The 144,179-nt window shown below is 34.0% G+C and overlaps 3 protein-coding genes across 6 annotated transcripts; 2 read left to right on the plus strand and 1 right to left on the minus strand.

The window, feature by feature from the left end:
* The first annotated feature begins 1,199 nt into the window (after positions 1–1,199).
* Positions 1,200–16,681, plus strand: LOC121410430 (mitochondrial substrate carrier family protein ucpB-like). Of its 2 annotated transcripts, XM_041602519.1 has the most exons (7): positions 1,200–1,713; positions 3,148–3,307; positions 3,739–3,878; positions 4,330–4,535; positions 5,902–6,067; positions 8,084–8,273; positions 16,488–16,681. In XM_041602519.1, the coding sequence occupies exons 1-6, from the start codon at positions 1,644–1,646 to the stop codon at positions 8,269–8,271; spliced, it is 930 nt and encodes a 309-aa protein (XP_041458453.1). In that variant the 5' UTR covers positions 1,200–1,643; the 3' UTR covers positions 8,272–8,273; positions 16,488–16,681. The 2 variants fall into 2 exon arrangements, with proteins under 2 accessions (XP_041458453.1, XP_041458452.1); XM_041602518.1 differs by lacking the exon at positions 16,488–16,681 and having other exon boundaries at positions 1,201–1,713; positions 8,084–9,255.
* On the plus strand, positions 10,309–14,268 carry LOC121411981 (uncharacterized protein K02A2.6-like). Its single transcript, XM_041604892.1, has one exon. The coding sequence runs from the start codon at positions 10,309–10,311 to the stop codon at positions 14,266–14,268; it is 3,960 nt and encodes a 1,319-aa protein (XP_041460826.1).
* An 87-nt stretch (positions 16,682–16,768) lies between the features above and the next one.
* Positions 16,769–94,780, minus strand: LOC121410429. 3 transcript variants are annotated; one of them, XM_041602514.1, is made up of 15 exons: positions 93,834–94,780; positions 72,539–72,718; positions 46,888–48,750; positions 33,734–33,961; positions 33,267–33,359; positions 31,963–32,085; positions 30,710–30,925; positions 28,210–28,332; positions 25,891–25,999; positions 25,316–25,451; positions 23,516–23,564; positions 22,763–22,875; positions 20,856–21,002; positions 20,296–20,395; positions 16,769–19,636 (listed from the first exon to the last, which is right to left on the minus strand). In XM_041602514.1, the coding sequence occupies exons 1-15, from the start codon at positions 93,906–93,908 to the stop codon at positions 19,490–19,492; spliced, it is 3,702 nt and encodes a 1,233-aa protein (XP_041458448.1). In that variant the 5' UTR covers positions 93,909–94,780; the 3' UTR covers positions 16,769–19,489. The 3 variants fall into 3 exon arrangements, with proteins under 3 accessions (XP_041458448.1, XP_041458450.1, XP_041458451.1); XM_041602516.1 differs by lacking the exon at positions 93,834–94,780 and adding an exon at positions 80,033–80,219; XM_041602517.1 differs by lacking the exons at positions 72,539–72,718; positions 93,834–94,780 and adding an exon at positions 54,855–55,320.
* Between the last annotated feature and the right edge of the window lie 49,399 nt (positions 94,781–144,179).

A 144,179-nucleotide genomic window follows, 5' to 3' on the forward strand; every position in this document is an offset into this window, starting at 1 on the left:
TTTTAAGTCAATTCTCTTCTAGTTTGAAATCTTTTCTTTTGTCTAAAGAGATCTGACTGGAACATACATGTAGTTGCTTTTCTTATATATTTATATATGATGATATTCAATCATTTTACCATATTGCAAGTAGATTTTCCAATATTAAACGATTCATCAGGGTAATCACATATTTCCAATGTAAAATGAACTCTGAACCTGGTCAAAAACTGCTGCTGCTTGTATGTAATGTACATATATTTTCAATATTCACCAATTTAACAGGGTAATTGTGCATTTCCTATGTAAAATGGGCTATTTCCGATTAATTTTCATACCATGTGCACATTGTTAAATGTGTGAGTCCATGCTTATTTTTATGCTACTTTATTAAATGTTAACAATCTGTGTATTTTTGTAACTGAAATTTTAAAAACTTATTTTAACTGTAAAACTAGCAATACATACATATAACTACCTGAACATGTACAATGAAATATATCAAAATTATTGACAAGACAAACTATGTGTGTATCTAATTTATGTTAGTCTGTAATAATAACTTTTTAATTACAGAGAGGTTATGTTTTCGTATAATTGTCATACACAGAGCCAAGCAAATATCAAAGTGATTTCAAAGGAATTCTAGAAATTAGCTATTGTGCTTTTGAAGTATGAAATGATACAAATATTTTGAGTGGAAATTGAAAGCCAATATTTAATACAGTATCTTAATATTGTATGTCATGGTATGTGAGATTGTGTTGGTGTATAAGTGGATGGGGGCAGAAGTACTTTAGGTATTTTAATAGAAAAAAAATAAAGGAATGTGGTATATATATTTTGTTTAGTGACATCAGTTGCCTGCATGATGAATGGAATGAATGAATGGATTAGATAAAAAATTCTACCAAGGCTTAGTCTGCTGCAGATAAGACGACTTGCTTTTTGGAGGAAATACAAGTAAATACATTTGGCTAAAATGTATAACATGAGTGCAGATGAATTAATGGTTGATTGACTGACTGACTGAATTGATGAATTAATAAATGAATGAATGAAAGAGAAATTGATTTAATAGATTATTCAACATCTAGACACAACAAATCATTTTTATGAGTTGTTTTTTTTGGTATGGTACCTTAAATGATCCAGTAATTTCATTTTGAATTAAGGCTCACCATCTGAACAATCAACCTTTGTGCATTTGCATGTGCAAAATTGTGTAAATACAAAGGTCATGCAGAGGTGAGAACTACATACAGTTCTTCCCAAAATCAATAATGTACTTTCAATATGATATAAAAGGTCCGTGGAACAGACTCCCAAGAACAGTGACATTTCAAGTGTTCGTGCATTATTTGCTCATTGGAGCAATTTGCACGGAAGCAAATGCTGTGGAACCTCTTGAATGGGCCTCATAATGGCTCATGATACAAACCCATCACAAAAGAAAAGTACAGAGTCTACATTGGGGTCCAGATGAACTGGTTAATTTGGTGTATGTATATCAGCACAGTGCTGCTATCAAAACTTGACCTGAGGTCACCTCTGTTACATGCCATGAATGATGTTATTTGTATGGAGCAGGTCAATGTACATTAAATTCTATTTCCGAGGTTGTAATTACAAGGTCTGTCCTTGTTCAGTGTACATAGCTGAATATGGATGAATGGAAGGAAACTGGATTACGATATGCTGCCGCAGGTACCTCTTGTATGTGTGCTTCTTGCTGTGAGTATTATTGGTTTATGTACAGACAAGCCTACTTTTATACAGTATAGGCCTTGTACACAAATATATCCATCAAGCTGCAGATAAATTATGGGCAGATCTCCTGGGGTGGTATTCTGTAACTCTGTCATAGCTTTTGTCATAAATTTTGTCATTTCTCTCCGAGATGTGACACCGCTATGATTATCACAAATCGGTATTCTGAACATTGTCTTTTCCCTGTCATCTCTCAAAGTTCCCACCCATCTTTTCGGAAGCAAACCAATCAAAATCATCGTTAGTTCCCAGTTGGAGCCCTTCTAGCCAATAGGAAAGCCCCGTGGCAAGTAGGGCGTATCCCCAAAACAGTTGCTGGCATCGCGCAACTACGCGTATATTGATGCGCTTAATTACAAAGAGAGACAGGGAGCTGTTAAGAATTTTAGAGGAGAAGTATAAAAGTAAAGAAAACAGAGAAAAAAGGAGGAATAAATATGTAGGGCCTAACTAATTGTAGCATGAAAAAATAATTTTGAAAATTGTCCTGGAAGATGAGTGAAACTAATACCACAATCTAATCTAAATAATATAATTGTTTGCTTGACATTCAGTCGGCAGGGTATCGGGATATTTGGTACTAAAAGATATGACAAAATTTATGACTGCTCCCCCCTGTCATAACTTTTGTCATATCTTTTGCTTGTATAAAAGGATTACGCGCATTTAAAGCCGCGTAGATTTACTGCGCGCTAAAGAGAAGAGACAAAATTTATGACAGTTTTTGTGACAAAAGTTATGACATCCACCAGAATACCGATTTTGTCATATCTCTGAGATAAGATAAAATATGGACAAAAGACAATGTTCAGAATACCACCCCTGGACTTTGTATTCCATGAATGTATAGGCCTAATGATAAATGATATGGAACTTACAGTAATTCATGTTTAATTTCCAAATCTTATGTACATGTGTATTGAGAATGTTGGTCATAAGGCGGTGGGGGGGGGGGGTTGTTTGATGAAGTGAGTTAATAAGGCCTCAATATGGGCATGCAATAAAAGTTTTTGAGATCATGTTTTTCATTTTGATTTAAATTATCGATCTTTGAACTGTGAATTGTCAACCATTTTAACTGTATGTAATCCAACCTGCAAAATATGCAATATGGTTGCATAAAAATTGCATTGTATAAATTATATCTTTTGACACTCCCCTTGCAAAATGTTTTTTTTCGAGCAGGTAACTTTCTCGTAGGAAGCAGCACCTTGCATTTTCCCTTACTCTTTTTAACCCAAACCTATCCAGATAACTAAAGAGAAAATTATACCTGAATAGTTGGACATAAAAACAAACTGATCATATGTTGTTGCTTGCTAAAACTTAAACAAATATGCTTATCTCTTTTTAAGAGAACTCCATTTTCTTTTATTGATCTGTAACTGTAATTCTCAGGTACCAACCCAGTTGAGGTGACGAAGGTTCGTATTCAGTTAGAAGGTGAACTGACCAGACAATCAGCAATAAAAGCCTACAAAGAACGTTACTACAAGGGTCTCTTCCAGGGCTTAGTAAGAGTTGCTAAGGATGAAGGCATCAAAGGACTCTATAAAGGGTTGGTAAACTTTAATTCATGGACGATTAAATATGGCAATGTCGTAAACAGTTTGCTGTGAATGATTCCTATTCTATTTTTTCCAATTATATGGCAGGTTATTTTTGTCACGGCATGTCTGTTGTATATCGTTTGGTCCTCAAATGAATTGATAAGCATCCACTCTTGTTTTGCACTATGCTGTAAATCTTGAAAAGTATGCTTGTGAAATTGTTACATTTGTATATTGATTTGATTTCTATAGACACCTCGTCCTTCAACGTGGAACTTCATAATTTTATGTAGTCAATTACTTGATGATGAATGCATTCTTTATCAAACTTGGCAATAACCCCCAAAACTCCATACCTTATTGCATTTTCACATGAAGCTAAAAACAGTTATCAGAGCATTTTTTTATTTTGATATTGTGTATTTTTGTTTTCTTGCAGACTTACTCCGTCATTGATTAGGGAAGCCATTTACAGTACATTACGTTTTGGTTCTTATGAACCAATCAAGAAACTATATGGAGCAACAGATCCAACCAGAACCTCACTCATTATAAAACTTGCTGCTGGTGCTACATCAGGTAATACTGAATTAAGATTTGGGTTGTATCTTTTCTAGAAATTATACATGTAAGATTTTTAGATAGCATTCAGTTAAAATAACAATAAGGGCTAACATGAGAAGATGATAGTAGAATGAAAGTCAGATGAGACGTTTTATTTCAAATTTATGTTTTGTGGTGTATGTAAGGTTAAATGGCATTAGTAAACTCTGTTGCTCGATTAACACTGGAACCAGGTTGTCCTTTAAAATCCTATGGAAATTATAAAATCAATGGTCAACAGATTAGTAAATCCTCAAACAGCCTCACCTATTTTTTGTTAAACTATAAACCATATTCTTTGTTTCAAAATGTTGACTCTTGTTATTTATTTGTCATGATTTGAGCTTTTAGGTATAGAATTATATAGTTGAATTTGATGCATTTGGTGAAAAATTACTAACCATGAATTTTCTTTTAACTCCTTCAGGTGCACTGGGGAGTTGGATTGCCAATCCTATGGACATTGTCAGGATCAGACTTCAAGGAGATGGGAAACTACTGCCTGGACAACAACCAAGGTACAGGGGTTTCCTACATGCTGTCTCTGATATAGCTAAAACAGAAGGTCTAAGAGGTCTTTACAGGGGTACTGTCCCCACAGTGCAGAGGGCTATGATTCTTACTGCTGCTCAGGTAGAAGCTTGATTTTACAAATTAATCTGACAAAAATCAGAAGATTTTGACTTTGTGTAAATAGGCCTACATAGTAATGACTGGTTCTGTTTCTACATGTATCTGCTAATATCCATTAGATATCTCCTGGTATACATATGCTACTATATATGGATCACCCTGAGTATTGTTTCAAGTACTAGTTGGTGTTTCATAAAGCTGTTCGTAAGTTCAGAGCGACTTTAAGAACGACTGTTGACCCTTTCTTATGCACTAAATAATCGCCAATGGACATATAATTGTGAATATTATTTACCACAAGAATGTTTCAACAGTCATTCTTAAAGTCGCTATTAACTTACAAATAGCTTTATGAAACGGCCCCCTGGTGTCAAACATTACTTATGTACAATGACTCAGTAGGAAATTCGAACAAATTTTTTTGGGTGGGCCCGGTGGGTTTCCTTGATGTTTTAGAAAAAATAATTGCTATACTGAAATATTAAGGTATGAATTGGAATAATAATAATAGCGGCATATTTACCCAGGGTAGCCACTTCAGTTCCGATAACTGTTCTCCCAGCGGGCCCTGCTAATGTTCAGATAAATGCAAACTTTCCTTTAAAAATCTAATAATGATGCAAACCTTTAACTTTATTCATGATAGATGAACAATTTGAATGTGCAGTATTTCTGCAACAAGTCATGATAGCTACCTTCTTGTCTACCTTTGCATCAATATAATACTTTTTAATGTTTATTTCTTAAAACCTAACCACACCCATCGTTCTCTGTATATTCAATACTTCAATCTCTCTATTATTTCAATGTATGTCTGTTTCTTCTAATAATTTCCTCAAACAGTTGATTTTTATTGTACAATGCCTACATAGCTTGTTGTACACATTTAGATTGAAGGCTAAATGTCAAACAATTGTACCATTGCATACGTACCATCAAAAATGCACCATTTGTCTTGACATCATAATACAATTAAAATCATTATGCTTGGTAAATAAATGCAGATGCAATATGTGTAGGGCTTACATGGCTAAATGCGCATTGCTGCTGTGGATCAAAACCACATTTGAGGGATTTTGCTTCTTGCTTTCATAATTCTTTCCCATTTTCTTTGATAAACATTGGAGAATTAATATCAATTATTGTTCAAATTTTGGCTAACTTCCGAGGCATTTTACAACTCAAATAGCAAATATTCATATTCATAAAATGGTGCGACAGTTCACATTGGGTGAAAGAAAGAGACAACCTGACTACGCCACGCTGACTGACCAGAGCATCTTTCTTTCACCTCATGGGAAATATTGCCCCATCACACTCATTCCTATTTGCTATTTGTATACTTTATCTTCCAACTCACTTATAGGTCCCAACCTATGATCACACAAAGCATTCCATTCTCAACGGAGGCTGGATGGCAGAGGGGATAAAGCTCCATTTTGTTTCATCTATGGGGGCAGGTTTCACTACAGCATTCGCTACCTCACCAGTAGATGTGATTAAAACAAGAATTATGAATCAGAAAATCAAAGGTAACAAATAAACGAATATTGTTACTTAGATGGCATCCCAACCTTAAGAATAAAACTGTGAAAGAAAAACTTACTGAACTAGGAAAGTTTGGAACTGGATAAGGATTAAAGATAAATGAAAGTATTTGCATTTAAATCTGATTTAACAAGAAAGTCTGTAAAACCAATTGTGAACATATCATCACAGGTCTAAATCTGGTACAGCTGCATAAACCGATGTTTGTGAAATCATGAAATCTATGCTGAAAATAGTCTACTGGAGATTGCCAATGCATGTACACATTTTAGACAGTGTATTGTTATTGCTTGGAAAAATACCTGATATTTTTTCTGAAATGCCATGCTTAGTTTGCTACCTTTTCGGCATTAATGAAATCTTCCAGAATCCTGTGTCACAAATTTTGTTATTTATACATAGAGACACTAGAGTGGTATTTTATCGGATTCTGTCTAAACTAATTTTGAAGTAGTACCACAAGTGGAATTCATCTATAAGAATTTAAGTCAAAGGTCATTTAAGGTCATTGAACTTTGGCCATTTTAGAGGTAATTATTAGTTTGCTGTCATAACTTTCAAAGTTTATAGATATAAGGCGGTGCTGCACCATCCCGAGTTTGCTCAATCTCGAGATTTTAGCCCGATCGGCCCTCTTCGCGATTAATCTCGAGATTCAAGAAACCCCGTCTCCACCATCGCACGAAGAGCGATTCTTGCTCGAGCGAGGCAACAAGCCCGATATTCCGAGCATGCGCACTTTCAATCTTGGAGTTTCAACGGCCCGCGCTTTTGAATAACTTCCCGCGATATGCAATCAAGTCCATGTACTCTTTCGCCGAATTCGACCGTTGTTATGCAACAATCCTCTCAGCTCAGCCGCGCTATAATTATAAGCGAGTGAAGTATTCTTCGTTTAATATGATGGCGGACTCCGAGGCAACGACAGAGGGGGAGAGGGAGAGAGGGGAGGAAAGACATGAAAGAAATGCTATTTGCTCACATTTTGCGAAGGAATAAGACGACAATGCTGTCAGTATTGTTATTGACTATGACCATCGTCGATAATGAGCGCCTCCCCCATCGGTCTGGTCTCTCCCAAAATCCATTCACGGGGGGCTTGACACCATCGTTGCTGATTGGGGAATTGATGAACGCTATGATAAAGTTGACTTTCGCATGCGTTCGGTATAATCGCTGTTTATGTTTTACCAAGGCGGAAATGGAACGCGAATTGCATTATGGACTGAAGGTCATGAATAAATTAACCCGAGTCCAAACCCGAGTGCGTCTGCACCTACGAATTAGCGCGATAATTCGTAAATAGCGCGCTATTTTGCAAATAAACCCGAGTTGACTTGGGATTGCAATCTCGAGATTAATCCTACGAACTAGCGCGATAATTGCGTCTGCATTACAAACAATCTCGAGATTTTTCAGATCGGGATAATTTGCCGGATCAGAAATAGCGCGCTAATTTGAAAACTCGGGATGGTGCAGACGGCCCTATAGTGTATAAAATGTGGATATAAGGGTAATCAAGTATCACTGACAAGTTTTAGGTCACATGATCAAGGTCCAATGTCATTGAATGTAGTATTGTATCATAATATGAATGGTGTTTTTGTGAATGATTATTTCATAGTAGTTTTCAAAGTCAGCACTACTGCTATATTGAATCGCGTGTTGCAGGTGAGACAGCCAGAGGCATTCCACTTGTTATTCATATTGAATTATTCCCATTATGGGTATATCAAATTGTATTCCCATAAAGAATATGTTCGCAGTAATTCACATGGAAAATAATCTCACAAGGACTTGTGACTTGAAAACCTTTTCAACTGTAAAAAAAAATTATCTTAAACACACATCAATATTATGTGAGACATGTTGAATCTGCAAACATTTTTATTTTATTTCATGGAAAATTTAAAATCCTATGAAAAATTTGAGTATGAATAGAATAAAAAATGTTCTATTTGATTGTCAACTACATGACATATCTTTGCATTTTCTTGCAGGTGTTGCAAAAGATGAGATATTGTATCGAGGCTCCTTAGACTGTCTCCTAAAAATACTGCGGAGCGAAGGTTTCTATGGTCTCTATAAAGGCTTTTTCTCTAACTGGCTTAGGCTTGGACCTCATACATGTATATCATTGCTAATCTTTGAGCAGCTTAGATGTCTTGCTGGAATTCATCCTATTTAACGGTAATGTCCAACCCAACAAAATGTAGATTTGAATAAAAAGAATAATCAAACATGCTGAAATTTCATCAAAATTTAATGTAAAATAAGAGTCAAGACATTTTAAATTTTGCTTACCGGTATTTTTCATGAAACAGCTATCACAGTATCATGCAAGTGAGAGAGTTGATGGTGTCACACACTAAGTATTGTTTTGTATTTTATTATATGAATATAGAATACTTCACAATAACAAAACATCTCTATGAATCATGACAGGTTGAAATAATAACAATGTCACATATTCATGGAGGAATTATACCTTGATAAAACTATAATGAGGAAAAAAAGATATAAAAATGTCACATTTTATGTACCATGAATAAAATAGAAAAAGATGGTGAGTGATGATTCCTGTTACCTCATTTGCATTCAGTCTAGGATGTACATCTTTTTACTTTTTTTGTAAATTTAAGTGCAATTCTTAAATGTTATACCTTTCTTATTTTACATCTGATTTGGTTTGAATTTTCAGTGTTATACCCATTTGATTAATAAAAAAAAAATTCAAATCAACATTTTGCTTGGGTTGACTTGCCCTTTAGAGAACAGTACTGTGTTAGGATGGATTTAGAATTTTCCATCTCCAAGGGGAGGGGATGGACATATTCAAGTTCCATATTTTGCTGAAGCATTTTAAAGCTGAATATTATTTTAATGATGTTAGTGTCTACATGATTCATGCAGACCATTGAATATAAAATAGGACATATGCTACCGCCTACGGTCACAAATCCTTTTACAAACACTATACAAACAATGATATTGGTATGTATAATTATACATGTATATCATTTGCACCTTGTTCTTAAAATTATCTGTGATCGTAGCATTAGATGGTGGAACATACCTAAACTGATGGTATTTACCAGGTATTGGGTTACGACTGAGCAAAATTATGACAGAGAATCTACACAATCCTCTTAAAGCAAGAATATATTCACTTATATGAGGTCGCATGTCATAAGGTGGTCCAATTTCGCGAACAGGGTAAAAATGGTCAAAAATTTTATTTTTTGATATGTTATAGCTATTACCATTCTCTAAATAATGAAATAGTTTTAAGTCTCGAATACCTTTATTTTTCCTTAAAATGAGTAATTAACAGCTAATTATTACATAGACGTCAATGTAAATGTGAATTTTGAAATGTGTTTTTCTCAAATTGGACCTGCTGCACATAAAATGGTGTCAAAAGTTAATGCAATGCTGGATCACCCTAATATTTTGCAGTTATAATCTTTAAACATCAATAATTAAATCTGTACCAAAAATCAAATAATTATCTAATATTGTATGCATATTAATTATACTAATTAATTAACAGTATTTAATTTCACACTTTTGCCCCCAAAATACCTGTCACTGTATTTATATGCTTGGCAAATGACAATATCATGGGCAGAAATGTTTGTTGCAATGATACACAACATTTGTACTAAAAATTAAGATTACAAATTAGATAATTAACCAAATCTCTCCAGTTTACTAATTCACTAGGTTGCAGATCAGAGCTGACATACACATGTATTCCATTGCTGCATATTTTCAAAATTGTCAAATTTTTATGACATTTATTTGTTCCCTGCTTTAAAACGCCCAGAAATATGAGGATAACAGTCATATTACATATTATAGTAAGTTGTTAATTAGGTTTAATTAATATTTTATCATTTACCACATCCACCGGCTCCGCCACCCCTGTTACTTCAAACTTAATGTGCTATAGTTTTTGTTCCTGATATTGTATTGATTTAATTCATAGAAATATATTTAGCCTATAGTTCTAGCTTCAAAATGAGATTGTTGTGTATACCTATTAAGAAGTCTGAATGAAGACTAGTGCAAGGTTACCCGAATTAGGGTGCACGAAGAAATCGTGTAGAAAATGGATGCCGATTAAAGTAACGTTTGTGTTGGAATTTGCAGAGTGAATTCTTGTTTCATTTAGACCTCTACTGGAGTTATGAACTGGTATTGAACATTGGCGACGAGCGATATGGCGAATTTGCAACCCCCGCCATACTTTCTACCTGCTCCAGGCACTCCGGCTATGCCATGGAGGCAGTGGAAGGGGCTGTTTGACGTGTACCTCGTCGCATCGGCTGCCAACAAATTTAATGAGGACCGTCGTCGTGCCTTGCTTCTTCACTGTCTCGGAGCGGAGGGGCAGCGAGTATTCTATACCTTACCTTCTACATCTACCTCATCGGGGACCTCTTCTGCAGGATCTTCTACGACTACGGAAACCGGTGCTGGTGAATCTTGTTCGTACGCTGAAGCAATATCTAGGCTGGACAATCACTTTCTACCGACGGTTAATGTTGTGGCAGAACGTTACCGTTTCCGACAGAGAGGCCAGATGCCAGACGAGCCTGTGGAAACATACATTTCTGCACTCCGGTCTCTGTCACTTACCTGTGCATTTGGTGATCTTCGAGATGAGTTCATTCGGGATCAACTGGTGGAGAAGACCAACTCAGAGCGAATTCGGGAAAGGCTTCTGATCGAGCCGTCTCTTACTCTTCAGTCTGCTATGACAATTGCACGTCAGATGGAATCTGCGTCACGAGAGACTCGAGCACTAAATACACCTGCAGATAGTGTGAACGCAGTCAAGTTTAAGCCCAAGCGTAGACAGAAACAGCCTGCTGCGAGGAAACAATCAACTGCCAGTGTTAAGAATCCACCTGAACAAAAAACTTTGACTTGTTACCGTTGTGGTGATAAGAGGCACAAAGCTAATGATGTCTCTTGTAAAGCTAGAGAAGCAACTTGCAATTCATGCGGGAAAAGGGGACATTTTGCTAAAGTGTGTAGGTCCCGACAGCAAGCTGTTCATCAAGTTTCTTCAGAACAGTCTCAATTACATGTAGAGAACGTTGAGGTTTTGACTATCCACCCATCCAATGATGCAATCTTGTTTCCAGTTACGGTGAATGGATCAGTGAAGCTTGACTTGTTATTTGATACAGGATCTCGCGTGTCAATCATTCCTCTTGACATTTTTGACAAACATTTTACAAGGAAAGCTCTTCTGCCACCACGAGCTAACTGTATTCTCACTACTTACCTCACAGATGAACAAATTCCAGTGGTTGGGATGTTCAAGGCCAATATTTCTCATGGTGACCATACAGTCATGTGTGAATTCTTCGTTGCTACAAAAGGAAGCTGTCTCATGGGACGTGATCTTATGAAGTTGTTCCATGTGCTACCACAGCTGCCAGACGAGGTTAATGCAGTGAACTCAGAGATTTGTGGTGAATTCAACGAGCTCTTCAGTGACCATGTTGGACTTGCGAAGGGTTACGTGCATCGTGTGAAGACGAAAACGGACGTGCCGCCAGTACAACACAAGCTCCGACGCCTACCTTTTGCAGTTAGAGACAAAGTGTCGACAGAGTTACAGCGTTTGGTTAAAGCTGATATCATTGAACCAGTAGAATCAAGTGAATGGATCTCCTCATTAGTCGTCGTGAATAAGAAGAATGGGGACATCCGCCTGTGTGTCGATTTGCGAGATGTGAACAGAGCGATAGTCGAGGATAAATATCCACTGCCTCACATAGAAGAACTGTTGAGTGAGATGCGAGGAGCAAGTGTATTCAGCACTTTAGATCTCAAAAGTGCATACCATCAGCTTCTTCTTCATGAGGATTCGCGTCATCTCACAACTTTCATTACGCATGAAGGACTCTTTCAGTTCAAGCGTGTCTGCTTTGGACTTTCTTCAGCTCCTTCAGCATTCCAGAAGCTTATGTCCTCTATTTTAGTTGGACTTTCTGGTGTCCAGTGCTACCTTGACGACATCATCATCTACGGTGATACTCCATCAACCCATGACACAAATCTTCGGGCAGTTCTACAACGTCTACAGAGTGTAGGACTTACACTGAACTTACAGAAGTGCCAGTTCAACCTGAAGGAGATCAGCTATCTAGGGCATGTTATCTCTGCCAAAGGCCTTCAGCCTAATGAAGATAACGTTGCTGCAATACGAGATGCTCCAGTTCCCGAGGACGCTGCAACACTCCGATCATTCTTGGGACTAGCTTCATATTACGCAAAGTTCATTCCGAATTTCTCCAGCGTAACTGCACCTCTACGAGAGTTGACCAAGAAGGACGTTCCGTTCGTGTGGTCTACTGCTGCTGCCGAATCATTCGCTACAGTCAAAGATCAGATCCTACATTGTTCAACGTTGCATCTTTTCGATCCAGATCTACCAGTAGTTATTTCAACTGACGCATCAGAATACGGGTTAGGAGCTGTCCTTATGCAGATGAAGGATGGAAAGGAGGTTCCTATCTCTTACGCTTCCCGTACGCTCACTAAATCTGAGAAAAATTATTCAGTGGGCGAGAAAGAAGCTCTCGCATGTGTATGGGCTTGTGAGAAGTGGTTCCAGTACGTGTGGGGCCGCCATTTTGTTCTCCGCACAGATCATCAAGCTCTTACTACATTGTTGTCAACGAAGGGGACAGGACGACAGTCTATGAGGATCGCTCGATGGGCTACGCGTCTGCTACGATTCAACTACACCGTCGAGTACATTCCAGGTCTACAAAATCATGCTGCTGATGCATTATCGCGATTACCACAGCCAACGCCTTCAGTCTTTGAAGATGATGATCATGAAGTTGTGATCCAGAGCATATTCGCGGAAGTTACAATATCAAAAGCCGAGTTACAACGTGCAACGGCTTCTGATTCCGTTCTACAACGTGTGATTGAGAAAATTTCACATGGTTGGTCAAAAGAATCAAGCAAGGATAGTTCACTGAAAGCATATTACATGATTCGCGATGAGCTTACAATCATTGATGATTGCGTGTTTCGTGGTAATAGAGTTGTCATTCCCAAATCACTTCAAGCAGTCTTGATTACAAATGCGCACTCCGCACACCAAGGAATAGTGCGTACCAAGCAACGCTTACGTGATATTTATTGGTGGTCATGTATGGATAGGATGGTAGAGGATGCTATTCATAATTGTAGTTTGTGTCAATCAAGTGATAAGGTTTCACACACTCGTAATACTCCCTTACAGAGTGTCCCTCTTCCTGATGGACCTTGGAAGAAAATAGGTATTGACATAACTGGTCCATTCAATACTACACAACCTTCATACAAATATGCCATTGTAGCCATAGATTATTATTCCAAATGGCCAGAGGTTGCTTTTGTTTCTGAAGTGACTACACATTCGGTCATTACATTCCTTACACAAGTGTTCGCTAGGGAAGGTATTCCTTGTGAAGTTGTTACTGACAATGGTGTTCAATTTGTATCTAGTGAATTTGAAGATTTCCTAAAGAAGCTAGGTATTTCACATTCCAAAGCATCATTGTACTACCCACGTTCAAATGGTGAGGTTGAACGTTGGAATAGGGTGTTAAAGCAAACACTTCAAATTGCAACAATGCAAGGTAAACCATGGAAGGAAGCAGTCCTTGAATTGCTTATGGCATACCGCGCTACCCCTCATCAGACCACTGGTACAACTCCAGCAGAGTTGTTACATGGTCGACCCATGGTCACGCCATTACATATTCATGATGCTAATGATGGCAATAGGCGTGTCGGGGAAGATACTGAAATGCGAAGGCGTGTTGGTGCGAAGCAAAAGAAAGCAAGCGAGTACGCTGACAAAACTAGGGGTGCTTCCATTCCAAAGTTTAGCATTGGTGATAAGGTTAGAGTGAAAAGAGTCAAGAAAAGAAACAATTCATGGTTTGAGGCACCACAGAAAATTGTAGCCAAAAAGGGTTTGTACACATTTGTCTTGGAAGACGGACGTATTTGGAATGCCTCAAAACTGACTTTGTTCAGGGATAGTGGTCATGTTGATCAGAGAAAATCAAACACAGCTAGTGAACAGACTGGAAGTCCTAATGAAAGACCTAAACGTGACAAAAGAGTACCAGTCTGGACACATGATTATGTTTCTCATTGAATCTTTGTATTAAATTATTAGGCATGAAAAAGAAATTATTTTCATGACAGAAAGGCATAATTGTTTGTAGGGTTCATTGATTAAAGAACATGTATATGTTATGTTTGTTGAAATTATGCCACAAGGGTTTAATAAAAAAAAAAAAAAAAAAAAAAAAAAAGGAAAGATATTGAACGTAATGGTAATTGTTATACATGTGAAAAAAAAAATGAAAATCAACCATGTGTGTTATTTTTACTGCAAGTTGAGAAATGGTTATTACATGTATGTGGTGTACTGTTTATGCATTCTATACAAGTAAAGAAACTTGCAGCAGTTGTTTTGAAATTCCTTGATACAGTTTATACAGGTTAAACACTTGCATATGCATATAAAAATAATATTAATAAAGTTACCAGGTAAAGAAAAGAAACTCATATTTATTTAATTGAAATAATTGCACTGTACACATTGGTTTTTAAGACACACACAAAGAAAAATATTTATTATGCAACCAGGATACATATGGAAATGATACAGAGTTATGTTTTGAAATACAATGTAGATTACAGTCTGATTTCAGGATACATGTAAGGGTTATTTTTTCAAAACACATGTATATGCTAGAAGGTATTTATACTTCTATTTGCCATTGATGTTATTTGATTATTTGGTGTTTGAAAATTTTAATTACCAGATTAATGCTGATACCCCATTTTTAGTAGAGGGGAGATGTTGTGTATACCTATTAAGAAGTCTGAATGAAGACTAGTGCAAGGTTACCCGAATTAGGGTGCACGAAGAAATCGTGTAGAAAATGGATGCCGATTAAAGTAACGTTTGTGTTGGAATTTGCAGAGTGAATTCTTGTTTCATTTAGACCTCTACTGGAGTTATGAACTGGTATTGAACACAGGTATTACTCAATAAATTTGGTCAAGATACTGTGATGTAGCAACAATTTATCCATGGCACCGTGTGGAAAATTGTTCATACGCCACCCTTTTTGCATACCCAACTTATGAAATGCGACCATGAAGAATTTAAAAATCAGAGGACAGTAAATTGCTTATCTCTTTTAACCAGAAGTATTTTGTTCCAATATAATTCATATTTTTTTAGAATTGTGATTAAATTTTAATGTAGTATTACATCAGTGTAAAAAGCATGTAACAATTGTACTTGGAGGACACCATTTTTTTTCTATTTGAATCTTGATAAAAGTGCAATGACTTAGGTTTTATAGATCTCTAGTCTTTGAAAAACATATAATAAATCTTTTTTAATGAATTATTTTGTAACGTAAATGCTTCCAAGAAAATGTCCCACGTTCACAAAAGACATTTTAAACAATTTTGATCTAATTACAGATTTCTCAAATACTGTTCTTATAAATCATGTCTGTGTGCATTTACGCTTAAAAGCAACATTGCATTTGTGATTTTGTGCCAATACTTGATATTCTAGTCATTTACATATCTTAAACTATGTTTATACATTTTATATAAATACATTGTTTCATGCATAAAATATTGGCTTGTCATATTTTGTATGCAGATTTATATGAATATATAAATATATTTCATTAAAACCAAGGTTGATATTGAGAGATGAACATGTTTTCTTCCTAGTGATTGCAAAACAAAAGCAATCTTTATGAATTTATTAATTAGGAAAAAGTTAAAGAAATAGTTTGACACGCGTCTAAGGAAAAGATGTTACATGAGAGAAGCGGTATTTTGCACTGCCACACCTCTGCATTCTAGTCCAGCCTTTGTTCTGAGTCATGTTTTCACCAGCTTGTTGTTTAAACACTAGCAATTGCTTTCTGAATGCAAGAAAAGAGTTTAAGCACAATCAATTGGTTATGCGTACAAAATAAAGCAATTGCTAAGGCATAATTAGGTTCATAAAAAGTAGAAATCGCTACTTTGTGAGACAACCCTACTAGTGAAGAGATCGAATGGTTGGACAAACTCAAAGTGCTGTTGAATGAGATAAACCCGAGAACTGGTGTATGATATATTTTATTTACCCAGGGTAGTCACTTCAGTTAGGAAACTGCTCTACCAGCAGGCCCTGCATAACATGTTATTATTACTCTTTAACATGTTATTATTACTCTTCTCCAATCTAAATGCTGAGCGCCTGGCAAGAAAGCAGAAGGTCCCATTTTTATGTCTTGGTATGATTCGGTCATGGATTATTATTTATTTTTCTTTGTCGTTTTATTTTAACAGGGTAGCCCTTACAGTTACAAGAACTGATCGACCAAGGGGGGATTGAACCCACATCCTCCCATTCATGAGGCGGACGCTCTACCACTGAGCCACCATGCCATCTAAGATTTTGAATCGCCAAATACGCAGAAATAAACTTCAAATCATATAACAATATTAGTAAATATGTGAAATAGGGGCCTCGTGTCTTATATTGGTAATGAACTATATTTTTTTCTGAATGAAATATTACATCACAGCTGATAAGAAAATCACAAATAGACAGAATAGTAATTTTCATATCTTTATTATTGCAGTGATCATTGTTTTGACTATCAATACATTCATTATCCATAAAAGACTTTCATCAAATATATTTATGAACACTCTGGGATAAAGATACTATCACATATGAGTTATTTAATCATCAGCTATTATTAAAAATTCAAAACTGCTCACATTAACAAATATATAGAAAAGTCCAGCTTTATGATAAAATTCATAATTTGATCGTGTTATACTAAAGCTCAAAATGATAAGGGATAAGCAAAAATGAATACATACAAAATATCTATTGCAATAAAAATGAGTGTGAAACTAATTGCACATGGTGATACATTTATATAATATAAAAATCTGTTCATACATTTATATTAATTCACTATTACTGCTTTCAAAGCAGATCATCTAATAAACTTCACATAAGTATACAGTACAGTGAGAATTAATTGTTTTTGTAATTTGCAAGAGACAATATATAAAATGTTGAAAAGTTTGTTCTTTCTAAGAATTATTCAATATCGAGATAGATTATCAAGAAAAAATATAGACAAATATGAATATACCTATCCTTTATTGCTGTTGCTTTTGTTACATTCCGAAACATACTGTGTTTCTTCAATATAAAGGAATAAAATGATTCAGAAAGTAGAATTTCTCCAGAGAGACCATATTCCAGCAAACAGAAAAGAAATACATAATAAAACACAAAAAAATTGATTCTATATTGCTGATATAAAAACCAATGTGAAGATAACATTTCAGTGATTAATAAGAAAAGCTCTTGTAATACACTAACTATAAATAGTGAAAATTTGCATATGTAGGAATAGTTTGAAAGCTAGAATACATGTATGATGACAGGGAAAGTCTACCCTGACTTCAAGTTTTGATAATAGCAGAAAAATGAGAGAATATTACTAATGGTTTGGCAAAGAATCCAACATACAATAATAGAATTATTGATATTTGAAGTTATCATTTTTGGTGATGGCACATCACAACGAAGCTGCTCAGTAAGTCATGTAAAATAATTTTTTAAAATTGCACTTTTTAATGGTTCATGACGAGTTATTTCTATTCCATAGAAAGGATTACATAATTTTTTTTGAAATCGTTTATTGAAATTATCATTTAGGATGTTTACATTACATATTATAAAGGAGATGTCTACATGTGACATCACATTATTAGAATTTCAAGGATTCACAACTCTTGTTGTGTTTTTTTATGGATTTTTGTTAAAGTTTGTCATGAGTTTATCTCATTTTTCTACTTTTACCAAAATCAATTTACATCAGGATGGACTTTGATTATAGAAAATGAATAAAAATAGTGCATTTTGAATGCAAAGCTACATTTGGGATAGTGAAATAAACCAAATATTTGAGTGCATGTTTTTAATTTCTTTTCTGTACAATACTACAAGTTTATTTCAATACACTTAGAATAAAAAAATTCCATCTAAAAGACTTCATACAACTTTGCTTTATTCACAATCAATCAATCGTGAACATAAACTTTAAAACTCAGTACTAAATTTGATCTCTCAGACATTCTGGATGCAATCTGTGATTTACAAACTTCTTGAAAAATCTGGTCAAAGTAAGAAAAACAAGCATTAAAATAGGTCTTCTACAAAAGCATCTCCAAATATAGTTTGGAAGGCACATATTTGTATCTACATACTGGCTGGCATTCATATTCTATTAACTATTTACAACTATGTACATGATAAAGCATTTGTATACAAAATAGAATATGGGGTCATAAATGTGTCTTCACTATACATTAACCACGTCTCTTTATTTACAAAAATATACACTTCGTTGCTAATACTACAATTATAAGTGACACTCATAAATTGTATTTATTTGAAAATAAACTTTAATAGTCAATTACTTGAAGCAGGTTCAAGATTCATTTGTTTCATTATAAGTTGAAATAAGTATCCAATAAAAAAAAACAGCAATAAAGGGATAAATCATTCATAGACCTTTTTTAAAACCATTTTGAGAAATGTTTGAGAAATTTAGGTAGATCTAGACAATCTTGACTAGTTTCCATATCGTTTTCCTAAAATACCAAAATGATAAAAATTCAGGTCAAAACTATATACATATTACAAATATAATACACATGTACTACACCAGGCATAATATTTTCTGTCATGAACTTTTAAATATTGAACAATTTATAAGAAGTATTGCTATTAAAAGGTATCATTTTACATTATTTTTCTCAAAAGAGAAGCAAGAAACTTATAACTCCAATAGCTGTTACAATCACTGTCAGTTTGTATTTTCAGAAAATGTACTTCCTCTTCATTTCATGTAGCTTTCTTTCATCCATTATCAAAATAAAAAAAATAAATGCTATATTTGTAAAAAAATCTCAAATTCTAATCTATTATATAATTATTACAAAAGTTACTTCACATACTATCCGAGTATTATATTCATTCAAGATGTTGTTTTGTAATAATTGAGCATTATAATCCTCTTATATTTTTGAGCTGGACATCAGCATTGACAGGTTATCATTCTCTTACAGTTGACATAGTAACAGTCAGACACCAGTGTTTCTCAAATCCCGGCTAATCAAAACCAATGGTTTCTTCTAATGTAGGTGTCAGATTTAAGAGTTCCTAAGGTGATGAATATTGATGAAACTCCCCAGGGATAAAATTTCACTAGGCAAAGAATGAATAATCATAAGAGCAGCTTTCATACAAGTTATGTTGTCTATGATGTTGTCCACTTTGTAAGACTTGTTGGTCCTAGTTGTCGCCACTCTTCCTTAGTAATACACATGTTATCAAATGCAGAGAGAGGTGCTAGAACATTGGCTCCATTATATGCTGCATGGTATCGCTCTGGTGCAGCATGCACCTGCATACAACAAATACAAAAATCAATTAGGTCTTTTACATCTTATTCGTATATAGATTTTTTTTTATTCTTTAGCCATTGAGGTTCATTTTGGAAGGAGACAAGAAATAACTTGAAATTATACAGGAAACTCAATTGGACTTGAGCCCCGCTGAATAAAAGTTACCATTATGGTAACTTTGCCATTCAATGGTATCACTCATGGAATCCATCATTTTGATTGGCTGTTGAGCATCGTTACCATTGGATGGCAAAGTCATCATGATAATACTTATATGCAATGGGGCCCAGATGCCTCTTTGTGTGATACAACCAGATACAAACAAATTTACATCTGTTCTACTTATATCAGGGGCATCTGATTAGAATACATAATACCCCAAGAAGCCCTGGTATTTTCATAATTACATAAGGGAGATAGCTAATCTGAACATGTAGACAATATTGCTTATAGATTTTCAATATAATTTATAATACCAATAACACTCCTAATTCTACATTTCTCAGGATTTTATTTGCACAAAATGAACTTATATTTACAATAAACATATTTTTACAATTTATTCTTAGACAGGTTTTCTCTGATAATGAATTTTATTGGTTTGGGATCCATCCACATCTGTCACATCTTATGAAAATGAGTAGAGGTTGATAATTACCTTGACGAGTGTACTCTTAGGTAGCATCTTTGTTAGTTCTGTTCTTAGTCTCTCGGCAATCCCTGGTAATAAGGTTGTACCTCCACATAGGTAGATGCTCCTACCATACAGGAAATACAAATCAAACAGGTTATTCCATACCTGTCACTTTACAATGAATATAAATGAAACATGAATAAAAGAGAAACCCATACATAAACTCCAAACTGCCACTGACATCTCGAGAACAAAGGCCCTCATTCTTGAATGGAATAGCTTCAAACATTTCATGTGCATGTAGTTTTGCAATGGCTCCTGTCTTTCATTAATAAGATTAACATTAATATCTAGCAGACAAATAAAGGTACCTATAAAAGTATGAAAGTTCACAACTTTAGAACACTGCTAAACATATTTTCAATGTGATGTATATTAATTACATTGTATGATATGGTTTTCAGTTGCTATTTAGTATTATATTTTCTTGAAATATAAATATAAAGTAACATGAAAAATTTGTAATTACATTTTTGGGGGTTGCTAAGTGTAAATTTGAAAATGTGATGAGATTATTGACATACTTGGCCATTGTTTTCCTCTGTTCAATGTTACATGCTTGAATGGCATTGTAGACCAATGTATGTAGACCAGGATGATCCTTGCCCCATACTTCTGGATGAAAAAGACCTTCAGTGCATCGGAATCGAGAGTAATCCAACTTGATAGTCCTAGTAACAAGTCAAACAGTTCATGAACATTATGCCAACAAGAATATTGAATTTGAACACCTTTTAAGTAAGAGTGGTATATAATATAGAAATTAATAGTCATGTTTCCCATGTAGCATTTAATTAAAGTAATCTGATTACCTGCTTATTTAGTCAATCATAGAAAATCAATGAGCTCTGGCTAGAATCAGTTTGGTAGTATTGTTAAAAAGTTCTTGAACTCATCATTGTCAATTGTTAATGTTATAAGTGTAAAATATAACATTCTTCCTCACACAATTACAAAATAAATCTATTCCACATTGCAATCCCAAGTTTCAGAAAGTAACTCTGTCGAGTAGAATGCTGCTACCTTCTATAGACTGAATCTCTAGATAGGTAGCTGGAAGAATTGAAAGATGTGTTTCGTCATTACATAACACTGAATCATTCTGATAAACATCAATCTGTGAGAGTAGGTTCATTTCCATTGTTACTTCACTGCATCAGACCAAGTCATTTCATTCTATTCAATTTTCATAAATTCAGACTTCCTCTGTATCATCCAATTATGCAACCCATTTTGACCCCTCTTCCACTTCCTTTTTTAATTCCCTTGGGTTAAATGAGTTTAGGTTAATTCCTGTTTCCACAAATCTACTTCTTTTTGATTATCAAGGAGGGAAACTAGATGTCTGGCTTTGCGCCATTGCAACTATCTTGTTGGGGGAATATCATAAAGAGAAATATCTAGACAAACAGATGACCTCATTTAGCCAAGGGATATGATGCTGCCAGCAAGGTTTAGGGGAAGACCCCCAGGCAGGTGAATTCTTGATCAATCAAATGGAATTCACCAGAGAACTTGCTTTGCCTCTTGAATAATTTTCTTGTCCATTAAATGACATTTTGATGAATGTTGTGACCAATTTTCGAAATTAAGATTTATATAGAGAGTAAAGTAAAGTTTGAATTAGTTTTGAAGTTTCTTGTTATAAAGAATCCTATGTGGTCAATACCATTACTTTTAGTTTAATCAAAGACTAGGACACAATTTGTCGCACGCATCACGAAGCGTCCTCTCTGCGCACTTCAATGCGAAAGTTAGTTTTGCAGAAAACGCATTTAAAGAAAAGCTTTTTTAAAACCAGCAATAAGTGCACCTACAAGGAGAGCAAATTATTTACCGGTGTCTTCGTTTGATAGTTCAGGTTCCAAAGTTCCATCCCGTATCTTTATATTTTCTTGAAGTGAATTATTTACGCTACAGTGGGCATCGTAACAGAGCGGACGGTTCGTGGTGAAATCGCAAGGCGCGATAGCGCACTGTTTCTATTCCAGAGAGGACGGTTTGTGGTGCGTACGACGAATTGATGAAATATATTACTTTCAATATTTAATTAAGTATATGTCTATTTCAAGCAATAATAGAGTATGGTAATAACAACAGGAACCTGACTGACAATTGAAAACTTTAAAACACTCTAATTAGTAGATTCTTCAGTAAAAGTCACTCCATTACATCAAGGAAATCTGCATTAGACCACAGGTAATAAAGGTACACTGTCACTGAATAAATTCTGGGCTTATGAACTTGCATAAAAATAAAATGCATTCAATTGAACTTTTTTTAAAGCTATTTTTACAGCAATTTATGATTAGAATTTCATCCCTTCATTGTGAGAGCCATTTGGAATGCCAGTCTCCATTATCAAGATGAGATTTTAGTTTCATGTCACTATCCCTACTGTAGTTTCTATTGGTATTCTTGCTGATCTTACCCTGTTCCATTTGGTACATCATATTTATCCAAGTCAAGATAAGTGCTGCACAATTCTGGATCCAGTGAGCAAAATTTCAACTCTGCATGGTAGTCTTGGGCTACAAAACAGGCCTGTAGAGTGAATGTGAATTATTTTTTTACTAAAGAAGAGAAGGGCACATATATAAGAAATACAATGAATGTATATAAAAAAATGATAAGTGAGAAAGTTGTGTGTTACTTATGTCCGCAAGTAACAAGTTTTGATATAGAGAAATGCATAATAGATGTAATTCAGACAGGAGATTTTGACTAGGAGGGGGTACAACCCCCCTTCTATTTTTTGAAGCACACACAAATAAAAACAAGCACATTGCCCAAACACTCACATACAGCTGTAATATATTTAGATAATAATCACACTAGAAAAAAACCTATAATTTTTGTAAATTGATTACAATGTATTTTGAAGTCAGCCCTCATTCACTTGTCAACAAAAAACTACATTACCTATTCCTTGATTTTCCGTTGATGTCTTAACATATCATTACCTATCTCCAATCTGAAATATTTATATTTCTCTACTTTATTTTGAATATCTAACTAATCATTATCATTAAAGTTTAGTTTATATTCATTTAGATTTGATCCCGACCAGCCTTAATACAAATCACTGTTCAAAGTAAAAAAATGTGTTAAGTCTGCAATGAATATTAAATCTTATCATTAAAATTTAAATGGCATGCAGATTGTAAAAAAAAATGGACCATACCTTTTCTTTCAACAATCTTCCAATGTACTTTTCCACCTCAGAGAACAATCTGTATAAATAAACATAAAGTATTAATACATTAAACCTTTTATGGTAGAAATGGAATCATGTAGGTTCTAAAAATAATCTTTGTTCAATGAATGCTGATGAGAATATAAAGCAATTTGGGGGAAAAGATTAAACATTCAAAGCTTCTAATGAAAATGTTAATAAATATACATGTACATTTATGCATTGCATTATGAAGCTGCTTAATATATATCATAAAACAATACTTTAGTATTTTGCCATTATGTCCTGAGAGTTATGACCATGGTAATCCAAAAGGGTACAAGCCCTTTCTCTATTATCAATTATTAGAGTACTACACCCAGAAGGCATTGTCGTTCACATGTTTTCTACTTTCTAGTCTCATGATAGGCCTAAAACTCTAGAATGTCAAAGTTGATTGTCACAAAGTTTGATAAGGCAAGGAAAGGAGCCCCAGAGGGGTGCTGAGACATGAGATTGAGACGCCTTGATATAGGGAGGAAAAGACTTCTAAATTCAAGCAGGAAATAATGAATTTCAAACCAGCTGTGGCAAGACCAGTTAGTAAATTATGGTAAATTAGGTGTGTATCATGTACAGCTGCAAGTCATTAACAGCGTGAATCAAGATAACATCTTTGCCTTTCTTTATGCTCTATGATTCCTACGAGGGTACTTAGAGATTTAAAAGGGTTTTTGTCAAAATTTTATAATGGTTATGTGTTGTGGTAGCTGTCATTTATGTATTTCTTGGATGTATAGGATCCATAGATTCAGGTAAATACTATCAATGCTCAGGTGTTGCAATATGCTACTCTGAGAAAAAAAATAGGAGAACTCAGTATATTTCACAAAAAAGGCATTTGTATATTTAGAGGAATTATCAAAATGATGGTGATGCTGTATACTGGTCATGGTGACTTGTTTTATGCTAGGAAAGGGTGAATATTTGTTGATATGCAGACTATAGGTCTAATGGTTGTAAGGTCGTAGCAGAAAGACATGGTGATGAGGTTAAATGCCTTAACAAATGGAAACAGTGCACTTTGACTGGCAAACAAACAAAGGTTTGAAAATTATTTTCATCTATATAAAAATTGAACTTTCTTTCTCCAAAAACATTGCTTTTATTACTATATTCAAAACAATTTTAGAATGTTTTGACAATTATAAACTTTGTAAATTGAATTGGCTTTCTATGTGGAAGTTTTCACTTCAGGGACTTAGAAAATGGATACTCTCTTATTTCCTAAAGATATAATGAATATGTTGTTGCTTTTGTAAAAGGTTTCTTAATTAAATTGTAGCTAGGTACCCCTACTGTTTCTGCTTAATATCACATGGAAGCTACAAATGAGCAGTTTCCACAACAAATCAAGTCATCAAGCACTAGGGGCGTGTCCAGCTTTTAAACACCCTGAAAGGGTAGACCTAGTAAATTATGACATCTCAAATATTAAATTTCCATCAAGTCTTGTCAAATTCATCAACCAAACGAAAGACGTCATAATCCTCACTGTGACAGAGAGAGATCTCAGTTTTGAGCTAATCATTTCTGGAAAGGTACCAGTAGTTCAATTTATAAATAGATTCTTGAACGAGAAATTATAGTGGGTACATCCCATTGATCATATTTACAGACTGATATTTTGTATGCTAAATGACATAAACCACTTTGATAAACTAATATATCCAAGCAGTATATCTGAAGTCCAAGCTGTGAGATTATAAATCAGATATACACAATTTTTTAAATTCATTTAGATATTACCTGTGTCCTGTCTCTGTAAGGAGCCTGGTGAGATGTTCTGTGATCTGTCTCCCTCCAAACGGTAACCTGTACACCCCTTTCTCCACAATGTAACCATCCACAATGGGCACAATATCTACCCTTTCACCAATGTTAACTGTGTTGGATAAAAGTAAAAAATAAATATTCAACACAGACATTTAAGAAAATCTGTCAGCCCATTTTTTAATGCAGTCATTTAGGATAGGGTTGTACTACCCACTTCAATTATTTCAAAAGTAAATTAATCATTGGCCTGAAAACATCAAACTTGTTTCCATCTGAAGCTAACTTGGGATCAAAGAAATGTATTCAATTAAAGTTAGGTTATGGCCATGAACTGAAAAGACCTGTATAGATACACTACTCATGCCAAGAAAACATGCCTGGGGGAGATTGATGCTCCGGATATATCAATAATGGTCATAAAAAATGTACATTTATATAAATATCACTGCAGATTGATGAAATTCTCAATTTTCTTCTTCTAGACAATCATTAAAATTATAGAAGAATGTGATGAAATGATACAATGATAGGATTATGTTGTTGCTTACCCACAATGCCTGAGGTAGCCTTGTAAGAGTAGAGTGCCATCAACGCCTGCTCTTGGACAAGGATTCCCTCGACATTGAAACGATCAAAAATCATTTCAACCAGCTTCTCCTATGCAATGAAAAAAAACATATAAAAATTCAATCAAATGAATAATTGTCACTGAATACCAAGAAAATCAACATATAGATTTTGTTGGAGAGGAAGAAGGGTACATGACATGTTACCATTAGTTATTGCTAATGCATTTAAGCAAGCATATTCATGCCAATAGATAGTAAATGTTTAGTGCTGCATAACTATTAAAGTTTTAAGATATTGAATAATTTGATATCATAGAATTTTCATAGTCCTCTGTTTAAAATGGAAGGCCAAAAAAATTGTTCTCTGTTACCTATCAATTATGGAAGTAAAAAAAACAATCATAAATTCATTTACTACTTAGCTAAAACTATTATGTTCACATTATGATCACATCTTGTGTTTTGACAAATTTTATTTTTTGACAACAGAAAAGAAATTATTTACTAATATCCATTTCTAATTTTGAATTCTTGCAAAGAGAATTCAATATTAGTAACATCAAAAATTTGAAATAATTAAAGAGGTTCATGACGATATTCCTTTCTATTCCAATATTTTCAAGGGAATGCTTTCAGCTCTGCACTTACAAAACTTCAGCTATTTCAAATTAGTGTCAATATCATGGGCAGTAGCAGATTAAGGCTAAAGAAAATATTACATTCACTATCAATTAAAAAGAGTCATCAAAGTATTTTTGTTCAAACCATAATGAAATGTAAAATCTTGAGTTAATTTAAACTAAGCTTTTGACCAATTCATAATAATTGTCAGACCTTATTGGGAGAAACATAAATTCCAATCACATCATCTGTCCATAATAACATGGATTAATAACTCCATGTATGCTTAGGAAAGCGATTACTGTGAATTTGATGGTATCATATATCACTATTGGTTTCACTTTCTCCCATTTCAGTAATTGAGACCCCCCAAACCAACCCTTTCAATAAAGCTGAAGAGAGAGGGGGTAGATGATCACAACAGGAAATTATAATAATGGCTAAAATGAAACCACATGCAGTCTCCAACAGCTTGCATGGAGTCACCAGTGAGATGGTCATACAGTTGTCATCTAACTGAGATGTGTAATTGAGTGGTGACAGCACTGATGTACCAATGTCAACAACAACAATCCAACCAAGGGACTGTTCATACAGTCAATGACAACGCTTAAGATGTGAATGTATTCAGGTATTAAGTCAGGGCCATGAAGTCAGCCTAACCAAAAATCCACAGGTGGAAGCATAAAACTGAGACGGATTCAAAACATGAATGGTGTGATACACTTCATGAGAGATGCCATGAGATAGGCCTTATAAAACTCCACTAAAATGATGCTATATTTGTTGCAAGCTTTCTGAGACAAACATTGAGTATGGAAACAATATCAATCCTTCAACAGCGCACATGTTAATCAGGAACTCAGGAAATATCCACAGGCGATGAGATTTAGACAAATAGGGGTTGAGCACCTAAAGCATCAGCAGATTGTCATCAAATGAGGCCGTGGGAAAAGGTCTTTTTTACAAATACAGTCATCCCTGAATGCGTGTGAAGGGGTAGATGATCACTACATTAGGATCAAGTGATTAAAAAGTAATTGTGACTACTAGTATATGGGAATGAAAATGATTTGTTCAAGATTTTCCAATTCCGAAAATTATAGAGTCCTCCGGCCATATTACAATGTATCATTACATGACTGTGCTAGGCTGGTATAACACTGAAAAAATGAGAGAATGACAGCTTGAAATAGAGTGATGATTGATATTATGATGAAGGCTGTCCTTGAAGCTCACTAAAAGAAAATGATTCATGTCTTAATTAAAGGGAAGGCCGATAGCTTGCAATCAATTTAAAAAGATCTATAATAGTTCTTTAGAGCTAGATTACACCATACGTATGGATGAATCAGAGTAATTTTAATGAATATGCCAAAACAATTGAAACAAAGAATAAATATACAAACTTTATGTATCTCAAGACCTAAAATGTTCAAATAATAGGACAAGTGTGAATTATACTATCTTGTAATTAGTCTTTTACCTCAGTCAAACCTAACAAGAACTCAAAGTTAGTCTCTCCATCACCATTTAGGGTAATACTTGAATCAACCTGTTAGAGTGCATGTCCTGTAGTGTTACTGGGATGTAAGTCCTGTAAAAACTTCAATTTAATTGACATCTCTTTGATCTGAATGCATTATTATCATTAAGTTAGTATTACTCTCTACTTACAGTCATTTTTGGTCCCATGTAGAATGGTACAATGACAAGCACTGTGTATGCGATAGGATCTACACACAGCTCAGAGAATGCCGTTTCCAGAAGACCTTCTGTGATTGACATGTTCAGCTTGAACTACAAAAGGGAAACAGAAAGAAAAAGGAAAAAAAGAAAGAAATATTAAAGTCTAAGTGTGATTGTACCTAGTTCCCCCAATCAGATATTTAAGATGAAAATATTCAGTATCTCAATATCTCTTCTAAATTTTCCATTACTGTATACAATGACAACTCACAAATTTTGTGTCTGTTTTTTTTTCATAACAAAACTTTGAAACTAAACATTTGTTTAATTCAAAGTTTCCTATTGCCAATTGAAAATTTAAAGATAAATGGTACATAACAAATTACGCTACAATTAAATAATAAACATGCTGTGATATTTTGTGACACCAAAGTCTGAAAAATTGAAGGTAATTTTTCAAATATCATTATGCAAGCTGATAGGTGAAAATAAGCATTACTAAAATGTGTATCATTGATCCATAATTAAAAAGGAAGTTTACAGATATCTATTTCATAAGTGACATTTATGAAATAAAGAAGAGAATGTTGTAATGTTGTTGTTTCATGTTTTATCTCTGTTGCAGAATTCCCTCTGAGATGTGAGAGTTATAGGCACCCTTCCTGGTGAGTGATATGCATGCAGGTTATTTTAGAAGAAACGGAGATGAGGCTTATATTTGGGACTTTTCACTGGGTCCTAGCCAGGGGTTTTTCTCACATGCCATTTGGCAATGCTTAGTTGCTCTAGGATTAGTATCTAGTTAGCCCCTTCTTGTCTGGAGTGTACTAACTTGAATCATATCCTGTTACTCCAATCATTAAAGGTAATATGGACTTATAAGAGTTAAATTCAGGACAATTACCTTACTTTTGTTTGCTTTTATAGAATTTATAATAAATACAACTAATTAAAATTATTGAGCATTTATAGAAGAATGTGAAGTTTATGTATCAAATTTACAGGTATGTTTATTGCATGAGAATACAATCCTCTTAAGGGGTTCCTAGAAAAAAGTGTGACAAATTTTTAAAAATGGAATGCCTGCACTTCAAAATTACCCAGAAAATGACAAATGGGTCAAAGAATATCTTACAAAATTCCAAATGACTGGAAGGTTGGATTTTAATCTTCATTACTTCAATCAAGTTTTCAATTATTTGAAAGGGCTTTTGATAGCCTTTCATATTAATTTTGGATGGATTTTTTTCTAAAGATTTCCCATCATATTGAAAAGGTAACTAAATTAAAAAATTCAAACTAATTAATCTCTTGACTTTGGCCAATCTTAAGCAAAATATGCACATTCTGCATATAAAGTTCTCTGTAGAAATGAAAAAGATAATAAAACCCTTTCTTTTTTCCTTAAAGAAATTTGATAAAATTATGAATTATTTCTAAATTAAGGGGCTTAGCAAGATACCCCAAAGCTGATTTCAACATGACAGTTGACTTAGTCATTGCATATCAATTGACCTTTTCTTTATGTAAAATGATAGACACTAAATCCTCACGTACACATGTATGTCAAGACCGGATGGTTACATGCGAACAATATCTTTTATGAAAGTCATCATCAATGATGTTTACTGAATGTCTAGACCAGGTTCCCCTCATGTCATTGTGGAAATTGAATCAGTCTACAAGTAGAATAATGCCTGGTTAAATCTACTGAGTAGTCAAAAATTACTTTCTTATCTTTAGGGTGAATAAATATGAGTTAAAATGGCTGTCTATATAATTCAATAAAAATCTATGGTTCAATGGAATCTGGATGTTCCTTGGTTTTAGAGAAAACATTGCTATTACAATCAGAGTTTAAGAATGACCCACTCAATTTTTATTTTTTACAATATGATTATTTTCAAACAGAAAATTATGTTAGAATTACACAATCTAACAAGAATCTGTCTTTGTCAAGAATTCAGATTGCTTGTTTCATTTATTTACCTCAGGTAAAAAAATAAATACCCAAATGAAATTAGTAAAATTACATGATAAAACATTCTATGATTTCTTAAACATGCATATTTGGATACTACCCATGTTTGAAGATATTTTTCTTATTCTCCTAATTCCCTCTCTCCTTATGATAATACTCTGGCTCACCAACAACTGTTCAATGCCCCTCCCCTCTATTTATCTTAAGTAAATCAGATTCCCAATCATTTTATCAATTTCTGGTCACACAGCCACCCCTCTCCAGTAACAGTATTAATCTTACATGTATTTCCTGTGAATCCTTTCTTTTGTTAATCACCTTGCTCAAAATCACATTTTTCTTGAAATATGCAACTTTTTTAATTTATAGAATGATTGAATCCAATTTATATCATTATCATACTATGATTTTGTTTTTCGTTCTATTAATAATTACCTGTATTTTCATTTGTAATCAAATCTCAGTGCTTCACTTGCACCCTATCCTGCCCACCCCTCTTTCACTTACCTGTTCTAGTTTGGCCTGTTTCCTGAAAGGAAAATGAAGTTTGGAGGTAGCCCTGCAATCTGGTGCTAGTGCATTAAATCCATATGCTGTCTTGTCCTTACTTCTACCCTGTGTGGCAGCTACACAAGGAAAGAACACCTGAGGGTAGGGGGTCTCGGATTCTGATAACACACCTGCCCTGACTGATGAACCACCTAGATCAACTACCAATACTCTCTAATTGAAACAGAAAAAAGACGAAAAATGTATTAGTTTTGACGATGCAGATCCATCAGATTAAAGTATTATTATAAAGTAATGAACAAATCCATGCTTGTTAAAGCCATTAAAAAATTGGATAAAAAATCTGTGATATGCTGACATTTTCTCATGAACTCAGAATCATTTTAATTGAATTGTAAATAAAGTAAGAAATATTTGATATCAGATATATGTCTTTGAGATATTCTGATCTTTAGACTATTTGCAGAATAATCAACACGATACAAAAATCTCAAAATTCTGTCAAAACTAATCTTAAACATGGAAACAATAGCGCCATTTATTATCATCTACATCAATGATGTCATTACTTTCATTCCCCAATGGATGGTATATGCACTTGGGTAACAATGGATTATGGGATGACAACTAAAGGATCAATCTTTAAAACCACACCCTTATGAAAACCCTGTGGCAACCCAACTAGCAAGACCAATAACCAATTTAGTATTGAAAGTATGAAAACAGTAGATATACATTCACTGTCAAATAAGATAATACACATACGGTAACAGTAGGCCAAAAGAGATTTCAAGAGATTACAGGCAGATGATATCAGCTCTGAATTCATTAAATAGCTGGCATTGTTTTCAGGATGTAAATTGTTTATGACAGGAATATTTTATTGAAAGTTTATCAAGTTATGGTAAGTGGCAAATGGCCAGGTAATATGAACTTTACATATCTAGAAAAAGGACAATTTTACAAAATAAAAATAAATTATTCAGAGATAATGGAAGAGGAGTTATGTCAATAATGCATCCCTATTCCTTACAACATATCTAGGAGATATATGCAGAAATGAAATATAAGTAGACTTTTGATCATTTTAGTGGTAGTTGTAAATGGAACATTTATAAAGTGAGGCTTTTAAAATCAAAGAACCAACACTAACATAGTATAGGAAAAGATTAAGATATTTTGCAAGATGAATTTTCCCTTAAACTAAATAAGTAAATAAGTAGTATGTCATCATCTACCAAAGATCTTACCTTGCTGATAGGAGGGGCAATGTTAGACTTAGGTACAAATGCACCAGTCTCTGCTGTCAAGATATTCTTCCAATCTTCAAACTCCATTTTACTATTACATCTCAGTAGCAGTACTCTACCTCTCTGAAAACCAAATAATATGTAAATATTTAACTTGATAGAAAAGCTCAATGATATTAAGTAGGAGTTTCCAAGGTGTTGTCTTAATTTGTAGTGGTTTTACATCTAACTCTGATTGCTTGATTAAAAAATTCTCATTTAAAATGCATGATAATGAACACTTGACATATTAGAAATAAAATATTCTTTTTAATCTAGACTAATATTTTCATTTAGCAATTATCTACTCTAATGATAAATTATAGAGTCAGAAACTGAAACAAACACTATGGTGTCTATCCATTTCAACATTCCCATCGGATATCTTAAGTGTCAACTGGGTAGGGATGTCACCTTGGAGGAAACTTTGCCTGGATCCTTTCAACAAAATTCTTGCTGTGTAACATTACCAGGGATTAAGAAGGGAGGCTTCTGCCACCCATGGACGGTCTCGCGGTAATCGCTGCGGTCAAGGAAAAGGGGATTTACGGGACCATTTCTAGACCGATGTGTGAAGGAAATAGCAGGTTACCTGAGGAGCGGATTGTTTTAATGAGTAAGAGCCAATGGATAGGACAGGTGGTGGCCCTTGTATAGGTCAATAATTGATAGACGATGAGGTGATAATGCTCATCTCCAAGCATTTATCTTATGTGTCATGACCAAACTTAGGTTGGTCAGCAAAGCAGTTTATCCAAGATTAATCTACAGAGGGGACTGGATAAACAAATACCTTACAAACTGCTTTGCTTCTTTGCAAAGGAATCAAGTTTTCAATTCCTCAGTTTATAAGATTAATCACGAGTATTATACGCAGCTAGTTAAAAGAGAACACGGCTTACATTTCAGGGAAATCATTTATGAATTGCAAATTTCAAAATACCATTTACTGTAAAGTTTCAAAAGAGCAATAGATTTCTTGAATGGTTGATGGGAATTGCTATAATCAGAAGGGGAAAAATATCTTAAGATGAATACAGGTAATGATTTTAAACACTTCACTTTGAATGATGTGCTATTATTCTAATGATTTTGAGATCCTTGTGTAATGTACAGTGATAGGAACAACAAAATTATGTTGATGATAGCAATAATGATAATTAGGTAAACTGAGTTCAGTAAACTTCCATGGTTGCTCCTGGTGCTAACCCAGTGGCTGATTTCTAAAAGTTTTCTCTGAAAGAAAAAGAGTACTATTTTCTTACCATATCTGTTACTTCTAAGACCTTGTTACTGATCTCTGTGACCTTGCCTCCTATCAGATGAATATATCCTAGTGACTTCTTGGCCTTGTGATCCTAGAATACAATAAATATTCAACAATGCAAGTAACATTGTCTACAAATTCAATCCTGATAAATCCACTAATAATATACTTCAAATATTTTGTCTAATAATTTCTAATATTGCTTTGACTATATAATATATAACATTTTTTTTATCAAGGGGCATTCTTGTGATTAAGATTCAGTTATGTTCAGTGATATAGGAATTATACTGCAAAATATTGTTTTGTTACAGCATATAAGACATGGGTCAATAAGCTCTGTACGATGTGTAACTCAAGTACTATTTTTTTCATTATAAAGTTAGCCCCATTTCTTAAAAAAAAATAAAAGCATTAAACATACCCCCCCCCCCCCCGATTTTGAAAATAGACAATGTTTCTCACCTCATAATAGAAAAGATTCCCTGCCTTAGCTCTGAAGTATCTTTTCTTCCATTTCTTGATGAGTGATGCCCTCCTTCTTCCCATTGGTAGTTTTTCCATGTACCCCTCCATGCTGATCTCACCTGCTCTATTAGACTTAGGACTAGAATCATTCCTGGAGTACCTCTGACCCGTCGTTTGGTCCTTGTGTCGCTGAACATTGGAATAGAGTTCTCGCAGTAGTGGTACCTGAAATGGAGTTCAAATTGTAATGATTTTTTTTATAAAGACTATACATAAGCTAATCAATTGATACATAGAACAAATAAAACTTGGATGAGTGTACATCCATGTTATTTGTAGGTATGATGATTTTATCAATATTTTAGTTAGGGGGCATTGGTCTTTGTAAGGATCATCTTGATGCATTAATTCAATTTGACCAAGATATCAAACAAAAAATCAAAAGGATTCAATTATGCAGCCAATATTAAATGCATAAGTATGCAGTATTTTAGGTGTTCACAATATTGTGTACCTTGTGTTTAACGTCAATCCCTCTCTTGGATTGTGCAACATCTTATATTCATATTTTTCTCACACACAACAAATTTGAAAAACTGAGACTTAATAAATGTGCTCCAAAATTTTACTTTTATTCTAAGTTTTAAATAAACATGTAAAAACCAATGAAATAACAATCACAAAATCCACTCTCTTTACAGGAAAGTGAACCCCGTATTCATGCAAAACATCAAACCCCTAAACAGTCTTCAAATAAGCAATGTAATTTCCTCATATTAGAATAAAGTAAAGAGGAAACAGGAGGATGAGGGGGTTCTATTTGTGGGACTTCAAACCATGTTAATTAACCTGAATACCATAGGAAATTGGTGTCACCTGAAATGGTCTAAGCTCCCTTTCCTACACAAAATCATCTTTGATCACTTGGACTAACTATTGAGATCATAGAACAGGTTCTTGCCTTACTTTATGGGGCCAATAATAATAACAGGCTCAGAATGAAGAGTTTGAGATAAACCTATTAAAGTAATGGCTTCCTGCATCTATCTTAAAAGGTCAAAGTAAAACAAAAAGAATAGAGTAGTGCAGCAATACATGAATCTTGTTCATGAAAAACTGAGGGTCGTCTCATACAATCATCCAAGTTCACATCTGAGCTAAAACTCAGCACTCATCAAATAATTTTAGAAAATCATATCTATATTTCTGTGAAAGCTTGAAATCTTTTGCTTTGGTCTAATTACATATTCCTTCCTCCCCCTGTTTCACTGTCTGACTCACTTTAAGAAAGCCAAGGAATATTTGCTGACATTGTGGGAGAAAGTCTATTTTCATCTCCAATCCAAATTGAGCAAATCATGATCACTTCCTGAAAATTGTCAAGATCTCGGCAGATGAAATAGAAGACAAAGCTTTCATGGGGGGCTGATAAGAATAGATTCTTTCTTCTATTTCTGGTAGATTAAGAGTGGCAATGAAGTATCATGGATCATTCATTCCTAAAACATTACATTAATTAACAGGGTTGTATTTTCCGATAAGTCTTCACCAAATACAAGATAACATTGAGTTTTTTCTCTATCCCTTTGATGTTGAATGATGATAAATGCAAACATGTACAAATTCAATTCGATATAACTGTGCTTAATATTCACAAATTTACTGATTGTTTACTTAATGGAAGCATAATTTTGTATTTACCAAAAACCTTGATGCTTTTGAAAATAAATTCTGTCTTGTTTGGCAATGTTTGAAAAGATTAAAGATTTTATTTACATCAAATAAATGCAGGCATACTTATATATAGATGGTGCTATATAGTCTAGGAGATGAGATGAAAAAAATCCTTGGAATTTACAGTGTTAAGATAATCATTGTTTCCAACATAATGGAGGGTTGATAAAAATGAATCAAGTTACATGACAGTGAATCATTCTTTCTTTGTGATATTGTATCTTTTTTTTACCAAATGAATTCCACAATGATCACATACTTACTACAGTGAAAGTAGCCAATAGATTGAATATTATTGAAAGGTGGGTATGGTTTATTATGACTTGATAATATGCAACATCCCCACAAGAAACTATACAAAAGGCCAGTTAATGAAACATAATAATAGCTCATATTATGTGTCTACAAATAGAATAATAAATTGTGTATTAAAGAAAATTGCATAAAGTTATGGTATCTGATTTTTTTTTTAAGTTTAGATTTTTTTTTGGGGGGGGGGTGGTTGCAGAGTCAAAGACAGTTAATCCGTGAAATAGGATATCCCTCTTTTCTAGGCCTTTTATTACATACATCTCCTGGGTTGTTTTAGGAATTTTTCAATCATAGCTTCAATCCAGCATCCATATTTGAAGATCAAATGAACAAGCAACTGTTGATTAGCACTCAAACTACAGAAAATATAGGCATCCATTGAAGAAAGAAGTCTTACTTGCAGTAAAGAGACAAGAGGATTCTGTCAAACTAGACCTAATATAAGAATAGCCATGAGCAAACTTAGTTCATTGTTGTAGACAATGGGAAAAGATTGAGTAATGTCAGATTATATTCATCTCTTCAGTATCATGTTAGCATGTTTTAATCTTGATCTGATCGGTGCCAGAGGCTAATGTTCTCATCATTTCACACCTCTAGTCTCACTGACGCACCAGTCGACATGGGATGGGACTAAGCAGTTTTTGGCTTCCTACCAATATAACAATGGAAAATTGCTTGCATGAATACCTGGATAACTTCCAGTTCTGAGAACAATTGTGCTGATAATCAGGCTGTACTTTCTAACGGATTCTGATGTAGTGGCAAAAAACAAAATATCCCAATAAAAATCTTTGGGAGAGGGAACCTAGATAAGTTTGATTTTGAGTGCATGGTAGCTCTGGATGTGTTAATATGTATTAAACAAATATATCAGGCTTTGAGAAAGGATAGTGGAACTATTTATCCGAGGTTGGTCCAGCAATTACTATTTACTATCGCAGGACTTGCCCGGGAGAGAGAGCTCACTAGAGTTTAGCTAAATATCCAGTTTTCTAAAATAATGACGTCAGAATATTGGTATAGCTAAAAAAATATCAAGGTCTGATGTCACGCAACATCATACTGTAGTTGAAACATTTGGTCACATGATGCTATTTGAACCAATCACTATACAGGATTCAATCTATGTAGGATATAATACTTAATATCTAGGCTTAGATATTAGATTCATCCTCTAAACTTTATTTTCATTCTCAATTTTACCATATTTTCAAATTGATTGATTGCTAGAGGGTGGAATATAAAGATCAAGAACCAGAAGGTTATAGTGATGTTTACCACATGACTAAAACATTGGTATTTCTGAATTATATGCCTCTGTTTTATGAAACTACACTCTAGTTTCTTGATTCTTTAAAATTATCAGGCCACCCACACTCTAACCACATTCCAACAAACTTTGGCAATATCACCAGACTCAATAAAACCACCTGTCCTCAAAAGAAAGTTGACATTTGAAAAAAAAATCTAACCAAATAAATAATTTCCATCTATCAAAACACATTATCTTTTTTAGTATCACGTTTGGTGAGGTTGACATATATGTTTCATGAGTTATGTTTGGGCAAAAGACATGGAATGTCTGGCCAAGTTTTATATATTTTTTATACGATTTTATAATTTCACAGGCTATGTGTCACAGTAGTCTTTGAAATAATCAAATTAGATTATGTATCATTAAAATACTAGTTTCATTAACCTACCTAAATAAAAGTCTTTCCATCAATCAGTGTTTGGGCAACCACAAAAGCTAGCTCTGTCCAACAGAGTGTTTTCTTATATTTTCACTATTATGTAATAGCTCTGTATGAAAGGAATAAATTCATTTACTCTCAGTTAAGTCATAGATTTAATTACATTGTCACTTTTTGTACCAGCCTTTATCCTTTTCATTCCAATATATGAATCACTGCTTACGTTGATGCAACTACAGATATATTGACCAACAAATAATCTATATTAGCCACATATGTCTGATTAAGGGGGTGTCATGATAACTGTTACAACTGTACCTAGACAGAAGGTTAATTTCATGAAGGGTGGGAATCCCTCTTTCTCCTCCCCACAACAAAATTATGATATTAATGAATCTATCGCTCAATGACAGTTGAGAATCAGACAGAAATGAATGACTAGCAGACAAAATTCCATAATGATTTGGTATACCTCTTTTTTCTCTATAAAAAGTGATATGGTTATTCTCTGAGATTTCACCTGGGAGCATGTTTATTCATATTTTACAAAAGAGTCAAAATGTGCTATGTATATTATAGATTCCTAGTCTAATTGTCAAGGGCAAACATATGAGTCATGAGACTAAGTGGTAAAACTTGTACGGTAGTATGTTTACATAATGGGACTATTTTACAGGAAGATTAAGACTTGAAAGAAATTGCATATTGCTGGCAATCAAAGTTACTATTAGCCTTTTTTTTATGTTCAACAAGTTTGTCTCTGCCTGTTATATTAGAAACAAACAGAACCATAAATTCATTTATTTTATATATCATTTATGAAGAAAGAAAGTAAATTGTGTAGACAAAGGTCACAACAAATTTGTTTATCTGCTAAAAAAAATCCTAACCCTATTGAATAAATTAAAGTCAATACTATCCCCTCAAAACTTCAACATTTCATATGATAACATGTCTCATATTGGTTCAAATTTTGAAAAATTTATTATAGAATATGGGAGGGGAGTACATATATTACAAGATTTGTGAATAAATATGTAAATTTTATCATAAGGGATAACCTTATACGCTACATTACTGATACATGATTTCAATTGAATTGGTTTTCAATATTCAAACATTTCACTTTTATCTTAATATGCATTTTATTCTTTTAAATGGTCACATTGAAGTTTTATAGGCAGAAATTTCATTATTTGATCTTGCTTATTGCTTATTTCCTTGATTGCGCAAGGGTGTAATATCCTGCCCATAACCCATGACGTCGCAGCTTCATTTAACTATTTGGGGAAAGTCTGACATCACTTTCTGTTCTTTCATAGAAAATATGATTAGCATAATCTCTTTCAGACACAACTACACAATAAGTCCAAATTGAAAAAGTACATTTCAAGATATTACAAAGGATTGCAAATAAATCCTTATTTTCTAATAACATCCAACTTCTTTATTAAGGACTTTAAAGAATTTATGAAATGACTGAATTGAAGTATGGTCAGTTCCCCCATGTCTGCGCGGTCTCCCAAGTCTGCGCACCCGCGTATCTGCGCGATTTTAGTTACAGAAGATATGCAACGAGCACGAACTTTACCCATGCACTACATAGACAGGTATTCATAAAAAATCTGACTCAAAATGGTGGAAAAATAATGAATTCAGGGCATTTCATGAGACAGCCTCAAAATACAGCTTTTGTCATCAAAATCCTCGAATCGTGTGCAAAGTGAATGAGTGCGCAGACATGGGGTACCATTTTTTTTTTCAATCTGAAAATGACTGCCTGAGATGTTTTCCAAGAAAATTATATATTTCTTTCAAATTTTTATGAGATAATTGACACACTAACTCATTATGATGTAAGGAACATTATCAACTGAAAGATTTTGTGAAATAAGAAGAAATTCATGTTAAATCTTGACTCAAATTGTTAAGTGCGCAGACTTGGGGCCCACCATCATACTACTTAAAAAAAACAACCTTTGTTGAATTGGTCTCTCATTCCAAATATCTACTAATCAATTCATGATTAATGGTTATTATAAAACGGGTTCAAGGATGTAGCCAATGGTGAGTGCATATTCAAGTCATGTGTTCATGCTTTAATTATGCGCAACCTTCCAGTCGTGCATTTTTCGTGCAGCACTGTGCATTTTTTGTGCAGCACTGTGCAATTTTTGTGCAGCATTAGTTCCAAAAGCACGTAAAAACTGATACGCGTTCAGTAAAAGAGGCTGGCTAGGATTTTGATGCGCTTACTTAGGCGTTCATAGTAGATACGCCTGTGATGTCATAATTGACAGTCTTGTGATCTCTTCGTCTGTGCGATCATACACAAGTTGGAGGGATTTGAACAAGATTTCCATGAAAAATTCATTTTGCCGACCCGTTTTATAAAACAATTAATGCACATTTTAAGATTCGTGATGTTAGTGACGATGCTAGCAACTCTCGGGCATTCACAATTTCATGCAAAAGCACTCGGCGCAAGCGCCTCTTGCTTTCGCATAATTGTAAATACCCTCGAGTGTGCTGCATCGTCATAACACACTCAGAAATGTGCATTAATTGTATATCATCATAAGATATGAAATCATTAATAAAAAAAAAAACTGAAATCTACATCAAGGGGATATCAGATCTCAATCAACTGAAGTTGAACTCACAATCTTGTAAAGCCATGAAGCACTGCATAAAAGTTTTATGATTTGGAAAGGTAGATCTTTGGCATTTGGGTTTGTGTTGGATGCAATGATTAGCAAGACTTGATGGCATGTTGTAGATAATGATGCTTCAAACCACAACCTAAATGCTTCATCATCCAACCTTCATACACAACAAACCACATCCCTGTATAGTCATAACCAGCTGTATCCATTCTAGATGAGATGTCTAATATACAGACTTTATTATCATCATTCATCTACATACAGTCCGACCTCTTTTATCCGGACACATTGGGACCAGCACTAAAATTGGATCATCGCGGCGGGTATAGCAGCTTCACAATGTCAGCCATTGTTAGACTTTAGGCTCAAACATGATAGATGGCACTGTCCATATTGAGGCCTTGCGCTAGCTAGCAAGACGTGTTCTTTTTTCATGAAAAAAAGGGAACGTGATTAGATGGTTGCGCTGCACCGATTTACTGAGAAATTATCATGTCTAAGTTCTTTCGGTGATTTGGGTAAGATATTTTCATAAAAATTATGTGGTTGTAGATAGATTATATTGGACAATGTAATCAAAGTGAGTTTGTGTAGGAACTTTGAGTTTAGATTGAAATCTCATATCCCCTTGTACGAGATTAAAAAAAAAAAACTAAAGACCTCGGCATGTGTGCATCTAGATAGTAGAGTAATCCGGTTAAGGGAAGGTCGGATAAGAGAGGTCAAACTGCATTAGCTTTTCCAGGTAAAAATATTAATTCAAATTAATGTAGAAAAGTCCTTTGGAAAGATATTCATTCATAATACTATACACACCCAGTTCAGTGGTATATTGACATCTATATACTACTAGGTGATAATAATTACAGGCCCCTAGAAAGTACAGTGTGATAATTTGAAATTAAAAAATATTATCATTAACTCATTATCTATCGTATTTGGAAACAAATATTCATTCAAAACTTATGAATGCATAAGTTTTTATCAAATCGCAATATTTGTGTTTATCAATCATACACTTACCATGTTCTTTGTTTAGAAAATATTTGTAAATTTCCACAATAATTATCAGAAAGAAAGCTCAAGCTTTCTGAGGTAAAGATTGGATTTTCATTGACTATCAAATTACCATGGCGATAATCTTCAAGCATTTTTCACAGACCTCCTCAGGAATGGGTAGATTTTCACAGGAGGTCTTTTCCAGGTGTAAACTGACAATTTAGTTAAGAGCCTACAGGCAGTAGGGCAAGGATTCCAGGAAAGTTGTCTGTATTCAAAGAGTTTATGTGCGGTTGCCTTAGGACATGACAATTTTGTTTATGAAATCAAACAACTGGGCAAGTTCCTGTCAACCAGACAGCTGGTTGTGTTTGCTGCATTGGAAACACAAGGTTTGAAAGTGTTTTGATGGTGTAAATGAGAAAGGTAATACAGAGCTACCAAGTCTCACGCATTATGCGTGAGACTCAAGCATTTTTGGACTCTGTTCATCCCCTCAAATCTCTGTCTCACGCAACTATCACAGCCTATCCCCATATACATTGTACACAATGTCTGTGATCTCACTCAGATTCACAGAAAATCTCACGCATAGCTGGTCTTTGAACTTGGCATCGCTGGTAATAGAAATGCCCTAAATCTAATTTAATCTACAGTGCGTATCAAAAAAAAAGGTTAACACTTTGAAAAATCCTGTAAAATTACACATTTGTCATATCCTGAAGATTTTTCCACATTTTAACATTGGTACAGATCCATTTCAGCAAATGACGATACAACTGTCGAAAAATATTTCCGCTTGAGTGAGGACCACTTACTTTTGAAAAGTTAGTGAAAAATGATTTGCGCAGAACTTTGAAATAGTTATGCAAATGAAAGTAGACCTTAATCATGAATAACACGTGGAATTTAGCTAGTAAAATTGATTTGAAGATATATTTTACCTTTTAAAACTTGTTTCCTTGCCCAAAACACTTCGAATAGTGCATTGTGCCCCACCCCATTCCCCCACACACCGAGGCCATCGAGATGTTATTTTCTTTACACTGAGCTGTGATTTCTATGAAATGGCTTAGGCTTGATTTTCATTTAGTTAATCATTGTCAAGCTTGAGAAAAGTGTGGAGAAACAAGTATTAAATGAAAAATGAAATGTAAACCCACTTTAAATGATAAAAACTTGGTGAAAAATGCCGGAGATTTCTGATATAAACTTTTATTCAGATTCAGTTATGTCCTCAGATCCAGCTGACACAAAAAGGGTAAAGATTGCGCTTACTATTCAATTTGGGTGGCAAAATGGTCATAAAATGCTTGAATGTATCCATTTTATTTCAATTGACTAATAGTGCAAAGGAAATGTATGACAAATGTTTCGCAGGGTTAGTTTGATTTTGCCCTTTCCCCTTGACTCAGCATGAAAACGAGCATTTCTGCGCAAACAGATTTCTGCGAGCTTTACAATAACGGAAAGTGCTCACTCAAGTGTAACATTTTGTCAAAACTTTTACTTTCAGTGGATAGATGAGACCCAAACCCAAGATTATATGTGAAAAAAATGCCCACACGTTTTATATTTTTGAATTCCCAGGGCTTTTTCAAAGTGTAAACTAACTTTTTTTGATACGCACTGTACAATCTATAAACTCTAGCTTAAAAAGGGTCACAGTTAAAAAGTCTTTAAATAAAGAAAGGGTATTGCATTAAGGCTTGGAAGCAGAAGATTGCCTTTCATATTCATCAGAATTTGAATATGACATTGTTAAGAATAGTATTGTAAACAATAGAATGTGGAAACTATGTTTTGACACAGTAACTTTGGCAATAAAGCAGTCAACCCCGAAGACATTGTTATTAAAAGTTCATGAAAATTGTGAATAAACAAAGTTAAAATGAAGAAAGTAGTGCTGGGAGATAATTCAATATTATCAAAAACATGCGATAAAATACTGACTATTCAATAATGATTTCAAGATTATTATACTTTGTAAGTTGATATCCGAATGCCCGTTTTTCCTGGACAAGCACAGATGAAAGCCTTACTTCACTGCTCTCAATATCAATGTACAATTGCCCAAATATTTTCTGACTAATCAGACCATGGTTTGAGAGTCAGGATTATGTTGCCTTCATGAGAAGTAATATTTATCAAGTCTTCATAACTCAAAGGATGATGATCCCTATACCTGGACACTACTCCACTATCACTGTGACTCACTCCCTTGGATTCCTCCTCTCAAGAAAGCAATCAAGATGAGCAACCCTTTTTTTTCAACAAGGGCCACAATTATTTGGCCTTTTACCCCTTTTCCCCTATTTATTTTTTTCATTCTTTTCTTATTCCTGGTTATTTGCTTAAAAACATTGGAATTTCTGAGATGTAACAGTTGATGAAAAATATTGTTTTTTCATGTGTATGAGATTAGATGTTTTAGTCCTTACAGTCTCTCTACTCAAGTTTGTACTGGTAGAAAACAAGTTTGTGTGAACTTGAAATAATAGCTTTGTTGTATCAGAACAGCATTACAGTGTTTTAAACAATATCTTTGGGGATATATTGAATTCACTTATATTTCTGACATCATCATCGTTTGATGAACATTATTCTACAATTGTTCTTGGTTAAACTCAATTACTTTAAGATGCTTTAATTTGTGTGTAACGTTATCTATTTGTTGTTGAAGTGAACTTTCCTGGATATTTTGTTTCATGAATCACTGATGACATCATGCATGCCTGGATTTTGCCTTCAACATTTGTTCTTTATAAATCACACACACACACTAGCTAGGCATATGTTTTTTTTTTCAGTTGCACTCTAAAAGGATCTTACGTAAATATACACCAAATAATTCATACTAAACTTTATATTATCATATTCCAGCATGCTGGGATGAAACGGGTGGATATAGAGATAGATATAGCAAGCTTTTGCTCAGTCCATGTACTGGGTTATGAAAAATGTAGTAAGTTTCATAAAATTCTTACTTGGTTTTCTTCAGAAAGATTGACATTGCCTTTACATTTTAAACAAGTGTGTGCCTTTCAGAGTAGTTGTGAACATAGTTATATTTCCTGAATGCTTTAGCAACTGAATGTTGATTATCAAAATTCTCCAAAAAAAATCTTGGTGGCTTTTGTGTTACATCTTCTAAAATTGAATAATTCACAAGATTCATTTGGATTAAACCATAAAACTTAAAGCTTCTTGGAATATGAAATAAATTGGAGTATCCTGTTTTATAATCTGAAAATTATGAGATATTAGGCTATGGCTTATAGCCAGAGCCAATGTAAACTCCACTCCCACCCCTTCTCTCTCTCATTTTTCATTTTCATCTCTACCTTGATTTATTCCTTGCCTATATCCGGGCCTATATTCCTCTCCTTGTCTCAATTTTGCCTCCTAAAGAGTTTCTCACTCATTTTCCCTCTCCCAGATATTAATTTTTCTCCATCTATATTGTCTTTTAATGTCTTCTGGTCCTTTCAATACCATCCTTGCTCTCAAGTTATATATTGAAATAAACTGTACATTGAAATTCACATTTTAAACTTTTCCACTACTAAATGAGATATCTCAAAACTGCATTCAAAGCACTAATTTTGGTGCGTGACATTTATCAGTATTGCTAGGGTGTATCATTCTAGTTATTTTCATCCTGTCCTTACGTAGGAATTTCTCTTAAATCTTGAATCAGACCCAGATCTAGTATGACCTAGTAGTGAATTTAGAACCATAAATGCACTGAATTAAAATTTAATATAAAATATTAGCATTCTTCTGATTCCACAATAATGGGCAGTACAGGCAAGTTGTGAATTTTATCTATACATAAACATCTGTATGCGATTAAAGAGCCTGATGGGCAGATGTATACAATATGATTAGTGACTGTTTAAAAAAAATTGTCTGTGGAATTGACCATCAAATGTTGGCTTTTATATCTAGGGCAGAATCCTTCAATCAATTTTAAAATATTGCTGTTATGATAGCCCCCCCCCCCTAAAAAAAGCAATTGAAAACATTGTTATTCCCTTTGTTGGAATAAGGCTTTTAGCACCTCTTTCATCAAATTCATGTTCCTAACTGGGTAACCATAGCATTTCTAGATCAGATAGATTTGTTTCATATATATTTAAAGGATAATTTGCGATTACCTGGCAAAAAATTTCATTCAAGTACATTGTATAGATTTTTCATGAAAGAAATTGAATATTAGCAGGAAGAGCCTTTCCAATATCCTGTTGTCCAAAAACTGTCAGACCATGCTCCCGTTGCCATCAACCCTGACCTCCAACTGGTCTATTCTTGTCATGGGCGTGTTCGTCCCACCTCTCGTCTTTCTAATTCCATCAGCTTATAGCTCATCGATAAATCAGTCTCTTGCTAAATCAGCGCAATGCTTAAAATTGTGTGATAATTGCTCTTGCAGTGAACTGCAGATTGAGCTGGCACTGGTGCGGAATGGAGCATGGGTATTATAGCTTGAAGGTTAGCTAGAAATCTTATTACTTCAAGGACCTGTTAGTGAGTGACTCCAATGCTTAATCAAGTCCCACTCTAAGTGATGATGTCATCGAGGGATATAGATGCTGTCCCAAGTGAAAGACAGTTTTAAGCATTCATTATGTCAATTTGTAAAGTATTGAATGGAAAAACAGAAATTGAAATAAATGGACAACCTTGGTTTATAATCAATAAGCAGACAAGGCACCAAGAAAGAAAACTGATTACCTTTATCAATTTTTTATCCTAATGATCTAAAAATAGCATAACAGCCTCATGAATCAGGAAATATCAAACCTATTTCTCATTACAGTTTTTGGTACTTAAAACAAAGAAACTCTTGCCAAACATGGTTTGAAAGTGACGTCATAGCAAGCACGGTAAAAACATTCCTACCCTATTACGTAAACTTCCTTTGAAAATTTTAGGATAAAGAGAAAATATGGAAAAAAAAGTTTGATGATGATTTGCAGAATTCAAGTTGTGCCTCAAAATATCTTGTAAATAGCATGGGGTAGTTTCCTGAACATATTTGTAATTCAAATTTGCCAGACAGAAAAGGGTCTATTAAAAGATATAAAGACAGAATGATTGAGATATGGGGTGGAGCACTAAATCATATTCACATGCACTCTATTATTATACACATAACAGGATACCAAAACCACCCTTAAACTAGTATAATCCATCAATAAATGAACACCTATTCATATATTGCCATTACAATTTTTTAATGTCACTTCTTACACAACTGAAAGTACATAAAACCCCTATAAACAATGCATTCCATATTGGGGGAAAGATCCTCTTGAATGTCCACAAAATGTAAATTGATAATTGATGATTGGGAAAACTCCACAAGCGTATCAACCATCTAAATTGTAAAAGCTACCGTTTAAATATTTTCTTTTTGTTGCACATGTGAACAGCAAACAGTTGAGTGCCAGCCCTTTCCCCATTGATGAGATATTTGTATCATTACAGACATACTGTATGACCGTATAATGAAGAGATAACATATATATTTTGTATTAAGCAAATGGGCATGCAAGTGCATCTCTAGTGAAAAGCAGTAATAAAGCAATTATAACTAATTACAAATTTTTAATAATTTTTGTTACGGGACCAATATGATTTGGATGTATCCAACACTTAAATTTAGATATATTCAATTATACATAATAACAGCTATGTCTGATTATCTGTTAATCAGAATATATATATATATACTTACCGGATCCCATTTCTTGATGGCATCTCTCTCCTCAAATCTAGCAGGTTCTGTTTTGATATTATCTCCAAACACCTCAGGTCCATCATACTTGTATATTACTGGTTCGGGTGGGATATGTTCCTCAAAGCATTCTTTAGGAGGCTCCTCTTCCATTGCAGATACAGGCCGAGGCACTTCTTCCTCAAGACATGTATCAGGAGGGAACTCATAAATGGCGCCCTCTTCTGCGACAGTCCTCTGGACACCGTTACTGGTGCCGTTTGTGCTTTTGTCACTATCGTTACGGCTTGGTTGATTTCCAGTGGCTTGAATGTCGGTCACTTCGTAGGTTGAAGACACATGAATATAGTCGTCTTTCTTAGAGGTCCGAACACACAGACCGGTAGTTTGATTATCACAGACATTTCCAGGTAATTGAATAACTTCCTCGTAGTCTGCTTGCACATGTGATGATCTTTGCTTCTGGCCAGCCATATTACGTGCAGGTGGAATAGGTTTGCATTGGATAGGTGTCTCATATCCACCATCATCCACAACCTGACTGGTTGGTGTACTCCTAATGGGTGGACCACTTGTCCTTGCTGGCTTGACTACCCCATTAGGAAGTGATTGTCCATTCATTTTAGTAATCCCATTTGGTCTTGCAGGAGGAATGGGTTTTGTTGGTGGGATGTTCTGCCTGGCAGGCGGTCTGGGTTTACCTGAAGTACCGTTCGTATTGGATTGACTGGTTGTACCATTAGTGATTTTTTGTACATTATTTACAGGATTGCTTGACCTCAATGGCCCATTGGTAAATTTTGATGGTGGAGGACTAGGTGTACCACGTGACCTATCCCTGGGTTGACTCTCATTTGAGATACGTTTTGGGATGGGACTGTGATCGCCATTGACAAGACTACTGCTCTTGGAATCATAACTCTTATTTGACCCATGACTGCTATATGACTCCCTCATACCTGGCAAGTCAAAGGTTCCGTGTAGTTCATGATGACCAAAGGAAGCATGGCTAGCATGGGAATCCAGCGATGATTTCAGACTTTGATGCGATTCTTGACTGCCTCTCGACAGGTGACTGCTGTGTGATTCATGACTGAGAAGGCTGAAATGAGACTCCCGACTGGCATAGGAATCTCTTTCTATTGGAGAGGAGCGCCCTCTATATGACAACCGGTGTTCCCGTCCGAGCGTAGCCCTGTCAATCTGCATGACACGCTCTCTGACTGAGAGTGGTTCACTTTCCCAGAAAATATTTCCTCCATTTTGATGTCCATCATGCTGGTGTCCTTCATTTCTCTCTGAGTTGACCCTGACCTCAACCATTGGTGTTGTCTCATAGATATCTTCAACCTCTGGAACTCTATCATTATCATGCTTCACAACTTCTTCCATACCATCTACAACCATATCTCTTTCTTCTTCTAACTCTTCTTCATCTACTTCTAACAAATCATCTTTGCTCTTTCTCAATGCCTCCTGCATAGCCTGCACCTGCTCAGCCAAACTCTGCACAAAATCTTTACATGTTTCCAGGTCGGTAACAATGGTCTTTGGCCTCATTATTGCTGACAAATCTTCCTCATTAATTGTGTCCAAGTCACCACAATTTGAGGTGTCCAATTTGTGAGACCTGTCGGAGTCCCGACGGTAGATCCCAGAGTCGCCGGAATCCCCATTTCCAGAGTCCCTGAGACTGTACTCTCTGGTGTATTCCCTCCTAGTAGGGCCATTAGGAGGAGAGTCGGTTGATTCATCTGAATCCAGTGGGTCTGATGATGGTGATATATCCTCAGAGCTCAATTCTGAAGATACAATGGAGCTAGATTCTGATTTCTTGTCTGCATCCCACTCTACTGCCATTAGCTGTCAAGATAAACAGAAAGAGAAAAAGCAAGAAATCAAATTACTTTTTGTTAAGATTCTAAATTACGTACTTATAAAAAGTTAATATTTAGAAGAAGTATTCAAATGCAACTTTGCAATTATTATGTAAATATAAAAAAAAACACTTCATATGAGTCTTATTTTTTGCTAAGAAATTAAGCATCAACAATATAGTTATAATTTATCAACAGACAACATCAAATAATGAAACTTTGAAAAAAATACCATTGGTAGAAAATCCCACAGCACTGACAGACCAACATAAACAAAATACACATTCCAGTAGCTGAGAATGTTTAACATGATGCCATTGAAGACAGCTGTGCTATCTCGCCAAGATGTGGACTTGTCAAGTATATGCCATACTTGCAGGTGAATACAAGGTTCTGAAGCATTCCGCAACATGTTAAATCAAAGACCAATTGGGTTCTGTTTTGGCAATGATAGCACTACATGACCATTGAAAGTAAGGAGATTTTTCATGAATCATGCAACATTAAAGCCTTTAAGAAACATGTAGTCCATGGATTTTATCTTTACACCCACTCCCACATACTGTTACTATAGCCAGAGAGTTGATTAACACTAGGAATCCTGAACAATTGATATAGTCGAGTCTTTGTAATTTGGACACCTACACATCAATCATATCAGAACTGTACAGAGATTTGTGTGATCAAATTGCTTATATTGCATACAAATTGTTTGCATATGTAAACAAATTTAACATTCTAAATCAAGTAGTCAAGAGGGAAAGAGAGAGGAAAAGAGAATAGAAAGGAAAATGAAACACAAGGGAGTTAATAAAAAGGATGTAAAATTGGGAGGGTAGGAGAGAGACAGGAAGAGGTGGATGCAGAGTTAGACAGTAAATATAGGAAGAGGCTTCAAGGTGGACATAATAACAAGATAGGAAGAGAAATTAGGATACTGCTTCAGGAAAAGACTGCTAGACACTCTACTTTCCTGTCATATTATCCTAGGTCCTCATGGTCCTATAGTGCTTCCAGATAAAAACTGATTTTCTGATGAATTCAGCAATACAATCCTGACTTTCAACAAAAAACTGAGGATAAACTCCCTAAATTTAATCATATACAATGATATGAATGTAACATTTAGTCCAACAAAATAGTCATGATGAAATGTCACCAGACAAATGTCAGATCAGTAAGTCTACAAAAACAATGGTTGGAAAGTACTTTGATGTCACTAGTTCAAATTAGTAAATATAAAACATGCATTCCATGTGAGTAAAACCTTAACGTGCGATAGAGTCTGAGAATGTGTAACAAGAATAAATGTCAAGACACATTTGGTATTCTAAGTCACCATATAAGTAAGATATTTATTTATGTTTCAATTGTATTTAAATTGCTACTTGGTTTTTATTTTATAATGTAAACTTCAGTAGACTTATGTGAATATAAATTGTATATATTCTAATCCAAAGTAAATATGGTTCATTAGAATACCATGCAGCTAGAAACATTTTATAACAGAGATACAACTCTATCCTTGGTTCTTTAGTCTATAAAAAAGATTGTTTCCAATTCATGAAACACCACTTCAATATGATTTCAAAAAGAAATTATCATAGCTTGAATCCATTCACTACTCCTCTATTTATTCCCAATTAAAACACACATCAGGCCAATGACATTTTATGACCCAACAAGTCGGTCATTTCTTCAGCCTAAATGGTACGGAAGGAGGGGTCTATAAGGAACCATGGTTGATGCTACTTGATATCCCAAGCTGGTTACTACCACTCTTAAAACCTAAACACTCTGATGTATGTCTGGTAGCTAAGGAGCACTCACTCACATGACTGAGTTGGTGGATAATGATATGAATAGAAAGCTTAAATGATTTGAATTATAGTTGAATAAATTCTGAAAATGTATTGTTGCTCTAAAGCTGCAAGAAATTATTCATATTTTGTTTTGTGTAGTTAGATGAATTTAAACATCTCACTTTCCCCAAACAAGATCAATTGAATTTACAAATCTTCAAAATTATACATACTGCATGAAACTGGGAAGAAATATAACATGGATCATAAATTAGTGTACTCATTTTCATTATCAGGTGTTAAAAGAACTTTGCCTTACAGGTTTTCATATATTTCACATTATGAGAGGTTGTAGAGAGTATCTTCATCTGATGTTTACCTTCAAAGTCTAAATGATTAAGAATCATCTCACAATATCATACAGAGTGAAAAAACTACAATAAAAAGATAAATCAACACTCTTTAAACCTTTTTTTGAACTGATATTGTCCCTTCCCAAGGCCAAATGAAGTTGAATGGAACCCATTTAAATATTATCAATTACATCAGCAAAGTCTAGCAGCACTGTAATAGTTAATATTCCCCCAATTAAATTGAATACATACGTAAGAAAACAATATATAACAAGCTTAATAAAAAGATTTCTATGACACAGAGACCACCTGCTACTCTCTAAACCCACCCCACCCCTTTTCATCTCTGGGGACCTCTTGAATCGGACAAACAGGCCAAGAGCCTGGGGGAAACTCTGCACCCCGGTTTGGTCCTCCGCAGACGTAAAACGTACAGAGAACTTCCTGTTTACGCACAAGTAGGGCTGCCATTTCTACTCCACTGTGGCAGACATGGCACGCGAATTCCAGACACATGTCACAAGAAAAAAAAACTATTGTAATAAATCTCAGGCAGAGATGATGTAGACTAAACTGTTGGTTGGCAATGTACGACTTCAGCTCAAATTGATTCTGACACATTTTCTTGAAGTTTGATGATCAGGATTCAGATATTTTGCAAGGTAGCCAAGACACAGATTGGATGAATCACTAAAAAGTTGATAGTGCGTTAAATTACACCCTCAAGGTTAATGAACAAAATGTAGTATTTGTTTCAAGGGGAATAACATTGTCAAGTTCATCAAGGGGTCATTGAGAAAGAGGGAACAAAGAACATTCTTATCAAATTTAATACAACTTAGTGAATGACTTCCACCAGGAAAAAAATATTCCTTTTTTTATGGGGGGTCTCCATTTTCAATTTTTTATGAAATTTCGGGGGCTCCACTTTTCGTAAATACCTTGTATACTTGTGACCACAGACAATTCGCTCATCCTGCTTGTTTACAAATTAATTTAATGTTTAACATTGTTTATTCAATTACTATTTATTTTTTCTTCATTGTTATTAATTGATTATCTAATTTACTGTTGTTCAATTTCGGGGGGTGTCTTCCAGATTTTATGCTGCCCCTGAAAGCAAGATTTTGGTGATGGGGGGGGACTTTAGGCACTTTCAGGGCGAATTTGCTCAAATTAGCTCGCCGCCCCCATGCATTTTTTCCCCTGGACTCCACAAGACTAACAAAATGAAATGTTATAATATTTTGTTGGTCCATCATCAGCTATAGGATCCAATATGAAGAGTATATTTGAAAGATGGCATAAACCTTTTAGACAAATGACCAATAATGACATGACTGACAAACTGACACAATGTAAGATATGATATTCTGTTTGCTATACAAAGATAAAACCAGAATATAACCCTTTTGTCAGCTGACTGCAACCTTTCTACAGCTTTAAAATGACCATCACCACACACAGCTTTCCTTTTAAGAAGGTGGAGTCCTTTACCCTAAATATACCCAGTGATGGCTGATTTGCAGAGCTTTACTGTTAATGCCCCTTGACTTAGATTCCTGCTTAGATTCTTCTATGTTTTAAAGATCTTTACATTGATTCCTTCTTCTTAAGAGTCCCTCATCTTAAAAGGGTCCCCCTTGCCTCTAATCTTACTAGATCGGGTCTGTCTGCATGTCCTTCCTTCCTCCCCCTCCTCCTCCTTTAACATCAAATTTAATTCATTGACTACCAAGATTTCTTGTTGCATATCACTAATAGTAATCTTTACAACATTGCTTATAAACCTGAAAATTAATTCATCTGCACCAATGACACATTTGATTCATTACATCATTTTTTTTTTAGAATTTATTTACAGATGGCATCTTATTGAATATCATGAATACTTTAGCATTAGATACACTTCGTCACACGCACCACGAACCGTCCTCTCTGCGCACTTCGATGCGAAAGTTAATTTTGCAGAAAACTCATTTAAAGAAAAGCTTTTTTTAAAACCAGCAATAAGTGCACCTACAAGGAGAGCAAATTATTTACCGGTGTCTTTGTTCGATAGTTCAGGTTCCAAACTTTCATCCCGTATCTTTACATTTTCTTGAAGTGAATTATTGACGCCACAGTGGGCATCGTAACAGAGAGGACGGTTCGTGGTGAAATCGCGAGGCGCGATAGCGCACTGTATCTGTGCAGAGAGGATGGTTCGTGGTGCGTGCGACGAATTTATTAAAGCTATGAACTTGGTCTGTTTATTGTGGCATACATACAACATACGCGCTGCATGCAAACAAGAGTGGCTTTACTTGAAGTTTTACCTGGAGTCTTGGTGCACGCATACAATGGATCTAAAATTGAACGGTTTATGACGTCATTGTAAATGGGGTAAATGATTGATATCAAACAACCAATTAAATGACAAAGATCTATCTAGGTGTCATATATATTATACTGGATTACAAATTAATTTCTAAGATGGAAAAAGGGTTAAAAACACAAGCCTGATCAAAAGGGTTTATTTTAGAGATAGCTATTTATAGAAATTTCATTTTGCTTGTTAAGTTGGTGTTGAGAATAATAACAATTTCATATGATCTTTTGCGTTCATTAACTGATACTAGTAATGCTCTTATACATATCATATGAGCACAGTAGCTATGATTAGTTTCTACAGTATAATGGATCTGTATGATGTAGGGCCCTACTGGGTATTGGGAAAAAATGAAAATATTGGGAAGGCATCTTAACACCTATATCCATTGTTGATCCACAAGAATATTTAACAGTCAGAATATAATTATACATAGCTACAAAGAAACAGATCAATCTGATGGAGATTGAGACATAGACGATTTATTGAAGAAAGGATACAGAGACAAGAGGAATAGGTTGAGTGAAAGGTAGGTCACAGAGAACACAAGTGTGTGACAAAGTTTAAACCGGCTTCCGAAAACTACAAGGAAGGATTTTCAAAGATTGTCGCAACTCACATGATTTTGATGCATAAACCACATCAACTCTCTAGCCCAGTTTATTAAGATCCTAGGGATAAAATCTCTGATAAAAGCTTCACATGATCCTCACAAGAGCATGTACCTACAAGGGGTATTCCCAATCCCATTTTTGAAAAATTACTTTTTGTCTATTTTTGAAGTTTAATTCTTTGATTTATAAATTTAGGTACATGACAGACTAATATAATGATTAATAATTACAAACATACCTTCTTATTGGCTATATCATGTTCACTGTAATACAGTTGATAGATTCAACCACATATCTCAGACTCACCATTTAATATTGATATTTTACTGCAACAAATATTTCTATCCTAATCTCTTAATCTATGAATTAATGAATAAAGGAAGTGAAACGAGCTTGGTGGATGATTCTTTGGTTAATAATCAGTCTGAGAAATACATCACAAACAATTCTCTTGACAGGTCCACTTAAAATATTTTATATCTAGATGAGGAACACGAATGTCTATCAGGTAGGAAAAAGGGAAAAAAGAAGTTGACCAATTTTTAATGAAGAAATGATATCAACACTTTATAGAAAACATTGATTGAATTGAAATGATTTGTATGCCAATTTAAAAAAAAGCAAATAAAATACACCTTAAGTCTATCATTTACAATGAAGAAAAAAGAAAAAAAAACATTTTGAGAAAATTGGCCATACACATACTTAAACATATATTTGTTTAAGGTCGATAATAAAAATCCTTCTGAAACTTATTGTAATAGTATTAAATAATTCCATAGAAAATCAGAGTTTCAACTGATATATCAAATTATACATTTAGTTGAAATCCAATATCAATACTATTTCAACACTTTCATTTTCAGAAAAACCTGTCGTATCCCCAAAATAACTAAAACGTTCATGATAAGCATTCTTTAATTTCATAGAAACATGTCAAACAAACCTACCTTTAGATTTCCCTGAGCGGGGGGTAGATACATATCTAAAAATACCATTATTTGAAGTAAAAACAATAGATATCAGCATAAAATATCACAAATCAAGAAGAAGAACGCTAAGAAGTGCACAATTCATCTGTCACTGAATGTCCTGGAAGTCGTTTGATATGATTTCAAATGATTGTACATATAAGCCTTTATGAATCCAAGTATATCCCACTGTACAAACTGGCAATAATTGACCAGCCTTATTGTTCATTAAACAAAGTTCTCTTGGAGCACATTATCCCAAAGTCTGAAATAGAAAAGTGATGTCTGAAGAAACAAAAATCACATTCCACGGCAAGGGAATGCATGCAAATCTGAGGTGTATGATGTCATCACCATCACACATTGGCATACTCTAACTGGCTACTGAATGACAATGATACAAACTCATGGGGGTAAATATGGTAGTGTGTCCCTATGAGTGAGTATGTGGGGGTGAATGCGTGAGTGTGCCTAAGTAGGCAATGACAAGTTTTGTGTATCTACCATGTGTGCATGCAGACTTCTGTATTGAGCAATATTAAGTTCTTGAAAGAGTTTTGCTGTAGTTCAGTGAATAGTTGACAAAGTAGAGTGGGTGGGTGTGGGTGTGTGAGAAAGGGTGGAACCTCTGCAAAATATTATGAGTAAACCTAAGAAGAATTGTTATTGATCTTTCATTCTGTTTTTTTTTAAATAATACTTAAAAACAAACTTTGTTCAGTTTCTTTAAAAACAAAGTTCCTAGAAACATCTTATGTGATAATTGAGTAATTCCTGTAGAATGATTCAACACTCTAGTAAATAGTTAAGTCACAGTAGAATATCTTTGAACTGTTATAAGTGTCGTTAGAATTTTAAAATATATATATATATTCAATTATTATGACGGTAGTTTTTGCTACAGAAGATTCCGGGTGTGAAGTACAAATTGAAACAAACCACCACTTACCCTTCATAAAAACATGTTTATACAAACCTTTTCTCCAATTCTTACATTACTAAATTCACTTTTGAAACACTCTTCTTACACTCAAAACTATAACATTTTTAAGTTTACAGTCTTTTTAAAAACGCATCTCAAAACAGAGTACTCTATTCCAACCTTCTAACTCCTGGCTATTATGTGGGTTTATTTAATGAAAATCATATTCCTCAGGCACTTAAATCAAGAGAGCAAATCTGCATATTAAAAGTTGAAAAAAAAAAATGTTATAAAAACATTCAAAATTCAGTTTTATATTTTACATGTGCATGGACATGAGTAAAATATCAAACCCAAAATAAAGATACGTCTTATGAACTTGGGGCTCTATGTATTCATCTGTCTTGTCCCATTTATCAATCACCCCATGAATCTCTATAAATACAGATCATCTTGTTTACTACTGCATAAGACTCATTCTCTTGATCTTGTTCTAATTCAATTCATAAGGAACAATTTCCCCTTATCCTGTCCCACATATTTACCCCCTTCCCCCTATTTTGCTTCATGTTAATCTGATCATGTCTTTACTTTGTTGCTGTTATCTCAATTATGAGCAGAATAAGTTTTAATCAGTTTTCAAAACAAACTTTTTTATTTCAACATGCAGAAGGAAGGATGCTGAACCTTATAGTTAATTCCCTTATGTACATAACCATCTAAGTCTTCAACTTAACAGCAAGTACACCAAACTAATATCACTACAACAAACAAATTTGTTAATGCCAACATAGAATAAAAGATAACAAATGCTTGAAAGACTGTGTCTTTGAAATGAAGTTTATGCAAGGAAACTTGTTATATACCCTTCTATTGCTCTCTATAGTGTGTTACTATCAGAGATGAAACACTTGATCTGATTTTGAAAGTAGGATGTAATTAATGAATCTGTTAGTGGCACTGTTAGTAGCCATTTCCTGGACTCTAGAAGGTATAGCGCCCATGAACATAAGGCAAAGCTCCTTCCTTTTCTTAAGTAACCACCTCTGTTATCCATGAAGGTAGCACTCATGGACATGAGGCAAAGCTTCTTCTGTTTCTTAAGTAATAGCCTTTGTTATCCATGAAGGTAGCACTCATGGACATGACGCAAAGCTTCTTCTGTTTCTTAAGTAATTGCCTCTGTTATCCCTGAAGGTAGCAATCATGGACATGAGGCAAGGCTTCTTCTGTTTCTTAAGTAACCACCTTTGTTATCCCTGAAGGTAGCACCCATGAATATAAGACAAAGCTTCTTCCATTTCTAAAATAACCACCTCTGTTATTCATGAAGGTAGCACTCATGGACATGAGGCAAAGATTCTTCTGTTTATTAAGTAATTGCCTCTGTTATCCATGAAGGTAGCTCTCATGGACATGAGGCATAAATTCTTCTGTTTCTTAAGTAATTGCCTCTGTTATCTTTGAAGGTAATACTATGAACATGAGGTAAAACTTTTTCTATTTCTTAGGTAATCATCTCTGTAAATACTTGAAGGTAGTCCCCCATGAATATGAGGTAAAGCTTCTTCTTTTCAATGTTCATTTATCCATGGCTTGCATTATAACTGTCAGTGTGCGTGTGTTTGAACAGACAGTAACACCTGTAGGAGAACATTGATTATTTCCCAGTGTTACACAAAGATGTTGGATTACATTGGATTAGGTTGGATTGGTTTACGATTAATTGATTACATCAATCAACTTATTGACCAATATTGTTTTTTATGTTCTGTACTTGGTTTGGATATTTATTTTTTCCCAGTCCTTTTTAGTATAATGTCTTTATGTTTCTATGGTGCCCTCCTTACAGCTATGCTTTCAGAGCTGGAACCTCCATTATATTTCTTATTGTACTAAGAATTGTCCATTAAATACAATTGCTCAATTAATCTCTGAGTCATGGCAATCACACTAAATAATTCATCCAAAGCAGGAAATTGTCTTTCATACATGATGGGCTTGCAACCCTTTTTTTTCAATTTTGGATTGTTTCATTTCAGCTAAAGTTTTTTAATTTCATTGAGATACTTGTAAGGAGGCGGCTATACACTTACTGATTAAATTGGACACGATTAAAAAACACACAAGTTTAAAGAAAAAAAACCCAAATACTAACAATTCTGTTTGTCTCCTCTGCAATCATAATTCTATCTATGGTAATTACACATATCTAGTGGTGTAAACATGAGTTAAATGCATCATGACCCACTCTAGACCACATCTAAGAGGTGGCAACATCAAAGTTTCTAACAGTTTCTATGTTAGTTACACACATCCGGCTTCCCTCTTAACGGCCCCAACCCTGGCTTCCCATCTGCTTTCCCTTCTAGAACTCTATCACCATCTCTTATGACCCACCTACAAACTTTCTGACAACACTCATCAAATCCAAACCAAATTTCAAACCTGTTCAGACTATAGTCAATAAAAATAAAGATTTGAAAAAAAAAGAAAATAAAAAGAATCATAAAGCATTAACAGAATCAGTAATCACTCACATATAGCAGGTCTGTCCAATCAGTGAAATAACATATTAATTAAATTGAATCTTATAAGGAACATGTCCGAAGTAAACCAAATACTAATATTTGTTTGCTCTAATACAGCTCCATTCATTTTTTTTAACAATAAAATTTCATCAAATAGCATGTATTTGTGTACAGAGGTGTTGTACTTCCATTATGATGTATTTACTCCTGATTAAAAGCATATTACGTGTTTTGTACCAAGGATTCTGAAAGTCTCAACATGACACTTCTCTTTCACAATAGGATTGATAAAGCAGAGTGATGCAGGGATGTGATGAAAATGGCACTCTCTTCACTTCATCCGGAAATGATTTCCTGTAGTACAATAATAGCAACTGCAGCATTTCAGATATTTAAAAAAATACTTACAACGGGGGCCCCTGGATATGAATGGATAGGTTTTATGATTTATAATACTTTTTTTCAAAAATACTGCTTACTCTCAATGCATTGATACATGAGAACAATAGTTTCCTTTAACTTAAGATATATTAGTTTGATTATTTGATAGGCAAAATCATTACTTTTTTTCATGGATCAACCTTTTCAAAATTTCTTTATCAAATAAGTTTATATTTCATATTTATATTATCATTTTCTAGTCTATTTTACCTACACTGACACATATATAGAAGAGAATATAAATGAGAGTATAGAATAGGACAATGTACATATATTCTCATTACTTACAGAGGTGAATACACATGTACCTGTTTATAATGTTGATAATGAATCATTAACACAGAGGAAAACCGTTTAAATGTTGTCTACCAACCTATTGACACCTGTTAATATCTCAATAGACATTACTCAAACACTGAATAATTACACAGGTGGTAACTTTGAATAGAGAATAGACCCTCAATCAAACAGCACAGGTAACTTTGAATCAAATATAACCCAAAAAATACACACAGGTGGTAACTTTGAATAAAATATACTAGTAGACCTCACCCAAACACAGGTGGTAACTTTGAATCACATACTGCTTGATCCCCTCCCCACACACACAGGTGGTAACTTTGAATTACAAAGAGACCCCCTCCCCAGACAGTTGTTAACTCCAAAATACATATGACCCCACCCCCTTCCCTCCACCCAAAGATCCCAATTTACACACTTTTTTAAGGATTTTTTTTCATTTGGGAGGTATGTTGTATAAAAATTGAGATAATCAGACATTTTCATACCAATTTATCTTGAAGAAACAAGAGAAAGATAAAATTCAATATCATTTAAAGGTTATGAGTTGTGGTATGAATCACACACATATGTCAAGGAACATAAACGTGTGGCTTTGTGCAAAACCCACATACAAGAATCCTTGTTTATATTTTACATATTAGCCATTTCTTACAAAAAAACATTGCTCAAACAAATGTTACATTCAATTTGTGTTTGTAACAGATGATCTACAATCAGTTTAATTGTGTAGTCATTTTTGTTTGGTTTGTCAAAGATGATAACTCAACAAATAAAATCCATCAACAATTTGAAAACATAATATGCAGACATAACATATGTATCTAATCCTATATTGCATATTCTGTAATCAGATGGAAAATAGTTATTAGTTCAAACTTAATTTGTGTGTGTTAAGCATCGATTGTTTTTAAGTACTTCATATCTTCTATTGATCAAGGTTTATGCACCTAACCCAATCAAAGACATTTATGTACATATTCTGAAAGTCATACAACTTTTCACTACCACGGTCTTTTGTGCCATCTATCATACGTCTATACTGGTTAGATGATATTGGAATATAGATTTTTCTTGACAAGAAATCACTGATCATCAATAACATTCATGTTGCCTGCCTTTGGGTTGTGTATTTCACCTTCTCCTTTTCCTTGCCCCCAAGAGTTCTTTAACTCCACTTCCATTTTAATCTCCATCTGTCACTTCCATTAAGTATCAAGACTTGAAGAAAGACCACAAAAGGACTCACTCTAAAAATACCCTTCACTGTTAAGCCTTTATGCCACTTAATCATTGTATATAACTTATTTTATAAGAAAAATCAATATAGAATAAACTCATTCTATGTTTTTTTTATCTCTGGCAGCTTTAATCAAAAGATTGAATGTTTCTGTCATACTTTTTGCCAAATAGGATTAGCATGTAAAACAAATCATGGGTAAACGTTTAGAAGTGACTATCTAGGAATTTTAAACAGTATGCTTATACGTCATTTTTCAGAGCAGAGGACTCAATATTACCAATGACTATTTTCTCAGTAACTCTGCTTCCATGGATTTAAATGACAGATTTCCATGTTTTCTTTGCATTTGTGCTTGTCTCTTCCATTAACTACCAAGCATGGAAGAGACAGCTCAGGAAATGTTTTGTTCCTTCAATCTTCACTGAACACACTGTATGTATCATGTAGGCTGTTCTTGACCTTGAGAGGTAGACAGAACTGTTTCACATTACAAGAAAACAACAAACATGTTATCAAGTGACAATAAAGATGTTTCCTATATGCTTTTCACATTGCATTTCCTTAGCCCCTGACTATCCTTATAAACCCCATACTATCTTTTTTTGGATTCACACTGTCTTTCTTAACCCCATACTATCAGCTTAGCCGGGCTTAGCCGGGGTTAACGTCTTCACCCCGATCTCACAGCTCATGAATATTGATGATTTTACCATACAGTGTGATTAACGTGCAATTTCGAATTCTGTGATTGGTTATTGCCTAGCCCCACTTTTCCTTAGCCCGGTTTCGTTTCACACTACATCTCTTAGCACCACAATTGTGGTACACCACAATAAGCCGGCTAACCCTGCTTTTTTGCAGGGCCAGATAGTACCGTACTATTTACCGTGCTAGCCCACTTTGCTAAAACGTAGTGTGAAAACGAAGTGGGCAAAGCTTAACCCCGGGAAATTGGTGGGGCTAAGGCCCCCCCTTAGCCCCACCAATTTCCTGGGGTTAAGGAAAAAAGTACAGTCTGAAAAGCATACTAGAGTCAATGGGATATTTTATTGCCTGCTTACTAAAAAGAAAGAGAAATCTAGATTTAAACTTGCACCTAGCAATTACCAGTTTCAACAAGTTTTCTTTTTTCATGATTTAGCTAGCCTACACTGACAAATTGAAGTAAGGAACAGAAGAGTTGGAGAGTTGGAATTCATTGAAAAAAGGGCATCAGAATTATTTCTGTGATAAAATTTTGACATACATCAATTTTTTTTTCTGGGATGCACTGTAACAAAAAAAAACACAAAAAATATTGTTACAATTGCCATGACACAAGGAATGTTTTTGTTGAAGATACATAAAGGACCTGTACGCATATTCCATAAACAATATATATGGCATCATAAATTGAGTAAAGATCCACTCTTCGACCACTCAGTGGGCATGTTTACTAGTAATGATGCACTTTTAACTCTCACATCTTTTTTTCCCCCTAAAATAATATCTATTAAACAAACACAAATTGCTCAACTCAGATAATGGATATAAGAATTTGAAAACTTGGTCAATGGTTAAGATTATGAGCTGACGTCTTCATGGGGGAAGCAGGAGTCATTCCTTGAATTAAGGCAGGATTCCGGCCTTTCTAATGACTGGGATTAAATGATTTTATGGGATACTTGTGTGACCATCACTGCTTACTTGGAGGGAAGGAAGTGTTCAAGATGCATATAAGATAGTTCTAACATCTACATAGTTCTGAAGAGCAAACTAAATCTTAGAAAATCTCTTTCTAAATACATCTCAAAATCATTATTCATACCTTCTCCATCTTTTACACAATTTGTGAATAGAAAATACTGAAAGGAGTTCCGCTGAATTGGTTGACAAGGGGAGATGACGTGATTCAGTGTCACTACCTAATTATTAACACTTATAAAATAGCCCAGATACAAATATGACAATATCACTAACATATTTTTTTTTTACAAAATTAGCGATAGATGTTTTATTCAAATATATCAAGTAACAAATCATATATCCATATTATTGACTAAAAATGAAAGAACCATTTTTTAAATAAAAAATGTATCATTAGAAAAGGCACCAAATACCCTATCTCTTTTATCCATTCAAATACTGGTGTTGAGTGGTAATTGTATTGATTAATTTTGCTTGCATACAACTCATATTTTTTGTGTCGTACAAAGTATGGATTTTTCTTTCTCATCTAAATGTTCTCCTACTGATGTGAATTTCAATATATAGATAGGTCATTGCATCTGAATATTTTTGTATATTCATTGATCATCTATTACTGTATCACATTGTTTATGTTTGTGGGTTTGGAAATGGGATACCAGGGTGCAATGGCACAGGGATTTATCCCATATCCAAGAGTGATCTATATGATAGATCTACCTATTCAGTAGACCATAATTCAACCAAATCAAAAATACCTTGATGTATTTTTTTTCACATTCTGAGCTTGTGAGTTGAGTATCTCTCCTATCAGGTGTGCCTCATACAACCTTCACCTTTCTGTCTAAATAAAGGGATTTCCTTTTTCTGTCAAAGTCACACGCCATCATCTCAGCCCATCGAACTCGCTTTCACACTTGAGGAATAGCTCTAAAATTGCTTTTTATTCTATTACCTAAATGTCAACCATTACAGTCATAATTTGGGCAATCAGAAGGGTAGATCCTCACTATCAAAGGGATGTCCAAGTAGCAAATTTCACAGCAATCATGATCAGTAAAACAAATTTAAAATATCCTCCTACATTCAGTCTATTAATGATGTGTGTCCCCTATTATCAGTTGTTTTTAAAACATTTTCTCCACAAACCATTGTAAGAATTATGTTTAAACTTGTTAGAAATGTAAATTCCAAAATGCTGAATTTGCCCTAAAAGAATCTTGATGACTGTTATGAACTTTTTGCAGATACAAACATTGATTTAATGAAAGGATAACGTCTAAAATATATATGATATTTTACTGTGACAAGAATCACCACAGTATAAGATGGCAATGCTTTCTCCCATTTTGATTTAATAACCCCTTCTTATGACCCTTATTGATATAGTTTTTAGTTGACTTTTTTAAAATCTAAAAATATGCAGCTCCACCCTAGGAAGTTTTAGGGAGGGGTGCTGATTGATGTTTTTACGAAGGTGAGGGATATTTGAAGAAGGTAAAGATCATTGTTCTCAGTGTCGATTCTCTCTTTTAAGTTATTATCGAGTACACACTCATCTCATTACACAAAAGGATAGCATATAATTCTTATTAACAGTTTTTGTGCTTTTTGTTTTTTCTACCCATAGAATACACCTTTTACTGAGAGATAAATGTTTTACAAGTTGCCATAAATCAATTAATCAGAACTGTAGACCAATCAAAGTGATTGTAAAATAATCAACAAAAAAAAAGATGCATTGCAGAGTTTATTAATGCATAGGCATTTGATCTATCTTGACCTTTTTTTCTAATGACATAAAAGTTTAGAAATTAAATCAGGTCTTATATGTGACAGAAGGATAGACAGAGGTAAATAAGATTATAAAGGAATGCTAGTTCTATTGATATATATCCAATGAATTCAAGAGAGAGAGAGAGGGGGGGGGGTAGGGGGGCTAGCATGTCACATTTCCTGACACATACCTGATGAGCAGTGATAAGTGTAAGGAAGGGGGTATACAGGAACCAGGCTAGGGAGCATGAACAGGGGCATTACAAGGGCACTGCTATACCACTGACCTAATGACGTTAATCTCAGAAAATAGAATGACCCCTCTTTCTTTGTCTAAAAGACCAGGGCTCTGTAACACAAAGGTTTGCGATGAATTGCAAGTATGAAAGAACCGCACCGATTGGTTCCCGATCAGTATTTTAAACAGAGCGCGCGTGCAACGACAATCTTGATTGGTCATTGGTATTTAGCGATTGATTGCAATCCTTTGTGTTACGGAGCCCAGGATGGGAGGGAAATACACAGAAATATTCAATTACTATAGAAACTAAGAACATGGTCAATCAACAGCAACCACTGCAAAAAACATGCTGGAATTAATAGTCTAAAATTAGAGCCCCAATCAGGTTTGAGGAAAGTAAGGTGATTAAAAGAATGGTCAACTATATGGAAATGATTGTACCATGTTATATAACAAGTTGACAGGGTAGTGTTAAGTACAGTCTATTTCAAATTATTTTTGGTTTACCAAACTAGTTAACCCAATGAATGGCAATGAGAGATCCAATTAACTACTTCTTTCAAAATATTGCATGAAAGTCACTCAATAGTGTTTCTATCAATTAACTAATAACATAAGGGAAGTATCACTCAATAAACTGAAACGTAATTACTAATTTACACCCAATAAAACCACTGTTAATAGTTACAATATGTAATGAATTACTGCCAATTGATGACTATAGATGGCGTTTGCAACAAATAGAGAAATTACCTATTGAGGAAGACAGGCAATACTGCTGGTAACTGGCATTCAGAATCTGACCAGCTGAAGATTACTAAACATTTAACTCTTATTTGATGTAAAGTTTTATATAATTGATACTTCAAGATAATAATGTTGATCAGGTCATAAACATATCAAACTAAATAAATGACACTTGATATTAAATTGAAGTTGTGAAAACTATAAGCAGTTCAGTAGGTCACTGAAATAATGTAATTAATGTTGCATTGATGCTTTGACTCAATGTACCATTTTCCCAAGACTGTTCAATACATGCCTAGGTCACATCTGACCTACACTGACCCTACCCTATAGCATCTTCCATGAAAAGGTCTCTTCACGGAGACAAGCAACAAGAGTAGGGATATCCTATGATTTCACAGACTCCCTTTGGATATAGTAACCATGATGTGGGAGGGGGGGTCAAATATCATACAGAGATCATGAGTCCAATTTAACAGTCTGAGGATCACAAGCAGCCTCCTATATCAATATTCATTTCAAATGTATTGCATTGTGATTCATTGCTTTGATATAAAACTATGGCATGTTTAAAAAAGGGTTATATTTCAAGATTCTGAGTCATATTCATGTTACTGTTTACATGTATTTCCTGATTTGTTCACATACTTTATGTGTAATACCTCTGGGTACAGCTGTTGGCAGCTTGACTAAATTCAGTCCAATAACTCACAAGACAAAAGAACAAAAGAATTTCCTACAGACACAAAGGGTTAATTGAATATCGTCTATTTTGGTTCCAGATTCATCAACTAGGCTAAATTAAGGAAATGGCAGATGTCATAAAATCATTTTTCATCACTAGCCTTTCAAATAACATTTTCTGGCTGAATTTGAATTCCTATCAAAAGAAATGGGGTCCATTTGGCATATGCCAAGGTTCTATATGAAAACAGAAAAATATGTTCACCTGCTAAGTATGAAATGTACAGAAGACTATGACAAGGAAATTATAAGGTGGCAATATGTCTAGAGGGAAGAATAATCATACACTGATAGATCCTTGAACAGGGATTATTCTAAGATGGAAAACAACACACAACGTTTCAAAAGAATTCAAATGACTATGTACTAATGTATCATACTTCAATTATGAATCTAGGGGACAAAACAAGATGTTATCTATTTTCAACAGACAGTACTCCAAAGTAAAAGATGCAAAGTCATTGTGAAAAGTAAATTTATTTTTTTCATCACAACTTCACAGCAACAATACCTATGTAATCTTTCAGAGGCCAATTTAGCGGATTCACTCACAGTATAGTGTGCAGTGAACTTTGGGGTTGACATCACATGCAGGCGCTGCCCGCGCGCAGTGCTAGTGTGCTGTAATGAGACTGTGATGCTTCCAAAATTAAAACCATAAGGCAAGAATTGACTAAAAACATTCTAAATTTTGCAAAGAAATATGCAGGCAAATTTGTCTCCCGCCTCCTCCATATGCAAGCCAGTTGAGCTACATCAGCCAGCACTGGACAATCCCATGCATGCATTCGCTATAGTACTAGCGCATGCAACAGATGTCATCGTTTTCCCATGAGGCATTGCAAATTTTGGCCTGTCCGCTGCGACTGATAGATGGCGCACCATATCATGAATTCACCAAATTAATACACTTGTAGGGATGTTCAAACATCATCTGGTAGAACATCTGACAGCCAGATGGACTGCCCTACAGCACTTTACACCGAGAATCTCATTAAGAAACTTTGACTTCCTTGATGAGATAATACCAAACAGACCACAAGAACAAGAAGCACTAATAGAAATGTATCACTCTCATTACACTCAATGTGGGATGCCTTTCACAGACAAGAAAACTCCCTCTATTGGCAACAACTTATAATCCCTCTCAAAAATTAGTTTCGTTCTGATCTCAGAAAGTGATGGAAAGTTTTACTCCCATTATCTATCCCTTGATACAAATAAATGACTTTCTAGTTAATATTGATCACTAAATCAAAATATGTTCACATCATCTAAATCTGTCACATTTAAAGAGTTCAAGAAAAATAAAATTTCTCTCTGTTAAGAGTGAAATAGAAATTGTAAAAGAATCTGGGGGGGGGCACTTCTATTTATGAGTGGATACCATGCGCGACCATGAGGTCTCAAAATGCAACCTAAACAAGTATATTCCATATTCTGAAAATGCACCCCTTAACAACTATTGGAAACAAAATGATACTCTTGGCAACTATTCCCTGAATTGAACCCTTAAACAAGTACAGCGATATTTTAATTGTTGTCACAGACGTCGTTGTCGGTTTTACCTTTACCTACATCATTGGGCTTAATATGGCCCCACCTCCCGCAAATCGTACTCTAAACACATAGTGTTTACTGTTGGGGCAAAAAGTACATCCTTTATAAAAAAATTATAGTCTTGATTTTTATACCCTTGCAAATTTGACCCTAAACACTAAGCTTTCCTAACAAAGTAGATACCCTTTTTTCACTACTTTAGTGTTTTTGACACCCTTAGTATATTACGTGCCCTATCTTGAAAAGAGAGAACAGGTGACTTTATAGAAATCAATGGCATGAAAGCCAGACATTTTTATCATTTAATGATCGAAAAGGAGAAAAGGGACCTCCATTGTATTCATTTTTGGAATAATTTCTTTAGCTTGCCTCTTGAATTCAATTGGAAACGATTATTAGAGTTTAAACTTGATTTTATAAACGACAACAGGATTAAACAGTTTAATTTTAAATTAATTCATAGAATACTACCAAGTAAAGACAACCTTTGCAATTGGAAAATTAAAAATGATATTTTATGTAATATTTGTAAAGTTCCAGAAAACAGTATTCATCTTCTTTTTACCTGTCAAGTGGTAACAGTTTTTTTGAAAATTGTTTCTAAATTAATAAATGCTTTGTTCGATGTTAAGATTGTTTTGAACGGAAAAAATAATTGTAATAGGTCATGAAATAGAAAAAACAGAAATAAATTTGGTTAATCTTATTATAAATTTTTCACAATTTGTAATTTATAGAAATTATATTAGAAAATGTTTTGAAAACGACAAACATAAGACTCATGCCTTTTATCTTTTTAAAGATCTAAAGGCAGAAATTCGAAATTATTTGATACGAAAATGTAATCAGAAGAGACTTGATATAAAGCAAGTCTCAAAGTTTCTTTCAATTCTTTAGTTCCTTTTCCTTATTTTATCTATGTATATTTGTGTATGCGACTTTTGTAAAAACGATTGTAAATATCAGATGAACAAATAAAGTACCTCTTATGAGGATTAAAGAGAAAAAAAATCTTGAAAAGAGACATCCTTTTTAGATGTTTTTCTGGTCACGAATTGTACCCACTTGACAATGTAAGTGTGCCCCCCCCCTCCCGGGAAAAGAATACAATGATCCATAATACAAAAACAATTGAAATTGTTTTCTCCAATTGAAGGGTACTGTATTTTCTTACTTCATATTACTCCAAAATGCCACATATAAGAATTATCAGTTACATAAAATGGAATTGTTTTGTTATATTTTCTTGGTTAAGAAACTGCCATCATTTCTCCCTTTAAGAGTCCTGTGAAGTAGCTATGAAGAAAGTTGAGTCTTGTAATCAGCATGATTTCTCTAAAATATGAATCAAAATGACTGAGAAAAGAAGGCTTAGCATGAATTCACCTGTTGTTTACATCCTAGTTACATGAGACCAAATTCCTGTTTGGCTCTGTATTCTGAGATAACACAGGTAACATAGCTGACTTGGCATTTTTAATTGATTAAAATGTCTAACTTGTGTTTACCAGTCACAGCTCACCTGTCTTGAACTCTAAGCTATTAGAGAAATGTTTCATGATCAATTTGGTTTTATATGGATGACAAGAAGTGTAAACAGTAAATAATATAATTGGATGTTTAAAGCAACTGTATAGTGGAAATTCAAAATAAGGTAGAGAATTTTATTGCAGTGACCAATGACTCAGCCATGTATGACATTTAAAATAACATTAATTGACCTCTGACCTACATTCATATCTAAAGAAGATGAACGCTATTACAGAATGCTGACAGAACATACAGGCAGAGATAAGCAAATTGTGGATGTTTCAGAACTTTGACCACAAATAAAAAGACTTAAAAGAAACAAATTTTCCACTATGGAATCAACAAAACTATCCTAGTAAGTTAAACTATGCAAGACTACAATGCATGCAGTACCATTGATAAATGCCCTTTTAGAAAAAATAAACCGACAGGCCCTAATTGTTTGATATTCCGAACAACCTTAGTTATGGACAGTATTGAGAACTACACTACAATTCCCTCTGCTGCAGATTATATAAATCTCAGAGTTGTAACATAAACCAATTATTTATAGAATTGTAAAGTGATATGAATTCCTGTATAACGATGAATGATTTCAGTATCAATCATCTACCACTATCTGGGAATACACTTCTTTCCAATCGCTAGAATCAGCCCTAGGGTGAATAAGAAGATAAAAATAACCCAACTGCATGACCTGCTTTAAAACAATAGTATCTAGATTACAGGTCAATCTTATCCCCCCCCCCTCCTCTCTTTAAAAACAATTCTATCTTTGTGCATGCCAAGAAAGATAAACAATTATTAATTGTTAGAGGTAGTATTTACCTGTACTGACCGCACAGAAATGTTGTTAGTGCTAACAAAGCGCTAACAGAGGCCCTGTTACAACCGCCAATATGGCAGCGATGCCTAATGATACAACACATTGAAATGAATGTTTTGACTTCACAATCAGAAAGATGTGACTGGGCTTACTGTTAGCGTTCTGTTAAGCTAACAAAGTTTCTGTGCGGCCAGCACTGGTGGGGCCATTCCCCCAGTAGAGGGGGATGTATGTGGCTATTAACAAGAATGAAAATAACCCCTATTTTGGCTCAATTTTATGGACATTTTCCAAAACTGACCCCCTACTTTTACTTCTAGACAAGGTCAAATTTTTATTGATTTCAATGACACATGTGCACCCTTGTTTTATATACTTTGCACAGCAGGTATTTGTATTTTAAAAAAAAGGAGCAACAATCATGGGATTTAAGTCCTTAGAATTATTGTATTTTCTTGGAGTTGTCAATTCAGTTATAATATTCGAAGACAGTGATTGGAGATGATAATAATTAAGTCAACATACTGTAATACCGACTTATAATTTAAACCCAAGTTGTATCATTTTGTCAATCATTATTCAAAATTTTCATTCTATATGCTTTGGGTTTTTATTGATAATTGTTTTGTTCCAATAGTTTCTTTTAGCATGAAATGGGTTAAAGAATACACACCTGTGTGGAGATATCTAAGAATTATAAAATAGATCAGGGATTTCTTCTACCTAATGTGAAGAGGAAGTCTGCAATTCTAGGTTTTTGGATACACCGTTGGCATGCATTTCCGGCTCAGACACGTTCAAATTACTTTCTTGAGAATTGTATATTTGCCCTATGGTTTTCCCTTTCTTGTTTTTGTGAGGTTCAAGTCAATTAAATGAATCATTCAATGTAGGTCTGTTCACACCTGATTCAACCTATTTGTCAACCTGAACAGAAATTCATCACTACAAATAAAAATATAACTAAGATGATACTGTTTGGACCTCCAAATGGAACTTATTGTTTACTCATTAGAGTGATGCCTCTAATCAAACAATTTTCAAAACATTTTTGTCCAGCTTTAGGTGTAATATAAGATAATAGGTAGATGTCACACTGAGCAAATCATTATATTTTCTGGCTAGCATCATGATGAAACAGTTGTTGGTTTATAAACCAAATGAGTATCAGCTGAATGCTAGTGACTGTGTCCAATATGAATACAGTTCTATAAGGACTGTGAAATGTTACCAAGATCACTTATTAATTTTGCAAAATAAAAGCGAACATGGTACAGGCAAGAACATATGAGTGGAAAATGAAGGGTGTTTAAGTTAGACAAACTCTGTCAACCTAAGATTCAAAACCAATTTTCATTCTTTGTGAACCTAGACTTTTTATAATTATCAACTACAGTGCTTATGTTAATGAAATTTTACAACTGTAGAATTACTGGTAATAACAAAGAAAGGGAGTGCTTCACTTTTTGTTGTTGTTAAAATATTGATACCAGTGTTTGACATCAAAACAAGGAGAGAGAAATTCAAAAAGCTTGAATTGGTAGCCATTGTTTATATAAATTTATAAATAGTAAATTAATACATGTAAATGAAAAAAAGAAATGATGAACAAAAATATGTATTATTTTGGGCAATGAGTTTGTCATCTACTATGACTAACATCTAAAGAATCACTCTCTAGGAGGAAGTCAAAAGTTTTCTTCTCACTACAGTTTTATTAAATCTTAAAGCAAACTTACACATTTAAAGAATTTTTTTGACTCATCACACTCTAAAGGTCACTTCACAGTACCCACTATTGTATTCATAATAGCAATGGGTAAAAGAAGTGAAAGTGAGATAAAAATAAGCCTTTAACAGGATAGGTATCTTTTTATATGTTTTTATAATAATAATAATAAAATAATAATATTTGGCTTTTACATATCACTTAACACATCGGAACAATGTCTCTAAGCGCTAATTTATTACTTTGAGTCATCAGGGGAGTGTTTCATCAACATTTTCATCCGACAAGTTGTCAGATCTGACATCTTTCTCTGATGTTGATTGACTGAGAGGTATTGTTACTATGGTAACTGTCGGATAAAATGGGACTTGTCGCATAAAATGTCCGACATGTCCTTTCATGAAACCGCCCCTCCCCCCTGATTCTGGCATGCTCACACATACACACATAATGTATGTACTTTCTCCACTCCCTGGGAGCATTCCAACAAGAGCTTCAAGAATCAATTGCTATGCATATTACATCCATCCCACAGTGTACCCACTTAACACCTGGGTGGACAGTGTCAAAGTGTAGAATAACGCCATGCCAAAAGACACTAAGCAACGGTAGGATTTAAACAACCAACCCCTTGCTTACAAACCAAGAGTCAAAACCGATACACCACAACCTTCCATCTTTAACATGTACATATATAGAGGGTTTTGCGTGTTTGTATATAAAGTCCTAGAAAAAAAATTGTTTTTAAAATCAGACATATTTTAAAAGTAGTTACCTCACTGTTCATTTCTGCAAATAATACAAAACTATGGGGGAAATCTTAAAGAAGAAAGAACTCATCATCTAGATCTGAACAGAGCATTGAATACCTGTTTTGTGTGACAAATGTTACATGATGATAAAACTAGTACATACTGTAAATGAGGACACAAATGATGATCATTATCTGTCGGTCTCCATCACAATGTTACAAGTGAAAAAGAGGAGGCAGGGGTGAAAATTAATACAGTGAGGAAAACCTGATAAGAGAGGGTGTAGAGGGGATAGCTGGAAAGATAGTGAGCAAAGTATAAAGAAAAATAGTAAGAATGAGAGAAATTAAAAGTTATACTAGTTATAGGCAGACTGAGGGGTTCCTTGACAGTTGTTCCGCTCTAAATTCCATACACTAATCAAATGACCAACTTCAACCCTGGGTTTAGCACTATAACATAGCCTCAACTTAACATAAAACCCTTACCCTATATCTTAGACAAAATAAAGCCCAGAGCAATTGTTGAAGGAGCAAATGTTGTGTCACTGATTGAGGAATGGTTATAAAGAATGAGAGAGGGGGGTAAGGGAACGAAGGGGGGGGGGGGGAATACAGAGACATTGAATGACTCACTCTAGAAAGGCATCTCCTATTCCTGGAGCAGAGCCTGACCAGTTTTTGCTCTGATGTGGAAAGCTTGTTAGGATCCTGTTCTTCATCTCCAGATCCAATGGTGATCTGGCTAAGACGTTTGTATTCATGTTGGAGCTTGTTAATAGCATCTTGCAAGGCAGTGGCTGTTGCCTTCAGCTCCTGTAAGAAGAGATGAAAATTTACAATGAAATGGTTAAATTACTCCTTTATACATCAACATGACACATACAGAAAGTCTTGAATTTGATCCCTGTATTTGGAGGTGATTAACTCACAGTCACCCCTATATGTCTTTCTCCATATCTACATCTTTGGATGAATTGGATCAATTCTGAGATTAATCATTCATTTGAAAAGATACTAAATTAGTGCTGTATCAATGCAGATAAACTAACTTTGGGTGAAGAAGACTACACTTAAAATGGTTTAAGATGCAAAACATACAACTGAAAATGGGTCCACACACAAACATTTACAAAACATTACAACTGTGAGAAATTAACAAAACATGCAAACTACTATAGATTGATTGATGTTGATATGGAAGAAAAGTTAGTATAAGAATATTGCATTCACAAGACACTTTTTTGTGAAATACTTTATCCATAATCAACACCATTGGTTATCATATATAGAGATGTTGTATATGACAGGATTATTGAAAAATGAATAAAAAGTGTGTCAGTACACTGATCATGTTTATGTTGCTATTTAGAATGTGTACCTTTTAGGTAAGTACATTTCCTGTATTCTATGCATGTAACATGAGTTTAGCAATGGGGCTTATAGTTGGAGATGCAAGATGGAATGTAAAAGAGGAAGATTTGGTAGGAAAAGGGATATAGAATGGGGTAAATGGTTTCCTTTCCAGAGAAGAAGTTGAATCTTTAATGCTACTTAAATTATAATTATGAATGAATAAATGCTTCATCAATAAAGTGGATTATTGAAAAATATTTTTTTTTTAAAGCAACCAAAGTCAAGTTTTATGTTGGTTAAACCAAGGGGTCTCCTCTAAGTGCCAAAACATAGAATCACTTCAGGTAATTTTGCACATTAGGGTGTACTTAAGAGAGCATTCTAGCCCAACAATGTGTCAGTGGCATCTGACATTTCCTCCAAAGGATGCCATGCATTTCATAGCACCTTCATCCATCGACACCCGTCTACCCCCATGAACCTTGGGAGTGTACCCCTCCCAGGGGTGTAGGAAGGATCCCAGAAGTAACGGTATATACCCATGCAAGGATTGGGTGAGGGGTACTGATAGTCAAAAAGGGGGTAAGTCTATAGATAGAACCATAGATGAACGTGGAATGGAAATATGCAGGATGAGACAACAAAACAGAGAAAATAGTGTGCCAGTGAAAATTTTAATTACCTGCTGAGTTCCATTTACCTTATACATTGATAGTTTAAATTGCAAATCTACAGGGTGATATATGAATGCCGATTATACAGTGGTGCTCAAAAAGTAAGTGAACCCTACCACAAAATGCACTCCTTCATGCTAAGTGTTGAATGTAGACAACATTGCTACAATGGTCAGCAAGCCCAGAGAAACAAACTTTATAGAATGTAGTATTAGTATTAAAATTTTATCACCTGGCTTCACGATTAAATACATGTATCTAAAACATGGCAGAACTTGAACACTTAACATATATTCATTTTGTGGGTCGGGTTCACTAACTTTTGAACACCACTACTATATCCAAAAACATTATTTTTTAAGAAAGGTGATTTTGTGAAAAAGTAAAAAAGAGACCCCAAGAAGAGAGAGGGTGACAGAATGAGAGGGAGGTGTACAGCACTGCAACAATTATGTGAAAGTAATAAATGCTAAAAATTGAATGGAAATTAGTGACAACACATCTCCACAAATGGTGAGAATATGGACTTGGGATATATTTATAGGTTTACATCTATATTATTGACAGAGGGAGGGATACATAAACCTTAGTGCCACAGTGCTTTGTAACTGCATGTAAAAGTTTCTACACTATATATTCAATGGATTGGATTCAACAATGCAAACTAAAAGATATCCTTTCTATCTTATTCACTCTTACAAATACATCAAAACGAACTCTAGGTATTGAGCTATTTAATACCGCTAGCAAATAGTATAAACATCAAAATTGAAAAGCTTACAATTCTGTTCTATCACCATAGCTAGTGATAATCATAGGAGAAAATCTGATTCCATAAATTAACTGTATTTGACCAAAATAGTGGATTTCAATGCCTTAGGTCATAGAAATGAATTATAAACCAAGAGGTGTTTAGGCCTTTATCACATTAAAAAGTTTAAGAAAATTTTAGCATCAGCAGATGTGGATTAAGTTATTGACTCAGAGCATTTCAAAATTATTTTTTAGTAAGTTAAAACACAAAGGAATGGCTAGAATTGTCTAGTCAAGCAACACTGGAAATACTGTTCACACACTACACATGATGCAAGTTTCTTAACATATCTATCTACACTTCATTAAAATTTAGTTCCAGGAAATTAAGGTTATGATCCTATTTTAGGATATTCATTCCTGGGAGAGAAAGGGAAGGCTTCTATAAAAAAAGCATTTGCATTAATTTACATGTGTTTCATCGTCATGACTACTTATGACTCCTGGAAAGCTGCCTAGTATGTCTTAAAATAGAAAGAATGTTGCAGTCTCATATTATCTCTGGATTACAGTATATTGGAATATCCTATTCAGACATTGTCTTCAATGTCCTGTTGAAATATTCTTTTATAAATACTTTCATTTTAAATATCTTTTACTTCTTTACATATTTGTGTTGAATGTACGAAATATATTAATTTACACAGTCATGTAGCAGAGTCTGAATAAATGCCTTTACTTGATAATCAAATAAAAATGTGTTCATGTTAATTAGATTAAAAATTATATTTATTCATTAAAGCGCATCAATAACTTCAGTAAATGTCTTGATTTGTTTCTTTTAATTGTAGTTTGAAAAAATCTTGCAAATTCATCCGCTTAAAATGGAATGCCATTTTAAAAACGAGACACACCTTAATAACAGGACACATGACCTGTTCTTAAAAGTACTACTGAATTATGGCAATGAAGCTAAAGGCAATTGTCTGTATATAAGTATGCTACATTACACAGTGAACACATAATAGTTTGCAGGCATGGATGCCCAACCCCTGTGAATCATGTGTTTTTGTAAAAAAGAAAATCAATGTTTTGATTCTGCAATATCACTGAAATGGGTCACTGCCTAGAGATAGAGGAAAGTGATACTGTTACAATCCATTTTGTACTCTTAATCTTGGGAAGGAAATGATTTTAAACTGATTAGGTCTCGGATTATTATAATTGGGTCAATGAGGTATTAGTAAATGCCCTAGATTAATATGAGCCACTGATGATGTGATAATATGATTCAACCATTTCATTGAACAGTTAAAAGCTTCATAGAATAACTATGTGACATGGAATGTATTCAATTATTTTAGAATGTAAAAGATCACCTTGTATATCCTTCCAAGAAACAAAATAAAATCAATCATCTTTAGTCCAACAATAGTTAAAATCTTTTTAATGAATAAAATTTGTCTGTTGGAATGGTTTGTTAATTGAATTTTTTTTAAAATAGAAATATTGTAATCTTTGAAAGTAGCAATCTTACAATTAGAAGGTGACTAACAAATGAAGTTTTTAAAGGGTTCATTGTACTTTTGTCACTAATATGCCTGAAGTTACATATTCCATCTTTCCTATTTCTACATAATTTAGTTTTTCAATTGTGGTCTCCTTCATTTCATGTTGAGCCTTGTCTATCATAAACCACTCAAGTGCAGAATTATAATTATCATTTTAGAAGTAAGCTTAGTTAGTGTTCACACACAAAAAATGATAGAAAGACGATTGTTCAATTTCTGTGCATTAAGCTTGTACCAGGTTATCATGTCTTTTTTTTTGGGGGGGGGGCACCAAGTGTAAGTGATAGCAATGTAAAAAAAACAATAGTGACATTTAATTACCATATCATTTTGCCATCATGACAGTGAATATGTTTTTCATAATCATTCTTCATCCATTAAAGCATGCCTAAAGCTCCAAAAAGTTTTAATGATGTAAATATCGTTGAACTACATTGCATTATTCTAACATCAGAATCTTATGTTGCATCCCATTAAACTTACTTTAAAAAAAATAAATTTATACTTTAGTAGATTAAGCACACTGTCTCAGTAATGTTTTTATTTTTTCTGAATAAAGGCATTTCAAATCATTATTATACAAATCACATTTTGGAAAGCTACATTATATCCTGACATTCTTGATCCATTCATAATGGTTTTATACCCCCTCCAAAAAACAATATAACACTTCAGACTTTAATTTGCATCTTTCATAAACATGTGTGTTATATCTTTCATTTTAGCTGACAATGATTACTTTTTTTTCTTTAAAAAAATTTGAATTTTACAATATATTAGATTAAGCACCCTGTATTGGGAATAAAATACATATATAAAATACATTTTAAAGACCCTCTAAGAAGTTTTCTCCTAAAACATAATACATTTCATCCCTTTTCTACCCCTGCAATCCCTACCCAACTTTTTATACTACAATACTCCATTCCCACAATTATTTCAAACTGTTTTACATTATTTTGGTATTAAATGCAAAATTATGTTTAATTGTTGAATATAGCTGATTGTTGATATATTCTAAACTACTTCCTTTCCAAATGAAAGTTGTTTTTCCCACCCCGCCCCCTCAGAGTAATGAATAGGAATAGCAAAGAGAGGAACAGGGTAGAAATATAGGGGGAGATGTCCACTCATAGTCTGATACAATAAATTGCATGGCATGCAGGGGTTAAAAATCCAACAGAGATGTTGCCTAAATGCACTGAGTGATATTACAAAATATTATTAACAGTGGTTTATAATGCTAAAACTATGTGCATGATACAAATGATTTTACAAAGTGTTCAAAACCTCCCGTTTCTTATTTTAATGAACAGTTTTTGAAATTCCTACCTGCACTTCATTTCAAATGTTTCAAATAAAAAAAAATGCATATCGTAAAATGATTGAATTCACACTTTTTATCTATATAAATAATTGCTCTGGTTTCCTTTAAAGCACAGAGTTATGAGCATCAGAAAAATAGTCCGACTATCTAAAAAAATGAGTTTTGGTGACCAGCCGAGGTTTAAGCTGGATCGTAAAATTGGTGGCAATTCGTCGCACGCACCACAAACCGTCCTCTCTGCGCACTTCGATGAGAAAGTTACTTTTACAGAAAACGCATTTAAAGAAAAGCTTTTTTAAAACCAGCAATAAGTGCACCTAGAAGGAGAGCAAATTATTTACCGGTGTCTTCGTTCAAAAGTTCAGGTTCCAAAGTTTCATCCCGTATCTTTATATTTTCTTGAAGTTAATTATTTACGCCACAGTGGGCAACGTAACAGAGAGGACGGTTCGTGGAATAGATTAGAAAGTTACTTTTACAGAAAACGCATTTAAAGAAAAGCTTTTTTAAAACCAGCAATAAGTGCACCTAAAAGGAGAGCAAATTATTTACCGGTGTCTTCGTTCAAAAGTTCAGGTTCCAAAGTTTCATCCCGTATCTTTATATTTTCTTGAAGTTAATTATTTACGCCACAGTGGGCAACGTAACAGAGAGGACGGTTCGTGGAATAGATACAGTGCGCTATCGCACCTCGCGATTTCACCACGCTCTGTTTTCTGCCAAACTAACTTTCGCATTGTAGTGCGCAGAGAGGACGGTTCGTGGTGCGTGCGACGAATTATTCAAATACATAGACAGCATGATTTGATACACATGCAATACATAAAAATAAGAAACAAAAACAAAATAAAATGGACCATGTTCAAAGAGAATGTTCACAGGTAAAGTCACTCTGAGTCATGCTTTTAATAAATTGAATTTATATAGTTATCTCTTGTCTTTTTCATGAGTGTATTCTACTCTATGGAAATTAGTCTAGGTGTGAATAAGTAAAACTTTTTTTATTAATCCCATGATAAATGTTTGTCAGGTCTGGCTCACTTTTATAGACATAACATGTATTTGTCACTTCTCTTTGACCTGTTAAGGACATAGGTCAGTTCAGAATAATTTAGGTAATATTTATAAATAAATGGATATATGAAAGTACAACTATTCAGTCAAACAGCTATAAGAAGTACTTTTCACATGAATATTTAATCAAAATATCAACCATTTTGTTGAAGGGTTAACCCTGATTTGAAAATTAAGCAAATACTTTCGTACAGTACATATTGTTCCTAAAACAATTAATAAACCATTTTATGCCCATAAAGGAATACATTTCTTGTTAATAACATATTTTTGGTTGATGACTTGAATATGTTTTAATAGCTAAGCATAATATTCACTCCTTCTTCTGACAAAGATCAAAACGAGAGCCAAATTTAGCTAAATCTTAAAATCTAAAAAACTATTTTTAATCCAGCTGCAGGAAAACAGCAATCAAAATGTCAATAGATATTAGGCATCACATTAAAGCACAGCATGGAAACTTAAATAGACACTGACGTGCATAAAAAGTTACTGTTTAATTATTCATGGTATTTGGTATTATTCCTCCTCTCTAAATACAATAGATATTATTTTTGTGCTTTGATACCCCTTGTTTACTTCACATGATTATCAAAATGCAAGAAAGTGATGGCTTTTTATGTTTCCTGTATTTTCAATCAAGATTAATGAATAACCATAGTAAAGCATGATTAATAAATAAAATAAAATGACCTGATACTTTTACTCATTTAACAGTTTTAGAATGATGGTAATGATAATTACACCGAATATGCCTTCTTGTTGTTCTTATTTCAGCAATGATCTTGTTATACTCTTTTAATCGTCTTATGTATAAGAACGAATGTATTACGTGCATGCCAGTATTTTGTATTAATTTTGTCTCTCCTTGATTATGTATATTTGTAATTTGTATGTTTGCATGTAAACAAAATGAATTTCCATTAAGTTGGACAATAAAACATTATATATATAAAGGGAAAAATAATGACATAAAATTTCAGAAGAAATGGTTGAAAAAAAAGGAGGAGAGGTGATATCAGGATATGAATAGAATGGGTCAAATTAAAACATCTGTGGTAGACCTAAAATCCATCTCTAAAACTTAAAGGGTTTAAAGTAATGTATAAAAAGAAAAAAAGAAGAGTGAGGTACTGAAGAAATGGAGACATAAAAAATCCCAAATTTCTAAATTGCACACTCAAAATCACCAGACATCAGGTACCTATTTATTCCTAAAATAAGAAGATGAGACATCAAACAATATATAGTAAGAAATAAGAATATGATGGGATCAAGACATCCTGTACTAATCCTTCTAATCAATCCTTAATCCATCACGATCCCAGCCACCAAAATAATCTCCCCCAATTGAGCGATCACTATCCCACAATACCTTGCATCGCTGACTGGTCCTTTTGCCTCGCTCCCATGAATATCGCTTCCTCAACACCATAATAGATCCTCTAAAACCATATAAATTTACTTTAAAATGTTAAGCATGAGGATATGAAGATTCTCATACAGTAATCCAATAACAGTCCTAAGAAGTCATAGAGAACCAGTTTCAATTCTAGAGACCATAAAAGTAACTTCAAAGTTGCATCATGGACAAAGAATGAGTCTCTTCAGAATTAGCCATCCCAATCGTATAAGGATGATGAAGTATATATCCAGATAGGTTGGTGATTAAAAATTCATATTCTGATGAACATACACAACTTCCAAGCATCAGAAGCAAAACAGTGATATTTTGATTGGTCTTCCTCCAAACATGTGCTCCATTCCATAGCATCCTCACTCAAGATATGAGAGCATACTACATTACATGCCATGTCTGGTGACAATCATACCAAAATTGCATTGTAATAATTCAATTCACAGCTCAAAACCCCATGAAGTACAAAAGAGAGATATATATGCTCAAAATATGACTTCCCCTGCATTGCTTACTCATGAACCAAACAAAGCATTTTGTCTAAGCGAAGGTCTAAACACCATGGACCGTTCTCTCCAGGAGACAAGTGGGGGCTCTCTCTTCCTCTTACTGATTCACAAGACAACAGAGTAGATGAAGAGTCAGAGAGGTTGGGATTAGGGTGCAGAGATGTACCCATCCTTGATCACATACATTGGGAAGCTGGACCAGACACATTTCAACTGTGATACACTTCTCTGTAGTCGGCAAACCTAAAAATGCGAACAGATTAGGGTGAGCTGTACGAGGATTAATAGGAAGAAATATTGGCAATTTTCCTTCCCTCCCCCTTAGCAGTTCTTCCTCTTTGCCAAGTCTTTTTCACAGGCAGGATTCATATTTTCCAGCATGCTTTTGAATAACTTGTCAGTTTTTAGTACGTCAGGATATAAATAGATGACAGGACAAATCTGTTTTTTGTATAAGGATTAAGAAAGGGGCAATGGGAGATTTATTGATTTTCCATCTCTGTCTTAGTAATAATCATTGTTATTTCATTGAATCAACACTTATTAGCAACTTGACCTTGATCAAGCCACACTACATATTTTTTTCTTCAATAATATGCACAAAAGTAATTTGTAACTGTTATTTATTTAATAAAACAAACCTGCTAAATGTATATATTTTTTCAAACTGTCAATTGTCTTGGTTTCTCTTTCTCAGTAAATTTGTTTGGAAAGAAGTGGAAATTTATTAACCCAAAGCTTCAAGTTAATTGCCCTTTATCTCTGCTTGAAACTCAAATCAAAAGATGGGAAAAATTAAGAGAAAATACTGGATTTTCCCCCTTCTTTTTTAAGTAAAATTATTATTGCAAACTTGCCAAATTGTATTTCAAATTTTCACAAAGTAAAAATTGTTTGATAATAAAGAGAATTTAAGTCATTATGGCCTGTCAGAATGGAAATGGAAGAAATTCACCACACATTATTGATCTTGCAAAAGCTGAGATAATGCATATTTATAACTTTTTGGAGGCTTAACCCTTTAAAAATTCTCAAAAAAAAGGACAAAGATCTGCATTCTCAAATAAATATTATTCATTATTTCAATTGAAAAATGACCAATGTGCCTTAAGCAGAGAATATCTGTCTTGAATTTATGTATCTATATAGATATCTATTGGCTGCCAACTAAACAAGGTAGGTTATGGGGCTTTTCTTGGCTGTCACATAGCATGTTGCTAATGACATTGGAAATATAATCAAATGGGAATTATAGATATCAAACAATATCTAAATTCTGTAAAAGCCTGTAACCATATTGAATTTCATGTCATGTCTACACACACAGTGCAAAGATTTATCTCTAAAACCCCAGTCATCTTGGATAGTCCTTCATTGATTTCTCAACAACCTTAGCTCGTGAAGTGTCAGCTTTTGAATGACCATATTTAACTCCCCCATCCACTTTGGTATATTTGGTGATCAAAATTGGCTAAAACTTGTATTTCATTACAAAGACAAGGTTCCTCCTTTACCCTTGCTTATTGGCTTTTCCCTCTATCCCCTCTTCATCTTCTTAATCTTCATTTTTTTTATTTTTTATCTCTCTCCATCTATGCTTTCCAGTTCTATTAACAACCTGATATATTGATTTACCGATATGTACTCTTGCTTTTTTTTCAAACTTGTTATCGATTATATCAATTAGCCTGTAGTTTGCCGGAGAAGTGAAAACTGCTCTTATTTGCACTATAACTGTCAGAGGGTCTTATAAATGCACTTTCTTCATTTCATGACCAAAGAAAGATTACTTACATTTATTCTAATTTAGTGTATATTGACCCAGACTAATCCATGTATTCATATCTTATCAAGATACAGATCAATGTCTTTCATTGTTCCTTTTTTCTGAAAAAATGCACAAATAATTTAATATCTTGCATATATAGTACAAATCATTTGACCTAAAAAGTAGACTCACCTTTAATGAATAAATTGATCTAAGAATTATAAACAAAGCTCTGAGGTTCATTTCCTTGTTTCCTAATAATCAAGGTCAGTTGTGAAAGGGGCCATAGAAAATTGCCTAATATTGAGTGAATTAAGACAAAGGGTACTTCACAATCTCATTCAAATTGTTATCCCTTGCATAAATCATACATAATAACAAATAAAGGCTTGATACATTCCATTACTAGTATAATGTTCAAATTAGACTCATCGTAAATTTACCGCTGATAGCTGACATCTTTATCATTAATAATAGTAATAGGCATTTATACGGCGCCATCTATCTAGAAATATTCTATTCCGAGGCGTTGTAATTATTATCATTACCCCGACTTTAGCTTGAGCTGCCTTTTAGCACACATGCATTCAAGAAATTGATCCTGCCAGGTACCCATTCACCTCACCTGGGTTGAGTGCAGCACAATGTAGATAAATTTATTGCTGGAGGAAATTACACTATGGCTGGGATTCGAACCCATAACCCTTTTTTTCAAAGTCAGAAGACTAATCCATTGGGCCACATCATTCCACTCAAGGCATTCCTTTATGAACTATGACTTACTTGTGAAATAATACTCATAGTCTACTAAGCTGCTGATCCAGTATTCAGGTGGGCCATGATTTTTTCTTTATTTTTTTGACATGGAAGATGCAGCAAATAGAGAGAGAAAAGATTATTCCCACTCATGGAGATGCTTTACACCCCTACAAAGAAAGTCAGGGGGCAAGGCCTGCCCCCCCCCAAAAAAAAAAAGTCAGGAAAGCAAGGCCTGCTCTACTCCCCTCCCGTAAACAACCCACTGCACAACACCAATTATTGAGTTGCATAACATGCACTTACATGTACGATGTAGTCTTTTATGTCTTTATTTTATTATTTTTGGGGCATTATTGCTCCCCCGATGAATACAGATTATTTTCATGATACAACTGAATATCCAAAGTTAAAATGTTTAAGATTCAGCCAACTGACTGTGAAAAGAAGTACCAGGCAAAACTTTTAGCATGTACGTGGGACTATGGGGCTTTCAATATGCCTCTTAATTATGATCATAATTTGCCCCTTTTTAATATAAAAAATTGAAATGATTTAAAATGGGCTATTCTAACCAACATCAAGGCAGATTATGGATAAAACACAAATGAAAAAAATAGATGTTAGAGTCTAAATGAGGTGATTATTGTTTTTATGTAATATTTATCATATACTGTAATTCATACTTTACTAAAGCTTTTAGCCTATAAGATGAAATCAAGTGTAAAATTGTGAAAGTTCAGGGAAATTTAAACATTCAAGGAAGCCAATCTATGTCAATTTAACATTGCAGTGCTACATACAGTGAATGTAATTTTGAGTGTAGCTTATTTCATAATTATCAGTAAATGATTTGTGCCATTCAGCTCAATCTTGAAGCAAAGTACCATTATTAATATAGTAATAATCCTCCAACAAAAATGTTTATAAATTTTGTAAACTGTATTTTGTGATTAAGTTTTGACATAGGATAATACATTTAATTGTTACTATGTTATACTGGAATTGCCAATAAATATGTCACTAATGCCTTGGTCACATTTGCTGTACTGCGGCCGTACGGCAAGTCGAAATCAGCCGTTTTGTTCATTTTTATATATTAAAACAGCTATTTTCGACTTGCCTTACGGCCGCCGTAGAACAAATATGACTGAGGTATAATGAGGAAGAATAAGGGCACTCATATAACTCTGTCAAAGTTCTCCAAAAGAAGTTCTGAAGAAAGGAGTGAGCATATGAATCAGAATGGAGAAGGAAAGATAGGAAGATACAAACAAACATAAAGAGGAAAGGAGTTTCCCTATCGATGACATCACAGTAAGATGAAAATGTCAAAGGCCCCCAGTAAACCTAATACATTAACATTCTATATCACCCCTCAATGATAGTATTTCCCCCTTTCCCTCTCTATCATTCAATATCCTGACATTAACAGTAAGGCCTAACCCCCTCTCCCCTTCATGAAAGTATAACAGTAACTTGCTTCAAAATTCTGCACCAGGCAGTACAGAAAAGAAACCATGTCAACACACAGCTTATTTTTCAATCAATTACATTGTTTGATGTTACAAAGGCATTTTAATCATTATGGGACCAGGGAAATTGTGAAAGAAAATTTTATACAACAAAGATAGGTTATGTTGAACACTATTTTCTTTAGCCCAAATATTTTAAAGAATTTGTCATTCATAGCAGAAAACAAGTCACATAATTATTCAATTGAATATACAGTGCGTCAAACAAAACCGAGATTTAGCAATGATTTATCATAACTTAATCATAAATACAATAGACAAATGACCTACCAACGTAAAGCTTAAGATCTCTTCTTTCATCTGATACTACTTAGATTATTCCTCATTCACGCATGAGTGAGCACAAACAATTTGAAGAAAGGATGCCAAAAACTCATTTGGCGGGGGGTAACTGAATTTCAAAAAGAAAATCACATGACTAAAGGGTTCAATATCTGCTCTTTTATTTGATACCTTAATCACAGAAAATGGTCAGGAAGTAAAAAAGTAATGATCCTCAAAACAATGCTTGTATTTCCATAATTTCATTAAATAAGTGTGTTTTCACACAGAAGCTATTGCACGGTAACAAAAAACTTAATGCATGGCTGATCGTCAACAAAACGGAGTGTCGAGTGAGTCTGGACGCTAGCCTGTAAAACCTTTTCATTTCATGAAATTATTGAAAATCAATCCTTGTTTCAAATAACCAGAACTTTCTTATTTTTTGACCATTTTCTTTACTTGAGGTATCAAATAAAAGAACAGATATTGAACTTTTTAGGCCTGTGATTTTCTTTTTTTTAATTCAGATAGCCCCTGCCAAATGACTTTTTGGTATCCCCTCTTCAAATTGTTTTTGCTCACTCATGCATGAATGAAAAATAATCTAATTAATTTCATATGAAAGAGGAGATTCTAAGCTTTACAATGGTTGGTCATTTGTCTATTGTATTTGTGATTAAGCTATGATAAATCTCGGTTTTGTTTTTTCTGGGACGCACTGTATAGTAATAATGTATTCCAACATTTTTGATTTGACAAAAATATAAGAAAAAAAAATGAATGAAAAATGAAAATGAAATATTTCATAAGTAAGAGCTTTTATCATTATTAATCATGCCACAAAAGTGTGACAGTGTGTAACGATATGAGATGCGATAAAAACTAACTGACATGAAAACTTGAAAGCTATTGTAACTAGATATTATCACAAGTGCATTTGAGGGTGTATGTGAGGTTTTACATCTGTGCCCGTCTGACTAATTCATGTGTGCGGAGATGACTCAGAATACATACGGTAAGATAAAACATACTTGCACCTCTCTCTCACGTAACCCAAATATTAAAACATACAATACAAGGTGTAGCCTATGTTACCTGTATAACACAACATGATAATAATACTTATCTGGGGGCCGTTTCATGAAAGTTATCAGCACTGACAAGTTGATTTTCTCTGACAGTTACTGTAGTAACATCTTGGCCAGTGCCTCTAAAATTGTCTGCAATAACAAGTCACTCAGTGCCGACAACTTTCATAAAACAACCCTCCCCCTCGAGTCTACAAATGTAGACCCACCATGCAAGCCATTCAGAGTTTGCATTGCAGATTCCCCCCCCTCAGTCATTTATATGGTGCTTATATTAAGTGCATACAGTTTATTATTACCTCGGGGGATGCTTCATGAAAGTTGTCAGTAATAAAACTAAATTGTATATGCTGGAAATTTCAGTGAAATCCTTGGTTTTGATTGGCTGAGAGGCACTGGTCTTTGACTGTTACTAAAGTAACTGTCAGAGAAAGTCAAGTTGTCATTGTTTGCTGACAACTTTCATGCAATGGTCCCTTGGTCATATTTAATTAGACATTTCTGTACATATGCACATCCTCCAATCCTGGGGGAGTATAAAGATATTGACCAGTGCTTTTAATTTCTATACAAAGGCCTATATGTATGTAGAATATGTTCAGCATCAGTTCACTGCCTTTTAAATCTGCATATCATGATCAGGCCCTGACCCAACAGGTTGTTTTTCCTGGCGAGTCTATGACTAGGGTTATTAAGAAGCAGGTGTGAAGTAGTGTATCATATAATTCAATCACCTGTAATGCCCACTTCATCTATATTTCCTAAGTGGAAGTAGACATTGAACATAAAAAATCAATCACCCCAAAGAGGGATGAATCAAAATCAAGTTTTCTCTAACGTGTATAACTGGGCTTTTTTCTTCCAAATAGAACGAATTATCAAATTAAGTTGAATGAAAGTTTCTTTTACATTTAAACAATTTTGTTCTTTTGCTCCTTTAACAAAAACTGGCTGACATTTTTTACTATCACCAGCGGTTTTTACACCTATGAAAAAGCAGTCAATGTCATCTAAATTTCAAGTTGATATTATCCAGGTTAGTTGAGAAAATTTTACCAAACAGCTTAAGGAATAAAGGAAAAGCTTTTAAATCCCTGTCTGGCTCCCTTATTCAACTTTATGTTATATTTTGGGATTACCCCCTGAGTAGATGAATCATGCTTGGCAGGAACACATCTTCAAAATCAAATCAAGACATGCATAGTCATTTCAATGTTCTCTAAAGATTTTCTCAAAATCACTCTTGGTATCTCAATTGGTAAAAATCTTTATTTTTAAAGCCAATTTCTGGCAAATTGGCAAAAAGGGTTAGAAAGTAACACATTAATATCTGAATGTCCTAAGAACTAGATCAGAAATATTATGGTTGATGTGCCAAGCATTCTGTGAGAGTATGACTAAATCGTGAATATTATCCCAATATCTCTCTAATAGAATTAGAAATAATAAATAAAGAAAACTTAATTTTACAACTTATTTTCTCATATCCATCATTATGATTAATGATTTTTATTTAATTTACAAAATTACTTTTCTCCAACCACTTTGGGAACAAAGGTAAGCGCTTTGAAGGATTTCTTTTTCATTTGTTCAATATCCATTAACTAATATTTCAAATGATATGTTATTTCATGTTTATTATTTAAGATACAAGGACATGATATAATTTTAAACAATATAAAGAACCAGGGTGATGTTATATAAAAGTATATCCCCAATTCAGTTACAGTGATATATTATTTGCTGGTTGCACATAGGCCTAACAGGTGTCTCATTTAAAGGATAGAGAAAGAAAGGAACTTGTAATGAAGGAGAGGTACTTTTTGAAAGTGTCTGGATTGGTATTTGTCAGATCATTTTGTTTTACAAGTTTCCAGGAAATACAAAATATCGCACTGAAGTCATACACCAGAGAGACCCTGTACAGAGAAGATTAAAAAGCATACAGGATATCAGTGGCAAGCTAGGGACCTGGGTATATAATCTACTTTTTTAGAGATCAATGGTGTCCTGTAGAGGCGAGAAAGAACATTTCAAAAGAAAGATGGGAAATAAGTTATAATATTTAGGAAAGGTTGGGCACAACAGAAAAAATTATATAAGATGTTTAAAGATAAGAAGTAGATACATAAGGGGATGAATAAAAACATGAGATCAGCTTTTGTATCCAACCATGTAGGAAAGAGATTCAAATAAAAATAAACTCTGATATCATTTTTCGTCCATCTATATCTCCTTACATCTATATACAAAATATAAGGCATGCTTTGCAAAGTCCAAGTGTTACATTTGCATAATATTCCATCAATTAGAGAGAGGGACTAAAAAGGGAAAATAGTGACATATCAGGAAAACTACCAAGTCGGTTGTGAAAATGAGACATTTTAACCATGCTACAAAGGATATGTGATACAGACAGCAAAACATATGAGTTTTTGAGAAGAGTAAAGATACTCAATGTCTAATCTACACATAGATGTAAATCCTGCCATCTGTAGTCTACAATGTGACAGTTCTTTTTTTTAGAATTCGGGTATGTTGTAATAAATGTGCTGTCAAAGATAAACAGGCACTGTGCTTACAACATTTTAGGTGTAAGACTGTGAGAGTCTGCTTTTTTTGCATGTTTAACAAAATCTGATATTGTAACACTTGTTTTATATACAATCGTTTTTTTCAGCAAATATATCGGATAAATATAATTATACAATAATGACTACTGATCAATTATCAAGTCTGATATCATCTGATTGGGAATGTCTGTGTTATAACAATAAAAATTCTTTCAAAAACTTTTGAATTTGCAAAATGGAACCAAACGGATAGACAACTGTAGTTAGTTCTAGTAGCTGCCCCTACATCAAGGTCTTACTAAAATCAGGCAATACATTTATTAACCCAATTCCTAGAGGAACCGGTGTCCCTGTGCAAAGCCTAATGGGAAATGCAGAATTTCATAGGCAAGTGGTTTACAGAAGAAAAGAATAATAATCAAGTTGAAAAAGGTAAGAAATGTAGACAATGGCACAAAGACAAGAAACATAAAGATACCCTTTCCACCTCCTGGGCTTCAAATAAAAATAGGCCCACCCAAAATGAAGTCACAAAAAATAAAGAGATGAACATAGATATATATATATACTTATTCTATATCTACAGAATAAAAATATTAAGTTAAATCAAAGAAATCAAGATATCGGTGAGGATACAAGTGATTAGACATCAATAAGGCTTAGATAGGAAGGAAAGTGAATAAGAGTTAGAAGGAGACTATAATATGAGGTCAGGTATCAAAAGCCTATCATTGCCAATCCTCTGTGGGATCTGATACCTGTGATGTCATCACTGAGTCATATATGACATCATGATACTAGTGTGGAAGAAGATGAAATAGTGTAGTTCTAGAGTATAATGGTGATGATTCTTAAAATGTGATTCTCTCTCATAGTCTACTGTTATCAATGCTGGTGGATAAAATATGCTGACATGATAACAATCCTGTCATATCTCAGTACATAACCTTTCCTGGTTCTCACAAATTACAGAATGCATCTTAACAGAATATAAATACAAATAAAGATATTCATTAGAATTGTTATGATTTAACAAGAAGAGATTTTCAGTCTCCTGGACTGTCGCACTGGCGATATCCCATCTACAGCAAGTCATCGCTAGTTTGGAGAAGCCTGAATCAACCAGTAGGCAAAAGATTACTAGGCACAGCAATGACTTGATTAAAAGATGAAAATTTAATAGAATTACACTATTTTTATTTCATGTAGCATTACACTGTTGTTTTATTCACGCAAATACCCCATTTATCAATACTATAGTTTGATTCACATACATTTACGATCATTTGTCAATTCAACATAAGCTCAGCTTCTGCCTTATTACTTATCTTATATATTACATTACAAACAGATAGACTGATCTTTCTTTCTGATATTTTTCAAACTGCTATGAAGAGTTAAATACAACAAACCCTTGATCATTATAAAGAACCTATTACTACTACTAATAATAATTTACTCACGGTAGCCAACCACAGAACTGACTATATTAATTAACCATCTCTGACCTACACATTGACTGCCTATATTGTTATAGAAGGCAAAGGTCTTTGGTATGATTTATACAACTCCCAAGAATCTTCTGTAATCTGATTGGTCCAAATCACATCACGTGATATTCAGCGAATTGCAGTATTGCATCCAAAATGCACTATCCTGCACTCTGACGTCATACCAAATGTACTATCCTGCACTCTGACTTCAGAGTGCCGGATATAGTGCGAGGTCTGGAATTATTTAGATTTATCTAGAATTTAGATCAAATATGGCATTCGGGGCAACTCAGTAACATGGGGGAGGGGAGGGTTGTATAAAACAAACAATGGACGCGTTCTTGTGCATAGAGGCCCTGCATGCACGAGCTTACGTGCATTATTTGTATACTATTGATGACTGAACCTATGACCTCCCTTTACGGAGACACGGCACTTTACCATTGACCAACATTGTTTATAAATAAGTCAACCATAATGATTTAGTTTATAGAAACCAAGTCTAGAGATGGTTTGTTGTAAATATAAAAACCAGAATTTAACTTAATGTGTCTGCATGACCAAAATAAGCTTGTTGAGCAAAACTGTTTCAAAGTTTGCAAAAGCATAAAAAACTCCTCATTATACGTTCATATCTTCTGAAGATAAACGTAATATATGACCAAATCCATACTACAGTTATGTTACCATAAATGTTACTTACTAGCAAATGACATTTGTGTTTTTGTATTCATATAAAATAATCATTACGCTTACTTTCACACCACAGCTGACCAGATTTTATGAGGGAAAATATTACATGCATTATAACTAAGCTAAACTAACCGGGCATGGTGGCTCTGTGGATATAGCGCCCGCCTCATGAACGGGAGGTCGTGGATTCTATCCCTGGCCGAGTCATACCAAAGACTTATAAAAATGGGACCTTCTGCCTTCTAGCTAGGCACTGAGCACTTAGATTGGAGAAGGGTAATAATAACAACATATATCACGCAGGGCCCACTGGTAGAGCAGTTTCCCCGACTGAAGTGGCTACCCAGGGTTAATAAAACATAATTATTATTATCATTATTAAGTACTAGAGTCACCGCGTAGAAGCAATATTTGAAATTATTATGTAAACAATACAGGTATAGCCAGACTTACTTTAATAGAATTGTCTGAGCAATGACCTATATAGACCTAGATTTAGCCTACTTGATAATTTTCATAAGGATTATGCTACTATAAAATCTTTTCTTCTTTTAAATAGTTCATGACTTCAAAGACCCTAGATCATCCCCAGATTGAATGCCAGGAATAACGGCTAATTGTGAGTGAATACAGGTTGATCTTTGAGTCATATTTATTTGAAAGAGATCAGGTGAAGAGGTCAGTAGGTGAGAAGAATTAGAACAAAATAAAACAAGTGAAGCGTGCTGTATGTCATTTCAGTCACTAAATAACAGCTGACACTTAATCAATCTTATTGAATGAGGAAACTAAAAACCTGCTCTATCACTAACTTTGATTATCAAATCAGTTTACAGTTTAGGCCTCTTTTTAATGGTGAGTTGTAGCTGGGGCCTTAAGTATGCTTAACAAAATATACCATAACACTGATATAGTAATGTGCCTGCCTGTCTGTACAATAAAGTGATGTTCCTTTGGCTGACTTTAGTTAAAGTGTTTAAAAGCATATCATTGAAATGTCAATGTGTAGCTTGTAAAAGAATGAAATTACACAAACAAGTTGCACCAACAATGATTTATACAGTCCTATATAGGTAAAGGAAATATTAATGAGTAACATAGCATTAAGAAAACAAACACATCAGAGAGATAAACAGGAATATAACATATTGTGGGCTTATGGTCAGTGCAACAAGGGTCTCTTCTTGTGTCAACACTCTATGCCTTAACGTCTTTCATGCACCAAGTAGACAATATATCCTGATTAATATATTCCTGTTTAAACTGAAATTGGATATTGATGTAACTCATACTGCACTGAGTGATATTTTATAGGTTGAAAACGACCCTTTTTGACCCCATTCTCCACTGGCCACCTGCCAGAACTTCAATTTAGTGGTTGATGTCAGTAACTTTACAAACAAAGCAAACAGCAGATGCAGAGAGTCAAGATAGCCGTCATACTTAGAATGATGAGAGATGAAATGGTAGGAAAGGTTACTGTCCAGTAACACCCATTGTGGGTGGTTGCTGCCATGAGGTTGACACCAAATTCAATTCTAAGAAGACAGGAATTTAGTTTAATCACACTTTACTTTTCATATCACGTTACACTCCATGACATCTCCATGACAATAGACATCTGCCATAAATCTCAGTTTCTGGTTACCCTATTCATTAACTCACAGAGTAGGATGATTTAGCCCACCATGCACAGCCTACGTTTTAACAGACCAATCGAAAGGACAGATCATAGGATCACCTTTAAACTTTTTATAATTTGACTAGGCTCTCTATTATTGAGAAAAACAGGAATGCAATCACTCCACATTGCCAATACTGACCACATAACCACTAGAAGATTTGTGTTCTTTAATAGTATGATAAAAGTATCATGGGCTTTAAAAAGTGCTGTTTCATCTCTTAAAGCACAAAAGCTAGATTTAAGGGCAACACAGCATGTGATATAGGAAAAGCAAGTCAACCCATTCATGTATTGATATAAAAATATATCAATTGCAATGAAAGTTTTATCAACAATAATTTGAAAAATAATTTGGAAAAAAATTATTTGTTTAATCCATGAAAATTGGGGAATTCATTATTTCTCATACCTGACAATATATTCACAACTCTACATAATCTTGTATGCAGTCATAATTGGAAAACAAGCTAATGCTACTAAATCATAACACTAAATATTGGGAGGGGAAACTGTATGGGCTAACTTCTCCCACCTGCTTAAACTAGATTCAATTTCCTTAAAGTTTAGTTAAACCCTTATTCATTTAGTAAATTCTGACATCAACGTCTGTACAAGGTTTATTTGATAATGATATTGGCCTAACTGTCAAAAGTGTTATATACAAGAATTGGAGGTGTGAGGTTCTAAGATTAGAAAGCACTTAGATTACTTCCTATGTACCATTGCTCACTTTGCTCTATTCTTAATCATAGTCACACGATCAAGGACAAGAAGGAGGATTCAAAGACTAAAATCTATGAGTGGGAAGGAAAGAAATGATACTTTACTTTCAAATCCCCACTAATCAGTACTAATTCATTGCCACTGACACCATAAAAAGTACAGAGTCTAGCTGTGATGGTGTTAAAGAAAATATGTCAAGGAGTTTCTGTGTTGCTCTTTTGTAATTTTGATCTTGTCTTTGACCTCTTTGCATAAGACAATGCCAATCTCACAAACATGGTGTAAAACTTGTTTCATTAAAAAAAAACATGTACAATCAGCTTAGGCAACTTTGACAAAGTGAAACTAACAATACAGTGAAACAACTTTACTGATTGCATGCTGATATTTTTTTGATAAAAAGAAATATTATGAAGCAAAATGAATTCATGTTGGTGAGAGAAAGAGCATTTACCATATAGAATAAGGGGAGGGGGCATGTATGAGGAGACCTCTCTGAGAGAGTAAGTGTTACTATGTTACATTCAGGTGAAGATAATACTGATAACAAAGTGTTAAACTGTCAAAAGATTTATATTCCATGAATATTTCTTATATTATACTTTTATTCTGATACTTTTACCTTCTATGATAGACAAAAATACACACACAAAAAGTTATATGACCAACTTACCCCAATCATTAACCCAAGTCTTGGGATCATAATGGCAATGATATTCTTTTCCTGTTGCCTTGGAAAATAAGACATTCAGGTACAGTGCATGTTAATCCACAAATAATCCCATCGTGATGCTTCTTAAGCTCTCTGATCCTCGCTACACATGTTTGTCATGAAAAAAGTTTTAAATATAAGATAAATATGATGATAGAAAAATGGTAGAACCTCCAAAATTGTCGAATCTTTGGAAGAGTCAAGTTGGTAGGTTACTGATCTGACTCCACTTCAGCTGTTTACCCATTAACATCCAAGGTATGATGGTGGAAAAGATATGTCAATATTCAAATGATGTGTAAAGCAAGTTTTTCTCAAAGATTAACAAGTCTCTCAAGCATAATAACATCATGGCACTCTATTCATTGTATCAATGAGTGACCAACACTAGGAGAGTGTAAATTTGGCATGGATACAAGTGTTAGAAGCACAAAATGATTCCTGTCTTCGTTTCAGTCCCACATGCAGAGAAAGGTAGAGTGAGTTCGACTTCTATCTGCACTTTTTACAACATGAACTCTTGATGAACGACAGTCTCCTGATGTTTTCCTTACTCAAAGATACCCCATTATTTAGTCATCAATAATAATCAAATCAATGATAAAATATGTCTCTGTGTAATATCTGAAGGCAATTCTGCATAATACAAACTGTCCAAAATTGAATGTTACAGGAATATACCTGTGGATAAGGCTATTTAGAGCAGTGGTTAGGTGATGAGGTAAATCCTGTGCCCTGATTCTTATCTCTGACGGAACGTAGTCACTGCACGATAAAGCATGTCATAGCAGTGAAAACATTTAAAAAAACCATGCAATACAATCCACAATCGTCCTCTGCCATTGAATAAGGAGTAGTAGAGAGTCTATCCAATCCATGAAAGAAACGATACAGGTTTACACAATCTTAATGCAGTGATGGTTATAATGAGTGTGCTTGCTGTGTCAATCCTTGTAGCAGAACGTAATTGTGGTTTGTACTGTCCTCAGGTTAACAGGTGGGGGTGACAAGAAGGATGTCTAATGCAAATGGGGTGGGGAGGGGGAAAGCCAAATAATAATATCTCACATGCTAACACTACACGTTGTGAGATATTAAATATCATCAAACCACCTGAAACGGTTCCTTTTCATTGTAGAAGACATACCAATCTGTAAAATATCAAACAATCTTGAATATTAAATCCTCTATATGACATTAATGATGCCTCAAACTTTTTTAGCAGCTAACACTGCCACTATTTGCTTAATTATGAAAAATCCTTTTCTACAGAAAACCAACAAAAGACGTCAGACATGTTCAATGAAATAGCCAAGTCATGTTCCTGGCCGTTGTCTGACAGCACATGGATGAAGGTTTCCTCTCAAAACATTTGAGAATACTCCCCTGCAGGATATCTTCTAAAATAAGCCTGTGCTCTCACTACGCTCAATGTCTATCACATCACCATCAAGTTCAAAGAGAGAGCTTCAAACAAGTTCTTGTGTCCCATGAAACCAACTAGGGTCTTGGCAATCACATGTTGTTTAAGTAATTAGCTCAACTTCCAATTGACTTTCCTGATTGCTTGTCATGAACAGTATGTCTCCTGAATGTTAAATGTCAACTTCAGAACAGAATTGTCCCAACTAACGATAAAGTCATGAAACAAGTCTTCGAGTATAGCCTTGGAGTGGGATGGGGCACTCTAAAAAGGTCAGTTTATTCAAAAGATACCAGATTTGTTTGAGGATTCATTTGCTCTCTGCCATATCATATTCTTAAGATATGACCTCTTTAAAGTCTATCTGTCATTGATATATATTGTTGATTGTCAAATAATATATCTTGAATTTCTGGTTCAACCCACATATGTAATATCATACTTGTATGAAGAAGAATTATCAGTTGATATCTATTTTTTTACAAACATGTATAAGGTTTTAAATATCTTCCCCATTTAAGTAAAATACAATGAAACTCTATTACAAAAACCACAGGAATAAAATAAACAATGATACCTATATCCAAGTATTAGTTGTATATAGAGTACCCAGTTTTGTCACATGATAAGCCTAGACATTTTGTACAGAAAATAAATGAATGGAGCAATACTGATTTCAATAGTCTTGATATGAAGAGCCTCTTGTGAGTCACTGAGCTCCTTGAAATCAAGAGGTGAATCATTTGTATTATTTTCCAGAGAACCTAACACTGACAGGCTCTAAAAATGATTACTTTTTCTTATTTGGGACTTTATTTTTTTATTAAAAAAGGGAGCAACAAAATCTATTATTGAAATCAATGCATAAAGTAAGCATTTAAAAAAAAAATTTTGGGGGGGATCTTAAAGAGAGCATTGTTGTTTGATTCAAAAAGAGGAAAATCAGAAAACTGTGATGGTGCCTTTTTGGATCTCAATTAAAAATGTGTCATACTACCCATAAAAGTCAGTATAATTGCCTTTCATAAAATGAGGATAAATCAAATAATCAAAATGTAACGTTATATACTTTTGTGTCTAGGCATAGTGAGGAATTCTATCTGCTATATATACATTTCCCAAAATGGTATCAAGTATCATTTTATTCAGAGATCATTTCCATAATCCCCCCATATCAGTCCAACACCTCTTCAATAGATGACTGTATGACACACTAAACCATTTTTCATCATCTTAGAGATTACCCCAATTAGACCCAACCCAGATACAGCTAACCATAGTCATGTTTACACAGAATTTTCACAATAAGAAATATCATCAAAAAAAGAAAAGATCATGAAAAACAAAATAATTGGTATCGAGAAATTGTGAAAAATAATGAACAGCTGTTGAACTGTAAATTGACCAAGTCCATATGTTATCTAAATTTCAGAAGAGACCTCTTAAGTTTTAGATAACTAAAAATCAAAATAGTACTGGTATTTTCAGTCTTCCAATATGTGCCTCAACACTTAATACAAGATGAAATCAATGTAAAAAATCAAATTCTAAACTGACATTTAAAAATAAACATTCCAAGTGATGCCCTGAATTGAGGTTACGATCAATCATGTAAACATAGCTTATCTTCACAACGCTAGTACATCCCAAAATCTTTCAGCCCCCATTATGGCTTTTTAGTTCTAACCAAGCCCAATACTTTGGATTAAGAGATGTGACCTGAACCCTCTTTCCTGTGGGGTAAGGATAACTTTAATCCAGGTGAGAGAACATCAATCAAAGGAAGAGACAGACTTCTTAACATATGGATTTTTGCTCGCATCCAATTATTACTGTAGACATTGCTGATGGAACTTCTGAAATTGATATTTTTCCATTTAATGTGTAAATTAAATAGAAATTAATAAAAATTAATTTGTAAAAATGAGAAATCTCATTAACCCCCTACCCTTCCGTTTCTCTATCTCACTTTTTTAAGAATTCCACTTTATATGTATAGAAAACACTAATGGATAAAAGATGTTAAGTGTATTGTCAAGTTCTAAGTAACCTTAGATGGCAGTTATGACAATAATGGCCCTCTTCAGTTTTGCATTATTTTGGGGCAAGCCACTCCCCCCCCACCAAAAAAAATCACTCCAAATTTGGTAACTTTCATCCTCAAAGAGGGAATAAGGTGGTACCATATACCTGAGTGTATTCCTTTTCTACAAATTTGGTTTTAAAAAGGATACAATCCCTATGCCAAGTGATTTGTGCCTGCAAAAAAGCAATTAGTAACCTTATCATGTCATGAGGTGGTTTCAAACCGCCTCGATCACAAGAATCCCTATTAAATTTCGGGAACTGTTTTCGGCTAAAAAATACCCATTAATTATTCCTGCATTCACACCGCCCCGAAACATACCCTTCGGGATAAGTTCCTGAAGTTACGAGCATGCGCATAGTATGGTCTGATGAGCAGGCAAGGCGCGAGATTCAAAATCACTAGCCCAGCAGCCACCCACAACTCCCGCGCCAAACAACGTTGGGCTAAAAGTTCCTGTAATTTGCTTTCACATCGCCAAAATACCTGCGACCTTGGAAAAATCCCTGCGAAAGTTCTCGTAATTTCGCCAAGTACCTACTATTTAGCGGGTATTTTCTTTTGGGGAGATTACGCGTAGTTTGCTTTCACATTACCAAAATACCTGGTATTTTCTGATCGGGGTAAATTTCCCGATCAGAGAATACCTGGAACTGACGAACTTCGAGGCGGTCTGAAACCACCTAAGGGCACATTTCCCTTGGGTTATCAACTAAGAAATTGTATTATTTTTCTGCTCAAAGAATATGAAAAGGAATCAAGTCCTCGTTTAATGTGTAAGGTCATAATTGTTGTAACATACTTCATCAAAAACACTGCATACTATGTAAAAAGTACTAAAAATCAAAATAGTACTGGTAATTTCAGTCTTCCAATATGTGCCTCAACACTTAATACAAGATGAAATCAAAGTAAAAAATCAAATTCTAAACTGACATTTAAAAATAAATATTCCAAGTGATGCCCTGAATTGAGGTTACGATCAATCATGTAAACATAGCTTATCTTCACAAATTGTATGATTTTTCTGCTCAAAGAATATGAAAAGGAATCAAGTCCACATTTAATGTGTAAGGTCATAATTGTTGTAACATACTTTATCAAAAACAACACATACTATGTAAAAAGTTGAGCGAAATTAAAATTCATGTCATGAAACACATGTGTGATAAAGGGTTGGGATGTGACTTCAGTTTCTTTTCCAGTAAAATATTAATACAACCTTAATAAATCTAATTTTTAACATGTGATTTTTTCCAATTTCAATTACCTTTTTTTGGTTTAATCTTCAAGTATTTTCATCAAATCATTTTAACTGAAGGATTGAGTACCCCTTTAATTTGAAGTGTTCTACCCAAGAACAAAGCATAGGTGACATGCAATGTTCTTGAAATACATGATGAAATTAACATAGCACATGACTCATTAAGTAACAAAGACATGCAATGGGGAGGTTCTCTTCATCACAGTCATCAGATTGTAAGATACTCATGTTTATGTCCTCAAACTGTTTCAAATAAATGTTCATGATACAAATACAGGCTTTCCTAACAAGCTAATTCATTTACTCAATATTGGGGGAATAAAGTCCACTGAAAGGCTTAATTAAAAACAAAAAATGGGAATGAATAACAACCCCCACTTCACAATTAATGTATGGAATAGATATAGGCTGTACTATACTTTACCCCCAAAAAAGAAATCTATAGTGTCCATAAACATTATTTCAAAAAATGACATATTTCATCATGCAAATTTATAAATGAATTTTCCTAAAACATTATATGACAATTGGAAACATCATCTATAATTTAAAAGAGTGACTCAAGTTAACAAAATGCATATAGGTTTTAAGACTGAGGGAAATTCACCAAGGGAGAACCCAATTCCATTGTAAAAACTGAGTTTATATATATACATAAACTTCTGTTGTTTGGTGCACACATGTATGAAATATATCCACTGAAAAACCAATTAATGATGGGTAGAAGGGTACCTATTATAAAAACCGAGCCTTCTTAACATTCTATGAATAACCCATATTGGCACCCTTACAATGAAATAATGTGATCCTGTTTTTTATTAATTGACAAAACAGTTAAGGTATGAACCAAACTTGAAATACTTTGTAAGGCGCAATATCTGGCATGACTAAATTCTTTGATTGCAACAGAATGATGATTATAATACAGGGCAATAATTGTTAGGTAAATAGCTGAGTACAAACATTTCTCAATATGAAAATGAATTAGATATCAAATCTGCTCTGGAATTTAGGATTTACCAGATTCATATCAAAGAGTATTGAATTTTAAGAAAAAAAATCAAATTAAAATGTTAATGCACTAACTGGAAAACCAAAGACATCCATTCTATTATTGTTTTTGCATCATCACAAATTGCTGTCATAGTAACAATAAAATCTAAACTATCTACCAAATAACCCTTTCAGTGCTTTGGGTTTTTCCCTTCTATAATCCATCCAGGAAATATTAAAATATCAGCCAAAAACTTGGAAAATAAACAATAAAAAGATTACATAAGGATATTTGATTAGGAATCAATTTTTCATCTTCTGTCAAATATCATAGTGCTGTGGTTAAGCGGGGAAATGTGGTCTTCAGCCATTTGACAGCTCTCTAATTTTGAGGTTTTTAGAAATAAAGCAGAAAGATTGAATAGAGTGAATTTTTCACGTAACCTTTACCAATCAATATCCAGTGTTTATTCCACTGGTCTGACATGAACAGGCCAGACTAGCAGTTAAACATTTTTTTTCATGTTTTTAATAGTCCAACCTAAACTTTATTAGTGTCCAATTATCCCAAATATAAAGAATATTGAAATTCATGTAGATCTAAATTTTCATCTTTTGTATTGTCCATGACAAAATCCCTTTTATCTGGTCAAGTCAGACTTGAGCAAATTCAGCCAAACTAAGTGAGATCTAAACTGGTATTTTACCGTACAGTGCCAGTGTTGAGCCTTGCAGTATCACAATTTTTTGTTTGTTTTATGTTTCTGAAGCAAACTAGAATTTGAGTAATTAATATGTACATGGCTGCAAGAAGAGAGATTCAAAAGAAAGGAATTTCAAATGCAGGTACCTGCAGAAACGTGAAGGGGTACCCATTGAAGTAAAAAGCTACTATGCCTATTTGAATCCTTTTGTTAATAAATTTATACTTTGAAAATAACAAATTTTCGTCTTATTTGGATATGAATCAGATCAGCTTTGCCACGCTTTCATTTCTTTGTAGTCTTGTCTTGAATTATTGTTATACTTATTCAAGATAAACTTTTAACAGGTAGTTTTATAGGGACTTTAAAAAGTTTACAATCAATATCAGTGGGACAATACAGCATTTGATGGCCAAGAACAAAAGCATGTCTTTGTAATGCAGATGATATGCGTTTATATTTACGGGGATAGTTTTTTAATATTGATTTAAAACTTGCACTTTTCCTCAAAACTTGAAATGTAAGATACCTTGTCTTTTAGCAGGAATTTTGCTATATAGGCACTTTGCATCTTTTCATAATGGCTTTCCTGGGGCCTGTTGCATAAAACTTTTACCTGAGAAAACTTTGGTAAAAACTGAAAACTACGGTTAGTCTGATTTCTGCCATTGACTTTAACACAGGGCAAAAACTCCGGTAAAAACAACCTGAGTTTTCTCAGGTAAAAAGTTTTATGCAACGGGCCCCAGGAGTCCACACTAATTTGTCTATGATTATGATGGAATGCATGTGAGAGTTGGTAATGAAAGGCCACTTGTAGGATTCCTGTACGAAAGACTCGAGTTTTGATAAGGTACCTAACATAGTCTCACAATTTTTTTTCCTGCAATTCTATCAACCTTAAAATGGTGAAATGCCATTCCTCAGTCACACACATTGCTTCTTAAAATAGTTTATACAATGTAATTAAAGATTATTGTTTCCTTGTAAAATCTTTTATGTATACTACATAAAACACAGATTACAGCCAAGATACTAGAAATAGAAGATCTTTCGATGTTCTATTAATATTCCTTGTTCAGGGTTTACAGTTACATAATACCTTGGTGACATAATAGAGGGAAATCACCAAATCCAGTGAAACAGAATCTCTTCTTCCTGAGTCATCATGCCTGTTACAGTCTTTCGTGCTATAAGAGACAAACATCCGTGCTTCCGTTTAGCTCCTGTTGCTATCTGCTCTTCTCGGCAAAATATGGGGTAAATGATTTAGAAATATGTCTGGATAAGCATGCTATAGTTTATAGCTTAAAGAGTGGTGATTGATGGGCCCTTGGAATAGAATTTCATTTGAAGTGAAAAGGGACATGGTGATAGACATATGTTACAACTGTCAGGTATGGAAGACATATGTCAGGATAGCTAGGAGGGGGTGAATTATTATTACACACCCTATAAGAAATTGGTTTATGTCAGGTCATGCTAATTCACTACTGGTCAATAAAATCATTTGTAAATGCTGCTCTAGAAGGAGTGATCTGCTGCAGCTCAATAAAAAAGTGAATGGATCCCAATTCCGTGGATTCACAATATGGTGCGCCATCTATCATTTGCAGCGGACAGGCCAAAATTCGCACTGCCTCATGGGAAAAAGTTGACATCTGTTGCATGCAAGCGCTAGTACTAAAGCGCATGCATGCAATTATACAGCGCTGGCCGACACGGCTCACTCAGATACTAAGTATGCTGTTTACTAGGGTCCAGGAGGTGGGATAGAAATTTGCCCACAAATTTCTGTGCAAAATCTAGATCGTTTCCGGAGCCCTTATGTCGGCACGCCGAAGCTCCCCTGCTCACAGCTAGCTTCAGCTGGCCCAATATGAATCTAGCAATGGCGCGCACGCATTTTTTACATAGCTGCTACCGATTACGCCTATGGTCTCATGAGTTCCAGAGACCCCTGTTTTTTTATGTGGTCCATTCCAGAGCATTGTTCTCTTAGTAATTGTTGATCCAAGAGTCACTGCGGAGACCAAGACCAAGATTTACTTCCAGAGCCCCCTATTTTCGAGTTGGCATGGTAAATAGATATCATGTTATAATTCGAGTACCCCCCTCCCCCCCCACGGCTCAGATCCAGCTCAACTTTAAGATATTTGCTTCTGAACATCAAATTGAATTGGTTCAAACGCAATGCAGAAATTTGTCTGCCAAAAACTTGTGTTATTCTAAAAAGAAGGCTAAGTCCCATAAAGAGAAAATTTGTCTTGTACTAAATATTCTCTTATAATTTACCCTCTATAACAGGGGTTCTCAAACTACATGCTCTATTATTCTTTTTACTTTTAGTATCCCGTAATTAGTAACCATCTGGAATAAAATTATTGGAAATGGTTTTTTGGCTGATTTGAGTAGGTATGGGTGTCAACATTTACCAAAAAAAAGTTAGGAGGAATACGAATTGGGGAAAGTGCTTTTTTTCAAGGTCAAAGGTCAATGACCTTTTCATATATACTGTATAATTGTATCTCTGAGATGGAAAGGCGCAGGTTGGTGATAAGAGTGTCAAATGCACAAATTCTTACCAGAATATCATATTAAATAAAATCAAGTACCCAGAATGCACATTAAATGAAAACTTTCAAGGTCAAAGCCTTTCAAAGGTCATTGACCTTTTTTACATTAGATACCATATACGGTATAATGGTATCTCTGAGATGAAAAGGCGCAGGTTGGTGATCATGGTGTCAAAATGCACAGATTCGTACAAGAAGATCAACTAAAAGCGAATCAAGTACATACAATGCTCATTCACCGATGAAATTCAAGGTCAAAGCCTTTCAAAGGTCAATGACCTTTTTTAAAACTTATATACCATGTATGGTATAACGGTATCTCCGAGATGAAAAGGCGCAGGTTAGTGATCTTGGTGTCAAAATGCAGAGGTTCTTGCGGGAGGATGAAATAAAATAAAATCAAGTACCCAAAATGCATACTTATCCATAAAGTTCAAGGTCAAAGGTCGATAACCTTTTTACATAGGCTATATATCGTATAATGGTATCTCTTAGATAAAACATGGCATGATAGTGATTTTGGTGTCAAAAAAACAATTTTTGCAAGAGGATAAAAGGCACAAAAAATAATAAAGAATTATCCTTCACCTTTGATATCCAAAGTCAAAGGTCAAAATTTGATAAATATTTATATATCCATGCATGATTCCCCCCCAAAAAAAAAAAGAAGTTCATTATATTTACATTTTATTTGTGAATAATAGAAAGATATCTATTTGTAATGAAAACTTGGATGTTTAATAATTTCACTCTGAAATAAGGATAAATAATGGCCATGAAAAATATATTTAAGGGGTTAGAGGTCAATCAACTATGTCAATAACGGCAGGGTATTTCAGTAAATAGGTCGATAACTTGATTGTGGCATGTAGCTATATAGTGATTCTTATGGGGAAAAGACTGACCTGCGTGGAAAATGAACAGAAATTTGATAGTTGATTCCTTGACCAATGATGATGTCAAAATACAAGTTCGAGGTGAAATTAAAATCAAACTAGCACGTTTTAATATATATTGTAGTAATGCTTTGCCAAAAGTGTAAAATCATGTATGAAATGATTTGAAATGGTTAAGTTGTCTAAAGTAGCAGCATTTAGATATGGATTTTATAACTCTAAATAAAAGTACTAATTTCTCTGTGGCAATAGGTCAAAAATCTCAAATGCTACAATTAATACTATAAACTATAACTTAATCTGTAAATGGAAAGGATAGGCATCATCCAGAACATTTTCATATAGCCAGGGACAATGATGAAGAATTAAAATAAGGCAATCATTATAGCTGCAGCTTTTGTCATAGTAAATGAAGTCAAGTGTCTCAACTTCAGCATAGAGTAATCAAACTCTTGAAAACCTGATGACATTTTCAGGACTTTGATTTGGCCCAATCGATGAAAGCCTAATGCTCTGTCAAGGGATATCAGACCAGGATCTATATTATTACTGATATGTTGCACAGCTTGATCCTCAAGAACTGGAAGTGGTGCTGAAGGAGTTTTGTTAGGTCGATGGATGTGTACTTGTAATATCTCCTTTTGAATTTCATTATTATATGCCTAATTTGTGCATGATAAAAATCAGTTGTTCTGAACCAAATACATGATCCTTGTACAAACTGATACCTTGTAGAAATAGCATCATGGGTGACATACGGCAGCTAGAGAGCAGATATGAAGTTTTGTCCTGCAGCATTAGTATCTCAAGAGATTCTGGCAGCTCGCAATGAGAGCTAATTAATAATAATATGGGAATTCATCTTTGTTGAAGTTGAGATACATGCCATTTACTATGTCAAAAGCTTCAGCTCTAATGATGGCCTTTATTTCATCTTCATCATCATCCATCTGCTGTTTGGAAATGCTTTCAGATGATGCTAGCTGTGACACGAGAGTTAGACCTATCCTATCCATTTTCAGAAGATTAAGCTAATAGTTTATAGTATTTATTATAGCATTGAGGTGAGTGGACTATCGCTGAAGAGAAAAGGACATGACAACCTTGATTTAGATATTATGATGCATCAAATACTGCTATTTACGATAAAAATCATTTCAATTGTATACTCGATTTCAATTTTTTTTTTCATTGCTTTTGGCAATGCATCACAGTATATGAAGAAGTGTTATTCGGTTATCAACTTTTTTTACTTGATTTCCACTGATATCTTGGAAAGAGTTCATTGACCTCTGACCCCTAAATACATTCTCCATGACCTTCATTACTTCAGACTGAAATTATGAAACCTCCATGTTTTCATTACAAATTAGCAATCTGTATTTACATTATCACAAATAAAATATGAATACAAAGGATAAATGTTTTGTTATTTTTTATGTCATACAGATTATACATATATGTTTATATATATATACATATATATATATAATATTTCATCTGATTTTGGAATTCAAGGGTGAAACTTTGTTCTTTATACTGATTTTGGTATTGTTTAATCTACTTGGCTACTTTGGGGTCTAATTTAGGGATACTATTTGACTACAAAATATTGATACTTCAAGAAATTATCTGTCTCCCCAATACCAGGTATGTATAGGTACAATCTAGATTCCTTTTAAAAAGGTACTACAATTTTGTTATTAATATTGACTCTCGCTGTATTTTGAAAGCTTTTATGATTTTGCCTGCGTTCCATATGAAACTGTTATAAATTTGTTTGATTAAATAAATGCTCCACAAATAAGGGCCAGATTGCACAAGAGAGTATCTAGGACCCCGACCGCAAGGGTCTTTGCGCTTCGCGCACATTTTTTTTCTAAGTATCTTCACCCTGGCCCTTTCAAGTTTACTTGGAGTCTCATCTGGCCCTTCAAAGAAAAAGTTTGAGAGCCCCTGCTCTATAATATATCCAGCGTAGTCAAAAATTGATTATTTTCTATGAGTGGACTCACAATGAAAAAATAACTAATAAACCATGCTCTCAGTATGATACAGAGGAACCAATCCTTGCCCATCTATCAGTCATATTCTAAAATAGGTATCTGAATAGACTGAATACAAGGAGATACTTGTCTATGATGCATACCACAACAATAGGTAGAATGGTTGAGGATAAAACCCCTGAAGGATGTGACTCAAATCATAGAAGGATGCATCAGGAATATGAATTTATGAAATGTACACATTACAAATTGGCAAGTAAGGAAGGCTCCCTGGATTGGAGAGAACCTGAAAATTAAGTATTCATTATTACATTATGACAACTTTAAATCCATTATTATGAGCAGTTGACAATTCAAATCTGATAACCACTAACCAGCATCAGAAATTCAAAGATAAATGGGAAATCCATCCAAATGTACAATAAGAAAGTTGTGAAAAGTTTAAAGTACCCCTTAGATTCACAAGGTCATATGATGATAAAATCTCTCACTTTATTTGTATTTTACGAATTATGAAACATTTCAATTTCTTCCTCATTATGTGAAACGCAGTTTGATTTTCCAAACAAGTGGTACCACAATAAAAATATAGCTAAATGAGATTTCTAAAATGATCTTTTGACTTCAACCTATAGGGAAACGGGAATGAGATATGCATAGTAGTATGTATAGTAAGATCAGCCCATTCACAGAAAAAATTATTTCACAATGGATTACATAAAGTATCAAAACTATGTAGTACCTAAATAACAGTCCTTAAATTTCTATTTTCTATGGCACATTTCTATAATACACTGGCCAATGAACAGAAAATGTATGCATAAAAGAACATAGCAGACGGGCAAAATTTCAAGGGTGGCTCCATTTGTTTTACCTGCTCCAGAAAGGGACAGAATTGGACAAATTAAAAAAAATTGGCGAAAAGAGAATGGAAAAGAATGGAAATCGGTAGTATGTAAAATCAATGTAAATCAATTGGTTCCAAAATTCAGTCACAAAATGGTGAAGAAAGACCAATGAAATTGAGATGGGAGTAAACAAACTTAACAGTTTATTAAAGTGCTCAGTATGACCATCAGCATGTTTAATTGATTGTCTTAATAACTAAGAAGTTACAAGAACTTAAATTAACATTTCAAATACACCTATTGAGGTCAAAGAAGCACAATGCTTGAATGGACTCAATAGCAGTCAAACAAAGAATGACCATTTAGTTTAATCCCATCTCATTTTCATTGGTCTACTTTTGTCATTTTGTGACTTTAGATTCAGCAACCAACTGATTTGAGGGGCTACAGCCTCTTTGTTATTAAACCAATCCTTAATTAATGATATGTGCTTAATAGTAAAGATTATTTAAGCTAACCTGTGTGAAAATTGTGTTCATTTCGACAGAGTGGAATTTGTGTAGTGCACTTGTGAAGTTTCATAAGTTTCTTTTGGAACTCAGTTAAGATAAATTAGAGGCTTTCTCCATTTGAGACAATCCACCCCTCTCTTTGTGGATGTATTTTACTTAAGAACAAATTAACTCTGATCCACCCCCCTGTTACACCCACAAATGTAATAATCGCCCACAAATGTAATAACGCCCACAAATGTAATAACACTTTACCCACAAATGTAATAACGCCCACAAATGTAATAACACTTTACCCACAAATGTAATAATTTCACCCACAAATGTAATAATGCACTTTACCCACAAATGTAATAATTTTTGATCGCCCACAAATGTAATAATGACTTTACCCACAAATGTAATAAATTTGAAGGGATTTTTGGCAAATCCGTTCTGAACTAAAATCGTATAGTAATGCGTTCATTTAGCACAAAAGTGCAAAGTCTGTTTTCCTGACCCGGTCAATTAACAAATTATAATATAAATCCAAAGTCTTTATTCCAGACCCGGTTGTTTCAAAAATAATAATATGAGCCCAAAGTCTTTATTCCAGACCCGGTTGTTTAAAAAATTATAATATAAATCCAAAGTCTTTATTCCAGACCCTGTTGTTTCAAGAATTATAATATAAATCAAAAGTCTTTATTCCAGACCCGGTTGTTTAGAAAATAATAATATAAGTCCAAAGTCTTTATTCCAGACCCGGTTGTTTAAAAAATAATCATATGATCCAAAAGTCTTTTCTCCAGACCCGGTTGTTTCAAAAATTATAATATAAATCCAAAGTCTTTTTCCAGACCCTGTTGTTTCAAAAATTATAATATAAATCAAAAGTCTTCATTCCAGACCCGGTTGTTAAAAAAATAATAATATAAGTCCAAAGTCTTTATTCCAGACCCGGTTGTTTAAAAAATAATAATATGAGCCCAAAGTCTTTATTCCAGACCCGGTTGTTTCAAAAATTATAATATAAATCAAAAGTCTTTATTCCAGACCCGGTTGGTTCGAAAATAATAATATGAGCCCTAAGTCTTTATTCCAGACCCGGTTGTTTAAAAAATAATCATATGATCCAAAAGTCTTTTCTCCAGACCCGATTGTTTCAAAAATTATAATATAAATCCAAAGTCTTTTTCCAGACCCTGTTGTTTCAAAAATTATAATATAAATCAAAAGTCTTCATTCCAGACCCGGTTGTTAAAAAAATAATAATATAAGTCCAAAGTCTTTATTCCAGACCCGGTTGTTTAAAAAATAATCATATGAGCCAAAAGTCTTTATTCCAGACCCGATGTTTCAAAAATGATAATATTAGTCCAAAGTCTTTTCTCCAGACCCGGTTGTTTCAAAAATTATAATATAAATCCAAAGTCTTTTTCCAGACCCTGTTGTTTTAAAAATTATAATATAAATCAAAAGTCTTCATTCCAGACTCGGTTGTTAAAAAAATAATAATATAAGTCCAAAGTCTTTATTCCAGACCCAGTTGTTTAAAAAAATAATCTTATGAGCCAAAAGTCTTTATTCCAGACCCGATTGTTTCAAAAATGATAATATTAGTCCAAAGTCTTTATTCCAGACCCGGTTGTTTAAACAATAATAGTGCAAGTCCAAAGTCTTTTTCCAGACCCTGTTGTTTCAAAAATCATGATATGAATCCAAAATCTTTTTTCCAGACCCGGGTGTTTAAAAAATTATAATTTTAGTCCCAAATGAGATACATTAATGATATTCCAGTGGAATAAAAATTAGAATCGAGCTTAGTCTTTTCTCCAGACGCTAATGGTAAATTGAAAATCATGCATAGTCTTTGCTCCAGACCCGGTGACTAAAAGCTGAAACTTTATAGTAATGTGTTTATATAGCACAAAAATGCAAAATCTTTTTTCCCAGACCCGGTTAATTAAAAAATTATAATATAAGTCCAAAGTCTTTTTTCCAGACCCATTTATTTCAAAAATTATAATAATTATAAAAAAACAAAGACCCACGATCCTATTTATGTTGAATAACATGGAAATGTAGCGTAGTCTTTCTGTCAGACCCAGTTATAAAAGTCATTAAAAACACAACAACAACAACAAAACAAAGACCCTGCAACCATTAAAGGTCAAGTCCTCTTCAGAAAAATGTTGATTTGAATCAATAGAGAAAAATCAGACAAGCACAATGCTGAAAATTTCATCAAAATCGGATGTAAAATAAGAAAGTTATGACATTAAAAATTTTGTTTATTTTTAACAAAATAGTTATATGAACGAGCCAGCTACATCCAAATGAGAAAGTCGATGATGTCACTCACTCACTATTTCTTTTGGTTTTCATTGTTTGAATTATACATTATTTCAATTTTTACGAATTTGACGATTAGGACCTCCTTGCCTAAAGCACAAAATGTTAAAATAATAAATTTCCACGTGTTGCAGGGAGGAATGAAACCTCATTTCACATGACAATGACGAGAAAATAAAAATATTTCATATTTCATTTAAGAAAATACAAAAGAAATAGTGAGTGAGTGATGTCATCAGTTCCTCATTTGCATACCGACCGAGATGTGCATATAACTGTTTTGTGAAATGAAGCGAAACATTAAAATGCCATAACTTTCTTATTTTACATCCGATTTTGATGAAATTTTCAGTGTTATGCTTGTTGAATTTTTCTCTTTTTATTCAAATCAAGTTTTTGTTGGGGTGGACTTGTCCTTTAAAAAAATAATTTCTTGTATATTCCTTCCTTTTTTCTATGAAAAAACCTAAATAACAAAACATTAAAATACATATGAAAAAAAACTGAGAAATAACATATCAGTAAACAATAGGGGGATTACTTCCCGAAAACGATAAAGTTGTTGATTGACGATCTATGATATGTTATATAAAAGAAAAACATTCTAACAAGAGGGGATAACCATTCCATTCCATGTTTTTATTTGGCAATAAGTCATGATTGACTATTTATGCCACCCACTGTATGAGAAGTAGGGTAACAATTTTATTTAGTATTATTTTTATTACTTCTTTTTGTCTCACCTGCATAGCAGAGTGAGACTATAGGCGCTGCTTTTCCGACGGCGGCGGCGGCGTCAACATCAAATCTTAACCTAAGGTTAAGTTTTTGAAATGACATCATAACTTAGAAAGTATATGGACCTAGTTCATGAAACTTGGCCATAAGGTTAATCAAATATTATTTAACATCCTATCAGAGTTTCATGTCACATGACAAAAGTCAAAGGTCATTTAGGGTCAATGAACTTAGACCATGTTGGGGGAATCAACATCAAAATCTTAACCTCAGGTTAAGATTTTGAAATATCATCATAACTTAGAAAATATATAGACCTAGTTCATTAAACTTGGACATAAGATTAATCAAGTATCACCAAACATCCTGCATGAGTTTCACGTCACATGACCAAGGTCAAAGGTCATTTAGGGTCAATGAACTTTGGCCGATTTGGGGGTATCTGATGAATTACAATCAAAACTTAAAAAGGTTTTGGATCTGATTCATGAAACTTGGACATAATAGTAATCAAGTATCACTGAACATCCTGGGCAAGTTTCAGGTCACATGGTCAAGGTCAAAGGTCATTTAGGGTCAATTAACTTTGGCCGAATCGTTTTTTTTTTTTGGTGAATTACCATCATAACTTTGAAAGTATGTTGGTCTAGTTCATAAAACTTGGACATAAGAGTAATCAAGTATCACTGAACATCCTGTGTGCATTTTACGTCACATGACAATGGTCAAAGGTCAATGAACTTTGGCCATAATGGGGGTATCTGTTGAATTACCATCATAACTTTGCAAGTTTATTGATCTGACTTTTGAAACTTGGACATAAGAGTAATAAAGTATCACTGAATATCCTGTGCAAGTTTCAGGTCACATGATCAAGGTCAAAGGTCATGTGAGGTCAATGAATTTTTGCCACATTGGGGGTATTTGTTGAATTACCATCCTATTTCTGTAAGTGTATTGGTCTAGTTCATAAAACGTGGAAATAAGAGTATCCAAGTATCACTTAACATCTTGTGCGAGTTATAGTAGTTTTTAAAGTCAGCACTGCTGCTATTTTGAATCGCGTGATGTAGGTGAGACGGCCAGAGGCATTCCACTTGTTTATTATTATTATTTTTTGTATATTCATTCCTTTTTTTAATGAAAAAAAAACACAAAACCTTTAAATACATATAAAACAAAAACCGAGGAATAAGATATCAGCACACAATATGGGGATTACTTCCCGTAAACGATAAGGTTGTTGATCGACGATCTATGAGATATTATATAAAAGAAAATCATTCTAGCAAGAGGGGATAAAGTTTTAACAAGTTCTTCGGTATTTTAAATTTTCAGTGTACCAAGCACTATTTGTAATATATTCAGCATTTCTTTTTATTAGTTACAATTCCAATAATCTCAGTGGCCTAAGATATATTTTCTGGGGTTATATTGACCCGTTAAGTAAGTAAAGAGAGAGAGAGAGAGAGGATTTATGTGATCAAGAAGTGATAAGATAGGAAAAAAAACTGATTTGAAATGACTGAAAGAGAGACAGGCAAAGAAAGAAGGGCCCCCTCCCACACCCGTACCAGAGTTACGGAGTTAGGCTGTCCCGTCGGTGGATTCAGGTCCATCAACATTTTGAGGTTTAATCTTTCCATGGGGCAAACGTGTGTGTGTGTGTGTTTGAGTTTTGTCAGACGTGTCTAAATCAGATATGATTATTTACGTCTGGGACCGACCTTTAACGTCACCATCCGAAAGACGTGACCAGGGCTCGAACCTCGAACCTCTGCATCAATTTGTAACTTCCCCACATAGCTTGGATTACAGGCGCACGCAACAACGACCAGTGTGTGTGTGTGTGTGTGTGTGTATTTGAGTTTTGTCAGACGTGTATCAATCAGATATGATTATTTACGTCTGGGACCGACCTTTAACGTCACCATCCGAAAGACGTGACCAGGGCTCGAACCTCGACCCTCTGCATCAATTTGTAACTTCCCCACAGCTTGGATTACAGGCGCACGCCACAACGCCCAGTCTTTAAATATGGTGTAGTCTTTGCTCTAGACCCATGCAGTTATTTCAAAATAGGAAATTATTAGAAACGATAAAAACAGACAAACAATATTAACCAAGACGCCACAATATCATTGATGTAGAATAACGTTGTTGTTGTTGTTGTTATTTTGGGTCTTTAAGGCGCGTACCATTCAGATCTGAATATTTACGCCTTTTATTAATTTGACGTTTTTGTGGTATTCAATTCAATTCAATTTTATTTATTTCACTTCCATCAAACAAAAACAAGTTGTATACCAACTTACGGTATGCCTTATCACAGGGTTTTATAGTTTGGGAGATGCTGGTGTCTACGTTTTTAGATTAATCTTTTGCTTAATTTGTATTTTAAGAGAACTGGATGTGGGGGTAAAGACAACTCTCTAAACCCAAGCATTTAACTGGGTTTAATTTTAAAGATTGGACTTGGCTTTGATTTTTTTTTCAATATTTATTTATCTTATAAATAGCTGGGTCTAGACGAAGGTCTAAGCATAATAATAATGTTATTCAACAGGAATACGAATATGACAAAGTCTTATGTTTTTAAGATTGTTTGAATTAATTTCTAAATGACTGGGTCTGGAATAGAGACAACGCTCTAAACATGTGCTTTTGTACTTGGTCTTAATTTGGAGGATTGTTGGTTCTTAGATTCGTTGTTGGGGGTTGGGTTTTATTGTTTTTTTATTCTTGAAATAATTGTCTGGAGAAAAGTCTACAATCGATCTCCATGTTATTCCACAGTAGTTAGATTATTGGGTATTTGTTTTAGACAATTTTATTTTTAAATAATAACCAAGTCTGGAAAATGGACGTTTTCTTTGCAAATGCATAATTACAATGTTTTGTAGGGGTCTTAGTATTATTATACAAAAGAATCTGGGTGTGGGGTACAGACATATTTTTTACTGGGTGTAACTTTTGAAAACTGGTTTTAGATTTGATTTTCTTTTTTAATTCATTTCTTAGATAACCTGGTCTGGAGGAAAGAGTACGTTTTACAACTCATGTTATTCCAAGAGAATATGATAGGGTCTTATGTTTTTTTTTTGGTAATTTTGTAATAATTAGGTCTGGAATAAAGACAACATTCTAAACCTCTTTTTAAAAACATGTTCTTAGGTTCAAGGATTGCTTGGTATTAGATTTGGAGTTATTTATATTTTTACTCTTAGCCTTATTTTGAAAAACAAATGACTGGGTCTGGCTGAAAGACTACGCTATATGTCCATCTATGAATCGATAGAATATTCCAGATAACATGTTAAACATGTAACATTTAATAATAACACATGACATTAATTGCACCGAGCACAAGCCCAGAATGTCTGCATTAATTAATTGTGTCCTTATATTTGGTTATGGTATACCATACAACATGTATTTTATATTACACACTTTTATTCTCTTTTCAAACTTCGGAAGGAGAGGTCTGTTGACAGGCATCACACTGTCTTGATTGGGTATTGGGGGGGCCTAGGCAGTGCTTGTTTTTAATAGCAACCACGCGCATGCTGAGAAGCCCGTTCAAATTACTGATCCGGGTTGGCCAGAAAATACTATTCAAACAATCAAGGATTTGTGATGAGCCGCCTTTCACGATCTCATTCAAATTTACTGAAAGCAGCGCTAATCCATTATGCGTCAAAATTTTATAACCACAAAAACGACAAATTGATATAGGCGTAAATATTCATATCTGAATGACACGCGCCTCAAAACCCAAGCGAACAACAACAACAACAACAACGTTATATGTTATATGTCCATCACACTGTCTTGATTGGGTATTGGGGGGGGGCCTAGGCAGTGCTTGTTTTTAATAGCAACCACGCGCATGCTGAGAAGCCCGTTCAAATTACTGATCCGGGTTGGCCAGAAAATACTATTCAAACAATCAAGGATTTGTGATGAGCCGCCTTTCACGATCTCATTCAAATTTACTGAAAGCAGCGCTAATCCATTATGCGTCAAAATTTTATAACCACAAAAACGACAAATTGATATAGGCGTAAATATTCATATCTGAATGACACGCGCCTTAAAACCCAAGCGAACAACAACAACAACAACGTTATCCAGCATTAATAAGATTATGGGGTCTTTATACGGTTTTTGTTGTTGTTGTATTGTTATTTACAATTTTTGAATAACAGGGTTTGGAGAAAAGGCTAAGCTCGATTTTCCTTTTTTCCACTGGAATATCATTATGGTATCTTAGTTTGGACTTATATTATAATTTTTGAAATAACTGGGTCTGGAAAAAAGAGTTTGGACTTACATTATAATTTTTGAAACTACTGCGTCTGAAAAAAAGACTTTGGACTTTTGTGCTATATGAAGGCATTACTATAGGGTTTTAGTTTTTAGTTTTAAATAACCGGGTCTGGAGAAAAGACTATGCTTGATTCTCAATTTACTCATAGCGTGTATATTCACAATACGTTCAGTATAATTTAAAACGACAACAAAGACTGATTCCACCAGTTTTAATTAACTGGGTCTGGAGAGAAGACTAGGCTCGATTCTCATTTTTATTCCACCGGAACATCATTATCGTATCTTAGTTTGGACTTATATCATAATATTTGAAACAATCGGGTCTTTGGACATATATTATTATCTTTTGAACAACCGGGTCTGGAATAAAGACTTTGGATTTATATTATGATTTTTGAAACAACAGGGTCTGGAAAAAGACTTTGGATTTATATTATAATTTTTGAAACAACCGGGTCTGGAGAAAAGACTTTGGACTTATATTATCATTTTTGAAACAATCGGGTCTGGAATAAAGACTTTGGACTTATATTATTATTTTTTAAACAACCGGGTCTGGAATAAAGACTTTGGATTTATATCATAATTTTTGAAACAACAGGGTCTGGAAAAAGACTTTGGATTATATTATAATTTTTTAAACAACCGGGTCTGGAGAAACGACTTTGGACTTATATTATCATTTTTGAAACAATCGGGTCTGGAATAAAGACTTTAGGCTCATATGATTATTTCTTAAACAACCGGGTCTGGAATAAAGACTTTGTACTTATATTATCATTTTTGAAACAATCGGGTCTGGAATAAAGACTTTGGACTTATATTATTATTTTTTAAACAACCGGGTCTGGAATAAAGACTTTGGATTTATATTATAATTTTTTAAACAACAGGGTCTGGAAAAAGACTTTGGATTTATATTATAATTTTTTAAACAACCGGGTCTGGAGAAACGACTTTGGACTTATATTATCATTTTTGAAACAATCGGGTCTGGAATAAAGACTTTAGGCTCATATGATTATTTCTTAAACAACCGGGTCTGGAATAAAAACTTTGTACTTATATTATGATTTTTGAAACAACCGGGTCTGGAATAAAGACTTTGGGCTCATATTATTATTTTTGAAACAACCGGGTCTGGAATAAAGACTTTGGATTTATAGTATAATTTGTTAATTAACCGGGTCAGGAAAAGAGACTTTGCACTTTTGTGCTATATGAACGCATTACTATACGATTTTAGTTCAGAACGGATTTGCCAAAAATCCCTTCAAATTTATTACATTTGTGGGTAAAGTCATTATTACATTTGTGGGCGATCAAAAATTATTACATTTGTGGGTAAAGTGCATTATTACATTTGTGGGTGAAATTATTACATTTGTGGGTAAAGTGTTATTACATTTGTGGGCGTTATTACATTTGTGGGTAAAGTGTTATTACATTTGTGGGCGTTATTACATTTGTGGGCGTTATTACATTTGTGGGTGCAACACCCCCCCCCCCATTCCACCAGGAAGACATTTATTACAGAGAAGTAATTTCTCTCATCTGTATTGCTTCCATATCTTACCAGGGGCCAATTTCTCCACATGATTCACTCTTTTATTTGACTCAAAGATCACAGGTGTATTCTCAAAGTCAAAATAAGGCCACTTGGGGTAATAAAACATCCCTGATGAAATCTTATTTTACACCAATTTGTCAGATTATTATTATTTTAAATTTCAATTTAATGGTAGATCATAAGATAACACTTTCAATAAAAGTTACCTTTTTCAACTTTCAAGTGTTATTAAATACATATACATAATACAGGCTCTTTTGGCCTCGTATTTCTATCATTGAAAACAATCGCATTACCATTATTTATATTCTTCAATTAAAAACATTTACCAATCTGAAATTACATAGTATAGACCATCGAATCCTGTCATTATATCATACATGGCAAATACACACCTTGATTTTTGCATCTAATCTAACTAGAAAAAAAGACAATGAAATGACTTTTACACTATACACTGCCTAATAAGAAGTAGGAAATATTTACAAAGCACTTCTTTTCGAACCTTTCTTACCCTACACACGCTACCATGCTGTAATTTGACATACATTCTTATTCTAGTTTGGTCCTTTAATTGATTATATCCTATCAGCCAAAGAGGGAGACAGACATTCAGGGTCACATCATACCCTTCCTTCGTGAATATATTTAGATCCATTTTATAAACAGGTTAGTACTAAAGCTGGATTTCAAGTAGTTGCATTCAGAAATATTTTCAAGAAAAATATTTACCATATCATTGTGAATTATGATCCATTTATGATGTCACTAATTTCACTCTATGTATTCATTGCTGCAATTGAATATCTGTTTAATGAGCCAAAAATCAGTGTCATTCATGAACGGCGCTTTTCTGAGATTGGCCCAAACCACTTACAACACAAAAAAGAATATGTTAACGTATAAAATGAAATTTGCAATTCTAAATATCTGGATTGGAAAAAAATGTCTTAACTCCTATTAAATGAATAAATAAAAACTTTGGAAAGTAATTCACCGGTGCATGTAAAATTAAAAATTGATGAAAGAAACAATGAAAAGAAATCATAATTCCATTCAAAATCAAAACTAACAATGAGAAGTACGAATGCAAATTTTCATTTACACAATTTCAATAGAAAACTAATTGACATATTAGAATTGGAATGAAGTGGAGTGGAAACTAATCAATCTGTACAAAATTTTATAATAAATTATGAATTCTGACATACATGTAGTGGTGTAAATTGAGGCTTACTAATTAACACAGGTCTAAAAATGCATATATCAAGTTATCCATGTGTTGAATTGTTACTCTGCAAATTTGTTACTCTGCTAAAAGAAAGCTATGACTTTCTCATGGACATAAAGAAATAAACATTGACCTCATAATATTAATATTTCATACAAACATTTGTTTTGTAATCCTCTAACAAAAATGCTACAAAGAATTGGCAATATTAGAATCAATACAATTCATTTACATGAAGAAAGCTACTGGATATGATGGAAAGTGAATCAATCTGAGACTGATGATGGAGAAGATTTTGACTCATTTCAAGACGGAAGGAAGAGAACATTTCCAGGTGATACATGCTCCACAGACATTCTGATGGATTCAATAAGAAAGATTCATCACACAAATCTAGACCAGAGTTTTTTCACGCATCAACCAGGGTCTCAGGAATACAAATATTTCATTTTTTGAGAGTGCATGTAGGTGTGCATATCTGTGTAATTCAATAAGATTTTTTTCAATCATGTCATATTACATTCAACTTTCTTTGCAAGAACACGTTTTTTTTATTTCATATCCGAGTTTTAGTGATTTGGGGGGTTTGTTTGCTTTTTGCAGAAAGCATTGACCCCACTTCTTTTCACAGTAAAATTTAGTTTTCCCCTCCACTGTTAACAATGAGGGTATAGTTTAATCTAAATTCATTATTTTTATTCTGAATCAAGATTTCTGAAACATACATGTAATGAAGTCCTATGTCACCTTGTGATTCTTAAGTAAATTAACCAAGAAAGTTGTAAAAGTTGTAGCTCTCAATTCACTTCATACCATCAGTACATTTTGAAATAATTCCCTCTTTTTGTTCTTGATAACTTAATATTCACATTTCCTGTAATTTTCAGAAGAAATCATCTTATATATTTTTCAGATTTAGGGCAAGAAAGCTAATTTTCAAAATACTGCAAGGATTAAGCATTATTTTCCTTGATGGTTATTTTGGAAAGTTCTTGCCTGTAATTTATAAGAAATTATTATTGGCTTGTTTGCAGTTCCCTGTTTAATTTCCATTTTTACTTTTTCTTATTAATATTTTTGTATATGTTGTATTTTGTATATTTTCTTACCAAAAATAAAATAAATGTGAATTGAAATGAATTTGTATTGGTATATTGAGAACAATAGTATTATTTTAATTCCTGAATATATATTTACCCCAGAAGATATCACCTGTCATGTCCAACTGGCCAACTCAAGGAGAATTTGAATGACCACTGGTGCCAAACTTTGATGATACATGGAGGTACCATAGGAGGATCAATAAACCAATAAAGACAATCAGAATTGGAACTAAGTGACTATATCCAATTAATAGAACATTGTGTGGTCAAGAAAACCTATTGTGTAGAAGACTTAAGAATGGTTAAATCAAGAGGTAGGGTTGTCATGAAAGTTTATTTCATAACTGAAATTCCAATGGTTTGATGAAATCCAATGGCAAAATTTTGATAAAATGGATGACATCTAAGCTAATCTTATTTGGTATACTCTATCTTTTCTTTCATATAAGATTTTTTTATATCAAGTTTGGCATTTATTACCAATATAGGATTACATAATTTTACCCTGAAAATAATAAAAGCCTCTTTCTTATAACTACCTGCAATCACAGAGAAGTAATTGCTGAGAGATCAAGCTTTGGCTTGAAATGCAATGCATAAATTCTGTATAAGCAAATGATAAGCTCGAACTTGTACCTAGACTGGAGTATATAAAACCAGTTACACTTTAAAGAAGAACAAGAAAACTACAATGTAAACGGGTGCATATGTTGAACAAAAGGCCATCTAACATAACTTGGAGAATGAAAAAAAAATTATAGCACACTTTCTCTACCGAGAAAATAATAGGCTAAAGAAGAATGTTTATTGTTGTGGTAGAAAGCACTAGAAAGCACAAGAAGGCATCCTGTATGTACCATTTAATACTGAAAACCCCAATTTCATAGTTCGTGCTTGGGGGTGGGGCAGTCAAATATATTGCTGTACACACGCATGACCCAAAAAAGTGTTTAAAGGGGTGTTTTTTTCAGTTTTTGATGCGGACTAGGCATGAATTTGTTAAGGTTATCAAAATACTGATTTTCAAAACAAAGGAGCAGACTGTTAAATGGTCAGTCGCAGGGTCACACGTATTCAGGGTATTTTTTTCCAAAGCTTTTTTTTAAACTAGCCAAACGTGTTTAGGGTATGTTTTTTTCCAAGGGTCACATTCTGGCAACAACTTGTTCAGGGGCCAAATTGTGTAAATAAAGCATGCAAAAATCTTGTTTAGGGGGCTATTTTGCACACAGAGAAAAACTCGTTTAGGGGATGTTTGGAAATAATATGGCCATGGGTGTTTTTCACAACAATACATTTGACTGCCCCCCCAGGTTTGTGCTAACGTGCAGCAGCCACTGTTGAAAATAAAAGCAACAGATAGTTCAAGGCAATGAAAGGGCCCGAGTAAGGCAAGTGCATATCCATACAAAAAATCACCTTAACTTTTGTTTTGCTCACTGTGAGCTGGGATTTATTGCTAGTTTCAACTAGAGTAGAATAGTGCAAATTAAATCAAGGCATATCATCTAACCTGGCTAACAAAGCATTTTCTTACAAGCAATTGTTTATTCTTGTGTATATTGATTACAAATAATGGCTATTGAAACACTAAAAACTCCCTTTTTATTTCCCCCAATATTTTGACTGCCATGCAGTTTTTCATGTGCTCTATAGAGTCCATTTGCCAACCTTAAAAAGCTCCAAAAACAATTTAATTATATAATTGGAATAGAATATATAAAATTAAATTAGATTATACAATGTTAATTTGGCTTTTTTGAGCATGTCTTTTTCAGCCTAATAGTAAAAACACATCTACTTTCAACAGCAGAGGGCTTTTTGTAAGTTTTAAACAAGAAACATCAAGTAGAAGCTGCTTTCAGTACAACCTATACATTTAGTCTAAACCTTTTAACTGAGCAGCGTAGCTTTGTAAATGGAGCCGGAGAGGGCGTTTGCTGTATAACCAACTTCAACACTTCAAGGTTCCGTGGTCCCACCACTGAGATCAAGAAAAAAGAAGACCTGGATAACATGTGCATCAACAGATGACAGTAGCCAACCCACTGGAATAAATCAAAACTAAGCTGCTACAAAAGTTAATGCAAAATAACTTTTGGCACAAATGAAGAAGGCAAGTCTTTACATTACTGAAAAAAGCCCTGTAAATGGGTAATGTGGGGGATATATCTCAAGCCAAAAGAAATAATATAAGTTGTCATAAGACAGCAAGTAAAACACCATGAATGAAACCACAATTTTTACTTTTCTACATCAAAATTCAAATAATATAATAGCTGTTAGAAGTAAATAAGTATAAAGAAGGAAAAAAAAAATGAATATTTCAAAGAAGGTTCTGGCTCACAAATTTGCTTTATTAACTGATAAAACATTGTGGTTTATGTGAATAAACCTCCTAATTAGAGAGACATCTTACCTAAAAAACATGTGTCCCTCTTTTATTAACCCATACCCTGATATCATCAAATAACCTAAAAGTAAATTTAATTTACTTCATCCCTTTTTAGATTATCACAGAATTCAAAAATCATTTTCATGTTTGTCATTTTTTTCTAAAGTACCCTTTAAAACTATCCTGCATCCTCTGCCGAAGATCAAAAGACTGATACAAGCTTGACATGGTAACACATCAGTAGATGATGAGACAAGATATGATCTTTACAGGATGCTATCCAGACTGGCCTTTAGAACAAGGAGATAAGAGAGGAAGAAAACTCTCCTCAACATGAAGAGTTACAAGAATATCACGCACCATGTCCCTATCCATTCCTTCACCCCAGCCCAACTCCTACCAAAAATGAATCCTCCATCTCACAAATAAAATTTTGCCCTATTAAAAAAAATTATTCACTTAAATATCTGAAATCTATCACCATCTAGTACAAGTTATCTCTATTAAACAGAAGGGTCCCATTTCATAAAGAAACAAATTATTTACTTTATTATCTAAAATCTATAAATGGAAAAATGTAACAATTTTACTATCAGCCAATCAAATCATTTCATTAGTTTTAAACTGTTACTTCAAATGTGTTATTGTAACAAGATTTATTAAATGGGCTCAAGAAGCTAAAAAGTAATGCAAAGGAGGGCAAAAAGGCTAAATTCATAGTGAAAAGTACATATTGACCCTTTAGACCCCTGATATTCTTATTCTCCTGTCAATTCGGGGAAGCAATGTGGATTTGGGTCAAGGAGGGGGAGTAGGTGATAGGAAGATGCCTATCAGAGATAAGGAAAGCTAGTTTTAGACATGACTATTGATGGAAGATGAGATAAAGCCAATCATAATCCTAAAGAGACATAATAGTGGTTTGGAGAATCTAAGTCAACACCATTGGCTTTTAAGCATCTTCATAGTAGTGAGTACAAAATATATTGTTAAGTATCCTTTAATAAAGCTTTCAATTCTAGCAATATCTTCCCAATATGTCCCCATATTTCTAATGTTCACTAATGGTTACTTTTAGAATAATTGATGTGACTACTGCAAGATAAATGCATACTGCCCTCTACTGATTCAAAATGTCTTCGAATGTACCATTGCTCGCAGGGGTCCACGTGGGCTGTGTGATTTGTAGCACCAAGATTTTTCTCAAGAAACTTGACATTTAAGGTGATGAAAATATATATCAATGACACGTATTTGTCATAATATGGCCTCCTTTCCCATTACAGATTTTTGGCACAAGTGATATTTTTCATTCTCAGAATTTACTCACACTACATGTACTCACTGAAAAAAAAGACTTAACTGCAAAGTAACAACCAATTGATTATTTGTTTAAAAATATGACATTTTGACGATATTAAGGTCAATTTCATTGTTTGAATTGAACAGTTAAGACAAAAGTAGATAGAATGCTGAATTTAAATCCAATGAATTGCAGAGGCAATTTTTTTTCATTTTTCTTAAATATTTAGACCTCCATCTACAACATTTTCTTGCAGGAATCTCTCACACTAACATCTTGCTCTTTAAAGCAATAAACACAAGTAAATATGAAAAATAATAAAATAAAACAAGTTAATAACATTCATAGCTACATGACTTTGGGGCATTATGTTGTTTTTAATCACGTTGACTTAAATTATGTAGTACACTTTGGACATGACTAGAAGATATTCGGGGGGGGGGGGAGGAGGTAGATCATTCCCTTTGGCTAAAGTTGAAACTCAATCTTCTTATCTTAAATATGCACCTGAATGCATAACTTTTTTAAAACAATTTTTACCATAACTATTTTGAAATTATGAATTGACCAGGGTTGTCACAAGGGGTTTAAAAGTGCCTTACAACTTACCATGGGCATTAAAGGGGCAACAACTAGTCAGTTTTATAATTTTCTTTGTCAGTTCGGAAATAAATGCCAGTCAGGCAAATGTGATGTTACAAAAGGTGGTTTCAGACCGCCTCGAAGTTCGTCAGTTCCAGGTATTCTGCGATTGGGAAATTCACCCCGATCAGAAAATACCAGGTAATTTGGTAATGTGAAAGCAAACTACGCGTAATTTCCCCGAAAGAAAATACATGCTAAATAGTAGGTACTTGGCAAAATTACGAGAACTTTCGCTGGGATTTTTCCAAGGTCGCAGGTATTTTGGCAATGTGAAAGCAATTTACAGGAACTTTTAGCCCAGCGTGTCGTTGGGCCCGAGCACCGAGGGTGGCTGCTGGGCTAGTGATTTTGAATCTCGCGCCTTGCCTGCTTATCAGACCATACTGCGCATCCTCGTAACTTCAGGAACTTATCCCGAAGGGTATGTTTCGGGGCGGTGTGAATGCAGGAATAATTAATGGGTATTTTTTAGCCTAAAAAAGTTCTCGTAATTTATCAGGGATTCTTATGATCAAAGCGGTTTGAAACCACCTACTGACTACCACTCTGAAATATTCAATGGTGAACTGTTTTGGCCATCAGCGACCATGATACTGATAAAATGACACAGGACTTGACTACCTTTAGGGTTAAACATTAACCATAAATTGAGAAGAGCAAGAAGCAATTAAAAGCATTAATCCCTTTCCAAATCCTAAGAGAACTCGGCACCAAAGATTTCATTAGTTTAACTGAAACCTTGCAGCCTTGCTGCTCAGTTATTGCTGTAACCTCAAGTCATAGTTTGTAACTTGAGTGAAATTGAAACTGCACGAAATAAAATTCTTCATGTAATCTGTAAGAAAAAAAATTTCAATTGAACATTGCATTATGATTCACATTCAACAGGCTACCGGTACAACCATGATAAATATGTTATATTCCATTGTCCAACAGTGTGCATAGATATCAATCATGACTAATGTCTACCTAAATTAGATTATCATTAAATTCAAAACATGCATTTGAGCTGTATTCTTTTTTGAAATAGAAGATGAGCAAAGAGATTGAGTGCAGTAAGTGATATTGATTTAGAAAGCTGTATCCAAGGATTTAATCCTAGATGAGCATGTGACTTCACACCCAGATTATCTGTCTGCCATGAAATGACTCCCAGGCCAGGCTTTACAAACCACATACCATAGAGCCAATAACCTTCAATAATGCAGGTCTGAGATAAGCATTTATAATAATAAGAAACATACTTTGTTGTGTTGACCACAACATTGTTAAAGAAAGATAACATCTCAATTTGCAGATTCACATTATCTCATTGAGTTTTGTCATTTTTAATCATTTATTTTTTATTAGTCTACTGTTATCAAACCACATTAGATTTTATCATATATCCCCCTTTTCTTACAATGAAATTCCCCTAGTTGCAGAAACATTTACAAGTTTTCTCAGTATTTCTTGGGTGAGAAATACCTAAATTTCCCAGGATATTGTCAACCCTGTGCTGAAGAAAGAAGGGGAGGGAGGAACAAGATGTTGTTTTTAAAATAACTCCACACCCAACCAACTTAACAATTCCTTTAGCTAATTCAATGAGTATCGAACAGATTTAAGGTCATAAAATTCAAGAATCTGACTACTGGTATCCCTCTCACAATGGAGTGACTTATAAGATCTGGCTTTCTAGATTGAAAGTGTTGTTCCCAAATGCGGATGCACTGTGTTCAATGGTTCTCAAGTACCTATGTCCTGTGTTTTTTGTCACCCTGTTTCAGAATGTACATTAATGTGGATATCAATGCATCATAATTAAATCATTCATATGTGAATAAGCTTTGGAATATGTGACACCCAAGAATAAAATAATGTTAAACTGTGGCATACTGAACAACATCTGGTAAATGTTTATGAGAAATATATGTTAGACAAGGCAATGAAAACAAAGATTTCACATTGTCAAGAAATATAAAGTAGTGATGACAAAATGATATTGCAAATTACTGAAATACCGAGAGGATTTGATTCCTAATCCTATCTTTAATCTTTATTGCAGACAACACAAAATTTGCTATTAAAGGTAAATACCAGCAGACATTTTCATGCAATATTAAGCAATAATTTCTTTCTATCCCCACTTCTAAATACTCTTTTTCTGTATGGCATTACATTCCAAAGCATATTATACTTAATCAGGCTGGTCGTATCAAATACTGACAGCAAACTATCAACTTGATACATAGGCTTAACTTGCTAGGCAGCAACGGAAATGGCAGAATTACAAAGTTGGCAACAATCGCAGACTTTTTTTCAGCTCAGGCCAGGGTAATTCCAGCATGCAGAGAAGCAGTTTGAAAGGTTATTTATAGTAACTATATATCTCTGTTAGCCATCATTATCAATCATAGCTTATTAAATATTGTGATGCATGTTGATGAGTGGCAATGAGTAATGTATATTGGGGAGGCTTCATCAAGCAAGTTAGAGTGAGTGAATATGATAATTAGCTTTTAGTTCTACCAATAATTAAACAGTAATGGCACATGGCATGAACGGCTTTCAGTTGACTCTTAGGAGATAAGCAGTGCCTAACCAATATTCAGTCAAATGTATTATTTATACATGAAATTTTTTTGTCGCGCAAATATCAATTAAATTCATAAACAATGTTATTCCCAAAAAATAGATTTTTTTTCTTAAATAAGTGATAAATGCATAAACTTTAATATAAAGGTATGAAAGATAAACATGTATTTATGTATTATGGCACTTGCATTTCTAAATGTTGTCAATATTTGGTACAACACAAATTCATGAAGTTATGCAAATTATGCATATCATATTTAATTCAACAAAACAATAAATCTTGTGTTGTGAAATAAGCATCAATATTCTAATTAATCCAAAATGAAAAAAATGTGCATGTAAATACATTCATTTGTGAAAGTTTAAGTGATCAGGTTTTTTCAGAAAAAAATGTCACATTACAAAAGTCAGGCAAGATTTCACAGGCACATGACAAAGAGAGAAAAAAGAAGATGTTTTCCATTTAAATATTGTGGTTGAACTATAACTGCCAATATGTACAGAACACAAAACCTAGAAAGAGCAGTTTACAATCCCATTAAAATTTCTATCAACTAATCTGTAAAATTCCTTCCTTTTTGATCTGCAACCACATTCAATTATTTGCTAAAAAAAATATGTAATATATAAGGATTGCATTTTCAACACATTTGAAATAAACACCATTTGGATAGACATAAGCCCATCAAATATGATTTTCAACAAAGACTATATTGTTTTATGCCTTTTCAGACTAATGGCAACTCTATTATGGTTTTATTGTGTCATGTAAGAAATATAAATTTGAAATTGTTATGAGAGTTGATATGCATGTATCAATGAATGAATGAATGAAGAAAGCGTGTGTAAAGCTGAGTGGCATAGATGCAAGCCATGGATGGATCTTCTATACCTGTGGACCTAGACATTGTATGGTAGTGTTAAATTCCTCTTCTGATGCAACCAGGGGGTCAAACTGTGGCAGAACTTCATACAGAATCTGATTCCCATATGCGAAAGGAAATAATATAAACAGAAATAATTTACTCATACCATATGTGTATTATGACATTAGAAACATATACAAAAAGAAATAATGTAAACAACAAAGGGTGATGACAATATATAAAGACAATAACACTTAAAACACATGGAAAGGGCAATTACAGAATCAATAAAGTGCATACTTGGCTATAAACCTTGCCTTATATAATTATTTTATAATTTAAGTTATAATATGATCCACAAAGACATTATAATCATTGGTTCAATATTTTGAAATGATCAAAACATGGAGCTAACATGATCAAGAAGAATAAATAAAATAATGATAAGTTCATTAAATAAACATAACTATCATAATATATTAGTAACAATAACTTTTGAAAGTAATATTTTTAAAAATATTTTGGAAATTTAGCATACAAAGAAAAACTTTCCTTACAAACAAAATATCACTTCTAAAATTTTGTATCTTGTCTGTCACTATTTATGATTATAAAGAGGCAAACAAAAAATGACAAATCCTGTAATTCGAGCCTAAATATATACCTAATATTTCTATAAAAAGTGAAAATCAATGTTATATTCATGTCATCAGCATCTCTTACCTAAACCGAAAGTAAAACAAGGTTGCTTGTTCAGTTGAATACCAATCCTAAAGCCATATAGTGATTCAACTTTGAAATTACATCTAATGAAAGATATTCCCAATTTGAAGGATATATTTTCAACATATAATTTGTGATAAGGATCAGTGATTTCTTGCTAAAAGTTTTTTTTTTATCTGATAGAGACAGACTGAGTAGTGAGATACAGATCTCATGAAAATGATATTTTTGAAAGTTCAGATATTGATATCAACAACTGTGTCAACAGTATCATAAACTTCATTAGACCTATAAATTGGATTTTCCCCATGTTGCATTGCAGCATTCAATTGATTGAAACAAGAATATTATGATTGTAACCCTATACAAGAATGATTTACTCAATAAATAATGACATAATGAAAGAAAAATATGTTTCATAACTTTCATATATTCATTTTATTCAAATCATTATAAATTCTGGCAGACAACTAGATGATCAACAATAAGCCAATGGCATGGTATTTCTACCCAATAACTTTGTCAGTGTAGAAGTCAAAATGTATATTTATCTTCTTAAAATGTTATCAGTGACAATGCCAATATATGAATCTATTTTCTTTGTGGGATTATCTGAGACTTTAATCTATAAGAGCTACCTAATAGCAGATAGTTTTAGACCTAGATGTAACCATTAACCATTAAAATGAAATAATACTTATAATATTGTTTCCATGTAGCGCCTAATCCACCAGCAATGTTCAAATATCATTCATAGTTTTAAATATCTGCAGATATATTTGTATTCAATAATCTTAAGACTTTGCAAATTTCTGACCTTCGATTCAGAGCATATTTTTAAACAGTACCTATATATCATATGTATGCCTTAAAACTCAATGAGAAATTCATTACATCAAGCATACACCATACAAATAATGAACATTTCTGAGTGTGTTGTGGCGATGTAGGGCATTTGAGGGTATTTACAATATGCACCACATCACTGTTGGAATACCCGAGATGCTTGCATTGGCACTAACATTACCAATTAAAAAATGTGCATTATTTGTTTTATAAAATGGGTCTGCAGTATGAATTCTTAGTGGAAAGGTCGTTCATATCCCTGCAAATTTCTAAGGATTGGACAGATGAAGAGATCACACCTACTTTCCATCATAACATCACAGGCTATCTAGTATGCGTGCCTAACTTAGTATGCGCAACAAAATCCTCGCCATAGCCTTTTCTTTGAAAGACTTGTGTTTCACAAGTCTTAGTTCTTATCTGCTATGGGTAAAATTATGCACCCAAAATGTGCAGTACTGCAATAAAAAATGCATGGCTGGGAAGTTGCGCAGAATGAGAGCATGAATACGTGACTTGCATACACACTCACTATTAGCTACATTTGAAGTTGTTTCTTTTTAGAAATAAGCTGCATTTGAGACCACATGAACTAATTTTAAGACAATGAAAATTGTGAAAAAAAAATTCTCAAATTTGATGAAGCATTGTAATTACAATGCAAAACACAAATGTTAGTATGAAACTTGGTGTAATTAGAAGAGTTGATGGTTAACCTCACCAAGATTAAGTGCATCTGGAATTATCATAGCCATGTCCTCAGATGAATTCTAAACTAAACAAGGGATTAATTGAATATTCAGACTCACCTCTGGGGCATAACCATGGAGTGCATTATTGAATTCATCATCACACATTGAGAGATCAAAAGATGGAGGTGGAATGAAATCATCTTTGAAGAGATCCAGTACCACAGAGTCATCAAATTTGGACGACATCTTCAAAAAGAACAGATAAAAAGAAAGGATTAAAATTTCAATAATCTATCAATCTTGATTTTTGGGGCAATCACAACACATAAGAATGTTATCGTGATAACTATTTGAATAGCTAGAGCTCAAATGGAGAACAGAGGGGAAATTTTTTTAGGTCAATACAATCCTGACATCTCATGACAGTGTAGAGAATCAGGGGTAATTGATGGTAGATAAATGCAATATTACATTAACTTTTCTCTTTTGAAAATACATTATTCAACAGGAATCAACATACATAATAATAAATCAAGCAGACACAAAGCATTTGAATTAGAAATGTAAATACTCAACAAGAAAATGTTCCACTGACATCAATGATAAGAAAATCCAGTCTGAGTGACCGTCAATGATTCACATCATTTCCCTTTGTAAGGCCATGGACAAATAACTAAACTTATTTGACTGATGTATAAAAAAGACAAACAAAAAATCCTTATTGCATCCTATGGTAAAGTCATATGCAACATTATGTGGAACTTTACAAACAACTTTTTTTAAACACCCCCTCCACAAGATATTATATGATTATTTTCTTTATACCTTAAATTACTCACAGACACGGTAAAGACATGCATTAGCTAACATACCTCTTGAATACTAGGTTAACACACTAAACTACGGGTCCAATATAATATCCTAAAACCACTGCTGTATTTACAGATTCTTCTATAAGAATGCAGTAAAATAAAATTCAAGCACCCCTTTCCCTAGGACATCACTTCTTGTGGTTATATCACATTTCTAATTATCAGTTGTTGATTGGGCAGCATGGTTGAACGTGATAGGGGTTGTCCCTTGTAAAGTCTTTTCCCGATTTGATGCCAGTCATGCCACTGATGATTATGACTAATACAATACAGCTTTGTAAATTGATACGAAGGAAAGTAGCTTTGATGTCAACTGTAAAATGATAGTGGCACAATTGTTTCATTGATCCCCGGAGAAATAATTCGAGGAAAATATTATTTTAGATTGAGAAAGAAAGTGACTGAGATGAAAAATACTTTGAAGAAAAAGAAATGTATGGGGAAACACTGAAAAAAAACTTGTGTGAGATTGTGACATTGTATCTAATGCAGAATGTTGCCCCAATGTACCTCACAAGTATGTCTTATTTGTTGAAAATACTGTTTTAAAGCAAATAGCAAGGAAGAAAAAATCAAGTTTGACCATTTGAAATAATTCTTTAAGATCTACTGCAGATAATTCCAATGGCTCCAAAACATTTAGGAAAACTCACAGAGATTGGAAACATACATGTATGAGCTAGCCTTCCACTTCAAAGTCCAGTCCTGGGATAATCTGATTTTTATAACAATGAATAAAGTAACATTTTATTTCTATTTCAATCACAAACCTATGTAATGGGCTAAAAATCTATCTGGTGGATGGTGTGCCTTTATGCAATATATCATAATATTCATTGTCATCCAAATCAGATATCAATTACAGCAATATTTTGCATCAATAACAAATAGACCTTTAAAACAAATCTCAACACAAACTTAAATAAATGTTTCACAAAATTTTATGAAGCCAGTATATATAAATGCATATAGAAATAACACTATATACACATACCTTATATTCAAACAGCTTAAACAGACAATGCATTACATGTATTTTGAAATAACAAATTATTACAAAATAGGCCAGAATCATTTTTTATGCAATAAGAAATGACTGAGACCCACTACATCAACTTGGCTACATAAGGGTTATGTTCGTCATTACAAAAAGTTTACACGCATCGGCAGACAAACACTTAATGAGGTATGATGTCACACTTTCATTAACATACGGCCAATAAAAACCTGTTACTGACCGTGCCATGATAATACATATTCATTAACCTATCACGCGTTGACCTTTACCTATCACGCGTTAACCTCATTTGTTCACAAGTATTAGCAAATCAGAGAGCATAGCGCTGGGTTGGTTCATTATTATGCATATTAGCTAGCCGCGGAGCTTGCAGCGGCTAGCGGGAGAGCAGCATCAAAATACCAGCACAGCACAGCTGAAAGCCTAGGCACGCAACCCCTGGCGCAGCCCGACCATATACCGGTCGCATAGCCTGGAATGCAATGCATGACTGCATAGACGTGTGTTGATCCTCACTTAATTGATCGACTGATTGACTTTTCACATACTTTTGTAACTATTAGTATTTGAACCTCCGCGACCAAGCAGACGATGTGTGCAAGTAATCTCATCTGCATGAACAGAGTAAGAAACACTGAACTTTTCTAGATTACCACATATACCGGTACATAATCTGTTGTACAGCAATACAATAGCGGCTTTCGCAATTAAGTTAGACCTAACGTTAGGGATTGGTCCTAGGTCAGGCCTAAAATGAAAATAAAAATAATTAAGGATACGACGATTTAGTTGTACAATTTTTGTTTCTTTCTCCGACTCCGATGTTTTCAATCGCACAAATCAATTCCATATAGTAGTAGTGATGAATATTCATTTAATGATCACGCACTGACATATATCGCCCCCAAAAAACAATTAACCAATCAGAATGCGCTATTCTGAATAGACAAGAGGCAGATTTTGTCAATTGATATGGTGTCTGAATATTGCTTAGGTACCTATGGGGAAGTTTTCCCAAATTGCTATATTTTTCACATGAATAATCATTAGTATATGATTATTTATTTTAGGGATGTACTTTTTGATTGTACGAAGGGAATAATGGTTATTTTGCGTATTGAAGTAGGCCCTTCGTACAGGACCTCTCCCTGTCTTCTGCTTGCACTGTGCCATTCATATAACACGAAAATGTGTGTGAATAACAGAGAACCGAATCCCAAGCAGAAAAACAGCTATTTTTCAACTCAAAAGGTACCTATGTAAAATTTTCACAAATATGTAAATTATCGGCACCTACATCAAGTGTAAGACCTACACCTTCATTTAAACCATGTACTTTTGCTTCGCAAGATAAATCTGAGCAGTTTTTGGCTCATGAACTGGAGTTTGCGTGTATTAGCCCTATACTTGTCTCTGCGCTCAGATTGGTCCTTTTTAAAAACATAATCTGCGTATGGAAGATGTCACTTTGAAAATTGTAATTTAATTCTGAAGGTTCGTTAATCCGAAAAAAAAAAGGTTTGTTAATCCGAAAATGAAATAAGGGTCATTACTCCAAAGGTTCGTCAGTCCAAAACGCAATAAGATCTGTTATTCCGAAGGTTTGTTAGTCTGAAAACGAAATAAGGTTTGTTAGTCTGCCACCGTGATCCCTTCCTTTCCCATCCCCATAGCAATTGAACAACGGTGTTTCAACCCCCCCCCCCTCCTCCTCCACCACGTACATTTGCCCTTCAGGTTTCCCAAGTATTGCCAAAGATTATTTCATTTTTTTGATTAACAAACCTTTGGAATAAGTAACCTTATATGTAAAAATAAAAGATGCAATGTATGTTTTATGCAACAGGTCCAATGTAGACACACCTTCAAATTAAATTGAATACAAGTTCAAAATAAAAATATTTTTGCTGTTTAAAATCAAGGTGTGTTGAATTATATTCTTTCTGCAGTGGGCCCCAGAAATCCCTTTAAAGCAAGTTGATATTGCGTGACAATACACCATGGGATGTGGGCTGACTTGTTTCTTCTCAAAAGCTAGAGCATGGGGGAAAGTTGTGGCTGGACGCCTTATGTATTTGAACTGTGAGGTCACTGTCTCGTCTAATAAGAAACATCAGGGGGAGGCCAAATTCGTTGAGAGGGGGAAAAGACAGGAAGGAAGGGGTGATCAGATCAAAAGCCTCAAACATTTTCAAAATGCCACATACCTTTAAGCCAGGTCGGGATTTCAGTAGACCTCATTAACAAGTACCCTAACCTCAATGATGGATAAGAAAGTTCCATACGCAATGTCAGGATGTACATGATGGGGGATTTAATGCTTCGTTCACACATAACACCTTAATTGAATGAAAATGTACTTCAGCAAAATAGACCAGTTCGTAGTTACTTCATGGGCGATTTTGGTCAAATGACCTTTCATTTCTTTCATCATGATAGGCAGATTTCAAAGCAAGATATTACATAAGCTTGCCTTACATAGCAGGATGAAGAAATTGAATAGACCAGGTGACTAGAATAGCACACCAATGAACACTTAATGAAGGTATTTGTTGCATTCCTACTTTGAATGCATATCTTAGCACGTTGCACAATGTACTTGACAAACTGTGAAATACCAGTCGTTCGTGGAAGCATTGTTGTTTTTGTGGATGTAAATGAAAACGACAATTCAAAAGAATATAAGAATAATCAAGACATCAAAGTTGGTGCTTATCTCATTAGATTTTAAAGCACCATGTCACTTTAGTACAAATGACCTTCTTCTGATCATGCGTAGAATCTTTTGATCATGCGCAGAAAAGAACTACGAACTGGCTTATAGTGCATGGCAATCATGTAAAGCCCTGTTCACATAATCAACACCAAGAATGAATAAGAACTGATATGAGCCATTCAAGGAAATAATGGTGATGTCAAGCCTTGTTCACACCAAGTAACTTCAACTAAACCATACAGCCATCATTATTTCATGCACATATATGTTTGTTGTATTTTGCTATGATTCCAAGAGAGGAATAATATACCACTCGCATTTATCTGACCTTGACATTAACCACTGAAATGAACATCTAATAATTCCCTTTCACATGCACCCAGAATGAAGAGTACCAGTACTTTGTTGGAACATGGCATAATATACAGTCAAATGATGGAGTTTAATTACCTAACCTCTTGTATATAATCACAAAGGCTATTTTGGTGAATCTGATATACATGAAGATATTAAGAAACTTTAGAAACTTCATGATCTTAACTATCATTATGGTTAATTGCACATTCCCAGCTAAGTCACATTGCAAATACATGTTATCAAATACTCAGTAGTACCAAGCTTTTTTAGTGAATTAAGAAAGTGAATGTACAGCATTTTCAAAAAACACAATTCGTATCCTAGATGAAAATTATTACTATGATGCAATTTCTCAAATACCAAAGTCATTGTATGGCATTGTATGGTATGTTCATTAAGTATCTGTGGTCTTCTATTTAATACTGTAAAAGCTGTTATTTTCTTGTACAGAATTTTTTGCGAATCGCGGGGGTCCCGACATATTCGTGGGTTGTTAAATTCGCGATCGGAAGATGTAAGATACATTTCCACAGCATGTCAAAGAAGCAAAAACTAGTGCGATTCATGTGCAAATCTACACTTCTCAAAGTCACCATGCTGATATGTCTTTTGTACATAAATATGTCCCTGTAAAAACAGTTACAAATTGTGGAAAAAGTTGCTTAAATTTCACTTTTTTAACCTTTAGATCTAAAAATTCATCATGCCACAGTATCTATAGGGTTAAGAAATCTTTGGAATTTGTGTTTGGTTTGATTCATTTTTCAAAAAGGTGGTAAAAAGTGCAAAATTGTGGAATTTTGTGAACAGAATGTTCACCTTTAAAATTCTGGTCATGTGACTTATGAATATCAATGAGTATGCAAATAGCTACCGATACGTGTGTATAGAGTCAATCAGATGACAATAAAATCAAATTGTTTCATGGAAAATACATTTTAATATTACAGTGAGTGTATAAATATTGATAAAATAATGTTAGAAAATAGTTTAGGCCCTGATTTTGTTTGAAAAAATAAAAAAAGTGAAATTCTAGCTAACTTTTTGAATCACTAACTGTACTTTCTAAGCCTATTTTTTGTACATATAGAGGTGCATATCTCCATATCTCCACAACTGGGCGTTGTGGCGTGCGCCTGTAATCCAAGCTGTGGGGAAGTTACAAAATTGATGCAGAGGTTCGAGGTTCGAGCCCTGGTCACGTCTTTCGGATGGTGACGTTAAAGGTCGGTCCCAGACGTAAATAATCATACCTGATTGATACACGTCTGACAAAACTAAAATACACACACACACATTCTCAATACACAGGATGTTTTCAATAGCAAAGCTTTGCTGTTGGGGGCATTGGCACTGACTAAGAAATTGTCAATATTTTCGCGTGTTGTTAAATTCGCGGCCGATCGGCAATTCGCGAAATCCGCGAAAATAACAGCTCCTACAGTATGCCATACAAAGTCATTGTATGGCATATTAAACAGAAGACCACAGATACTTAATTAACATAGATTTTAATTAAATACATGGTCAAACATTATATATGCAACACATCATTGTAAAATTACAAAGGTCATTAAGGTTGCTGTAGTTGATATTTCTTTAGTAAGTTTTCATGATGATGTCACACAGTCATATATATCTGGACCTAAATATACCTCATGGAGGCCCCCGATTTTGGCGATCATAGAATAGTAATCTTAACAGAGACACAGAGGGTAAATATTGTTTATTCTTAAGATTTGCCCTTCTTGGCCCACTTTTTGGAATACTGACTCAATGGATAATAATAGTCATGCAGAAAAGGGGTTTTACCATAATTACCATAGGGTATTGGTATTTCTGGATAAAATACATTACAAACATATTCAGAAATAAAATTAATTTAAAGGAGGAATTCATATCAAACACAATGCGCATTGTGGAAAGCTATTACTTAAAATAAATTAAACATTGCTTTTTAAACTCCATCTTTTCATTTCGTCAGCTGCGCGTTACATTCATGATCTCAATTTTCTCCATACTAAAAATCCTACTCTGATTGTTTTCCAATCAATATTAAATTTTATACATACTCAACCTTTTCAATGTACAATCAAATGATGCACAGGAACAATTAAGCTCACATTTCATGTTACCAATTAATATAGTTTTTCCCCAGCCTTTAAACATTCAATAATCCCATTCAATTTGTTCACTGTATTTTCTATTGAATTGTCAAATACTACAGTATGAAAATACTAAAAATCATGCCTTTAGGCCTATATGTCTTCTGTGGTGTATTTTATCAAATTTATGAAATACACAATTTGAGATATTGACTACACAGTAAAAAAATACAACTTGTATAAATCTTATACAACCCTGTTTACTATATGAAGTGATCAAGTATTGTTTGATATTTCTAACAAATGGTTTACTAGAATAAATTCAAATAGCAAAGTACAATTTTCAAACAATATTAGAGACTGGATATTGCTGTTGAATTTAAAATGATTTCTTTAAACTTTTAAATATTACCTTGGCTCCGTAACACAAAGATTAGCGATCAATCGCTAAATCAACTGACCAATCATTATCAATGTTACACGCAAATTAGGTTTAAAATATTGACCAGGGACCAATAAGAGCGTTTTTTCACATTTGAAATTCATCGCAAACCTTTGTGTTACGGAGCCCTGATCAGTTAATATTCAATTCATTTATGAGTAGTAAAGCATATATCATTTTTACTTTTTACAGAAACTTTGCATGTGCTCTTAAAAGTAACATCTATATCAACATGCAAACTTTCCGCAAGTATATTTTGATATGTGGGATCCAGGGTTGAGATTACAAATTAAATTAGTTAAGGATTGATCACAATAGCAAATGTAGTATTAAACATTACAAACTACAACCAACCACAAGCAAAATTAAATGAAACCTTTTCAGCCTCATCAGTTGTCCTAATTATTTTGTAAAGTTTGGATATTAGCTGCAGAAGTTGAGGGGAGCTGCTTCATTGTTCTTGTTAATGGTAATTTTGGCAAAGAGCTTCACATGCAATATTTATTTTATAGTACATTTATATAAACATGCGTCGTTAAACCTAATTAATATAACAATGGTTTGATAAAACAAAGGATGGACAGATGGATTTCCTGAACTTAATTAAAGAATGTTGTTTAGTGAAAGGAACATAGCCCAATAAATCATGGCGTAACTCTTGAAAAGTGCACAAATATTCCTCTCAATGATTTAAATTTAATTTGTATCTTTCTAAATTCTTGAACAATTAAAAAAAAAAAGAAAAATTCGACTAAGTTTTTATCCACTTGTTTGAAATAACTTACATCCAAAATTAGTTAAATCAAGCCAAGTGCTCATAACTAACCATTGTAAATGGAAGAATAAACACAATCAGCTTTTAATCTATTAACCTTTTTTTCCAAGACCATAAATCCCAGTGATTTCAATTCAACCACTATAAATGAATATGTACAGAACAACCATATTTTGACCTGTATTCATTAAAGTAAATGTTCAAGTTAATAAAAACAAAATCAAGTAAGAAGTATGAACCCCATGAGTACTAAATCTCTTATGAGTGCTTCCTCTTTGCATTGAAGCAGTATACAAACTCACAAGCAAAAAACACAGATTCATACAACCTCTTGATTTCTTTAATTACAGTCAATTTACTCCCTTGCATGACCTCATTTGTATAGTTTTTCTAGAATGAAGGGTAATTGCATACGGGTGTGTCAGAGCAAATGAATTTGGCTCACGCGATCAACTAACAAGTCACACAACGGGTTAGGAAGCCTTGCATGACACGCTACGAGGTCATCATAAAACTAAATCATTGTGCGAATATACAGTGCGTCCCACAAAAAACAAGATTTATTGATGATTTATCATAACTTAATCACAAATAAATAGACAAATGACCTACCATTGTAAAGCTTAGAATCCCCTCCTTCATCTGAAATTACTTAGATTATTTTTCATTCATGCATGAGTGAGCAAAAACAATTTGAAGAGGGGATACCAAAAAGTCATTTGGCAGGCTGTATCTGGGTTTCAAAAGGAAAACCATATTTTGAAAAAGTTCAATATCTGCTCTTTAATTTGATACCTCAATTACAGAAAATGGTCAAGAAATAGCAAAGTTCTGGTTATTAGAAATAAGGCTTGAATTTCAATAATTTCATAAAATTAAGAGAGGTTTTACAGGCTAGCATTCAAACTCACTCGACACTCCGTTTTGTTGACGATCAACCATGCACCGAGTCTTGTTAACCGTGCGATAGCTTCGGTGGGGAACCGGTGAAAACACGTTTATTTGATGAAATTATGGAAATACAAGCAAGGGAACATAAATTTTTACATCTTGACCATATTTTATGATTAAGGTATCAAATAAAAGAGCAGATATTGAACTTTTTAGACATGGGATTTTCTTTTTGAAATTCAGATACCCCCCGCCAAATGAGTTTTTGGTATCCTTTTTTCAAATTGTTTTTGCTCACTCATGCGTGAATGAGGAATAATTTAAGTAACATCAGATAAAAGTGGAGATTCTAAGCTTTACACTGGTAGGTCATTTGTCTATTGTATTTGTGATTAAGTTATGATAAATCATCGCTTAATCTCGGTTTCGTTTTTTCTGGGATGCACTGTATATGCAGCAAAGGAATAGAAGGCATAAGGAATATCTTGGATTATTGAACAAATCGATACAATTTAGGGTACATATTTAGTCTAAAGAATGTCAGACACAAAGAATCTTTATCAGATCAAAACTTACAGAGGGATAAAAACTGGAAATTAACACTGAAGTAAAAAAAAACTTTCAATAAAAATAGATGCAAATAAACCATATGTATACAGATATCAAGTTAAGTTGGTGTGAAACCTTATCTTTGTTGCCTCTACCTATTCATTCTCTGTCAAATGACACAAATAATTTGCTACATTTTGAATATTATGCCTAGAATATTCCCTCAATGAATGAATTAATAATGAATACCAAATTCTGCTTGTGTAAAATCAGTAATAGCAAACACCTGAATCCTGAAAATGGGGATACTGATCAGAGTTTGTAGAGACTGAGAAATAAAATGCAGAATGCTTTGATATCTATAGTCTGTGATTATATGCCAGAAAATAGATGAAAATTTATGGTGCTTTCGAAACAAGGAAATTATCATTGACAAGACAATGGCAGCATAACTAGACCACATGACTTCAGACTTTGAAGTCACGTACATGTACTTCTAAACTTCTTGACATGTTAATTATCCCATGTGACCATCATTTACAAACGAGAATGGGAAACGATGAGTTTAGGCAATATAAAATACCTGAAAATATGCTAATATATAGGCTTTTTTGCCCAAGTATACAAAGCACTGCTATTATTACCCTGGCTTAAGCTTGGGCAACCAGTTTCACATCAGCACAAGGAATTAATCCAGTCACGTACCCATTCACCTCACCTGGGTCGAGTTGCAGCACAGTGCGGATAACTTTCTTGCTAAAGGAAAACACGACATGGTTAGGATTCGAAGCTACGACCTGTTTGAAAGGAGTCAGAACCAGGCCATGATATATTCATTAATGACTTCCTCCCTCTCCCTCTACAAAATGAATCTTAAGGTGCTTCAACACCAGTCTGATCAGAAAATTCCTGTTAATTATGAGAACTTGCTCGGTTTCTAAAATGCCTGAGAATTTATCTTGCACATTCACACTTGCCTGAAAAAGGTTAATAATAATAATAATAATAATAGCGGCATATTTACCCAGGGTAGCCACTTCAGTTCCGAAAACTGTTCTCCCAGCGGGCCCTGCTATAATTACCCCGGCTTTAGCACGGCTACCTTGATCGGGCGCTCGAGCATTCAAGGAATTTCTTCCTACCGGGTACCCATTCACCTCAAGGTTAAACAATACTCTCCGTTTACTAATATAACTAATTTTTTACATTAAACCTCATCAATTATTTACCACTGAATCCATTGAACTTAATAAAGAAAGTGGGTGTTAGAATAATTTTATTTGGCTTAAGGGAAGATATAGAAGGGGGAAGGGGTCAATTCTAAGATTACAAACTTTAAAACATGAAATGTGTTATAGTATTAAAACGTATTTGATGCCCCAAGGGCGATGTCACACCTGACATTTTAGCCAGCCAACATATTGTTTGTGTGGCCAGCCAATTTCAGCCATTTTCTCCTTTTGTTTATATAAACCATTCCATTCTTGATATCAAGAATGCATTTGTTAATAAAAAAAATATTAATAATTCAAATTCTTTATATGAAGAATTATTTGGGTTGTTAACAAAAGGCAATTCTTAATATCAAGAAAAGGGATTAAGAAAATAGCTTGCCATATATAGCTTACATATATTAAAATACACTGGCTAAATGTTTAGTTGTGACAGCCCTTTAACATGGCAATGTATTATTAGGTCAATATACTGATGAAGAAAGTGGCTTGCCATAGTCTACATACCTGAGCATGCACTAGCTAAATATTCATGTGTCACAGTCCTTTAACATGGCAACCTATTAGCGCGACATACTGCCTTTTAATCTGCTATGCCAAATGATTTAACACTTATTTTCAGACAAACCTAATTTTCCTTTATTGTTTTGTAAGATCCATCCAGCCTTGTATTTGTAATATAACTCTGGTGGGGTTCCATGGATAAAAGAATGTACTGAAATTGAATTGCATTCAACAGATTAATATTTTTCACCAGATATGCATATTTATAATGAATATCATACTTGTTTCCATTTAACACCTTTTTTATAAAAAATACTACAATGTAAAAATCTTAGTCATGGAATCATGGCAAGCTATCATAAGAATAGACTCATAATTCAAATAAAAATCGATGTTCCCTGGTCATAACTGCACGTCATGAATATGATTAATTGTCAGGGTGTACAGGCAAACCTACAAATCACATTTTTTAAGCAAGGCAAAATTTTATGTACTGAAAATGTTTAATCCCCAAACTTTTTGCCAACTGGGGTTAACTATCATTGATAAGTTGAATGAAATAATCACTTATTTAATTTGTTTAAACTATTGTAACTGATTAATCCAACATTCATAAAAATAAGCATCTGCATCAGTCAAGGTCAAAGGATAGTAAAATTGTAAGCAGTTATTATCACCTTACATACTACTTAAGAAGTAACAACTTTAATATTTTGCCATTTTTTTACAATTCTTTTCTATAACACTTTATTTTAGGGCAAACTGATCTTGGTAATTTCAGACAGATTCTGTATTGAAAAAGTTGATTACCATAATAGTGTTATACCCTTACTTAATTTATCCCTCCCTTAAATTGACATGTGAATAAGTTTATTGACCTTTATAATCTCTAATATTAGGCCATGATACCTATTTATGGATGGTAATCTAACTTTGTCAAAGTCCACACAGTTTGAAAAGACACAACATGGTAATACCACTTCCAGTAATGGATCTACTAGCCTTCAAAGGATATCGCTGACAAAAAAAGTACCTTCATGGTGCACTCATTTATTAGGCACACACCCTGACTTTTTGGACTTGTCAACAACAAAAAAGTCAAGAAACCGGCACATTTGCTACTCGCTCATTTTTCCCATCCCATTTTAACACAATGACAAGAAATTGTTTTTCAGACATCAGAAAAATAAATGAAAAAAAACCCCTCCAAAATATGGTTACATATAATGTGCTCCAGCAATAATTGCTCTGCTATAAATTCCACACACTAATGAATTATCAACTTTAACCCTGGATTTAACAATATATCGATCCTAAAAATAATATAAAACCCTATTGCAACCCTAACCCTATAGACGAAATAAAGCCCAGAGCAAATGTCGTTTTACCCAAAACATACAGTCGGTCTAGCCGAAACCAAACATATCTTCTACAATTTGCATGGGAAAATATTAATACCAAACATTATCCGTCTTTAAGAGTTGCCGTCGGCACATACAAAATGAAATTGCATTAAAAAGTAATTATAACCAATTTTCAACCATATTCTTTTTTTTTTTTTTTGAAGGTATAATAGTCAAGGATAAATTAGTGGAAAAACAACAATGATAAAAAGAACAAGAAAAGTTTATGCCTACAACTGATGCCTTTTTGTGTCTCATTTGTATGAAATTGCATATATATGTAAAATGTGTAATGGGGGAGAGGTATTCATTTCATATGATAAGTTGTTGTTTTGTGATTATTTGGTGGCCCTGAAAATGGCCATTTAGTATATCGCTTAAAAATGAAGACTACTCTCAGCTCTGCATAAGAGTCGGGATACATCAAATCATCTTCCTCTTCATCTTCACTGTTGCTGTTGTCCAATAGGACATCATCTTCGGTTCCATCTTATTCATTTCAGATGCAGTGTTTCTTGAAAGAAAGTAGAAAGATTCGCTTTCCAATACCAGCCCCTCTTGGTGAATGTGCGGTCCCTGTCCATCATCCACTTGGTCCAGCGACGACGATGGAGCCCAACCTTGAACGGCTTGTTGATACACATCCAGAGGTTGGAGAATGGAAGTTATACCTCCGGGAATGACTGCCAAACGATGTTAGAGTGATGCATCGCCAACATCGCTACATCCAGTGGCATCGGAACGCATTAAGTAGCAGAAGACTTGGTAGGTCCTGACACTCGTCTTCCCCACACACATTTCAGCCAATCATCAAATAGACCCTTGTTTATCCATTGCGTTGTGCCCTTACTATGATGTTGAAGGGGAACTTGTCATTTTGAAGAGTCTTTCTCTTGAAGAAGACATAACTTCCCTTTATCTGCAGTGCATGAGATTATCACAGTAAATCAATATTTCTTGTGTCCTGTGGTGATGCTAATGGACATGTTGCGTGGGATGTCAAAAGTGAGTGCCGTTTGGTCAGCATTGCCAATCAGGGAAATGGTTATACAGTGCGTATCAAAAAAAATGGGACAGATTTGAAAAGTCTATAAAATTTTTGTTTGAAATTATGATGTCTATATTTTGGTGGTATAGGTGCTGTAAGGTCTTATCTTTAAAATGCAATTTAAAAAAATTAATTTTGTTCATGCTTGAGCGAACACAGGACGTTTTTGTTGGGGGTTGAAAAAGAGGCTTGCGCCAGAATTGCAGAATTTAAGTAATATGTTGATCTGACTTCTTGCTAATCAGGAGAGTTCCTCTGGACTTTTTAATTATTTGTGCCACAATTTTCGAATTATGCTGTCAAATTTTATTTTTTGTCAACCCAAGCAAGAAGATTTGCATTAATTGGAACAACTTGTGATTAATCAAATCCTTTTATTATATGAAAAAATTATGTTATGTACTTTTAAAAGACATGAATCTATTTTTCAAGGGGTTCATTGATTCTTTGATCATGTTAAACTGCTTGACAGGAAACACAGGAAGGGATTCATGTCTTTCAATGACAATGGTGTATTGCGTCAATTTTGAAGGAGCTAGATATGGCAGATCGGGTAAAATGTATTAAAAAGTTGTGAGCAAGCAAAGGGAGCATGCAAATATTCCTACTTTTTTATCATAATATCAAACTTTGTGATAGATTTTGACATAATATTCAGAAAATCATATCATATTTTACTTTCTATCTTTCCTTTTATTTCTTGTCCACTTTTTTCTTTGTCTTCATTTTTTTTAATTGAGGGGGGGGGACATCCCGAGCCCCCGCCCATCTGTGTGGCACTGTTCAAAGGGGACCATAACCTTTGTAGCACACAATGAAAGGATTTGAAAAAAAATCCACGCTCTCCCATACTTCGGTTGAAAATTGTTTTAGCTTGAAGGAATATTCAAAGCTAACAGAGAGCATATTAAGAAGAAACAACAACAGAACAATTTAAGTAAATAAATAGATCTGAAAATGAATTTTGACCCCAAGATTTGAAAATTATGGCAAAGATAATGAAAAGGATAAGAGGAAGTCTGCTAATTAGCAAGAAGTCCGATCATCATATTTATAATTTTATGCCATTTTGGCGCAAGCCTCCTTTGTAACCCCTGACAAAAACATTTCGTGTTTGCTCAAGCATGAACGAAATAAATTTGTTTTAATAGCATTTGAAAGATAAGACCTTAGAGCACCTATTAACACCAAAATATAGACATCATAATTTGAAACAAAAATTTTATAGACTTTTCAAATCTGTCCCGTTTTTTTTGATACGCACTGTATTGCTGCTTGTGGTGACGCATCTCTATGACAAACCTCTGATAGTCTGTCACCTTCTGATCAACATCATCAGAACAAAAATTTGCTCCGCCGCCCTTCTTTTTGCCTCCCCATTCTCATAACATTTGAAAAGCAACGGTGTTCCCCCTCCATCACGCTTACCCTTCCGGTTTTCCCGGCTTCATTGCCGATTATTTCATTTTTCGGAATAACGAACCTTATTTTTTTCTTCAGATTAACGAACCTTCGGAACAAAGAACCTTATTTCGATATTGGATCAACGAACCTTAGGAACACTAAACCTTATTTTGTTTTCGGATTATTGAACCTTAGGAATAACGCATTATGAAAAATACAAGACATTTGGCTTCCTCCTGCTCGTACACACGGCCGTCCATCGATATAACACATGGTATTTCTATGAAAATATGCACCCTTCTTAAAAGTTGATGGAGAGGGGAGTTCA

The sequence above is a fragment of the Lytechinus variegatus genome, chromosome 3 (assembly GCF_018143015.1).
Source record: "Lytechinus variegatus isolate NC3 chromosome 3, Lvar_3.0, whole genome shotgun sequence".
Classification (NCBI taxonomy): domain Eukaryota; kingdom Metazoa; phylum Echinodermata; class Echinoidea; order Temnopleuroida; family Toxopneustidae; genus Lytechinus; species Lytechinus variegatus.

What these genes read in the sequence shown, in the direction of transcription:
- LOC121410430 (XM_041602519.1), top strand. Translation starts at nt 1,644, where the DNA reads ATGGATGAATGGAAGGAAACTGGATTACGATATGCTGCCGCAGGTACC. An exon ending in TTGTATGTGTGCTTCTTGCT is followed by an intron (nt 1,714 to 3,147) that starts GTGAGTATTATT and finishes TGTAATTCTCAG; the next exon opens with GTACCAACCCAGTTGAGGTG. An exon ending in ATCAAAGGACTCTATAAAGG is followed by an intron (nt 3,308 to 3,738) that starts GTTGGTAAACTT and finishes GTTTTCTTGCAG; the next exon opens with ACTTACTCCGTCATTGATTA.
- LOC121411981 (XM_041604892.1), top strand. Translation starts at nt 10,309, where the DNA reads ATGGCGAATTTGCAACCCCCGCCATACTTTCTACCTGCTCCAGGCACT.
- LOC121410429 (XM_041602514.1), bottom strand. Translation starts at nt 93,908, where the DNA reads ATGTCTTATTTTCCAAGGCAACAGGAAAAGAATATCATTGCCATTATG. An exon ending in CCATCAAGAAATGGGATCCG is followed by an intron (nt 33,962 to 46,887) that starts GTAAGTATATAT and finishes ACTCCATTTCAG; the next exon opens with GTACCACTACTGCGAGAACT. An exon ending in GAAGATTGTTGAAAGAAAAG is followed by an intron (nt 22,876 to 23,515) that starts GTATGGTCCATT and finishes TTCACTCTACAG; the next exon opens with GCCTGTTTTGTAGCCCAAGA.